The sequence below is a fragment of the Gigantopelta aegis genome, chromosome 3 (genome assembly GCF_016097555.1).
Source record: "Gigantopelta aegis isolate Gae_Host chromosome 3, Gae_host_genome, whole genome shotgun sequence".
Classification (NCBI taxonomy): domain Eukaryota; kingdom Metazoa; phylum Mollusca; class Gastropoda; order Neomphalida; family Peltospiridae; genus Gigantopelta; species Gigantopelta aegis.
In genome coordinates, this window is record NC_054701.1 from 71,862,892 (window position 1) to 72,003,005 (window position 140,114).

Sequence of the window (140,114 nt, forward strand, 5' to 3'; positions counted from 1 at the left end):
ATCTGCCTGCCTCCCACCCTACCTTTAACTGTAGGGAAATGATTCCATATCCTCTTTCCCTTTGGGATGCTAAACGTAGTTCCATTAATCAGTACAAACGATGTAGTGTTTGACTGACCCGACTGCAGGACGAATTTTCAAAGTGGAGGGTGATCATTTTTATGGTTGTATGTCAGGTTTCCGTATTAGCATTATAAGACATTTTAAAGTCCCAAAATAATAACTGGTGAAAAAAGTGTGGGGGGGTGGGGGGCTGAGTCCCCCAACTCCTACGGGCCCGCTTGGGGGTAACTGGTCATTTCACCCTCATATCCGATAATCGGGTCAGCTCACCTCAATCTCCCGGTCGGGTTACATATTTTTTGCTTTTCTATATTATTTATAAATTGTGGTCATATTTGTTTTTTGTTATATATCGGTTGCAGTTTTTCGTTCGAAATACACACACTTGATGCAATCAAAAGTTCATGAATTTCACAAATTCTATTGAGGAAACTGTTATGGACGATAAAGTGACAAACATGTTATATTTTACCATTTTATCTGAAATACAATATGTGCAGGGCTCGACCTTAGCGCGGTAGCCCAGGGTGTTTTGGCTACCAATTTCTCATTAGGACTAGTTGTCTAATCCCGGTAGTCTGCCGGGCTACCAAATGTTTTGGCATGTCCAGTCACTCCACAATCAACAAGACGTTTACTTCATCGGTGTCTGAAATTCCATCTTTCATGTGCGCGCTCTCTGCTGCCAGGAGTCGCTGTAACTGTTAATTGCTCCCCTCGTCTGACCTACAGGTGGTGGTTGCGCAATATGATTTAGTTAAATAAAAGAATATATTTGCCAGTGGTAGGATTTTTTTTAATATAGTGGACTAATATAAATAATTTTATGTAATTCAGTGGCCAGATAGATATACATGGTTCGTACGGATCATGGAATTTTTATTTGGGTCATAGGTTATCTAGTCGTAGCCATTTATGACAGTCAACAACACGGGCCGTTGTTTTTACGCCTACTTATAAGAAACGCTTTGTATGATCAAGACTATTTGCCTCCAGCTGAAGTCAAAACTAAACCATAACTCAATTGCGTGTTATTTCCTTCTAGGCTACCTATGCAAATTGTCAAAATTAATATCTATTATTATGTTAAAGAAATGTATAAACTGACGAATGTTTTCAATGTTAAAAATATTAATCTTTCTTTCAAATTATTTTTAATTAAATCTCTCATTGTTTACTATTGCTTTGGGCGATAACCTAGCTCAAAATGACATGTTTGATCTTGTCACATGTTATCACAAACACACATGGCAATGCCCTGTCTGGGATAATTGATTACCACATTTACAAGTTTATTGTCATCAAAAAATGCTATTGTTTTGGAATAAAGGCAATTTTGTTTAAGATTCTTCAAAATGACACCTATTGAAGATAGTTATAGAGTCATTTTAAGTATTAAAATGTGCAATATCGATCAGATGATCATATGATAAGCAGACCGTTCTACACGTGAAAACCATATGAAGTGTTTCAATAATATTTTGTAAGCCTTCATTACGAGATTAGGCCTAAAAACAATTAATAATAATAATAATAAATACTATTGTGTGTTTCTGTAATCGTACTAAACAAGTTAATGTAAGTAGAATAGGTCATTTTTTGGGTGGGGGTGGTTGTTAGATTGTTGTTTTTTCCATGCCATATTTACCCCTCCTTTGGGACCATCCTTAAAAATATTTAGTTTTGTCCATTTCCGACCAGTAGTTTCAAATGCGGGTAGGTAGGTAGGGATTATTATTATATATTTTTTTCGTAATGAAGGCTTACAAAATATTATAATGCCACATATGAGACACTTCGATCTGTTACATATTAAAAATAAATTATTTTGCTTTTTTGTTCTCTTTTTTTTTAAAGTTATGGGGCTACCAATTTTTACTGAGGGCTACTAGATTTTATAAAGTTGTAGCCTGGTGGGCTACCACTGAAAAAACTTAATATCAACCCTGTTCTAGTGCAAGCTAGTTTTATGGCAAAACAACCCTGATTCATGCTAATATATATAATTAATCCTACATAACCCAGTGTTTTAGTGACAGCAAAAAGTGATTATAACTTTCCAAATGTCCATCTAGCTCTCGAATGGCAGAGTACTGTGGCTAGGGTTCCATTGTGAGGTTCTGTTTTTTCTACCTACCATGGCCTGTATGCAGGAGTTATGTAAAGGGAGGTCTAGTCTGTTGCCAGCAAAGTTTTATATGAGGGTTGAGTTATGGTCACTCAAAATTGTATTGAAAAAAAACGTTTGCTAGAGTGGGAGAGGGGAGTTTCGACTCACAAAACCTCCCCTGTACACACAGCTGCTTCCCTATGTTTTGTTTTCAACATGTACATGTAATAAGAAAAAAGTACATTTTATTTTGTTCAGTCTTATCTGTAATACTCAGTGTTAGTAATAGGAGCTGAGAGTTAGTTTTAAATGAGATTCTTGTAAACTATCAGTTCAGCAAAAGAAAAGGTAATGTCCAATTAAGCTTTAAAAATTAAATAAAATGTGAAAATCTTTCAAATTAAGTTCTCCATAATTCCAAGTTTGGTAGATCAAATATACTAAAAAGACTGGGCTGTTACATCAAATTAACTAACAATTACTGAGTGAGTTCATAATGACTCATGTACAAACATAGGGTCAGATATAATGATATTTTTACAGATTGTATAAAGGGCATCCATTGTGATGGCATGTAAAAAAAAAAAAAAGAAGTAATAATAGCATGTCCAAATTATTACTTCCACCTCCTCCAAGAATAGTAAAAACAATAGTTTGTAAACTATAATATTAAATTAATGTTTCAGTTTGGGGGTTTTCTGTAACAATATGTATCAGGGTCCCAACATAGTTTAAGTTGGGCCTTGTATTTTTAACTATACAGGCAACTTTCAAACAGCCTACCTAGATAAAACATTTTATTGACACAGCAAACCTTTAAAAAAAAGGGGGGTGGGGGGAAGATATCATTAATTAATGAACATACCAATAAATAGCTGTCAATGTAGTTTCATTTGCATCTTGAGAAAAATAAAGAGTTCATTATGCTCCATTGTACTTTTATCAGCAGCTGGTGGCAGGAACAAGTGATCCCTCCAGTGTTTGAAATAAGTACTTGTCCAGTTTGTCACGACAAGTGAAAATCTATTTGGAAAAGTAAAATGTGCCTTGGTAATTGTCCAGTGGACAAGTAGAAATTTTCAGTTTTATTTTGAGCAATCAAAAACATCATCCTGGTACTTGAATAAAACAAATCATTTATATGGAAAAGTGAAAATATTGGCAGACAAGTAGATTTTTTGATGTATTTGTCCAGGTGGACTAGTGAAAATGTCTGCTTATTTCTATCACTGCCCTCACCTTAAAGTGACAGACACTAGTTTTTAAACACTAAGGCATGCTTTTCACTAGATCAGAGCCATTTTTGATAACTGAAGTTGGACATTACCTAGATTTTATTGTTTAGATTATCCTATTCCATGTATATCCCAGTGTTTCTAATACCACAAACTGCTTTTTTTTTCCTTCATATTTTAAAACCAGAGCACTTCTAAGAAGTAACAGTTATGGAAACGAGCACTATTTTTATGGGAATTTTCCCATTTCTATGTCACAGACTCTTGTTTCACTCTGCAGTGTTTCTGCAGGTATGGCACTATGGAATTGATTGATTGATTGAATGTTTGTTTAACGACTCCCCAGCACAAAAACACATATCGGCTATTGGGTGTCACCTATGGAATTGAATGCAACCACAGTCAACAGGTGGTAATGTGGGGCTTAGGAAGAAAATTGGTTACGGTTAGGGTTAAGAAAATCACACAGTAATGATAAGAGTAATTAATTTTGTGAAAACGTTAACTTTAAAAACAAAATCTGCCCAAAAATTTGGGTATGGCACCATACCCATTTTACCCTCTGGCAGAAACCCTGCTCTGTTGTAATTTTACTCAAATGTGTTTCAGGTATATAACTGAACCCAACTTGGTGTCCATTTTTATGTCTTGAGATAGATAGATAACTAGTTTAACATGCCCATATACCACTAGGGTTTCGAACACACTCATCCCGAGTCCTGCCTCCGATAAGATCGGTGGCCTGACTCGGTATGGGGGTTATGCGTTGAAACTATGTGATTTTAAAACGCACATACATGTAATGTTTAAAATATGCTTAAATGTTGTTAAACAAAGTCATTTTATTTCCAATGAAGTGGGTTGGGTGTCTCTTTAAATATAAACATTTAATCAATATTTTATATTTATTTTTCAGAGTTCTATTCTGAGACATGATACAGTTTCCATATGAATTTGGAATTCCTGAGGACAATGAAAGTGCGTCAACCCATGAAGACTTCAGATCATCTAAAACTCCCAGACATCATGGTGTGGAGAGTGAGACGTCATTTGACAGTGGATATTTTTCTTCGCCCATTTCCACGCGGGCGACTCAAGCGTATCCGAGAGATTCCACTCTACTTCCCGTCTACCAGCAGAGTCCTGCCAAGATTGGACCAGCATCCGGAACTAGAGTCCAGATAAATGAAAACAGTCCCACAGGTTTTCAGTTTGGCGATGGCAGTGATTTAACGGCAGATTTAACAGCTGTTCTCGACGACTGGGATAAAAATTTCATTGACAATTTCCAAGAAAACCTTTTCGGGTTTGATAATATTGAAGACATCGACAATCTTCTGAAAAGCAGTCCCTTGAAGAGTACTTATAACAGCCGATTTTTCAGTCCTTCGAAATTGAGACAGTGTAGTCCTCTGAAATACCAGTTCAGTCCTGTTCGAAGGGGACAGCCAAGTCCCGTGGTTAGCAAACATTCGGATTCCGCCAGCAAAAGATTGTCTGCATCTCGCTATAAGTCTGGATTTGTTCCAGCCAAGTCTCCTAGTCAGCCATATTGTGATAAGGATGTATCCAGAATGCATTCACCAGTTGAAACTGCGTCCAGTCTTTCCAGTGGAAATTTTGGTGTTGGTCAAGATCTTAAGACAAACATCAAGCAAGAATCATCACACAAGATGACAGACGAACTTGCCCCCCATTTTCTACAGAAGAATGAGTACTTTCAAATGGATGATCCAAACCCAAGTGCTGTGAGACAGTCCACTGTTTTAAAGTCAACCGAAAATTACATCCGTATTGCGCCCTGTTACAGAAGAACCCCAAAATACTACAGCCACTTTCGGAGCACCACCCAAAATGCTATCAAGAATTGAACCGAAAAGAGCTCTGACACAAAGGATCGAACCACGCCAGATTTGTGCTTCTAAACAAAAACTTCAGATGGCTCGCGCACATTTTAAAATTTCTCTCGATCGAGCAATTCATTCGGCGGCATCTCGCCATCTTGCGACGAAGTCGGATAAATATCCGCAGCTCTCGAAAGCTTTGACCAAAAAGTCTGCAGCGGCTGGGAGTGCTTCGCAGGCTGGTTCCATGGAAAGTGAGGAGACCACAGCTTTACCGTTCGAGCAATACAGAGATTCTGATTCCACTGCCGGCAGTGGGTACGAGGTCAAGCGGAAGTCCGATTGTAAGGTTGTGATAAGGAAGCGTAGCAAGTGAAGATTCATATTTTTAAGGATTGTTGTTGTGATTGTGATGGAGTAATGAGCAGGTTGCACGGCAGTGAAGTGAAGCTGATTGTTAACATGTATTTCTCATACTTGTTTGAAAAGCTTCAGGACTCAAACTTAAGAGCTGTTATCTAAGGCAATTCTGAAAGGTTTTTTGTAGTTGGCAAAATGCTCATCTATAACAATTTTGATCCTGTGTACAGCAATTTTAAATTAGTAACATTTGGAGAAGAAAAAAAAAAAAAATTTCTTGGAGTACATATCTTCACCCAACAGTAATAATTTTTATCCAGTGAAAAATCTTTCTGACGTACGACGTATCACAGCATTGGCAAATACCTTTGCCGTGTTTGAACTAAGCACTTGTCCGTTTGTCCTGACAAGTGAAAATCTATTCGGACTTGTAAGAAAAATGTGCCTCAGTGGTTGTCCAGTGGACAAGTAAATATTTCAGTGCAATTTCATTTTGAGCAATCACAAACATCATCCTGGTACTTGAATAAAAGAAACCATTTATTTGGACAAGTGAAAATATTGGCAGACAAGTAAATAAAAGTTTCTAGATGTATTTTTCCGGTGGACTAGTGAAAACTTCTGCATATTTCTATCACTGCTTTGGTACTGCAATTAAGTTCGAGTCCTTAAGTTTAGTACTTTGCCTTGTAAGTTGTACTTCATTTTTACATGAACAGGCTGTGGGAATTTTTAATGGAGAATTAGTGTGAAAATTATCTCCAATGTTTAAAATAAAAGAAGTAATATTTAGCTTAGATACAACATGTATGAAGCTTATAATATATAACTCATAACAGTATAAAAGTAAATAGCTTTATTATCCACATGGTTCAACATAACCGAGTTAATAATAATCATACGAAGCACACATGTAATAACAAGTGAAATGACGTAATTGTGGGAAGTGACATCATAACATGACGTTGCTTCTCCAGTCCTAGCTCAGACTGTGCATTTGAAATATGACGTCATTTTGTCGTCTCCTTTTAGTTGTGGCTGAAACATTTTGAGTTGGGCCTTCTTCATAAAGAAAACAATAATAATAATATGGATAATAAAGAAATTATTACACTCGCGTGTGAGTCGTACTGATTTTACAAAACTTGTGTCAGGATTCATGTATTACCCTTGCTCTCACTTGGGTAATACAATAATCCTAACACTGGTTTCGTAAAATCAGTACGACACACAAGTTCGTATAATTATCTCTATATATTTTGTATAAATACAGCATCGTTTCACACACCACTGTACATAAAACACTGGAAGTGGTGGTAGTTCTCTTTACCAAGCTGTTTTAGATACAATGGGGTCCTCCTTACACTCAGGAACGTTCCCTGTTGTTTTGGCATTGGCATCCTAGTGGGAATGATTTTGTCAAATTCTCTTTTTGTGTCACCTTTACAAAGTCAAACTGCAAGAGACACTAAATAAGTTTATGGTAGGCGAAGGAAGGAAATGTTTTATATACAGCTATATGGCGTCTGGCATATAGTTAAGGACCACACATATTGAGAGAGGAAACCCGCTGTTGCCACTTCATAGGCTACTCTTTTCAATTGGCAGCAAGGGATCTTTTATATGCACCTTCCCACAGACAGGATAACACATACCACGGCCTTTGATTGATATACCAGTTGTGGTGCACTGGCTGGAGCAAGAAATTATGGTAGGCGAAACATTTATTTCTGTTATATGTAAAATTTGAATTAGTTTCAGGCAGTTATCGGATTACTACTACTAATACTTTAAATGGGAAATAACTTTTTCAAATGTATATTAAACTCGGATGAATGTGTCACATGATTCAGTTAGGGTTACAAATGACCGTAAATATATTTTTTAATTTGTTAATGAATGATCAAACATGATGATATATGTACCAGAAATCAGGTGTGATAAACCCTGAAATCAAATGTGTATTCTGGGAAATCATTCACTCTAGTAAACCCTCTTCCGAGACACCAGGTTCCACCATTTGAAAATCTCTTTACAGATGGGAAATTATCACCTGTAAATTAAGCCCGAGTGTTGTGTTTTAATTTACTTAAAACTTAGTTCATGTATACATTTCTTGGATTTCTGTAGCTGTGGTTTTGTAACCTACAATAAGATCAGGCTTTATGGTTGATTTTTATTTTTCAATTGCATTGAATAATAGCTTGTTATTATTTGTTTTGACTTTTGTTGACTGAAATATTTGTTGTGCTATTGTTATATGTTTGAATTATTTTGGATCTTTTTTCTTCTTTTTAACAATTTTATATACACATATCAAAGATTTTCTTTCTTCCACAACAAAAACTACATGCTTGCTGAATATATATATATATATATATATATATATGCGTATGTGTGTGTACATATATGTCTTATATTTTACCCTACTCTGATCATCTGGAAATGTACATGCAGGTTCCACAAAGCTATGTAGTTTAGTATCCATCGATTCATCCCTTTGTCTGTCTATGTTCATACATCTAAAAAAGTGACATTTGTAAACCAAGTAATTACACTGGCATTGCCTTATAGTACATCACTAGTGAGATGGATAGTCTAGCTTACTGATCGCATTGGACTGAAGTTTAGATCAAAATAATTTGGTGACTAAACCTATACTGACTTATAGTTCTTCCCACAGGTACCACCTTTTTATACTATGGAATTTATTACAAGTTTATTTCTGAGCCGATTGTTTTCTAAATTGCACACAAAAATAGTGGGGGTTTTATTTTATTTTTATTTACAAAACACTTACTTTTTTTTTTCTAAAACTTTTTTCTGAAATTATTTTCAAAAAATATTTTTGTAGGATTACCATGGAATTTTACCATGGGACCAACGACAAGTATCGTGGTTGAACTTATTGTGCTCTAAAAATCGGATATTGTCTATGGCAAGGAAAAAAAAAGCTGTTGTGCCTTTCATATACATCCCATGTTATGTGCGTATTCTTAGTTTCGAAAAATAGTATAAATTTGTGCAAGAAATGACGGTTTGGCGAAACAATTTGCAAAAGTTTTCAATCTTGATTTTTACTAATTTTTGTTGTTATACCGAAGGCAATACTTGCCTTGTCCACCCAAAATTAAACTTTGACCTCTGAAAATCTCTTAATTCTAGAAGGCAGGATCATTGAAAGCAAGAGACTGTTTAAAGCGACGTACCATAGTTTTAAAAACGCACGTTCATCTAAGAATTAATGATTAATGAGACCAGCTCTAGTTATTTTTGATGGTATTTCCCTGTTTTAAACATCACAGACTTTAACTTCTCTCTGTTATAACCATATTCAAGTGTGTGTTGCAGGTTTGTAGATTAACTCAACTTAGTGTCCATTTTCACAGGCTGAAACTAGGGTCTGCGTCTTTAAGAAAAATAAGGATGACTTGACTGGTTTATGTGTTTCGGTTTTAAACCAAATGACCTCATTGGGACCCATTTATATAGTTCACTAATGTCAATGTCTGCAGGACCAATACCAGTGTAAAACGTAGTTTATCAGCATTTCGAATAAACAGTTAGCACAAGGAACAATATCACACTGCTATAATTACTTTAAATGATCACTAATTAAAACTAAACGTGTGGAAATATCTTAATTATTGCAGCTTTTGTTGTCTGTATACAATGTATATTGATACTAATTCATAATAATAATAATAATAATCTTTATTTAAAGAAGGTTACACAAATAGTAGTGCACTAAACAATTAGCCCAAGGAACAATACCACATTGGGAATAATAAAGTAAAAAAAAAAAAGTAAACTGAAAACAATTTTGAGTAGTGGTTAAACATGTTAACTCGTCCATGAATTATTTTATGAGAAGTATATAATACATTCTGCAGTTCTAAGTATCGTAAGCATGAAAAGTGGTTGTTGGTGGTAGACGTTCAACCAACCAAATATCATTGCCTGCCTCCTATGAATGAACAAACTGCACATTCTCTGATTAGGTGGGTTCCCCATCTCGTCTAGTGCCCCCATGACAGGAATATCAAAGTGTGGTAGCTTGAACTTGGTTTCCTATTGGTTCTATATGATGGTGTTCTCCTTTTTTGGGTTGTCATGTCATTTTCATACAAACATTTGGTACATACATGTACATTAATGTCTTCATTGACAATTTAAAATGCTTTAATTTGATTTTCAGCTTGAACTTGATTATTTGTGATTTTCTCATATAGTTTGTTACTAATCATGTTGATGCATTTACAGGGGACAATATTTCAAAATCTTAGGTAACTGGAAGTCAGTTCACGTGAGTTTTACTTAGGTAATTAATTGTTCGGTTACGTGAATATAGTTCTCATAAACGATGAGTTAGGCCTACCTAATCCTAAAACATTTGAACTACAATTCTGTGATACATTGGTGGTTCAAATGTATTTAAAAACAAATTGATTTTCTCTTTCGTTACTGATATATGGTACTTTTAATTTTAGAATGTAATTGTTTGCCATGTAATCGATTGACGGTTCTCTTGATTTTAAAGTTGTGTAACCGACAGGTGAACAGGACAACAGTTCTCGTGAAATATTGTGCCCTGCATTTTTAATAAACTGCATTTGTGATCTCTGTTGTATAAAAAACCAAATACATAACAGAAAACATTACGGACTCAGTCTTTATAAGCTTTTGCATATCATTTTTTTTAGTTTCTCATTTTTAGAAGTGTTATTTAAGCAGTGGCTAGCATTAAGTGTAATACACATCTGCTAAAAAGTGCTCATGTACATCAATATGTTATTAATATCAGGTTTACAAGGATTAAATTACAAGTTTGTTTGATGGTGCAGAGGTATGAGCTAAAGCCTTGTAACTCAAATCTTTAATGACATTACCTGCATGCAATTTGTAGGACATTTTTGCTTTGACATTGAAGTCTCAAGAAGTTATAATTACAGACTTTAAGTCTTTTATAAGTACGGCACCTATATTAAATTTCAGTTGAGAAATTTTAAAGTTTATTTCCTAAATCTAATAATGAAAGTAATTCTGTTGGTTAGTTTATGAGCTGATAAAAAATCCCAATCAGGATGCAGTATATTATTTTTGTGCACACATAGATGTACAGATAGTAGGTGTACGTCAAATTTATTTCTTGTGTGGTTTGTGTTAATTTCATGTCTACAGGCAATCATTTATTTTGGCAGGCTTTCATTCATCTGTTGTGATTATTCTCATAAAATATCTTGTATATCTTGTTTTGTGATTTATTTTGCCTCTTTTTTCATTATTACTATTTTATTTCTACATGTAAATAGCATATGTATAATTTATTTAGATGCATTTGTATGCTGTCAGATTGCAAAGATAAAATTATGTACATCAGCTGTTTGTTTTTGGTTTGCTTTGACTCACGTTGGATGAGAACATCCAGGTAAAGGTTATTTTCCAGTAGCAATTTAAAAACTTCTCAAAAATCATTTAAAACCTATGATAGTCAGTAACAATAAATAGAGGATACTCCCCTCGTGTCTTGTGATATCATAATTTATCAGCACGAATTGATAAAACTATGAAATCCGATGTTTGTCGAGGATTTTTATACTTTTATCAACAAGTGCTGATAAATTATATCACAAGACACGAGGGGGGTATTCTTTTTATCATCCATTATCATTCTTTTTATTTGCGACAGTTGTAAACAATGTCAGTAATGTGGGTTGAATGTCACAGTATTAGGCAGCGGTAGACTCGTTAACTAGCAAAACGGTAGTGGCGTGAAGTCACTAATGATAGATTTAGTGCTAAAACGAACACCGTGACGTAACAAAATATTGTCTTGAAATTACAATTTGACCTATCAAGATTATAAGAAGCGATATCGCAAATTATAGTGCCAGTGATATCTCCTACAAAAGCCTTTAATGGATGATAAGATTTAATATGGCTGACAGACTGGATTCTTGGATTTACAGGAGCTAAAGCTCTGTGGCAGAGAGCTCAGACTCTCCCAAGATTGGATGGGTTGAAGGATTGATCACATTTGATGCATTCAGAGAAGGGTGAGAGGGCATCATAATCTACGCCCCACATCACAGGACACGGTATGTAATGTACTGCTTGTTGGACAGTGGTGCTTTATCAGTATGAGTACCGTAGTCCATGTGATAGTAGCAGATTTCCTTTCTCTCAACCCAGTGGCCACAGATCAAAGTTATCTTCCCATTTGCCATGATTTGGTTGTCCAATCTGCTGTTTGATTATTTCATGGCAGACAGCTTTGAAGTGGCAACTATTTGACTGAAGTTGACGGGAGAGCATGTAGTTTGTAAACATGTGTAACTTGTTGACATTGAAGACTTGTTTGTGGTAATTCCGGTCCATGCAAAAGTAGTGCTTTTTGTGTAAAATGGGTGTACTCCGGCCTGGTTTAGAGGGTGTGTTTGTTTAAACCAATATGCTGGCAGAAAGAACTGGACAACGGGTTGTCCTTTTCAGGGTATGTTTCCCCCAGGCAGGCAAAGGTACATGTATACAAAAATCCATGGGCCTGCTGATATTAATAAAAATGTTATAGCCACTAACACTATATAGAAACATAGCTTAATTAATTGTGGTCTGTGGCCAAATAGGCATAATTTAAACTGCTCTGGTGTCATTAAATCAAATTTCCTTTTCTTTGGTCATGAACAAAATGTATATCCACATTTGCAGAAGACATGTTTTCATGACTGATCCTGATTAATTTTGAGTCTTCAGAGGAAGTCCACATCTTTTATGTGCCACAGACAATACAGCACATACCATGGCCTTCAATATACTAGTCTGGGGGGGGATATTATGGCCTTTGATATACTAGTCGGGGGGGGGGGGGGGGCAGTAGGTCCACAAGAAGATCCAGTCTCTTGCCTTGAGTGCCACAAGGGCCACAAGCACTTTATTTACTAAGCTAGAATTGTCCCTAATCGCAACTGAATTTGGACAAAAACAACAACAAAAATAATTTTGAGTTTTATTAAACATCAAATATAGTTGCCATAGTTCTAAGTTAAAATAAGATATTTCTATTTTCATGAAATGATCTTTTAACACTTTGTGACTAGTTAATAAAAGCGCAGTGGTGATAAAACACACCAACATATATATGTTTCTAAGTTTGGACCTAGGGGCCTGATTTGCTCACCTGGTATTAAACTAAACCTCTAAAAAGGAAACCACAGTAATAATTATTTATCACATATAAATGACATTAACATAGCAAATGAAGATGTACATACACATGAATTGTAACCTGAACCAATAAATGATCCACTTTTATCACAAAATAAGGCTAAATATTTGGTGAATTCTAATTTTACCTGTGACAATTGGGGGAACATATTAAGATATAAACTGGTGATGGTCATCAGAGGACTATTTGTACCAGCTTTGGTTCAAATCTACATGGTGGAATTTGACAAAAAGTAAAAAAATCCTTTGGCCAATCGCAGGCTAGGGAAGCCATATTAGATTTTAAATCGAGAAAAATAACACTTGGTCAGGGCTATGGTTGAATCTGTATAGTGAAACATGACAGCCTTATTGCATTTTGAACTCATTTGGATAAAATTGACAGATGTCTGACATCACATGAGCTCCCAATAATATGTTGAGGTTTAACCAACTAAAAGGGTGGGGTTGGTTCTGGATAAACCACCATTTTTTTTTTTTTTTTTTTTTTTTTTTTTTAAATCAATATACAGCTAAGTACTGGCATTACATAATTCATTTCATCATACAATTTGCTTACATCAAAAGAAGAATGATAGATTTGCATCAACACTATAATGAATAATGCTAAAAATTATATAAAAACTGTTTTATACCCACACTAATGTGTGTAACATTCTGTTTTAAAGTTCCTGATGTAAATAAAAAAAACATAATTACCGTACCATTAAACAATAGCATATGTATAATTTATTTAGATGCATTTGTATGCTGTCAGATTGCAAAGATAAAATTATGTACATCAATTGTTTGTTTTTGGTTTGCTTTGACTCGCTTTGGATGAGGATATCCAGATAATGTTTATTTTCCAGCAATAAGTTTTCAAAAATCATTTAAATGGTGGTAGAGGCTCGCCTGAGATGAAGTGAGTTGCAGGGGTTGATCATATTCCATAGACTCTGGAGGATCATCATAATCAGTGCCCCACAAATGGTACATCAAAAAAGTAAATTTGTTTTGTTTAACAACACCACTAGACAACATTGATTTATTAATTATTGGCTATTGGATGTCAAATACTTGGAAATTTTGACATGTAGTCTTTGAGAGGAAACCACCTACATATCACAGCCTTTGATGTACCAGTCTGAGTTGTGGTGCACTTGTTGAAGTGAGAAATAGGCCAATGGGCCCACTGATGGGGATTGATTCCAAACCGATGAGTGGCGAGCGCTTTACCACGGAGCTGAGGCCGATCCCTAAATGTTACATCAAAAGCCATGGTATGTACTGTACTACTTGTTGAATAGTACATGTAAAAGATTACTTGCTGCTTTATCAGTACCAGTGGCTCATGTGATGGCAGCAGATTTCCTCTACTAAATGTTAGATCAAAGGTCATGGTATGTACTGTACTGCTTGTTGACTAGTACATATAAAAGATTACTTGCTGCTTAGAGTGGCTCATGTGATGGCAGCAGATTTCCTCTTTATCTACTAAATGTTGAAGAAAGAAAGGTTTATTTTGTTTGAGGACACCACTGAAGCACACTGATGGATGTCAAACATTTGGTACTTTGAGTGGAAACTAAAAAAAAAATTCCATTAGTAGCAAGGGATCCTTCATATGCACCATACCACAAGATAGCACATACCACAGCCTTTGATATACGAGTCATTGTGCTCTGGTTGGAACGAGAAATAACCCAATGGGACAATTGATGGATCGATCCTAGACTGACTGCACATCAGGAAAGTGATTTACCACCAAGCTATGTAGCACACACACACATTCACACACACACCCACCCACACACACACATTCACACACACCCACCCACCCACCCCACACACACACATGTCTATGCTGTTAGTTACTTCTACCTGTGATTCTTGATTGGCAGGTGTCTATTTGATTGGTAACCAGACGAGCCAATTAATTGACATTGTCTAGACACAAAAATACATACCGGTATTGTGGAATATTACCGTTCACCCCTAAAATGGTAATGGATATGGTTTATTACTGTAAATAGTTCTGTAAAACTATTAAGTAGACTTGGGTTGTCGTTTTAGCTCCAAATGTAGCATATCAATAGGCCTAATAGTGTACATTTTTTGGGGTGGGGTTATTTAACAGAAAAATACTATAACCCCATTTTGTTCCATTAATGCAACTTGAAATATATTTAGTTTAATAGTTTATTATATTACATCATTTATGCTGTTTTACAAGTCATGTTGATCAAAGAAAAGTGCCGTGTTGAAAATTACTGCTTTTGTTTACACTGTACATACAGGAGATGGTCAGGAGTTGACGTCACTTCGCCCCAAGCTATCCCACCCGACGTCACAAAAACAAAACAAAATGGCTGCCCCCAGTTAGCAGGAATAATCATGTTTTTTTTATTAACTCTAAAATTACACGTTTTTCATTTCCTAAAGTGTCAGTATGTGTTGGTGGTCCGGGTATGCATCTTTCCAACACATACGGCTCTTGTTTGAGTGACCCTACCTTTAAGTGCAGTTTCCCACATGCAAGACCACACATACCAGTCATTCAGTACTAGTTTGGACATGTGGGGAAGGGGTACAATGGGATTCAATCTTATGTAGAAATCGCTTTATTTACTAATCTAGAACTCGCCCTAATCACAACACATAACTTGCCTAAGGACTGAGGAGTATAAGCCATCATATGCGGTCATGTGAGACAGAAAAATTATGCCTCGTCCCAAGTTAAAATTTCCACCCACAGGATGTACGGGTTTTTTGTTATATCCCAAATGGGATAAGTCTCCTTCTCTTTTCTCCATTTGGTAAATAAACTTATTTTAGGCTGAACAAGTAAAAATTTCAAACTCCTTAATAAGATGTCATAAATTACCACCAATTTTATACCTCTTGTTAAGACCAGTCATGATATAACCCATGTCTTTCGTAGAATACTATTCAATAGCTCTGTCCTGTATACAGAAGGATGAGAGAAATTTAAATCAAGGACCACTGTTGTGCCAATTCAATCCTCTACTGTTGTGTGGGTTACTGAAATAAAAGAAACTTTTGGGACATTATTTTATTTACAGTTTCAAATGCCCATTGTCAAAATTTGGAAGATCTGAATATATTAACATGAAAATCTAAATTGTGTCCATTCTACTTCTGAGATACACCACTTAGAAAAATCCACACTACAAGTTAGCTGTAATATTTCACTATTATCAGAGCAAATAGAAAAATTCCAGCAAGCTACAAACTTGTAAAAAAAAAAAAGAGGATTTTTTTTCTTTCCAAGTAAAATAAATGACCTTGAATGTACTAGCCATGGGGCACTGGTGAGGATGGGGGTGACCTGGGACACTGGTGAGGATGGGGGGGGGGGGGGGGGGGGGGGGGTGGAGAAGAGACCTGAGGCCATCAAAGACAATTCATCCTTAGAAACCATAACTTCCAAAAATGAATTATGACAATGAAAAATAGTTTTGACTTCATTTTATTAAACATCAAATACAGTTGTCGGAGTTCTATTTTCATGAAATGATCTTTAACATTTTGTTGAAGAAATTCCTGATGATCATAAATCACGACGACTTAATTTTCAGTGACATGCAGTATCACACTGTAATTTGCTTAGATCTGTGAAATCCTGTCGATTTTTGCACATAATTATTTTAAATAACGTGGAGATTCAACTCGCTCCTAATGAGGTGTGTGACAGATTACGGCATCTGCCAACTTTTACATTTTTGTTTAACAACACCACTAGAGCACATTGATTAATTAATCATCGGCTATTGGATGTCAGACATTTGGTCATTCTGACTCGTAGTCATCAGAGGAAACTCACATTTTTCCTAATGCAGCAAGGGTTCTTTTATATGCACTTTTCCACAGACCAGGAAGCACATACCATGGTCTTTAGCTAGTTCTATTGCACTGGTTGGAATGAGGGAAAAAACCCAATCAGTTGAATGGATTCATCGAGGTGGTTCGATCCTGCGACACAAGCATCTTAAGTGAGCACTCAACCAATTGAGCTAAATTCTGCCCCTTGTAAATTCAATAACATGTAAGAACAAACATTACACAATTCATTTCATCATACAATCTACATGTGTCAAAAGACAAATGAAGAAGTGTCATTACGCACTAATAAATAACACTAAAAATCATATAAAAACATTTAAATGCATTTTAAAACCACACCCAGTGTGTGTAACATTTATTTTCAAAATTTAAGTGTAAATTAAAAAAAATCATTACCATTAAATTCAATCTAATTATAATTACCCGGTAGCTCCACTATTACATGTGGATCTAACAGCAGCCCGTTGGAGCTCATGTCCAGTAGACCTGTCATCCGACCAATCAAAACCTTACTTGCAAAATCATTTGGGATTATGCCGAGGGTATATGAAATAATTTGGGTGAATTACCAAGTATGCCACAAACTAATTTCAATATAACATTTTATATAAAATTTGTTTCAAGACTAAAAAAAAAACCTGTGATGGTATAACCATAAAATCTGTTTATACTAATATACAATCCAGAGTTTATTACTGCACTTTTCCCCCCCATTTTTCAATGTTGAAATAGACAAACAAGTTCGCCTATTGCATAAATAGTCTCACCTGATATTTTTAGAATTTGTATGCTCCGAATAATGCTATAAAAGGCGAAGTGTAATTGGTCTATATTTAAATTGTTATTTATAGATGAAATGTCATCTTGAGTCCACACAATGCTGGTAGACTAGTAGACCAGTAGAGCTAATTTTAATCAGATTGCATTAATCTATAGATTATATCTCCTAATTGACATAGGGATATAGACAATTGCTGCTAGAAATTGCTTGTACACTTCTATCTTTAACCTCTGTGTACTGCATGTCGGTTTACCAATGCCACACAACTTGTATGTCAAACGCTGTGGTATGTGCTGTCCTGTGGGAAAATGCATACCGTATAAAAAGTCCATTGCTGCCAATGGAAAAATGTTTCCTGTAAAGACATGTCTGAATTGCCAAATGTCTAGACATCCAATAGCCAATGATTAATTAATTAGTAACAATTCAGGTTCCCTAATAATTTGCAATAAAATATTTTAATTTTATATTTTATTATCAGGATGTTTCAATTTGCAAATTACGTAAACCAACATCCATTTACCCAAGATATTGAAAAATACTGTCTGCTGCAATTTGTCATGTTTACTATAATAAAAAACGTTATTTCAGTATACTATTTTTAAATTAACAATGTACAAAATATGCAATTTGAAATTCTAATCCAAAGCAAGCAAGTCACCTCAGGTTTATGATATGTCACATGTGATAGTTTGCTAGTTGCAGGTTTGCTAGTTGCAGTGTATCATTTTGTTTTAGTCAGCCAACATTATAAGTAATCTGTCAGTACAAACATTTAATGCATGACAACATGGAAAAAATGCAATGCCTGAATTCTGTTAGATAGCTGAAAGTACAGTGAACGCTATTTAAACTGGATTCAAGATGAACTAAGAAAATGTACATTATACACAAGATATACAGTGCTGGATTAGTCAAGTGTCACCCAAGCTATTGTCACTAGACGGGACTTGGTGATCATGTCGGGTTACGCAGAAATCTGGATTAGATGCCAGTTGCGAAAGTCACTGTATTAAAACAAATTCTGTTACTTTGAAATTCCTGCCACCACCCGCATGATCAACTCTCATGGACAATACTTTTAAAACCAACAGTCAAACCGTGCCCTGTACATGTGTTACGGAACATAGTCCAGTGGTAAAGCATTCGCTTGATGTGCGGTCTGTCTAGGATCGATCCCTGTCTGTGGGATGGTGCATATAAAACATCCCTTGCTACTAATTGAAAAAAGAGTAGCCCATGAACTGGCGACAGCGGGTTTCCTCTCTCGATATCTGTGTGGTCCTTAACCATATGTCTGACACCATGTAACAGTAAATAAAACGTGTTGAGTGCATCGTTAAATAAAACATTAAAAAAAAAAATTGTCCTGTACATTGAATACAGGAATAAAGAAAACTATTATTGTTTTCTCTTTTCATGAATAATTAACCTGACCTGAAGAGGTCAGAGTAATGACCTGAAGAGGTCAGAGTAATGACCTGAAGAGGTCAGAGTAATGCATGAAAAGAAACTCGATTTGTAGGCCTGTTGAGTTACCTCCTTGACTAGTAATGACATTTTATCAAATGTCTTTTAAAAAACCCAGAGATCACACAGTGAAGCTGATCAACATCAGTGACATAACAGCTAAGAAATTGGTAGTAAGGCTAATGGATTCTGGGTTCACAACTTGGTACCGGCTTCCAATCAGAGTGAATTTTAATGGTTCAATGATGGTCTAAGGCAACTATACCAAGTTCTCTCTCAGCAACATCTAACCAGTAACAGGAGTCCAGATAGTTGAAGTTTGCTCGCCAAATTTAACCACCCATTTGAGGATGATCTCCTTTTTGTGATTCACTATGAAAAAAAGAATTTATTTCCATTTGAATCTGTTATTTACAAGCAAAACTGACAATAAAAAAAAGAGATCTTCACATGACGGGTATTACTAGATCTTATTTGAAGTGACGTTTTTACTGTATTATAATGTGCTGTAAGATGACAAACTAATAGAAATTTTGGCTAGTACTGGTCCAGCAGAATAGTTAGATATTTCCCATTTTTGCACCCTAGATCCAGATGGGACTTCACAGGGCTATGGTGGAAAAGTAAAGTTTGTTTTATTTAATGACGCCACTAGAGCACATTGATTTTTTATCTTATCATCAGCTTTTGGACATCAAACATATGGTCATTCTGACACTGGCTTTTTTAGAGGAAACCCGCTGTCGCCACACAGGCTACTCTTTTATGATAGGCAGCAAGGGATCTTTTATTTGCGCTTCCCACAGGCAGGATAACACAAACCATGGCCTTTGTTGAACCAGTTATGGATCACTGGTCAGTGCAAGTAGTTTACACCAACCCAATGAGCCTTGCGGAGCACTCACTCAGGGTTTGGAGTCGGTATCTGGATTTAAAAATACCATGCCTCGACTGGGATCTGAACCCAGTACCTACCAGCCTGTAGACTAATGGCCTAACCATGACACCACAGAATGGTGGAAGTCTCAAAAATTGTGAGAACTATCATTTTCTTTGTGCATTGCTCACTCAAGTCACAAGTCGAAATTGGTTGAAATTCCTGCAGGATATTTGATCCGGCAAGCATCGGGCCAAACATCATCATATTAAACACAAAATAATTGCCGGTCCGACAAGATGGCAAACAAAATATATCTCTTGGCCCGTGGTGATGCTGACCGGTAAATACTGGTCGGGACGGCTGTATTTTGATCCGTGCAAGTCTAGTTTTGCACAACCTAATTTTGATTCACACATTAAATTTACAACATGATTTACATTGTCTAACTGGTTACACAAAATGACATAGCTTGGTGGTTACCTGATATATACATGGTTACGCAACTGTTTAATTCTCAGATGCCTGAGGTGTGGGTATAGTACTGATGCTCTAATTATCGATTATAATCAAAAATCAGGGATGGGAATTGGTGAACTGTTAAAAAAAAAAGAAGAGGAAATCTAGAAGGGTCCTGGAAATTTGTGAAATCCTAGGTTAAAATCTGTGCCATCTGACACATTTTGGAGGAAAAGATGATTAAAACGCAAGGAAATGCAATGTTCCATGAGAGGAAAACAGCTGATTAGAAGAGAATTTTCACCCCTGGAAAACTGATCAGTAGGCTCTACCGATGTCATGATCAATTTTTAAAATTCATAACTAATTGTCATGGAAAATTTTGATGATGGAATTGGAAGAAAATATGGGTTTGTTTCATGCGTACCTAAAGAAAACTAATATTGAAACAGGTTGAAGGTAAAACTGGCTATTTTGTAAGTTCTATCCCAGTTAATATGACAATAGATGTATGGACTAAAAAAATTAAAATCCCTCACAAGTTCATATATATCTAACCAATTACATGACTGTTGATCGATGATGATATTCCAACCATTTCACAACACTTATCCACAAGACAGTGTGCCTGAACCATAGAAGTACAAAAACCAAGTTAAAATGAAACGGTTGAGAAAAAGTTGTGAGACAACTGCAGTCTTTTTTTTCTCCTAGGGTAATAAAACACATTTTCATAAAACGAAAAAGTTAAAAACTACATTAAGTACGAATTTACAATAAAATAAATATATGGCACTCCTATTTCCAATATTCATACACAACATAAACGTTTTTTTTTTTATTGTGCTATCTGTCATCATCATTGTGTAATGCCTCTGTTCTCTCTTTCAGTTGTGCAAACTCTTCCTGGATCAAGTCCGTTATTCGTTTTCTTATTTCACGCTGAAAAAGAATTGAAATTGATCCATCAATATACATATGCAGGCTTCCTACCAAAAAATAATTTGAGGGTTGGTAATAAAACGAAAACAGGCTGTAAGTTCCCCATCTAGGTGGTTATGGGTCTGAAATGCTTTGAAATTGGACACTGCATTTCATACACTTGACCAGTTGTAAATAGAAGTTCTCTAACTATCATTTATCTAACATTGAAAATGCACAAGTCGGATTGTAGTTGTAAACAGGATAAATGAAGAAAAAATAATACATTTAACTGATTTGTATAACAGAATGTATTCTGGTAGACAATAAATATCCCCAAAAGTTTACCCAGTGGTTAGGGTTATTGTTTATTTTATAATAACCTCACACATGCTATACTAATAACAAATGAAAATTGGGTAGTGTGTTTTCATTGGAGTTCAGATAAAACAATCCTTTTTATTATACAAGAAATGGAAATTAATGATATATAGCTGTTATAAATGACTATGAACTATTAGATGTTAACCATTCGGTAATGAGCCAATATTAGTAAAGTTCACATAATAACTAATATATGCACTATCAATAAAATGAAACCGCAATAGACAAAACAGGGGATTTTAATGAAAAAACTGATAGCTGTCTTATACTTTGAAAGATAAAATATATAAAAACACAATGTATAAAAATTATATAAAACTGGAGATCAAATATATAAAACAATTTGTATACATTAACTTACGGGGGTTTTCTTCAAAGCTTTCAGCTTCTCCAGTTCCTTACTAAAATCCATTGGTTTCCCTATCAACAGTGTCACTTTCTGAAAAGAAAATAATGTTTGTTTAACGACACCACCAGAGCACATTGATTTATTAATCATTGGGTATTGGATGTCAAACATTTGTTAATTTTGACATTATAGTCTTGGAAACCCAGTATAATTTTTCCATTAGTAGCAAGGGATCTTTTATATGCAACACCCCACAGACAGAATAGCACATACCATGGCTTGTAATATAGCAGTTGTGGTGCACTGGCTGGAATGAGAAATAGCCCGATGGAGATCAATCCTAGACCGACCATGCATCAGCCAAATGCTTTACCACTGGGCTATGTTTTGCCCAGTCCATCAAGAAGGACCTATGGGTGAATGTTAAAGTTTGTTTTGTTTAACGACACCACAAGAGAATATTGATTAATTAATCATCGGCTATTGAATGTTAAATATATAGCAATTCTACAATCCTATTCTTCAGAAAAAACCTGCTACATTTTTCCATCACTAGCAAGGGATCTTTTATAGGCACTTTTACTCACTGGAATGGGTATGTCCTACCACATTACATTTTATCTCACTACTCTGATGTATACTGTTAAAATGTATGTATCACTTTTTTAATTTTAAACAAAATGTTGTGATGAACTACATCTAAACTGAATGTTTTATGCACTAAAACCTGGGATACCTTTCTCATCTGTGGTATGTATGGAGGCTCATTTGGAAGAACATCGTCCATCCCTGGAAAACAAGTGAAATCACCAATGTGTGAATGTAGCTTAAACATATATTATGTTTATATGCAGAGACATATTGTGTAGCATAAATCCTTGCAGTGGAATAACACCCTGTTTCTCCGTGTTAAAATGGACAATAATACATTTTGTGCAAGTATAGCTAAACAGTCTCGAAGAATGATGTGTAATGGTTAGAAAATGCATATAATTAATTTGTAGACTACTGCTAATTTAAAAGCAATAGATGTTCCCTGCTGGGCCCAACAAGTGTTTGTAGCTCCTAAATTCAAGTATTATACTCTCTGAAAAATGGGTAAATCGCCATGAAGTTAAACTTGATCTGTAACAGTACAAAAAAATCCATCTCAATATCTTGAGACAATGCAAGAACAAAGGTCTGGAAAACAAATGTTCGTATCGTCCAAGTTCAAGAACAATAACTCTGTGAAAAAAATGGGTAAATCGCCATGAAAGTCACACTTGATCTGTAACAGTACATGATAAAGCTGTACACAAAATTTTAGCTCAATATCTCGAAGCATTAGGAAATAAACATCCGTAAAACTATATGTGGGACAGACGGACAGACGGACAGACAGAAGGATGGAGATGAAACCTATAATCCCTTCCGGTTGGAGCGGTAGGGGACTAAAAATATTCAAACCTGCAGATTTAAGCAACCACCTGTATTTAGAAGTCTCCTTTTTATACTCCATTAGTTGTCCGTTTGGCCATACTTGAGGTAGCTTTCTAGAACAAATTCCACAGTTTGCCGACTTGATATTTACTATAAATCTACGGGTATACATGTACATACATACCTATATGATGCATGGGAATAACCATTGGTGGAATTTTGCATTCACTTATTAGACGTCCCACACCTGCAAAACAAATTTAACGACATCATATGGACAGGTCAAAAAATAAAGAATATTGTTATAATGCAGAAGACAGACAATTATGCAGCATAGCGTACAAATGTGATATGTTTTGATAACTTTCAGAGAGTTAAAGTTCAAGTATTTTCTTTAATGACACCACTAGAGCACATTGATTTATTCATCATCAGTAATTAGATCTTAAGCATTTGATAATTCTAACATACTATAGTCTTAGAGAAAACCCACTAATAGCATCAATGAATCTTTTACATGCACTTTCCCACAAACAGAATATACCAGTAACGGAGCACTGGTTTAGATTGGTAATGGAGCACTGGTTTAGATTGGTAATGGAGCACTGGTTTAGATTGGTAATGGAGCACTGGTTTAGATTGGTAATGGAGCACTGGTTTAGATTGGGAAAACAACAATCAGAAAATGGGTCTAACAAAGGGGATTTGATGCTACGACCCAAGCATTTCAGGCAAGTGCTCTACTGACTGAATTAGATCTTACCCTACTTTTAAAGGGATCCAAACACCCCAAGACATATGCCTAGTATGCTTACTGGATATCAATAGACATATAACACTTTATTTTAAAAGTTTGTTTTGTTTAACGACACCACTAGAGCACACTGATTTAGTAATCATCAGCTATTGGATGTCAAACATTTGGTAATTTTGACATAGTCTTAGAGAGAAAACCCGATAAATGTTTCCATTAGTGCACATCCCAGACAGGATAGCACATACCACAGCCTTTGATATACCAGTCGTGGTGCACTGGCTAAATCTTTATTTAAATTCCAAACTCAAAAGACTTTATCAAAGTATTCATTTGATGTCAAATTATATGCTGTGTCCTGTCTACACTATAGTTTGTTTCAAATATTATACAAGAAATAGGGCTTGTCTGTTCTGTGTTTTAGGTTCAGCAGGGTATGAATCAAAATAAACCATGTCCAAATAGTGCGAATCAGTGAAGATGTTCAAAAAAAGTTGGCCATGCTTTTTTGTTCATACCCAGATGGATCTAAAAAAAATAACAGACAATTCTTACAATTAAATTTGAAACATACTTATTAATAAAAACACAAAAAAGATCATATTTTTCAGTTCTTGAGCAGTAATGCTCCATAATACGGTGTACCAATATAAACAACATAATTTTCAAGTTCATCGAGAAATGAACAAACTCTCATTGTTATGGATGGACTAATAAAATGCTTTTAAACTGTAATAAATATAATGTTAATAATTATAATGTGGTATATGCAAATTTTGGAACAATATTTACTATAACATTTTACACAAGCTTCAGTAACAAGAAAGTGTGAATGGACAAAACACTACAATTTGTATTGTTTATTTTATTGCATTATCTAAGCACTTAATGTGTGTACTCATCTAAACACAATGTTTACATAACAATAACATCATTACTGGCGATTTTTAATTCACAAGATAAAATTATCGCCTTTTTCGCATCTACAATTTTCTCAAGATGTGTATTTCCAGCATTTTGAGGGGTTTTTATTTGTCTTTTTGGGGTGCATATGGATTCAATATAATTATTAAAATTTTAAAAATTATAACTTTGCTTAATATCGGGAGTCTCCTAATGTTTATTTCTCTATTTTCATACTTACCCCATTTGAGTCTCATGAATTCTTGAGAGAGGTTAACTTTTCCTGAATAAAACAAGACAATCAATAAGACTCTAATAGTTTGAAAAAATATTATAGAATATTTTACAACCACCATGTCTATGAAAGAACAATTTAGATTTATTCCAACATACAATAAGTAATGTATATTTCATCCTCATAAAGGACAGCTGCTCAGAGCCCACATGTACCAAGTACTTGGGTGGCCTTTTATTTAATACATACAGTGAAACCCTTCTAAACATGACACCAATGGAACCAAGTAACGGAAGGAAGGAAATGCTTTATTTAACGACGCACTAGACACATTTTATTTACCGTTATATGGCATCAGACATATGGTTAAGGATCACACAGATATTGAGAGAGGAAACCTGCTGTCACCACTTCATGGGCTACTCTTTTTAATTAGCAACAAGGGATCTTTTATATGCACCATCCCACAGACAGAATAGTACATACCACAGCCTTTGTTACACCAGTTGTGGAGCACTGGCAGGAACGAGAAATAGCCCAATGGGTCCACTGACAGAGATCGATCCTAGACTGACTGCACATCAAGCGAACGCTTTACCACTGGGCTACGTCCCACCCAAGTAACAGTACAGTTCTGATGCCTATTTGGTTTAGAGAGGTTCTGTTGTCAACTGAACTTTAAAAAGTGACTGTGAAAAATGTCAGAATTTGAGAATTTACCAAGAGCTTTCATTGTACTGTCTTTACTGGAGAGGTTCTTTCAGGGATTTCACTAAAAATGAAAACAGCAGGTGAAAATGAAATTATCGTAAGCCTTAACAGTATGCTACAAATGACATGCAAGAAAATCATGTTGATACCAAAGCATAAGAAAGATTCAATTTCATTGGTTTATCTTAAATGTTGATATTATACAACAGCTGACAAAAACAAATTGAAAAAAAAATGGCATGCAAGAAAATCATGTTGATACCAAAGCATAAGAAAAATTTACAATTTCATTGGTTTATCTTAAATGTTGATATTATCAAGGTTCTCACAGACCCGGAGTCCCGGGTCCCTGACGCAGTGATCAAGGATGGGACGCACCATATTGCATACACATGCGTCCCTGCGGACGCAATATATATTTTTTTTATTTAACTTCAATATGTTTGTTTTTTTAAACATCTAAATTTACTGTAAAGTAAATCAGCAACATTCATAAAAATTCTTGCAAATTTTTGTTAATTGGTACAATCAGTTGGTCACTCCAGAAAGCCGCTCTCATCTATGTACCCACTTCGGGGGAAATGAACTCAACCACGTGACCTAGATTTACAAAATTAACCGGTACGACAAAACATGACTAATAAAAAGTAAAACTTGTCGCTAGTAATCAAACATTTAATATAAAAAATGCAACATGTCTTAAACAGTATTTCATTTTATTTAATCGCGTTTTCTAGCTTTACACTACTGAATAATAGACTGGCCGCATGAACATGCAAACAGCGCTTATTCCCACCGTGAGGCGGATCAACTGAACAAAACTGGTTGAAAATGTTTGGTTCTAAAAATTGCGATAGAAAAAAAAATATTGCGCATATTTTTTCGCCAAACCGGAAATTCTTTCGCAATATTTTTTTTCCCCGCATTATTAGTTGAATATATATGAGTTACCTGGTATTTGTTTTATATTTTATCATACATTTTAATAATAAAAAAATGTATTCATGTTCATGTACTTTTTATTACAACATAAAACCATTTAAATGTCAATGTTTTTGGTATTGTCAGTTGTTATACAATTCACTTGATATTTTATTGGATATATCAATTCATCTGCAAATGTGGACTCACCTACATTCCTAATGGACTCTCAAAGTATAAGGTCATGAGTCCATGGACTCAATATTTTTGGATGAATGATAACCCTGATTATACAACCAGTTGACAAAAAAACACAATTAAAAAATCCCAGCTTTTCAATGGATATATCATTACATGTTTTAACCATGCACAAATTAAATCAAAAAGATATGAACATCCTGTTGGGAAACATTTATTATTTGAAAATTAGTATCGTATTCCGTGAATTAAACATTTATTAAATAGGTGGTGAAAAATTGCAGCTTTGTTCTTATTAATAACATTCTAATAACATAATTGGAAATGACATCCCTGTATGTTTGAAAATATGCTTCTTGAGAAAAATAGGCAGCCATATTTATTGAATGCAGAAGTTTGTAACTGTAAGCATAAAACATAGTCAGCGATAGTGGCAGCAATAGCCACAAAACATCGCTTCGTGCTGCCTACTATTGAAAACACGACCTGTATTTTTTCTACTTCTCTGCCAAGCACAGGTTGCAATATGGGTAGTATTGCTATGAGATGTTTGAACAAAGATGTCTTCTACTTTCAGTCGCTAGACCTCCTACCTAATGTCACTGTTACTTGTTTAAAATTCTTACCATTATATAAATTATATTTATGCTTAGAGACTGACTGAAACCATTGTAAAATGTCTTGTTTTTCTTTTCTTGCTGTTTGATATTATTGTTCATGTCTATATAGAGAATAACTAGTTAATGACGTCAGATATCTGCTTTATCCTGTGAAGGTAAGAATGAGAAATTCTGCATGGCTCTGCCAAGCTGAATTTCTCATTTGGCCTGAACAGGATAAAGCAGATATCCGACGTCAGTAACTAGTTATTATCTTTATCCTGCAGACTATATAAATTAAGGGGAAAAGTTATTATTTCTGTTATTTCAGCCACATTGTACGATGACCTAGAGGTCAAATGAGCAATTTTGTAATGTAGCTATCCGTGTGACATCATATGAGTGACATCAAAAGTCAAAATCTGCTAGTATACGTTTATGACTTTGCTTTAATCAGTCATCATAATCTGTCAGTAGAAACAGTGGTTGCAGGATAAATTAAAATAAATGATTGACTGATCAGTTGAACAACAGTAACACTTTAAAAAAAAACCCGTACCTTCAGGAAACATGTGAACCCACTGTCCTTTGTTGAGTTTCTCCAGCATGAAGTCCATGCTCTTCTGGTACACACCCTCTCCTCGTATGACGGGAACCGTCTGGCCAAGACTGAAGAAGAGGGCATGCCAGAACTTTCTAAAACAGATATCCTCAGCCGCTAGGGTCCAGCGAATGCGTTCATTTCCACAGAGAATTTGTGGTCTTAGGCATCCTAAATATAATCAACAACATGATGAACGGAAACATTATGCAGTTGAAGCTGTTGTCAAATGATAAAATATATATGTAAAGTAATGCTGAACATGACATTTATATTTCATAACTAATTCTCAAAAAAAGGTTAAGTTGAATGAATGAATGAATGACTGATTGTTTAATGACAGCCCAACACAAAAAAATACATTGGCTAATGGGTGTCAAAGGTAAGTACATGAATGAATGAATGAATGAATGAATGCATGACTGCATGAATGAATGCATGACTGCATGAATGAACGAATGAATGAACAAATGAATAGGCTAATTTCAGCAGTATTCTTTCTTTTTAATCAGACTATTTCATTGTGTTCAATTGTATTTTGTTTGAATAACACAAAATACACATTTTCAAACAATTTGTCACAAAATCCCAATTAGTTTCATAGACATGTAAAAAATACACAAAAAGTGGCCTCTCAAGTCTTGTCATATCTCTAGTATCCCCTAGTTGTATTCTATTTATAAACTGATGGAAAGAAATAAGAGAACACATAAAATTGTAGGCCCAGTTTAATTTACTATTAGTAATGTCTGTATTTCATACAAACAAAATGTGGGATTGAATGTCAGTAGTGACAAATCGACTTCCAGTAACATGGACAACTTCTGAACCTATGGATTGAGGTTTTGGTTGCAAGACTTAACTTTTTGCTGTTATTATTTGAGTAATCCCTTTTTTCCCCCATCAGTACATATATATAAGAATGCAGTTAGTTCGGTTCGTGTTAACAACTATCAATTTTAAAAATTTCCAACAACCAAAGGTTTGTTAAGTACTGTGTCTGTGTGTTTCTTAAATCTGATGCTAAAGATCTTTAGTTAGGTCAGCTCGTTCATTACATTAAGCTTACATATTTCCGAAAAGTACAGACACTGCAAGATGAAAACTGACACATGGAAATACAGAATCAGCTACCTTCAGATAGGGGTGCGAGTTTTATTCTTATTTCCCCTGCACGTGCTGTAATCTCACCGTGGTGCAGGGGTGTAACATTCTCTTTGACAATGGCCAATACAGCACACAACTGAAGTTTTGAGTAAAAGTCAGTATCTATCTGTGATATTTGTATTTTTGCACAGTCCTTTACACTGTGTTTTTGTTTAGATCTTGAATTTTTATATTGATGTTGATCATCACTTTATTTGTTTGCATTACCATAGTTTGACACCCAATAGCCGATGTATTTTTCGTGCTGGGGTGTCGTTAAACATTCATTTATTCATTCATTTATTGTTATTCTATCTGTGCTAGTCATTAACATGTAAGTGTAATGTTACAAGTAAATTTAAAATGAATAAAACCAAGGGTATGTGGCATACAATTTCAAGAAAGTGTTCTACCCATCGGATAGTTTGACCTAACCATTTGGTCACCATCGTGTAAGTGTAACTCAGGACTTTGTTTTTGGTTCAAGTGTTGAGGTATATTCGATCCTTCCGAATTCGACCCAACGAGATTCTACTGTATATTGAAAACGTCTATATTATATATATATATTACAACAATTATGTTGCTACATATTACCCCACATCAAAGGATCATCAATACAGCTGTTATGGTTGCTCACAGTAACCAGCCCCGTCCCACTGGGTCGCTCATGTAAAGCCTTGAGTAATAGGCCCTTGTTGTACACCTTAAATTTGCTGACCCATTCTGTAAAAAAAAAACAATGTCAACAATCAGTAATATAAAACACTGCTGAGCTCCAATCTAATTGGTGATTTATCCTGAATTTGCTCAAGCTTGCATGATAATGCATTTGTAGTAATAACACAGGGGAAGTAGATTCCACTGGTGTTTTATCCCATTCCAATCAGTATCCCAACAATACGAGTCAGTAAACAGGTGATAGTAGGTTTACTCTCACTATCAAGATCAAGTGCTAAAACAATCATATGACAGACACTAATTAGCTATAGTTTATAGTCTTCCAGGGTTTCTAGAATTTTTATAAAATACACTAGCCATGGAATCACTGATTTAAAAAATTTACTAGCCATGATTAAAAATTCACTAGCCCTACTTTACTTTAAGTTGATATAATTTTACTAATTAATAGTAATAATCAGATATGTCACCTAAAGAGGGAGATAGAGCTTGAAAACACTAACACTTGGTAATGTTGGTGGGGGCAGTATACACATATTTACAAAATAGACTTAACTGCAGCATTTGACAAATTTTTTTCACTAGGCATCGGGCATGGCAACAGTAGTTATTTACTAGCCCAGCATTGAATATCACTAGCCATGAGAGTGGGGCTACCATAATCTAGAAGCCCTGATTCTTCACTCCCACTCCACACTTGCCTGGAAGTTTTAGGAAAGTGGTAAATCAGTCCTCTGAGAATTGAATATTTGCGTAAACCATTTATCGGTTACGCAAAAATAAATTCAGGTAACCCGTTTTCTTTTTGCATAACTCTTTATGTCCATAGAAATGGTTATGCTAAATTAGATTTGCACGATTGACGCACGAATAAAATTATCATTCTCACAATTTTCAGAGGCCTGTAAATTGATCACCTTGCAGTTAATTTTTTAGGGGCGAGACGTAGCCCAGTGGCAAAGTGCTCGCTTGATGCATGGTCGGTTTGGGATCGATCGCCGTCAGTGGACCCATTCGGCTATTTCTCGCTCCAGCCAGTGCACCGCGACTGGTACATCAAAGGCTGTGGTATGTACTACCTTGTCTGTGGGATGGTGCATATAAAAGAACACTTGCTGCTAATCAAAAAGAGTAGCTCATGAAGTGGTGAAAGCAGGTTTCCTCTCTCAATATCTATGTGGTCTTTAACTACATGCTTGACGCCATATAACCGTACATAAAATGTGTTGAGTACGTTGTTAAATAAAACATTTCTTTCTTTAAATTTTTAATACATTTTCTTTGAAACTTTATACTTAGCACGATTTCAGGACAGTGATCTTCAGTTCGCCTTGATTTTGTTCCTGCCGAAGACTGGTTTAAAAATACAATGTATGTTGAGATTATAAATACTAACTAGTTCAGACAGGAAGTTTACAATTTTGGCTCAGGAGTTTTTCCACCGATTATTATAAGTGTACATGTACCAAATGAAATCTGGGAAAGTGCTTTCTAAAAGTATCATTGTGTCATCAATTACCTTGGTAATAATAACAATTGAGCAATTTGAATGAAGAAATTTCTGTTTTTAAAATAAACTTACTATTAACAATTATATTACTTAACCTCCCTATTGTATTCTATAAAAAATATTTCATATTATATATAAATATATGATTATTTCATTTTAAATGATGTGGACGTTATTTTTTAAACAGTCTAGGGAAATGTAATATCTAGAATGGAAAATCAACTTACATACTATGTAGAATATTGAACTTGTGACATCATAGTGTACATACAACCGGCCTCGGTGGCGTAGTGGTTAGGCCATTGGTCTACAGGCTGGTAGGTACAGGGTTCGGATCCCAGTCGAGGCATGGGATTTTTAATCCAGATACCGACTTCAAACCCTGAGTGAATGCTCCGCAAGGCTCAATGGGCAGGTGTAAACCACTTGCACCGACCAGTGATCCATAACTGGTTCAACAAAGGCCATGGTTTGTGCTTTCCTGCCTGTGGGAAGCCCAAATAAAAGATCCCTTGCTGCTAATCGGAAAGAGTAGCCCATTTAGTGGCGACAGCAGGTTTCCTCTCAAAATCTGTGTGGTCCTTAACCATATGTATGATGCCATATAACCGTAAATAAAATGTGTTGAGTGCGTCGTTAAATAAAACATTTCTTTTTTCATAGTGTACACGTTATTTAGATGATTGTAGGCGGGACGTAGCCCAATGGTAAAGCATTCGCTTGATGTGCAGTTGGTTTGGGATCGATCCCCATTGGTGAGCACATTGGGCCATTTCTCATTCCAGCCAGTGCATCACGACTGGTATTTCAAAGGCTGTGGTATGTGCTATCTTATCTGTGGGATGGTACATATAAACCATCCTTGTGCTTGAACCTTAATTAGATATAAGCACGAAAATAAGCTGAAATGAAATGAAATGATCCTTTGCTAGCAAGGAAAAAATGTAGTGGGTTTCCTTTTTAACTCTCTGTCAAAATTACCAAATATTTGACATCCAATAGCCGATGATTAATAAATCAATGTGCTCTAGTGATGTCGTTAAACAAAAACAAACTTTATTTTAGATGCTCGTTGAGCTTACTATAAAAAATATAAAGTGTGGAAGGAAATCCCAATTCAGTCATTTGACCATATCAACAGAAATGTAAACACTGGCGGACGACAAAATGACAAATTTTCAAAAGTAATATTACATTTATTTATTTCCATAAACAAGGCCCTCATCTCTCTCTTCTTTTCAGCTATTTTGCGTTCATCAGATATATTGTTAGTGCTTTACTAAATGGCGGATAACATTTTTTCAATAACAATTGTGTTTTTTTTTTTTGAAATTTGCTCGGTACTGTAAATCTTTACTGACATGATACCGATACCGAACGGTATACAGAATACTGCCCAGCTCTAACTTTGTGTAGTATGATTTTTTTTTCATAAGTGTTTGCCTGTTGAATTGTTGGTTATTGCTTTATTTTTATTCCACTGCTTGACGTCATGTAGCTGTTACGTGTGGAGTTCATGGCTTGTGCATTGTTACATATCACGAGATCGCGTGACAGTATGATAAAAGTTTAAAGTGATTCATTTGAATATGCCAAAGCTTATTTTATTGAATTAAAGTCCGAACCACATTGTTAATAACTATAATAAATTACTCTCCAGTCTTTAATTACCATTAGATTTCGCTCACATTTTGCCCAGACAGACATCATGAAAAAACCAACACATTACAATGACACAGATTTCACATACTAGATGATAACTAAGTCACCTATATCGACTTCACTTAGATCTCCTAGGACAAAATGCACATAATTTTTTTGCCGGTTGCCAGCTTGTATTTTCATGGAATATTCTCCAAGAGGGGTGGAAGGATGTGACATAATCAACATTGCCATGAAATATATTATGGTATATGGAATCATGATGACATGCTTCAAACCAACTTGAAGAGTATTTCATTAAAAAAAAGTAAAATAGCAGATGGAAGAAAATGTTTTATTTAACGACGCACTCTACACATTTTATTTACAGTTATATAGCGTCGGACATATGGTTAAGGACCACACAAGATATTGAGAGAAGAAACCCGCTGTCGCCACTTCATGGGCTACTCTTTTTGATTAGCAGCAAGGGATCTTTTGTATGTACCATCCCACAGACAAGAAACACATACCACAGCCTTTGATATATCAGTTGTGATGCACTGGCTGGAGCGAGAAATAGCCCAATGGGCCCACCGACGGAAATCAATACCAGACTGACCACGCATCAAGTGAACGCTTTACCACTGGGCTATATCCTGCCCCGCAGACAGTAACAAATTACATACTTTTTGTCCCAGGATATCTCAGCAATGTCGATATAAGTGACAAGGTTACAATATGTGATGTGGAATCTGTGTCAATGTAATGGTTTTTCCATGATTTCTGTCTAGACAATATGTGAGGAATATCTATTGGTAATTAAAAGTAGGACAGTAATGTATAGTAGTTGTTCAAATCATCATTCAGACTTTAATGCAATGCATATTTTTTATAGTCCTTCCCATGGGGAACACTTTTTCATAAAGCAGATCTATCGAATTTACTAAAAGTTATATTTATTTTAGTGCATGGGGCACATTAAGGCAATACTTTTCTTAACGTACACGCAGAGTTACTTCCCTCTATGAAGCAAATTTAAAATGGCGGGGATATTTTTTATGTTGTTGTTGAAAGATTTATTTTGTTAATAATGATGCATGTACTTCAATCGGGATTTAGTGAGTACGTAGGTTATACATTTTTGGTCTGTGTGTCCATTTGCTGCACTATTTCGGTTGAGAAATGGTTGAAACATGGTGCCACAAGTTTTGAATGTAGTTACCAGCTATATTAAGAGCATTTAAGGAGATCCGGACGTAGTAAAAACAACACTTACTATGTCCCACCGGACTATATTTATTTCTGAGCCGATTGTTTTATAAATTACACACAAAATAGTGGGGGTTTATTTTTTATTTCCAAAAAACTTTTACTTTTCTTATTCAATCAAACCAAACAAATTGTTTACTAAAAAAAAAAACATTTTTATAGGCTACAATCGTGTCCGGTGTATCGGCGCGTCCGGCGCACTTGGTATTTTGCTTGAGTGTGCTTAGGAAGTTGTCATGTTGTCGGAGTTTTTAATGAATTAGGGCCTAAAGTTCAATTCCTTTTTCAGTGGTTAATCAAGTATCAAGATATTTATTGTTAAGGGTGCATTTAATTTTTTTTTTTAGAATTATCAATAATTATATAATAATTTCAAAATAAATCATTCACCTGTTTTCGTGTTTATAAACGCGAAGTAGGCCATCCTTATCGATATTAAGAATGTTAAAACCAGTCTAAAAACACCTTTCCCGCATTTTAAAAATTATAGTAAAGAGTATAAATGTAATTATTTTCGTTCGGTTATTTTTTTATTTAAACCGAAAAAGAAAACACAGGCAAATGCAAAGAAAACTTTACACCTTAATTGACAGTCATTCCAGTTCACAATTGTCACATTGTTATAAAAAATAAAAGCGAAATAAGATCCACGTGTGTGCACAATCTACCCGAGAAAAATAAAATCCATGTAGGCATCTTAGCCATGCATAACAATGAACATGTATGCATTTGCAGTACTGTGCCACTCGAGAAAACTATTCCGAAACTGATCATGAGATGGGTCATATGTGATCGTTCATTTTCATAGTAATATTTTTAACAAGACAAAACAAAAAAGTACACAAATAATTCTGGGACAATAGTGTAGCGTTTATGGGCTAAAAGTGAGGTCATGGGCGGTTTATAAATAGCGGGGTCAACGATCTACGTCTACTGCGCCGAATCGCCGGACATGCAAATCGTTTTGGATACATGGGGGTGACTATATTTATGCACCATTTTAAAATGTTTATTTACTACAGACATAAAACAGTTTGTAGTGTATTTCAGATTATGCACTTCTTCATTGGTGAGAGACGCATTTTATTAAATATTTCACAATGTTCACATAGAAAATGGTCCTTGAAAGTTTAGGTGCGCCGATACACCGGACAGCACTGTAATTCTAATTGTATGAGGATGGGACGGATTATAAGTTCTATTACCAGTGATTACCTAACCAAAGTTTGCTTGATAGTCCAACAACAGCCAACACGCATCGACTGGATACTTTCCAAACAAATGGCGTTCTTTTTGTTGAAGGAAATAGCCAGAAAGAGTCTGTTACCATTCTAGATGATTTAAAACCTTGCAAAAGTAACTTTTGTTCGCAAACCGGAAATCGCTATATTTTCGCCTCACGGTAAAAAAAAGAACCACCAAGGGAAGTAAATTGACTGACTCATGCCAGTGCCAACGTAATATACTCCCCACCAAAAAGTTTAGCAATTTATAATGGAAATGAAACATTGTACAAAATGTGATACATTTTCCTTTCTTACTTTTATTTTCGTCCTTATATCTTAAGGTTCAAACACGTTGACACTTTAACTACCTGGGCTGTCTGTCCAGAACAGTACGTGAGTTAGTGTTTAGTGAGAGAGAAGTCGGGGCAGTTTCCTTACACCAACCTTTTGAACCGTTAAAGCTCATTCTGGGTGGGAGCCGGTATCGGGCTGCGAACCCAGTACCTATTCAGCCTTAAGTCCGGCGGCTTAACCACGACACCATCGAGGCCTGTTCAAGACTAAATACTCATCAAACATAGGCCTACATGTGTCAACCAAATGGGTCATCGGGACGAAATGATAAAATAAGGAACAATCACGTGGTTTGATAAATGGAACTCATTACAACAAAAATGTCCTAATTCAAATTGTTTTATGTTTTAAAAATTTATTACACACTCACTCACTATCTAACTAGTGTAATATTGGCTAACCTGAGTATTCTGACTGTAAGAGAGCTAGACGAACATTTGAACATTTAACCCAATTCGTAGAAAAATAACTAGTAGTAGGTGTCGACATCTGCTTACATCTGCGTTGTGGCTTGTTTGCAGTTGGTTTGTAATAAATAAAATACTAAACTAGCTTGCCTGCTATACCATTTTTATGAAACTCGATCGTAAACAGTGTTGGTGGCTGATTCGTTTTCGCTCGTCAGATACCAAAACTGTTCATTAATTTCATAAAAATGGTATGACAGGCAAGCTCGTTTAGTATTCTATATATGTAATACTGGCGTGACGTGAGCGTGACGTAGATCACTTGCTGACCCAATTCGTAGAAAAAATAACGTGTAGTAGGTCTCACCATCTGCTTATTTCTGCGTTGCGGCTTGTTTGCAGTTGGTTTGTAAAAAATAAAATACTAAATTAGTTTGCAGGTTATACCATCATTTCATAAAAGTGTATGGCAGGCAAGCTCCTTTCTAGTATTCTACATATAATGGTTGCATGCAGGTAGGCCTACCTAGCTTGGTCCATGTCGAAGTATCATCCCAACACACACACACACACGCACGCACGCACGCACGCACACATATACACATCCATACACACCGTGAAAAACTTATTGTTTTGTACACCAGTAAATTAAATTATTGGGTTGGATTTTTTTTATAAGCAGGTATCGACTTAATGTTTCAAAGCCAAAATTAATAAATATTTTTGGCGGGAACCACCATTATTGTAACTTTGACATATGACCTTTAAATGTATTATTTAAGACCTTTAGTAGCAACGAGTTTGACAAATTTGACATAATTCATGATATATTTAGAACTGTGATTCAATGTTTTTTGGATGTTTTGACACAAAGTGTTATATATTTTGGTGTTATATATATGCTGATGGAAAGAAATATGGGAACACATCAAATTGTAGACCAAATTTAATTCACAACTAGCGTAATAATGTCTGTATTTCATACCAAGTTGTAACGTGGGATTGGATGTCTGTAGTGTTGAATATGATGCCTATATGTTCCCAGTCAACTTCTAATAACTAGAATTGTTTTTTGATGCAGTCATTATTTCTTGTTGCTATCTGTGTGGTTTCTTTCCATATATATATATTACAGGCCACGTTCTGTCTATGTAAAAGTCATAGAACATAGATATAAATATAAAATAGACAAATCATAAATATATACATATATATACTCTTCAAAAATAGTAAGGGAACTATAATAAGAATTTACAATTGCCAAAATTGTAAGGTATATTAGCTGTGGCGAATGGTTATATGATAACAGTGAATTAATTGGGCAAACATTACAACCGGTAGCTCAGTATTACAGTAGGTTTTATGATCACTAAAGATATTGAAGAACGATTGGGGTCAAAAGTAAAATTTGAAAGTTGACGTTTTTTATCAGTAAATTGCAAATTCAAACAATAAAAATGACTATAAACAAAACAATAACAACTGTATGATCAACAGAATGAAAAAAGATTAACAGAAATAATGTTCCACAGTGATTAATCGACCTTCCTGGAAATTGTCAATGACACCCCACGCAAGTGTACGGGGTAACTGCGTGATGCACGTGCAAACTATGGAATGTGTTTCGGTGTGTTGATAAACAGACCGGAACGTTCTTTACTAGGATGTCTGTGGTCAAAACGTATGTTCGGTCTAATAGTTGATATTAACATTAATATTTCAGGTTCCTTTACTTTTTTGAAGAGTATATATAAAACATGAATGTCACGGGGATCCTATAATACCCGTAACTGAATGAAACACGATTGTCCGAATATCTCTCCTAACTGTATATCTATTAGATCTCTCTGTAACGGGCGGTTATACCCGCTGTGGCTCGTCTCTAGGTATGATCAGAGATACGATCTTATATAAAGTATATATTATTATAGCACGTTTAGTTCACTAGAAAACACAACAAAACACAATACACTTTGGAATCTGTATTAACCTACGCTGACAAATGTACTGCCGCAGTAGTTAATTAATAACAACAATAATAACAACCCAGAACTGATCACTTAATTAGTTAATCTCTAGGTGTCTAGTTTACACAATATGCTAATCACTTCACCGTGACACAACACCCACACATGTGATAATTGAGAAACGCTAACACACACACGTGCGATAATGGAGAAACGCTTCCAGGGGAACTTAATTAATAAAGGAATTACAACACTATTCCTAACTGGTTAATTTTTAATTAACCCTAACTACTCATTCAATAACCTTGTAATACAGACTTAATACTGGTACCTATCACAATAAAGACAATAACCTACAGTTTACCTAGGTCCTCTAGGATGACTGGCTAAGCTTTATATATATATATATCAGAACGGTGAGCCTACAGAATACTGAGTCAGATGACCGGCAGCACCGTCTAAATAATATTGGTATAATACAGTATTACAATATTTAAAGTCACATCAATCACATCAAGGTTATACACAGAGCAGAAATATATATTTACCAAAGTCCCGTCTGAACTAATATAGATCGTTCAGTGGACGACGACCGTTCCCCTGGATACCTCCAAAATGGTTCTCCTCGATATCTCTAAAACCCTAGCTATTTATTATAAAATCGAATATCGCCTGGGGGCACAACGCGGTACCTCACCTATCATCTGATATTCCACCTCTCCCAGAGTCGGTATATTTTCTTAGATCGCCAGACTGGCTGTCGCCAATCACGGTTGTAAAAACCGCACTCGCGGAGGTATTACGTAACTACTGGCCACATGGCCTCCGCACTGGTTGGGTGTGTATTAGACGACCGTCGCGCAAAGGTATCACGTAACAAGTTGCCCACCTGGCTAAGTGCATTTGGAACTGCACACGGCCTTCTAAAACAATTAATATCGCCACAGGCGAAAAGAAATTAAGAGCATGTACCGTCACACACACCCACCTCAAAAAGGATATTTCTTCTACTCTAGGAATAGGGAAATATACTACATTAAAACAAAAAGGTGCGTTAACCGACGCATACGGGCATTTATAACACATGTAATAATAAGGTGACTACCAATAATCACACTGAGTCTCTAAGTCCCTGGTATACAAATAAAATATATATAAACAAAACAGAAATCAAGAATGTCAACACATTATCATAATGTTCAACTTCGGGAGAGGGCATCAGCGATTACATTGGATGTGTCCTTGATATGTTCAATGGTAATTGGGTATTCCTGCAGAAGAAGACTCCATCTCAAAACTCTCTGGTTGGAGGCTTTCATTAGGATGGTCCAGTCCGCCTTCGTCTTCTTGGAACAGCACAGCTCCAGCACCCACGTCACGGGCATCCACAGCTAGCTTGAACGGCATTCGGTAGTCTGGTGCTGCCATCACGGGAGACGAGTAGCGCATCTGTTTGAGACGGTTGAATGACTTCTCGCATTCACCTGACCACTGGAACTTCGTTTCCTTCTTTTTCAGCGTCGCACGTTTTCCAGGTTTTCTTCGATAGGCATGCTGTCGAATCGGTGTAGTGTTCGGTTCCAAGCGCACATCTTGGCTTAAGGTGTTGGTAACCGTTGGAAGGTCCTGACAAGTGGAAACATTGTCTTGTTTCAACGTAATCAACTTTGCTCGCTGGGGGTTCAAGTCTGCTATAATCTGGCTGTTGGTTAATTTGTTCTCTGCAGTCTCGACGTCATCACAGGAAATTGAGTGACTCTCAATTTGGACAGGCAACACTGGAACTATCGGCAGTCTGTCAAAATAACCTTTTAGCAAATTGATGCGACAATACCTACTTTTCCTAACCCTATCAGGAGTGTTGATCACATACCCTGTCTCATTAACCCGTTTGTGCACAACATAGGGCCCGAAATACCTGTTCTGCAATGAACCCCGTTTAATGGGAAGGTACAGCAGCACCTTATCCCCTGGTTTAAATTTCCGACTCCTAGTCTTCCTATCAAACACTGATTTTATTTTGCTCTGAGCATGGCTCAGTTGCTTCCTAGCCTTCCTATCTCTAACTCTCTTATTCATTAATATTCCCTTGTCCATATCATAACCTGACCTCTGATCCTCCATCTGACCCTCTGTTAATAATGTAGTGCGAGCTGCCAACAATTTTGGATCAGCCCCCTGCTCTAGAACTAACTCTTGTCTATTACAAGGTAAATCCCTTCTATCAAACACAACTGGTTCAATTCCCGTCTGCGGGAGATCAACAGGTTCCACCACATTTAATTCCTCAGTTGACTTATCTACCAATTTACTGATAACCTCATCCACTCCAATTTCATGGCTCACACACGTGTCAGACAACTCACAAATATCCTCTGGGTATCGTGTTACCCTACTGGCCATAGCCCTAGTCATTACACACGCAGGATATCTAATCTCATCAACCTCACTCTCTCCTACTAGTAAAGGGCTGTCTTTAATTAACAATTGGTCACATTTCGGCTGACAACACTGACTAGTCAAATCATTACCCAACAAAACTCCTATGTTTTCAACAGGCAAGTCCTTTACAACACCCATAATGACTGGTCCCGTCACAAACTTCGAACACAAGAAAACGTTATGTAACCGGACAACCATTTTTTCTCCAGTAACTGAGGTTAAAGCAAAACTACGTCCTGTATCTGAATTTTCTATACCAGCTAAACACTTTGACGTGATAAGCGACTGACTACATCCGGTATTTCTATAGATTGATATTGCCGTAGGACTTAATTCTTGTTTCATATCACAAACCATACCAGTGGACACATACGGGTTTGCTTTCTCTGCCAAGGGACTAACCATTAACTCTCTCGCTAACGGAGCTGACCTCACTAAACCGACCACTTGCGCATTATCGCGTTTCCTTTTAAAACAGTCCCCGACAAGATGGTTATCCTTTTTACAGTAACTGCAATGTGGACGAAAAGTTCGTGCATTGGCTGATAATGCAGGTTTATCCTTACTTTGCCCACCAGGTGCATTCCTTGCCTGACTAGCTGACCAACTAGATGACTCTCCCCGATAGTTACTTTCCCGGGAAAAACCTGGTTGAAATTTCTTCTTATCACCCTGTTGTAAAGAGCTACCCTGTACTGCCTGAGCTTTGTGTATTAACACATAGTCATCTGCCACTCTGCCTGCTTCCTCTATCTTTTTGACATCACGATCCTCTAAATGAATACGTAAGCTAACTGGTAATCCATTTTTAATGTCCTGTAAGATCAACAACTCCCGTAACTCGGTATATGACTCTACCTGATGAGAAACAACCCATTTATCAAACATCCCTGCCTTCTTAGCCACAAACTCACTACAAGACTGACCCTGCGTTTTTCTCAACTCGCTATACCGTAAACGATAATCCTCAGGTCGTAATTCATACGCTCTCAACACTGCCGCCTTAACTAGGTCGTACTGACTTGCTCGCTCATCACTCATTGAATTATAAGCTACACTAGCCTTCCCCTTAAACTTAGACATGGCTAACAATGTCCTCTTAGACTGCGGCCAATTTAGCTGCTTAGCGGCCCATTCAAAAAGTTGGAAGAACATTTCTACCTCCTGGTCATCAAATACAGGCACTGATCTATAAGCCTCCGACATGTTAAAACCATTTCCTGCCTCACGTCTAACTTCTTCAGTATTCAACTTTAACTCATGTTCCACTTTTAATTTTGCTAACTGGAATTCTCTATCCCTCTCTTCTTTCTCTCTATCCCTCTCTTCTCTTTCTCTCTCTCTATCCCTCTCTTCTCTTTCTCTCTATCTAATGCACGTTCTTCTCTTTCGTACTCAAGTCTTTTAAAAGCTAATTGTTGTTCCACACTTAACTCATTTATCTCTATCTCTGGAACAATCTCACTGTCTTCCATAACAGGACTATCACCAAAAACTTCCTGGATAATAATTGTCCTTATATCACCTAAGGTTTTAGCTGATGTTAAATCAATTTCTCGCTCACCCGCGATTTCAACTAACTCGGCCTTACGTGCTCGCTTAATCTCCACTACACTGAGCGTAGGCCTATCCAGCAAATTCTTATCCATGTTTAGATATGACGCACTTATTATTAATTAATTTTCTAGTGAACAACGTTGCTACTTCTAGTAAATTTGTAAAAATAATTTATAAAGCCCCCATTTACAAACAATACTTTTTTAAATATGCATGTCCCGTTTCAGATCCGGGACGAGCGCCCCAATTTTCTACTCCTGTCACGGGGATCCTATAATACCCGTAACTGAATGAAACACGATTGTCCGAATATCTCTCCTAACTGTATATCTATTAGATCTCTCTGTAACGGGCGGTTATACCCGCTGTGGCTCGTCTCTAGGTATGATCAGAGATACGATCTTATATAAAGTATATATTATTATAGCACGTTTAGTTCACTAGAAAACACAACAAAACACAATACACTTTGGAATCTGTATTAACCTACGCTGACAAATGTACTGCCGCAGTAGTTAATTAATAACAACAATAATAACAACCCAGAACTGATCACTTAATTAGTTAATCTCTAGGTGTCTAGTTTACACAATATGCTAATCACTTCACCGTGACACAACACCCACACATGTGATAATTGAGAAACGCTAACACACACACGTGCGATAATGGAGAAACGCTTCCAGGGGAACTTAATTAATAAAGGAATTACAACACTATTCCTAACTGGTTAATTTTTAATTAACCCTAACTACTCATTCAATAACCTTGTAATACAGACTTAATACTGGTACCTATCACAATAAAGACAATAACCTACAGTTTACCTAGGTCCTCTAGGATGACTGGCTAAGCTTTATATATATATATATCAGAACGGTGAGCCTACAGAATACTGAGTCAGATGACCGGCAGCACCGTCTAAATAATATTGGTATAATACAGTATTACAATATTTAAAGTCACATCAATCACATCAAGGTTATACACAGAACAGAAATATATATTTACCAAAGTCCCGTCTGAACTAATGTAGATTGTTCAGTGGACGACGTCCGTTCCCCTGGATACCTCCAAAATGGTTCTCCTCGATATCTCTAAAACCCTAGCTATTTATTATAAAATCGAATATCGCCTGGGGGCACAACGCGGTACCTCACCTATCATCTGATATTCCACCTCTCCCAGAGTCGGTATATTTTCTTAGATCGCCAGACTGGCTGTCGCCAATCACGGTTGTAAAAACCGCACTCGCGGAGGTATTACGTAACTACTGGCCACATGGCCTCCGCACCTGGCTGGGTGTGTATTTGACGACCGTCGCGCAAAGGTATCACGTAACAAGTTGCCCACCTGGCTAAGTGCATTTGGAACTGCACACGGCCTTCTAAAACAATTAATATCGCCACAGGCGAAAAGAACTTAAGAGCATGTACCGTCCAATGAAATAAAGCTTTACAGACAGAAATATTCTGTCTAGGACTGCAGCATTGTATCTAGATGAACATCGATTTTTAAAAGGTCATTTCCTATAAAGGTATCCTTTTTGCTTCGTCAGGACCACATTTTGTACTTGCAAATATTTTTTAAATGTCTGAAGATTGTACCTAGATACCAAAAGCTGAATTATATGCGGTACTAGCTAGGCCTCAGAATAAATACTAAATTACACAAGTTAAACCAATAATGTTTTAGTTTCACAAATGACTTGCAATAAACAATGTTCCGTACAGGACAAACAGCCAGGAGACAGTTATCTGGAAGTTTGAACCAATATTTCAGTTTTAAAACTATTTGAAATAAACAGTGTTCCAGACGGTACAGAATCGAGAACCTTGTAAGAAATGGCCCTGAATAGAAACTTATCGATGGCAGTATTTTCACAAACGTATTCCCAGCTATACAACATTCAAACTGTCCTTGGCACGTCAGTTGCGTCATATGTGTGACTTGTTGACTATAAAACACCAATATGTATGTGAAACAATTAGAGCGACCCCCCCCCCCCCCCATATCAATCATAAATATTCCTCCATATCACTGTGTATATTTACGGTTAAAAGCAGGAATTAACACTCATAGACTGTGGGTACCCCCCCCACCCCCTCCCGCTCCATATACAATAGCATCTTGTCTGCAAGCATGTGGGGGGAAAAAAAGGATAGACCTTCTAGTGACTACCAGGAAGGTGTTTTAAGTTCAGTCATTCACAAGAAACAACACCATTCTTTAGTTTTGCCTCACTAGTTACCTTTTTGCAATTCTGTTTTCTGGTCACACTGCTGTAAGACTGTAATATTTAACAAACAAGACAATTATAGAAGATCAGTTTTATTTCTGAAAAAGGTTTTATTTGGGCCATGTTAAACGTTAAACAAAGAAAGTAACAATGGATCGGTGGGACTAAATGTCTGGCCCAGCCAGTCTAGTTTTGTTTTAAAAATATATTTTTAAAAACCTCACAACAAAGGCTGTAGTCGAGCGACGTTGATGGATCCATGTCCGAGATTGTTGTCAGTAGAGAATTCACTGAGTTGCTTTGATTGTAGGATTGACCCTTTTGTAGACCCATTTTCTAACTGTTTCCCCCCTTCCCAACCAGTGCTCCATGACTGGTATGTCAAAGGCCATGGTATGTGCTGTCCTGTGTAGGAAATTGTATATAAAAGATCCCTTGGTACTAATGGAAATATATAGTGGGATAGCTCTAAGACTATAGCTCTCAGAATTATTAAACATTTGACATCCAATAGCTAATGATTAATATGCTATAGTGTGTTGTTAAACAAATCAAACTTTAACTTTAAAATGTCCAGAAGAGAACCATCTTTTTCTTTTTATTCTGTCATATATCATAAAAGATGAGTGTATAAAAAAACATTAAAAAATACAATTTTATACAATAAGACATACAAAAGGTAACAATTACAGATATTTTTCACATGTTTAAACTGTAATTACACATGTACATAACATATAAGATCCAATAGTGTAAAACAAATACATGTACAACCTTTAATATCCCTCCTCCTTCACTACTAAAAAACATCAAAATACAGAGCAAAATATTTATTTTCAGTACTAAAGGAGGCTAGCTTCAATAATTATCTAGCATTAACCACCCCTCCCCCACCCAAATTTTTTTTTACCCCAACACAATATGCTAAAACAATTTCAGCTTTACATACACATAGTACATAATGGGAGTTGTTATGCTATTACAAGTCACCACAATATTTTTGTTCTAAAGTAAACCTGAAATGATAGGGTTCTGCTACCCTTTCAAATAATATAAATACTGAATTAGTAGATAACCATATGTAGTTTTTAGATTTGTGGGTGTTATTGTCTATTTGATCCTGCAAATGTCATTTTTGACCGGTGTTAGTTGGCATCAAATGGACACACCAGCAAATCTAAAAACTCCATATGGTTATGTCCATTGTAAAGTGACTTGTTTTTCTACGGAAAAAATAAGTGTATATTTGGTATTTCTTGAAAAACATACCTGGATACAATCTAACTGTAGACCCTTGAACTGTCAACTTGGCCTGTTCCAATTGCTAATGACTTCACTTTCTAATGACGTCATTAGCTTTCCGGGTGTTATATTCATTTGATCCCGGAAAAAGAATGTAATTAACCAATCACAATACAGAACACACTCGCAATCAGTTTATAATGATAATGTAACTTTTTTTACTGCAATTACTTCCATTACAAATATTTATGAAAAATCCCCGTGAACAATAAATTGAATGTATGTTGTAGGTGGGTTTGGTAAGAATTAAAAATAATAATAATAAATGAAGGGAAAAGAATATTCATTAAGACACCACACCACCACTTGTCCTGTCAGATGTAGCAGCTTAATATAGTCTAGGTTGACGAAACAGTTTTGCATTAAAAAAATAATATAAAATACTGGCTCTTCAAATCTTTCGTTGATGATTACAAGTAGGTTGACCTTTGTAGTATTTAAATAACCCACTGGTTTTGAAGTTACTTGTTATTTTTAGTACTAAACGATAACAACTGTACAAGTGGCATACTACAACAAAATAAGGAGGTGCTATGGACCATGGATATTTTCAGTTAGTAACCCGAATGCTATAGCCTATTGCATTTGGGTTACTAAGTGAAAACCTTCATGGTGAACGTATGTTGAGTTTTTGCACGGTAGTGGTCAAGGAAGAGCATTCCCTAAAACCAGGAATGCTATAGCCTATTGCATTTGGGTTACTAAGTGAAAACCTTCATGGTGAACGTATGTTGAGTTTTTGCACGGTAGTGGTCAAGGAAGAGCATTCCCTAAAACCAGGAATGCTATAGCCTATTGCATTTGGGTTACTAAGTGAAAACCTTCATGGTGAACGTATGTTGAGTTTTTGCACGGTAGCGGTCAAGGAAGAGCATTCCCTAAAACCAGAAATGCTATAGCCTATTGCATTTGGGTTACTAAGTGAAAACCTTCATGGTGAACCTATGTTGAGTTTTTGCACGGTAGCGGTCAAGGAAGAGCATTTCCTAAAACCAGGAATGCTATAGCCTATTGCATTTGGGTTACTAAGTGAAAACCTTCATGGTGAACGTATGTTGAGTTTTTGCACGGTAGTGGTCAAGGAAGAGCATTCCCTAAAACCAGGAATGACATAGCCTGATCGATATTGTATTTTTCACACAATATATTCGGACATAATTGTACTGAAACGCTTGCAAACGTTAATGGTGGTGTACAACCTTAAAATACAATAATTATATCGGTAATGTTTATAAATGCTGCTTATAAAAGTTAAAACATTTAGCTAAGTGCTAGCATAAGCAGGATTTTGTATTCAGAAGAGGGATGCATCTGTAACAGCGTTGAGATACGAATCTACAATCAAGAGTGTGGTTTTCTGATGCACATAATTTAATATAACATGCTGCAACAAAAGTACATTAAAATATACTTTAGAAAATAAATTACATGGAAGAAAGACATTCTCAGATCTGTGCAAATAATACTAAATACATGTGATAATTATGTATATACATTTTTTTTGTAAAGATAAAAATGAACAAGTGCCACTAAAAATATAATATTACATGCACATATATAGTAAATGTATAACAAACTGTTAAAGGTAAATGGGAACAACTTTGTGAACATGTATCATATAGTAAAACTCTGAAAATAAATGTATGAGGATAATCAACACAATCCATACAATTTCCTGAAATGTTAACTAGTATAGTAAGTTCATTAAGTAGGAGGGGGTTCATCCTAAGTATGTATAGGCTTCTGAAAAAATGTACAAATGATAGATTTGCTCGCCCTTCCAACAAGCAGTCTAGCTTAGAATCACCCATTCTTCAATTGCACTTTAAAGTTAAAACATCATTTACATGTTATGCAAAATGAAATACATTACCTGACTATTTGGGGGGACATAACTCTTAAACAGCTTAGGCAAGTTGTAATTCTTACAAGTCTGTAGCCATAAATGTTATGACTTGATGACAATGTTATTAAATGTAAGAACGTCAGAACACTATACAGTCACAAGTAGCTGGCTGATGTCACAATAGTTGATGACATTTTGCCAGTAGTCAGCTTATTCTGACCAGCCTGGAATGCTGTTACTGTTCAGAAGATGGAAGAGACTGAACTGAGGAAATCGTTAGCTGTCTTTGTAATGGGGGTTTGGGTTTGACGTTGTGTTTCTGCATGTAAGACAGAAACTGGTTTGGAATCTCCTCCAGGACTTCTTGGGCTAGTCGAGCTTGTATCGAGGCAGGATTCTCTCCTACTCGACCCATGAAATCACGCATTGGCACGAACTGGAAAAAATTAATAGACCATAAAATTATTTTGTAAATTCTCTTAAGGCAAGTGTATTAAGCTTCAACTCGTGAAAATGAACACTTAAGTTTGGTTAAATTTACAATAGAGTGAACCAAGAGTCTGTGATGTTTTAACAGAGAAATACCATCTAAAATTAGACTAGAGGTATGTGCATTTTTAAAACTATGAACAAAATGCATTTCATGGTATTAGAAACACCAAGATGACCAAAAACATTTTGAATGTACGAAAATGAGTAATCTAAACAATAAAATCTAAGTAACATCTGATTTCAATTTTCAAAAATGGCTCAAACAGTGAAAAATATGTTGTAGTGTTTAAAAACTAGGGTCCGTCACCTTAAAATATATCTGAACATCATACAGTGTTTGACAAATGTTTGAGAAAGTCACTAGCCCGCATATAAACTTTGACTAGTGCCCTATGTAATACAGTATATAATTTCCATTAGTCCAGACCAAACTTTCGCTAGCCTGGTCTAAAAAGGAAGAAGCAAGGAAATATTTTATTTAACGATGCACTCAACACATTTTATTTACGGTTATATGGCATCGGACATATGGTTAAGGACCATACAAGATAATGAGAGAGGAAACCTGCTGTCACCACTTCATGGGCTACTCTTTTCGATTAGCAGCAAGGGATCTTTTATATGCACCATCCCACAGACAGGATAACACATATCACGGCATTTGATATACCAGTCGTGGTGCACTGGCTAGAGCGAGAAATAGCCCAATGGGTCCACCGACGGGGATTGATTCCAGACCGACCACGCATCAAGCAAACGCTTTACCACTGGGCTACGTCCTGCCCTAGCCTGGTCTAAGGGCTAGTCGATTAGTCGAACCCTGCATCATATAATTATAAAAGTAATCTTCTTTACAGCAAATAAAGCAAGTACATGTATTAAACGTATCTGAAAATCATATAATTATAAAAGTAATCTTCTTTACAGCAAATAAAGCAAGTATTAAACGTATCTGAAAATCATATAATTATAAAAGTAATCTTCGTTACAGCAAATAAAGCAAGTATTAAACATATCTGAAAATCATATAATTATAAAAGTAATCTTCGTTACAGCAAATAAAGCAAGTATTAAACATATCTGAAAATCATATAATTATAAAAGTAATCTTCTTTACAGCAAATAAAGCAAGTACATGTATTAAATGTATCTGAAAATCATATAATTATAAAAGGAATCTTCCTTTCTTTATTTCTGCTGCAGAACAAAATAGTATTAATTATTAGCATGATGGTGGAGAGACAATGATTTAAATTTGGATTGATCTAAGGGGATTCCACCAGGCAGCAAAACATGCCAGTAGTGACTCAGGAAGATGTAACAGTGGGCAGCATATATTGATCATGTGGTAAGTCAACAGGCTATGTCGTTTGATATTTCAAATCCAATGGCAAATAAGAGTTATGATTTCAAACTAAGTTTGTAATTTTGATTATATATAACTTAAAACCACAGACCTGAACAATATCTCGCTCTGCCACTTTGCCCCTGGAGGAAAGTCGAACATCATCACCATCCAACACTTCCATTGCTGAAAATAATGAAAACAATAATCGGTAATACTGCATAACATACACAAACCTAAAGGAAAAAAGCTGTGAACTTAAAAGTTAATGATAATCCTCGCGTTATAAAATGGCTAATGAGGAAACTAACATACACTGTGTCTATATTCAATAAACATTGAATAATTCAAATTAAATGAAGTCTTTTTGCTGGCTTTTCATCAAGATTTCAGATCTTGTGCAAGAGATGACCTCAGGCAACAAAGCAATTATGAACAATGCTTTATCCCATGAAACTAATGTTTGATTGAACTGCCCATTGCAACTAATACTAGATTTTATTTATCAGTAGCAAGAGGTCATTTATATGCACTGTCCATTACACATACAAAGACCACAGGGATTGTGCTTATAAAACTGTAGCTTCTAAACTTGACTATAAGCCTCATATGCATGTAATTTGCATGGTGTTGCCATGATGTTAAAGTCTCAGACTCTACTAGAACTCTTGAGGTATTTTAATAAGCACCAGGCCTGGAATACTAGTTGCTGCACTGGAAAAAGACCAAGGAATTCACTAGTAAGAATTGATCCTATAACCTCCTGGATTTCATTTGGATACTCTACCACTGAGCCAAATCCAGCTGTGATAAAAATAAAATAAAAACATGCTTACCACCAAAGTCCGCATCTCCAACTCCTATAATGATGATTGACATTGGCAGACTTGCAGCCTGCAAAACAAAGACACATATGTCCCATCCGTGCTTCTGTAAACAATTTTACCTGTGTAATGTTGGTGTAAAATAATTGTTGGAAAAGGAATAAAATAAAAAACAAATTATGAAAAACAAAACACATCTTTGCAAGTTAAAAAAAAGTGTTACGGTCGACGACAGTCACTTTTCGCACCTTTGTTTTGGGTTTGTACACAATAAATATAGCATATCTTACCATAATTTCACTTGAAATCCATATTTCGTAAAAGGTACAATTTTTTAATCACCAGACTTTCTTCAAACACATTCAGGTGCATTAGTAATGTTCAATAGCAACAGCATTCTTAAAACGGAAACGTCATGTACCCAAGTGTATGGTGATTGTAAGGAGATTCAAAGTGCCGTCATTGGAATACTGACGTCATTCAAATTAAAAATTAGCTATATTATTACAATGCTTTTGCCACATTAAAATAAAAACTGGTCTACTAACCTTGACACCTGCCAAATGTCTATAACAAGCAGACAACGCTGTTTACAGGATGGTATTTTTAAACTTTTTCGTAATTCTGGACAAAATATTAATTTTAAGTTTCAAAAGATGAAAGAAATAAAAAGTACCTTTTGTCAAATATATCATATCAGTAAATCACCATTGGATATGTTTTATTTACTGTGTACAAATCCAAAACAAGGGTGCGAAAAGTGACTGTCATTGACCTTAGTAATTTAAAACTAGTCTGTCTTCCCATACTCTACATTACTCAAACTAATGAAAGTTAAAAATTCCTAAAATGACACATATTAAAAGCAGGGCTCACCCTGCCCATAAAGCCAAATTAGCCTATTTATATATATTTTTAAAACAACATGGCTAATAAATGTTTGTTAAAATTAACAACTTTTTAATAATTTTTAAGGATTACCCGGTACTCTACATATTTACATATTGGCTAAAACCAATTTTGTTTTTCAAGTGTAAGCTCTGTAAAAGATTTGACTATCAACACAAAATGCATTTTTAACTTACATTAACAATGGCTTCTGTTGTCTGTGGCATATCAGTAATAATTCCATCGGTGATTATCAGCAGTATGAAGTAGTCATTGCCATCTCGAGCAGCAGTTGCAAATCTGAATTTTTATTATTATTGTCAAACATTTTGTAACTAGAATGGCAAAGCATTGAAGGCTTGTTAGTTATGCACAGAACAGAGAAAACATAAATCATTCGACATAAATGGCAGACAATTCTGTAAGAAAGCTATGATATGTAGTCACATAAACACATTTCACTTTAACTGCCAATAATATTATGTTACTAATAAAAATGATAATAAATATAAATCTTTTTAGATGTTTACGATATGTTTTTACGAAATGTGTTCTAGTAATGGGGAGTCTGGTGTTCCAGTATTTAAGCTGCTGTTGGCCAAATTATCAACTGCAAATTAAAACTAAATCTGCAAATATCATTCTTTTAGTTATTACTTTGCCAAAAAACCTAATTTGAAAATTGAGTAAATCTTTGTACATTTATTGTCATTTTGGCTGTTTAACTAATTAAAACTTGAATTTGGCAATACACTTTCTTACTCGATTTGCCAAATTTATAATAGTTTTGAGGTTGCAGTTTAAACCCTCTGTTAGACTAATGTACCCTACCCATAATATTTCTGTAATGGACAAAAATGTATTGAATTTTTACCACAAATAGTAATAGTATTGGAATATACATTTCTGTACTTACAATGTGACATCAAATATATTTTAAAGCCTTTAGAAACATTCATAAAGTGATATTTGTGCTTTCCCTATAACATGTAAATAATGTCAAACGTTTTCGTACCTGCATGTAAGACACAGAAACATGCAAGAAACAGATTTGATAACAGGTGAATTTTAAAGTAGTTTTACCTTGCAACATGATTAACAACTGGAGCGAAATTAGTCGGTCCATACAGCTGTACAGAGTTAAGAGTCCTGTGATAAGCATCTAACACACCTTGGATACCAGCATTGTATGGGTTGGTAGGATTGCCATTCTGAAATGGGTATAACATAGATAAACAATAGAAATGACATCAGACATTATTTGATGAATGTGTGATGGGCGAGAAATATTTGAAAGGACAGAATTCAATTCTCAATCGTGTTTCATAAATTACACAATAATGTATAAACATGCATGATAATTTACTTGCTATGTTAGATAATAATATGCAAAATATCCAACCATGATTATTCATGTCCTTAACCTTGAGGATATTGCAGACTAGATATTTTGCCAGACATCGCGCAAACTGACATTGTATGCTGCATGTAGTGCATTTACTAATTCATATTTCCTATCATTTTACATGCAACACTAGCCCAAAATAATAATAGAAAGTAGCTTGATAGAGTCGTAATAAATATATGGTCAATATAATTTTCTAGTGGTCTAAAGATGAATGTGAAATAATTAGGGGTGTAATAAAAAGAATCAGAGCACTTTAATATAGAGTAGACAGCAAAGGCAATTTGAACAAAAAGGAATTTTTTTCCGGTGGGTTTTAATTTTGAGTGATGAACAACTGCCCCTCTCACGTCTAAGAAGGAAGGAAATGTTTTATTTAACCACGCACTCAACACATTGTATTTACAGTTATATGGCATCGGACCACACAGATATTGAAAGAGGAAACCCGTTGTCGCCACTTCATGGGCTACTCTCTTCGATTAACAGCAAGGGATAATTTATACGAACCATCCCACAGACAAGATAGTACATACCACGACCTTTGTTACCTGTTGTGGAGCACTGGCTAGAACGAGAAATAGCCCAATGAGCCCACCGATGAGAATCAATCCTAGATCGATCGCGCATCAGGGGAGCACTGTACCTCATGTCTAAGAAATTGCCGTAAAGTTTTGAAATACTTCCAACTGAATAAGTCATAATTTTTACTGAAAATCACACTATGAAAATGCTGTATATGGTAGTTTAGAGCTGTGTGTAAAAATTTCATTTCTTGCCTAATGAATTCCACTGGAGATACTCACCAAGGCAAATTCGTGTGACACCACACCATCTGGGGGAAGACGAGCTCCGAACCCTAGAGCAGGAAACATCTTGTCTCTGTTATTGTAAGAATAATAAAATTAACTCAAAATTAATAACACAGTGTTATATACAGGAAAACCATGATCTTATAAAATACAAACAAAAATATTCAGTCTTTAACAGTTTAGGCTATTTGGATGTACTAGAATTAATATTTGCGTAGAATAATAGACAGAAACTTTACAGACTGAGAAAATATATATATATTTGGCCATGAACAATTTACTTGGCTAAGGCATGATCACAGTTAATATTCCTTCATTTCATGCCAGCAGCAGCTGGGATTGAAATACTGCCATCACAACAGTTTTTTGCCAGTCAACATCAACACGAACTAGTTGATTTTTTTTTGCCTTTCGTCCCGTTGGACCTGCAATTATCGTACGTTAATATTCACACATTAGTTTGAGTCAAAAATGTTTCGTTTGGCAGGTTTTGTTTCAGACTGGCAGGATCTGTAGCTTAACAGATCTAATATCGGCAGGACATTCGACCAATTTTGATCTCTGTAGCAGGTCATAGTGTGAACCAAGAAACATGGTTTTATTATTTCTTAAATATGAATGGAAAAACATAAGCACTGTTTAAACCAATCAAATCACGGTGAAGTACATATATGGACAAAACATTTAGATAGTTATCTATACTTACGTGTCATAATCTTGAATGATCTGCCCCACTCCTTGAATGGCTGAAGCATAAGCGTTGGGTTTATATGGGCTGATGAAGTGCAAAGAGGTGGCAGATTTAGGGTCACCATTTGAAGCAGTAAAATCTACTGCAAATGTACAGTGCAACCGAGTGCTGCAAAACAGAAAACGTCAACAATGTATTAAAGGGACATTCCTGAGTTTGCTGCATTATAAGATGTTTCAGACTAATACAATATTTCTCTGATTAAACTTACATATTAAGTATATATTTTTTTGTTTAGAATATCAATGTCTGTATATTCAATGTGTTTCTGGTTGTTTTAATATTTGTAAGCCCAAACAGGATTTTGTCTTCCAAATAATTTTGTATGTACGAAAAAAAAAAAATTTAAGAAATAAAATGAAATTTAAACATAGTACAAATATTAGAACGATCAGAAACACATTTAATATATAGCCACTAATATTTTATGCAGAAATATATATTTGATATGTAATTACAATCGTTAAAACGTGTCTGTTAGTCGATAACATCTTAAAAATTGTAGCACTCTTTTTTTTCTTTTTCTTTTTTAATGACTTTATTGCCTCCAGATCAGTTGACAGTGTCAAGGTTGGGGAGCCTTAAATCATTGTCTTACAAAAATACATTTATATATTCATACCTTCTAGATACATACATTTGAATTTGTTTAAAAACAATACATAAATATGAATACAATAATGGTTTTGATCTGAGGGGGACAGGGGAGAGAGAATGGACAGATGAAATGAATGGGAAAAAAAAGAGGAAAGATAAACAGAAACTAAAAAAGAGAGGAAGAAGCATGTATTATTTACTCGTATTGTAGATTAAGATTGGTTTTCTGGTTCTACTGAAGTTTTTGTATATCCAAGCAAGACCAGATTTTCCTTTAGGTTAACAAAATGTGCAGTTATGAGATTGAAGAAAGTAGTATCAATTAATTATCCGATTTTCAAGCAAAAAGATTCAACCATTTCTCCCAATGTTCATTAAATTTGTCACACTGGCAATTTTAAAAATAAATACATCTTTCTATTTGGAATTTAGTTTAATTGCAGCAAACTCAGGAATGTCGCTTTAAGTATCAAGAAGGAAGGAACATAAGTTTAATTTTGGAGTCTTCTTAACATACAAGAAAGAAAGGCAATCCACTGTTGCAAATACATACTACTCCTACCCAAAATGCAACAAGGGATCTTTTATATTAATTTTCTTATAAACAGGACAGTATATACCACACCAGTAAAACTCAATATGCAATTAAGAAAATGTCCATGGCAAAAAAAGAAAGAAGTGGAAACAAAATCTAATATAGTCCACACCAAAAAAAGTGCCGTAGAGAATGAAAAACTCCACGGCATTGCCGATTGCCGTGGACAATTGCAGGGGTTGATATGCAACAGTAAAACCAGCATTAATGTCTGCAAATTGTAAACACAACACAGTTAACCCTAAATAAGATTTCCAGTACGATGATGTTTATAAGTCACTTACCCTCCTCTAATGTAATCCAGAAAAGTGTATACTTTTTCTATTCTACATGACATCAGCTCCACCTAGAAGACAAAATGCTTATGTAAGTCATTTAGTCATTGGCTTTTTAAAATATTTCTTTGATAATTAATACACATGCATAGATTTACAATTTACTAAAAACAAATAATTGAGCTTTGAAAAGCTACAACTCAATGGGCAAATGTATGTCTGGTACAATTAGTTCCTCAGTGGTGTAACCTTAATGAACATAAAAGTAAAATAGATAATGAATTCAAAATGACCACTATGGTCCATCTATATGACTGATCTGTAAATTTACAAGTAAATAATTATGTTTATGGACATCATCAAAACGAGAAATAGTTAATATTTATGAAGGTGAGATACAAGGTTTGTTAGCTTTAAATCATATTCTAAAATGAAAAAAACCAATTATATTAATATTTAAACAATATGATCACCTATTCGTTTTTCAAAACATCTTACTTAATATATATAAAATCTATAAGATAAAACAAATGAACTTACAACTCCTGAATTTTGATACTTGTTGCCTTTCTTTGCTCGCTTTTTGGCACTAATACACTGAAAGATCAAAATTAAACAAATATTAAAGAAATGAAGTAAAGTGAAACAAAGCCTGGTAAAGTACCAAAGTGAAACAAAGCCTGGTAAAGTACCAAAGTGAAACAAAGCCTGGTAAAGTACCAAAGTGAAACAAAGCCTGGTAAAGTACCAAAGTGAAACAAAGCCTGGTATAGTACCAAAGGAAGGAAGGAAATTTTTTATTTAACGACGCACTCAACACATTTTATTTACGGTTATATGGCATCAGACATATGGTTAAGGACCACACAGGTATTGAGAGAGGAAACCCGCTGTCGCTGCTTCATGGACTACTCTTTTCGATTAGCAGCAAGGGATCTTTTATATGCTCCATCCCACAGACAGGATAGTACATACCACGGCCTTTGTTACACCAGTTGTGCAGCACTGGCTGGAACGAGAAATAGCCCAATGGGTCCACCGACCGGGATCGATCCTAGACCAACCGTGCATCAAGCGAATGCTTTACCACTGGGCTACGTCCTGCCCCCGGTAAAGTACCAAGTGGGCCATTTAGCAACAAGGGAGTCTGCATCTCGACACTACTCTGTCTGCTTCAGTTCTCGTAATAACCATAATCTTTATTTGGTGCATCCTCAGGTTGGGTTTTCCCCATTCTAACCACTACTAGACAACTGGTCAAATGAAGGCCATGATATGTGCTCTCCTGTCTTTGGGAAACTGCGAATAAAAATCCTTTGTTGCTATATAGAAAATTAAGCTCTGATGACTATGTGTCGGAACTGTCAAATGTTTGACATTCAATAGCTAATAAATAATTGATGAATGTGCATTTAACTTGTGCCCTGTAATAGTTGTAAGTGTGATCCATGGATAAAAAATCCCCCAAAACAACCAAGAGTCAACAGTTGTGACATACATGTCATCACAAACCATCCATTACTTGCAGTTGTCTGTTGGAAAATGTTTTAGTGGGTTTTTTGTTTGTTGTTTTTTTAACACAGGAAATTTAAAATAAAACAATTTATGGGTTGTTTAAAAAAAATCCTGTTTACTGCAATTTAATGAAAAGACAAACCTCGTATTTGTTTCGATCACTTGGACCTCTGGACAATTCTCTCATTGTGGTGGTAAATTCACCAATGAAATCATGACTGTAGTAAAATAAATAGCATGAAATAAATTATCCAGAATTTGACGAACAATACAAAAACAGATCAAGTGTCACAAATAAATGCAAATAAAGTGATACATTTAAAGCTAGAAATGCTCATAGTTTATAGATTTAAATTATTGATCTTAAATCTAATTATTATAATAATGCATTATAAACTATATATATAATATTGTATTGTAATCGATATGTATAACAGGGCTTCTAGAATTTTTATAAAATCCACTAGCCATGGGATCAGTAATTTAAAACATTTACTAGCCATGATTAAAAATCCACTAGCCCTACTTTACTTTAAAGGGCTACTGACTTTGCTACATTGTAAGATGTTTCCGACTAATAAAATAGTTCTACGATTAAACTTACATATTAAATATATTTTCTTGTTCAGAATATCATTATCTGTATATTCAATGTGTTTCTGGTCATCTTAATATTTGTAAGAAGACTAAACTGGATTTTGTTTTCAAATAATTTCGTACGTACAATTTTTTTTATTTTAGGAAATAAAATGAAATTTAACCTAGTACAAATATTAGAACGATCAGAAACACGTTTAATATACAGCCACTAATATATTACGCAGAAAAAGATATTTTACATATGTAATTACAATCGTTAAAAAGTCTGTTAGTCGATAACATCTTAAAAATTGCAGCAAACTCAGGAATGTCCCTTTAAAGTAAATACAATTTTACTAATAGTAATAATGAGATAGGTCACCTAAAGAGGGAGATAGAGCTTAAACACACTAAGATTGGAGGTTTGGGGTAGGGAAAGGATATTCATATTTACAAAATAGCATTTGACAACCTTTTTTTCACTAGCTGCCGGGCATAGTAATATTACGGTAGTTATTTACTAGCCCAACATTGAATATCACTAGCCACGGGAGTGAGGCTACCATAATCTAGAAGACCTGTGTATAATTTTGCACTATTAAATATATTTCACTGTATTTGATATATATAATACTGTACTGTAATTGATACACATTATATTGCAGTTTAATTTATCATAAAAATGTTTCAGTACCTGAAATGAAATGACACTTTATTATTTACTCTAATGTGGATGAATAATTAATTTTAATTATAGTTCACAAATATCTTCCAAATATGATTTCAATATCTCACCCTCCATCAGCATCCCAGTCGTAACACTCAATCTTTATACACCTGAAAGAACATATATATATGTAATATAAATGCTAAAGCTGAGATACATAGAAATATGTCCTTGTGCTACTTATGTATCCACTTCTGTGCAATCAGATAGATGGACATACACATGGATATATGAAGTGGATGGATGGATGGATGGGTAGGTGGACAGTTTGATAAATGGATGGTTATGCATGGATGAATGGATAAAAGGATGTGGATAGATGTGGATGTGCATGGAAGGATGGATAATCAGATACGCTAATGCAAAATATGCTTCCTGTACCACTGAGGTGTTGGGCCACAAAAATGCCCCAATTTGACATGGCCAATTTATGTATGTCTAGTCAAAGATAATGCATAGTTACTGACATTATGAATTGCCAATGCATTTAGTCTTTAGTAAACTTAAGACAGCAATTCCCTAACCAGACCTGACAACCCTCCTGGATTCCACGGGAATCTCCCGGTATTTGAACAAATCTCCTTATCACCTATGCGGGAGACAATTTCTCCTGTTAAATGACATTTTTGTAAGCATAAGCAAAAATCGATCTTCTTTTGTTAAAATAACATAAGGGAAGTAACTCTACCTTTTTTTCTCATTCGGAAAATGTCGACTACTTTCGGTTTCTGAGAATGTAACAGGCTGAATTGTCCCGACTGTTTAACCTTTGCCAAAGTGAGAATTGTGGGATAGCCTATTTATATTGTTAAAAAAGCACATGGAGTTTATAAAATGACATGTTATTATAATGTTTGTTGTCATCGTAATGGCTACGAAGCGTGTTGCCACTAATTCAACAGGCTGTGTATTGACATTCAGTGTTGCTATATAAAAAAAACTATCCAATTTAGTTCTAATAACACCTCTGAATTGTAAAATGTCTTCCCACTGGATTACATAATGCAACTATGACGAATCTGAACTGCCAGACTCCGAGTTGACAGCGATACACACGCTGCATGTTAAAATCATTTGTCACAGCAAGACAACGAAAAGACCAATTGGCTGTATAAACATACTTGTGTCAGTTAATTTTGTATGTTTGTGCAGTAAAATGTTGGTTATAAGGGTACACTTCAAGAAATTATTTTTGTACAATTAAATAATGTGTTTGACATTGACAAAGTTACTCACGGAAATGGGTATAAACACGGTATATTTCACACGATGTCCGTAATGAGGTTTTACTTATGATTAATGAAAATACAATGTTTATTGCATCATTATAATGATTTTAAATAAGTACCACACCACCATTCCTCATTATAGTAAAAACTGAATATTAATTTATAAGATTTATATAAATTTGTCTTTGGTACTTAGGTACACTAACCACAAATGATAATGTAACACAACCTGTAAGCTGTAAGTGTAATACTGTAAATGTACTAATTAATTTGTTTATTTCTTGTTCATGTTCTTTATTAACATTTTTGGTTAAAAAAAAAAAAAAAAAAATTAAATATGTATTAAATCATAATAATATTTAAACTTTAAAAAAAAAAAACCTTATTGTAATAATTGGCTTAAATTGTGTGAATTTAAAAAATCTCCTACTTTTTGACAAAATCTCCTGCTTTTTCAACACACACCTCCTGCTTTCTCTTGACTAAAGGTTGACAGGTCTGTCCCTAACCCATTCCTGCCCATGTGAAGTACCCTTTTTATCCATAATATTGCCTACAACACGAAACTTAACTCTCCGGGTAACATGAGCATTCTTAGAGTACTGCTAAAGCAATACATGTCCCTTATTGGGCCCAAATTATTTTCTAATCTCTCAAAATCAGGAGTCATAAATCTGTGAAAAATCAGCAAACTGCTATGAAAGTCAAACTTGATCTGTAACAGTACATGATAATGCTATACAAAAATGTTCACTCAATATCTTGAGGCATTGTGGAAGAAAGAAGTCTCCTAAGTTCAAGAGACATAACTCTTTCAAAAAGAGGTCAATTGCCATACATGTCAAACTTGATCTGTTACAGTGCATGATAAAGCTATATGTTGGACAGACAGACAGACAGGCAGACAGAAGGACGGAGATGAAACCTATTAGCTCCTCTGATTGAACTGGTAGATGACTAAAATTAGTAACAGATGACAGCTATAAAACTGGCCTAACTATCGCCAGGCTCCTCACAACTTTTCTCCACAAGATCATTTTATTCCTGTCTTGTAAAGAAGAAGAAGAAGGAAATGTTTTATTTAACGACATACTCAACACATTTAATTTACGGTTATATGGCGTCGGGCATATGGTTACGGAACACACAGATATAGAGAGAGGAAACCCACCGTCACCACTTTATGGGCTACTCTTTTCGATTAGCAGCAAGGGATCTTTTATATGCACCATCTCATAGACAGGATAGCACATACCACGACCTTTGATGTACCAGTCATGGTGCACTGGCTGGAGCGAGAAATAGCGCAATGGGCCCACTGACGGGGATTGATCCCAAACTGATCGCGCATCAAGTGAACGTTTTACCACTGGGCTACACCTTGCACCCCTATCTTGTAAAGTGAATTAACTAATGTATACTGAGATTTACCGGCCTCGGTGGCGTCGTGGCAGGCCATCGGTCTACAGGCTGGTAGGTACTGGGTTCGGATCCCAGTCGAGGCATGGGATTTTTAAACCAGATACCAACTCCAAACCCTGAGTGAGTGCTCTGCAAGACTCAATGGGTAGGTGTAAACCACTTGCACCGACCAGTGATCCATAACTGGTTCAACAAAGGCCATGGTTTGTGCTATCCTGCCTGTGGGAAGCGCAAATAAAAGATCCCTTGCTGCTAATCGGAAGAGTAGCCCATGTAGTGGCGACAGCGGGTTTCCTCTCAAAATCTGTGTGGTCCTTAACCATATGTCTGACGCCATATAACCGTAAAAAAAATGTGTTGAGTGCGTCGTTAAATAAAACATTTCTTTGTATACTGAGATTAGATCATTGACACTAACCTGTCATAATCACCATTGCAAAGAGTTCTGATAGATAGGATGAAAGGTTTCCATGTTGGGTTTAAAGTTCTCTTGATCACTTCTGTCCTGTGTACAACTGTGTAACTGGAAATTAAAACATAGTTACTCTTAATTATTTATTAGAGTATAATGAAAATAATACTTGTAAGCAGGGGTGGGAAAAAGCAATTTTTTCCTGGTCTGAGACCGATTCTCGATCTCTGAAATATTTTTAAAAACGTTTTTTCCACTTTTGTCATTCTTGTCGGTCCAAAGCACCTGTCTGTTTCTATTATTGGAACAAATTCCTATCCGTTTATTGGCGCTGTTTTTGCACATGTTTATTTGTCTATGTCAATCAAATGATGTGCATTTTGATTTTCAAAAGACTGAACTGGTCCAAAATTTAATGAAAATTGGTCATAAGTGTGATAACTCTAATAAAATGCAGAATCAGCAATGATGATAAGTAAAAATTATCAGTTCTGACCAATTAAATCTGCAATTGAGGACAAAATATCAGCAGTAATAAAAAGACTTTTTGCCCGTTCGAATCATGTAACACATTTGGTGCCAAATACTGGTACAACTTGTCAGTGGCATTCACCGGAAATTGTTGACATGATTAAAAATAAAATAAATTTCATTTCATTTCTCAAATAAAATATAACTTTTATTGTGTGTATCAAACAATCAAATGAATACTGGTATGGGACTTAATACAAATACTGATTAAATAACGCAACGGTAAAGTTTTGAAGCCTAGATTGACCGACAAATTTTTGTTAGTATCCTATTTCCGAACATACCATTATTTTGTTGCATTTTTTTAGACATTTTTTATTGACTCTGTGTATTGGCCGACCACTCTTCTAATGATGGTATTTAGAAGCTTAAAAAGTCGGCTAATACTCAGTGATATACTTTTTTAAATTATTTATTCCATTATGTTTAACACACATAATTTGTGGGGGGTTTCACTGATGTGATCAAAAACTTTTTAAAAAATGTTTTGATGTTTGTCATTTCGCATTCATGATTCATGATGCTGCTACGATAATGATCCAAGCTAGTGACTACGATTATTTAAAAGACTATTTGACAAATATTGATTTTTAAATGTTTTTATATAAAAAAATGTTTATTCCTTTCCTTTTAATTTTTCTACACAAATCGCACACTACTTTGCTTGGTGGTGTGACGAGAATGCGTTCTCAGCCATTCACAAAACGCAGTTTTGAACACATGGATTGGGTCCACCAAGGGAGATTAATCGTAAGACATATCACACATCAGGTAAATGATCTACCAATGAGCGACGTTTTACATCAAGTCAAGAGAAGAATTAAGAAATAGGAGAGCCAGAAGAAAAGTGAAGTGAGTGACAAATTTTTATAAATGGATGTTCTGCTATATAGGTTGTCCTTATTTGCTTAATTTCTTGTCATTAAACAATCCTCATTTTCAATCACTAAAATTACTGTACCTGCCATCTTCATTTGAACGGCTAAATGTGAGAAACGGATCCGATTTTCCAAAGAAATCCTTCTTGTCCAGCTTGTGAGCACAAAATTGCATTGTACATTGTTCCTTAAAAACAAACAATATATATATATATCAAAACAATACAGTACTTACACCCTAAAGTGTAAAATACCACTATAATACTTGTGATAAAAGCAACATATAATCATTTATCATCCATTAAAGGCTTTTGTAGGGGATATCGCTGACACTATAATTTGCGATACCTCCTGCGATATTCTCCTTGGAGATATCGCTTCTTTTGTTACGTCACTGTGTATGTTTCAGCGCTAAACCAACCATTAGATGATAAAAAGAATACTCCTCTCGTGTCTTGTGATATAATTTATCAGCACTCGTTGATGAAAGTATAAAAATCCTCAGCAAGCTTTGGATTTCATACTTTCATCAACTCGTGCTGATAAATTATAATATCACAAGACACTCGAGGAGTATCCTCTATGTATTAAAGAAATGAAGAAACTAACCAAAATGAACCAATGAATAATCTTTCAATACACCTCCATTTGAACAAATATATATTTGCATAACAATAAAAGCAAAGGATAATCTGAAATAATTTTTGCAAAGTTTCAATTATCAGAGGCCTCATATATGACTCAGGAATGATATTCTTAAAAATACCCATATCCAAATTAAAGGAAGGAAATGTACTCAACACGTACTCAACACATTTTAATTACGGTTATTTGGCATCAGTCTTATGGTTAAGGACCACACAGATATTGATAGAGAAAACCCGCTGTTGCCACTTCAAAGGCTACTCTATTCGATTAGCAGCAAGGGATATTTTATATGCACCATCCCCCAGACAGGATAGTACATACCATGGCCTTTGTTACACCAGTTGTGGAGCACTGGCTGGAATGAGAAATAGCCCAATGGGTCCACTGATGGGGATCGATCCTAGACCGACCGTGCATTCATATCCAATTCCCCAAAAACAAAATAGCATTTTTAATGTTTTCATTTCAACTTATTTTTTCGTGCTTATATCAAATTAAGGTGCAAGCACGCTGTCCTGGGCACATACCGTAGCTGTCTAGGCTGTCTGTCCAAGACAGTGGGTTAGCTGTTACAAGAGGGTGTAGTGGTTTTACTCACTGAGTTGTTAAAACTCACTCTGGGTGGGAGCCAGTACCGGACACAAATTGGGTACCTACCGTCAGGTACCATGACATCACCGAGGCCGGTGTAACATACACCATGTCATTTTATAAACTAGTCTGTGAATAATTAGTCAATAAGACTTGATCACAAAGCCCACAATATATATAGTCTCTGCCAAAAAATTTGGCATTTTATAATATACACTCACCAGTTAACATATTAATTCCAATTTTGAAACAATTCTGTTAGTGCATGGAAAACCAATTAAACCAAAGAGTCGTCAGTTGTAATGATGATAGAGTCAGTTGCAATTAATTAAGACATTAGGTTATTAGCAGCAGAAGTACACATCAAGGAGCTGAAGGTATGCAATGAAGAGGTCATAGTGACCTTTCTATCTACATTAGGGAAAACATTAAAAAGTAAGAAGAGACTGTGGTTACTTACTTTACAACTGCTCAGTTCTTCTGCTCCCACTGGAATAAAATATGATTTAACATTATTAGAAGAAATCTCAAAATATCTACATGATATAATTTTAGATTCCAGTTGAATCCTAAAAACAAAATATATCAAACTCTGCAATAAAGTGTGGATTACAGGCAATAACTTAATTGTAAAATTAAGAGCAACAGTCACTGTATTAATTTCATAAACTTGGGTAATAGAACGGTATGGGCAACCAAAACAAATATTTCTGGGAGAGAGCAGGGGTTAGTGGCTGGTTCAAAATGTACTACTGTAATGAACAGTAAGCTTGTCTATCCAATTTATTATATTAGTTTGCTCTTTGCAATATCTGGTCTTGGCCAGTGGGATGGGGGGAAACTGAACCCTATTGCCCTCACTTTACTCTTGACACCTAGCGATATGTGAATGAAAGTTCACAATAACTCTTTCCGAATATAATTATTAATGAATATGATTCTGACCTAAACTTTAAATGGTTTTAATACCAAAATATTTTGTACTCTGATGAAACAGTTATGTACCATAACAATTTCTGATTTGATACAAATGCATTATTTAAAAAACGTATCAATACATTTATTGTAAGTAAAAGGATGTTTTCAAGTAAAATATTGAAAATTCCGTAACTCCATGATTAAAAAAAATAAAAATTGTAAGTAGCAAAAATAAATTTGCTAAACAAGCAACATGTATACATCAACCACAGCAGTGTCATTATGTTACATTTTCAAATTATAAAAGATATATATTTAGTATATATTTAAATAAAATATACATACCTGTTATTGTGCCACACTTCTTTTTCGGTCCACTATAATAAAAACAAAAATAATAACTTTGTTTGCGACTCATTATTACGACGGTCTGTGGAAGCTATTAGAGCATGCTTGTCATAAGTTACATTTTGTGTATCTATATATATACATGTATATAGGTGTGTGTATTTAAGACATAGTCAGTATAATGTTGTTTGTTTCTTACTAACAAAGTAACATTTTTAACCATATGTTTGATTTGTATCTTTGAGAATGTACTGTGGACTCTGTCCAAACCAGTGTAATATGGATTTGTGTAGAATTCAAAATCTCATCCAGTGATAGTAATTTGGGTCATACCTGTCTAATCCAGAACTCTGTGTACATCAGCCCATTTGATAAGTTCCCTCTTGAATGTGATTTGCACTGTATTGTTATGAAACTAAAATATGCTAAATATACATTGTATCACTAACATAATAATTATACTGCATCATTAGAGGCACACTTTTATGTAGATTAACATACAAAGACCCTCATTTGTTGGTTTGGGGGGGAGGGGGGGGGGGTTTGGAAAAAAGTAACATTTTAAATATTATGATAACTATTAGTATTACTTCTGGATGTACCAAATTCACAACTACTGATTAATAAAAAAACAATTATGTATTTCTGTAAAGTTTTACAAATTCTACCAAAACCAAGGCTTGAAATTAATTTTCTGGTTGGAACTAGAAATAGCCCAATAGGCTCACCGACGGGGATCGATCCCAGAATGACTGCACATCAATTGAGTGCTTTACCACTGGGCTACATCCCGCTCATTTGAGACCAATACAGATAAAACCATATGACTATTGAAAAAAAAGGAATTCTGTATATATCTAGAACACTGCCACAAATATTGCACATTTCGGGTATTGAAGCCTGGAGTAGAAACTAATGCTCGTTCTGGGCCGCTTACCGTAGGTTCCTGACTAGTTTGTTAGCTGACACAATCTCCCCCAAAGTGCATTCCATTCGACCAAGAAAATCCTGAAAATAATCACAAGACCCTTTGTGAAAAGATTCAACTTAAGACAAATAAGACAGTATTATTGGCAGTTTTACTGAAATTCTTACAATATACATGTTAATAATATAGCATTTGTGGAATTTTGCAATTTGATCAGTTCACCAAAATAAACGGACTTGTGTATGTATGTCATTGGACAATGGTTAACATGAGATCAATACATTTTGTTCCCTAGAAATTTAGGGTAAAACTAAGAAATTGGTTTATACATGAAATTGACTAATACACAACAATATCAGGTACAGCGGAAGCAAGTCGACATTGGGGGGAAAGGGGGAGGGCTGATCGAGGACGCATAACCAATTGGGTTATTTCTTGTTCCAGCCAGTGCACCATGACTGGCATACTCCCCACTAAAATTTTGAAAACTAGATGTCCTGAAATGCAATTTCCTGCATTCTACAAGTAAAATTCATCTTTGCCTTAAGATTTACTACCAATATTTTTAATTCAGAATTATTGGGGGGGGGGGGGGGGGGGGGGGGGGGGGGGGGGTGGGGGGGGGGGGGGGGCACTAGATCTTCCCAGTCCCCCCTGCTCTGCCATGTCTGAATATTATTTGCATATGTTTTGTAATGAATAAAATAACTACTCACATGCTTAGATAAATCAGCACTGTTAGAATCTACATCATATCTGGAAGAAAAAGAAGAAAAAAAGCCTGTTACAAAGAAAAGGAATGTTTGTTTGATACCCCAGCACATTGTTTAGTCAGTGGCTATTAATTATCTAACCTACTGGTTAATGCAACAGACCTCTACATAAAGGCTTGTACACTTTCCCGGGAGGGCTGGGAAATATCCCAGTGGTAAAGTGCTTGCCTGATGCGCAGTCCATCAAGGATTTATTCCTGTCAGTGAGCCCATTTGGCTTTTTAACATTCCAGTCAGTGCACCATGACTGGTATATCAAAGCCCGTGGCATGTGTTGTCCTGTCTGTAGGAAGGTGCACATAAAAAACCCTTGCTCAAAAGGGAAAAATGTAGCAGGTTTCCTCTTGAAGACTATATATGTTGGAATTACCAAATGTTTGACATCCAGTAGCCGATGGTTACCAGTAATAAATCAATGAGCTCTAACTTTAACTTACTAATTTGCCCTGCAGTGATACAAATAAGCTGAATTTTTCACTAGTCCACCGGACAGGTACCACTATAAATCTACTTGTCCATCAATATTTTTACTTGTCCAAATAAGTTGTTAGTTTTATTCAAGAGAAATGACATCATACTCCGCCAAGTTAAACACAATCATGTGATAGCCCATGTAAGACATATTTATTCTGTATGTGCTGAAGTCATGTAATGGATCTGTCCTGCGTTGCTAGGCATGGGAGAAAACATTATTCCTAATAGTAACTCACATTTCAAACATCAGTTTCTGTGACTGTTCAAAGTAATAATGCATTACAAACTTCTTCACAAAGTCTGGGTTGAGATTATTCCATATTATCTCCGTTCTTCCAAACTACGAAAGGAAAGAGAAGAATTTACTAATATCCATTTCTCCAAATGTCAGATTTAAGATATGTAAAATTTAAAGTAATATTTACTTGTCTATAAACAAAACTCATAAGAAGCAAATATTTCTTAACATTTATATACAATTTCCAGCGATTAATTGTCAGTCATAAAGATAAATACAAATGTATCCAATTCCACTTGGTAATTTATATTGTTCATATAACATAAATATTAATAAATGCATCGCTATCACTGCATACTTGATAAGCTTAACAATAAAAGAAACAATAATCACAGCCAGCCTAAAGATAAAATCAAAAATAGATAATATGTTCATTACTTCTGTTACAATAACTGCCCAAGGTATTGACAGACATCAATCTGCCTTCCTCAGGGTCCCACTGTTACATGTATCATTTAGTAATGAACATGTTGTTTAACATGTGCCAATTTCACTTTTTCATGTAGTATATTAAAAACCCCCAGATATTCACGTGAATTTCTTGATCAAGATGAAGAAATCAACATGTCAAAGAATTATAATAATTACCTCTCTCCATCCTCCACGCTCATATACATTTAAAACACACACTGAAAATAAAAGCAAAGATTTAAATTTAAATGCTTAATAAATACAACTAATAATTATTATCAAATGTGTAGTTAAACAATGAAAGTTTAATGATACTCCAGCACAAAAATTTACATCAGTTATTGAGTGTCAAACAAAGGTAGTACATGTATATGAAAATATAATTAAACCTTTTTTAAAGGTGCAATTTCAATTTTGCAAAAAGGAAGCTTCATACCACTTATGTATTAAAATTTACTTTGAAATGTAAATATCATTCCTTCAGTTAAAACTTAGTCCCCACCGATTGGACCGGTAGGGGACTAAAAATATGATTCATAAACTTACTAGGGTCAGATTTTGAGAAGACGTCTGCATCAATCAGTTTTCTGAAATTAAAAAACAAACCTTGGAATTATACCTTTATTTTTGTTCTTCAGCAGTCAATGCTCTACCTTTGTTTTCGTAACACAGTAAGTCCAAGCTGACCTTCCCATAAAAACTGACCCAGTGCCCCAAGCATTCTCATAAATGTATGAACTTGTTGAGATAAGAAGTAATTTGACGGTGTTAATTATGTAACTTTCAAGTGTCTCACTATCATACATAACAGTCATTAAAGAAATGGACCCTAGTTTTTAAACACTGTCATATTTTTCACAATTAAAGCTGTTTTAGATAATTGAAATTAGACATTACTTGTATTTTATAGTTTAGTTTTCCATTTTTGTATATTCAAAGTGTTTCTGGTCATCCTGCTGTTTTAAAACAGTGAAACCCCTCAAAACTGGACATCCATGGCACCAAGTAAATTGTCCGGTTTCCAGAGGTGTCTGCTTTTCAGAGATTTGCAATGGCACAAAAGTTTTTGTTGTATTCTTTGTTTCCACCAGTGTTTTGTTTGTAATCAGCCTTATATATGTCTTGAAATGTATCCAACAGATAATTTTCTAAGAAACAACCTTTTAGTTAAGATATTTTAACATTTGCTTATATACTTTCAAGATTTTGACTTGTGTATATTCGAGTGATAGTTCAATACAGTGACGTTTAGCTGGATGTTCCATGTTGAAAGAAAATATGGCAATGAAAAACTAAACTGACAGTGTGCAGTTTTATCTGCATATATATCCTGCTTTTTCAACACACACCTCCTGCTTTCTCTTGACTAAAGGTTGACAGGTCTGGTGTGTAGGTGTCTAGTTAATTCTTCTCTACATTGTAATCATGCAGTTTATGAGAATAAAATTCACTGTCATTGTCACCGACATCTCTTCAATTCAGAAACATTACTTTCGCTTTTTCTTTATTTTGCTAAATAAATAATTTAAAACAAAAACAAATTCAAACAATTGTTCTTTAAAGTAAACCTGGTTTGCTGATGAAACATGATATGTGACAGATATCAAAGCTGTCAATTGATATTTAATTACTTAATTAATATTTGCCAACCATACTCAATCACATGTAACAGTGACGACATCTCCAGTGTTCGAGATTAACGGTATCCCGATATCCCGGGAATACCAGAATTTAATTTTGGATACCAGACTTCAAGAACCCAGTATCCCACCGGGATACCATATAATACTAAATTCTCAGGTGGGATACCAGATTTTGAAATGTTAGTATCCAACTGGGATACTGCCCCAAAATTTTAATCTCGAACACTGATCTCTAATGGCTAATAAAAGCATACATATGCATAATGCACCAGATGGTAATCCAACTGAAGACGGTGAAGTGATAATATACGAAGCAATTAGTGGTGCCATAATGGATGATAATGGTCTGATCGTCTAGTTTTTAGAGGTAGTACAATTTACACTATATAAACAATGGAAATGAAGTATCCGTCCAGTGTTCTGTTTAAGAGAGGTTTTCAGTTTAAAGAGGTAAAGTAAACATTTGGATAAACTTACAACAGAGTGAAACAAGAGTCTGTGACGTTAAAATGGTAAAATACCCTTAAAAATAGACTAAAACTGGACTCGCCAAATTATCTCCATAACTGTTACTTCTCATACACGTGCATTTTTAAAACATGAAAAATGCATTTTGTGATATTAAAAACACCAGGATAACCAGAAACATTTTGGACGTACGGAAACTGATAAAATGCAAGTAAAGTATGATTTCAGTGATCAAAAACGGCTCTAAGGTTGACAACAGTCACTTTTTGCACCCTTGTTTTGGCTTCATACACAATAAATATAACATATCTTACCGTAATTTCACTTGAAATCCATATTTCGTAAAAGGTACATACACTTTTAATCACAAGATTTTCTACAAACACACTGAGGTGCATTAGTAATGTTCAAACGAAAAAATATCAAGAAAACGGAAACGTAATGTGCATAGTTTATGGTTATTGTCAGGAGATGCAAAGTGATGTCATTGGAATAGGGCCTACTGATGTCATACGTCTTTCAAATTCAAAATTAGCTATAACATATATTATTATAATGCTTTGCCACATTAAAATAAAATCTGGTCTACTAACCTTGACCCCTGTCAAATTTCTATAACAAGCAGACAATGCTGTTTACAGGTCGGTATGTGTTTATTTTTCATAATGCTGCACAAAATATTATGTCTAAGTTTTAAAAGATGAAAGAAATAAAAAGAACCTTTTGTCAAATATATATCAAAACATTATTGTTGGATATGTTTTATTTATTGTGTACGAAGTCAAAACATGGGTCCGAAAAGTGACTGTTGTCGACCTTAATGGTGAAAAATATGCCAAAAAGTTACTATTGTCGACCATATATCCTAAACTATTGAATTCTGTCTCCCATTGATCAAAATAGAAAATCAGGGTGGAAAAAGGTAAACAAAATAAATTCTCCCTTGTACAGTACCGGTAATTCTATTATTGCATACAGGAACCATATCTAAAGGTTATACTATATTAAAACCTTTATAAATGAAGAGACTAGATTTGACAGATCGTTAATGACTGTCGTCTGGATAAGTTTTGTCTATATTTGGTTACATGTCACATGACTGTCACTCTTAAAGTGAGGGGTGATGTATGGAAGGCAATTTGTGTCAGATCCACAGCTGTTATTGAGAAACAACATTAGTAGATTTTTTTAATGTTTGTAGAAGAAAGCTATTCTTCTTTTTTCAGCCATGTATAAAACTTGTTAGCACAAGAATTTTTTTCTCTCTATATTTATGAATATTTATTGTCTACTTGAAAAGCTGTTAAGAGTGGCATGACTGTATACAAAGCATGCAAAATAAATCAAATTCTAAAACAAACTCTAAAGAATAAAAAAGCAAGGGGAACTTTCCAATCTCAAACAAAGTTGTGCTGATCCACAACCAAAGTTCACCAAAAACATGTTCATATTCATTTACATTTTCTTCGCTGACAATCAGTTGTGTTGTTGTTCCCTCAATTTTATGCTGGATGTGGTCTTCCATACATTCCGCATTTCTGACATTCACATGCAACAGATTTCGATGGTGTTAAAAACATTATAAATATTCACTTCCTGGTGGGAATTTTACATTTGTTGATAACAAAAGTAAGTATTGTGAAAAAATGTGAACCGGGCTACCCTATAAACCAGTTAAATTAAGAAAACCTTCCCAAAAACAAAGTGCACAAATGAGGAAAAGACAAGTAGACATTCAAAATATTTTTATACATAGGGAAATGTATACACGACCGTCATTTTGCACTGTGCGCACTATACTAAATGGCATGTAATATTAAACAAACCTAAACAACAGTTTCACACCGCTGTCTTTGTCAAAGTCTTGTCAAAGTCAGAGTTTTGGTGACGTCACGTGACATGCGTCACTCTTGAAAAACAATAGCCTGGTTTACGGGAGTAGCTGAAGAATGTCAACATTATAATTAATTACTATAGTCTTAGACTACGACATACATTAATTCTCTTCACAACAGAAAATGGCATGGATATTAACATTCGTTGCTTGATTTTGACAATAAAGTGCACATGGTAAAACGTTATTTCATCAAATGTATCGTGCATTACAATGCGCGTGTGCAGAAACCAGTTCCTGTTAATAGGCCGGTTCACAGTTACTCAAGGATAATTAAAACTTTTTATTTTATTATTATTTTACTTTGTATTAGACATGGTAAACAATGATGTTGTTAAATTTATCTGGTTGTTGGATTGAACATGCGCATTAGCGTTTTCCTGTTAATGGGACGGAATTCGATAGGTCCAAGATAGTGTTTAAACTCTGTAGGTACCGGCTTCGGTGGTGTCGTGGTTAGGCTATCGGTCTACAGGCTGGTAGGTACTGGGTTCGGATCCCAGTCGAGGCATGGGATTTTTAATCCAGATACCGATTCCAAACCCTGAGTGAGTGCTCCGCAAGGCTCAATGGGTAGGTGTAACCACTTGCAACGACTAGTGATCCATAACTGGTTCAACAAAGGCCATGGTTTGTACTATCCTGCCTGTGGGAAGCGCAAATAAAAGATCCCTTGCTGCCTGTCGTAAAAGAGTAGCCTATGTGGCGACAGCGGGTTTCCTCTAAAAACAGTGTCATAATGACCATGTTTGACGTCCAATAGCCGATGATAAGATAAAAAATCAATGTGCTCTAGTGGCGTCGTTAAATAAAACAAACTTTACTTTACTTTTTAAAATCTATAGGGCCATTAGGGGTAGGACTTTCCTTTGGCACTGTCATGTATAAAGAACATTATAACATTTTAATACTTATCATAAATAGTTAGGGTTAGGGTTAGTGACAGTGCCAAAGGAAAGTCCTTCCAACTTTAAAAACAACAAACATTCTGGGTTTATTGCAAATATGTTCATTAATATTATCATGCAGGTAATGTCTAAAAATCAACAATCATGAATCTTTAAGTTCTATCCGTAACCCGGAAGTTGTCAATTGCACGAAAGAGCAGACGAAATTATGTTTAAATGACACTGTCCTTCAGTGGCAGCTCTAATGAAACATTGTTTTAGAATTTCTGTTCTAAAATGCATTAGAAATAAACAGTTTACCGACAAGACATGGATAACTCAACAAGGGTAGCAGGTACTGCCACCGTACCAGGCTGAAATACTACAGCGTCGGCCATACTTGAAATGGATTCTACTTGTTTTTGATCAAAGTTGTGTAAAATGCGTCGATGAGCACGTGACCTTCACCTATTGGATTCTTAGAACTGCAGCTTGAGATGGGTCATTGCGTAATATGTTTTTATAAAATTTCCGAATGGATTGGGCAATTAAAGGAGTGTATTTCTTTCGCAATCAGCCTTCTGTCGTTGCATTATCAAAAACAATAGGAAAACAGTCATAGTCACAATAATTAGCATTTATGGGCGCATCCGTGTTTTTTGTAAGGGGGTGGGCATTTCTCCACTCTCAACATGTCTGTTAGAAAGACAAAAGTAATAGTTATAACTAAACAAACAAATAAAACCACACCACTTTCAAAGTACGATTGTTAAAGTTATTATTATTATTATTATATATATATATATATATATATATATATATATATATATATATATATATATATATATATATATATATATATATATAAAAAACAAGCTACGATTTTCTATGGGCAGGGTAGGGATGGGTGATAGATATATATAGTACTCCCATCCTACAAAAATGGGGGGGGGGGGGTGGTTAGGAAATAATTTCAGATTGGTTTGCTCTTGGTTTTGTTGTTATTCACCGCCAGACGTACATGTGTACATGCACATATGTATACGCTTAGGAAATGGGGTGTGGGGGTGGGGGGTGGGGTGGCGGCCGGGGAGCCAATGCCCCTCAACTTTGAAGATAATGCACCCCTCAGTTGAATGGTGAATTAATATGCACACGATGTAATAATAATATCTGCCCCCCCACCCCTTTGCATTTATCTTCCAGCGTGTATATGGGAAATCTCAAAACTATTATATATGTATATTTATCTAATTAATAGGGGGCGAGGTGTAGCCCAGTGGTAAAGCGCTCGCTTGATGCGTGGTCGTTTTGGGATCGATCCCCGTCAGTGGGCCCATTGCGCTATTTCTCGCTCCAACCAGTGCACCACGACTGGTGTACACCAAAGGCCGTGGTATGTATGTGCACTGCCATCCTGTCTACGGGATAGCGCATATAAAAGATCCCTTGCTGCTAATCGAAAAGAGTAGCCCATGAAGAGGGTTTCCTGTAGCCAGGATTTTGAGAATGGGGGGGGGGGGGGGGGGGTCGTTTAGGCTAATTATGGTGAGGCACACGAGGGCGCGAAGCATCCGAGTTGCTTAACGGGTTCTGGGGGCACATTGGAAAAAAAAGGTCACCATTGGCTACGGGCCTGCCTCCCTCAACATTTGTGTGGTCCTTAACCATATGTCCGACGCCATATAACCGTAAATAAAATGTAATGAGTGTGTCGTTAAATAAAACATTTTCTTCCTTATCTAATTAACGTAGGGCCTACCTGTAACGTAACGTAACGTAAAATGTAACATAACATAACAATATTACGTTACAACAGACCAAACAACATGACATATATAAAGAAAAACAGCATTTAAACTAACCTTATTATACAACAACAAATAAAAAACAAAAACAAAACAAGGTAACATAATAATATAATAAAACACGGATAAATTTATTTAAATATATTTATAAATATAGTACTAATTCCATTATGTTAATAGTGAAAGAAACACAAATGACACGATTGTACTGGATCAATGAGTTTTGAATAGGCCTAATATTATAGGATGTGAGCACAAGCATGATGAATGAATGCATCAGTAATTTTATTGAATGAGGACGAAATAAGCAAACCGAAAATAGGCCTACCTCGAGGAGGCAGGGTTTTAAAAAGTCTTGTTTGTATTTTGCTCCAAAGTTTTCAAAATATTCAGAATATATTAATAATTTATACAATTTTTTATTTATTTATTTTAAGTCATTTGGGTAAAATTTTGTGTGCAAATTGACAAAAACATCTTTAAAAACCAATTAATATTGTAAACTCTTTATTAAAAGGGAAAATAAAATAAAATAATAATAAACATTAATGTTTATTTTTTGTCAAAGTTGGTTGAACACGTCCACCGCGAAAATGCACTAGATACGCCCCTTGCATGTTTTACTGACGGTTCCCAAACTCTGAACATTCTTTGTTGAATTGTGGGATTGAATCCGGGCATGGACACGTGACCAACGAGCAGCTTTCCTCTGACGGCGAGAAGCACATGGCGGATTTTCGGAGATAAAGGACATCTATTTTTTGAGAAATTACTCCCCATTACTGACTTTTGCCCAATGATGCACTGCCATTTTATTATGCATTAGTTTCAAAAATATAATCAGCTAAAATGGGCATTACTGATTTCCAGGATTTCCTGGAAAATAACTGTTCAAGCGCATGTGTATCTGTAGACTTGCTAAAAATTGCACGAGGGTTTGTTCCAAAAAGGCGTGTCCGCTACAGCGGTTCGGGCCGATTTTGTTTAGTTGTAGATGCAGAAAGTTGTTTAGATAGATTATACGGAGGTTTCTTTTCGGATTGGGTCTGCGGTGGGCAATGGAACCGTATGACTGCGTTTCTTACCAGCCTAATTCAGGCCTGTCACAATGCAAACATGGAGCTTGTCATTTTCTTCAATGGTTGCCTGGAAAGCCAGAAACTGCCAGACTGGCTTGCAGAGCAGATGAACCAGAAAGAAAAGGTGCGATCAGTTTTGCGACACATAAGCAACAAAGGCACACCTCCACCAAAAGTATGGTGGTCCCACCCAGTATTTTTGACGGGAGCCTTGAAAATGGCTCTAAGACACTTGGGGGTATCAGTCGCATGTTCTATGGATGATCATCACCAAGAAGTAATCGGCTTCTGCCGTGAGCACAATCTGCAGGGCATCATTGCCCAAGAATCTGTATATACCATATTTGACCCACCTCGTTACTTTTCGTCAAATAACCTGAAGCTGACCTACAAAGGTTCGCTCGAGACCAAAGAATACATCATGGATGAAATTGCCAAATGCCTCAACCTGAATCCAAATAGATTCTGCATTTTTGCAGCACTATTGGGTGAGTTTCAACTAAAAGGAGAATATTTTCAGCTTTTATAACGTTGTTTGGGGTTTTGGCAAGACTTCTGAACATTGCAGCATTCAGTTCATTTAGGATTAGGGTTAAGTTTAGTGATAGAATGTTTGGAAGTCTTTCCGAAATGTTTGGGTATGGTGCTATGGAATTTAACATTTACAAAATGTGTGCTGAATGAATAGTGGGTTTGGGGGACCTCCCCAATAAAGAAAATGGGTTAGGGTTAAGAAAACCATAGTGATGATAGAGACATTAAGGTATAATGTCCACCCGGTCTCCGCCCCCCCCTTCTTTATTATTTTTAGTTAGGGGAGGGGGTACCGGGCAGATATTTTTTCCGAAACCCTGGTTAGTGTTTAGAGCCTTTGATATAGAGGGGGGTACGGACCAAACTTTCTGTGACATTCTATCCTTGTTCCAACAGCATTAAATTTAACGCATTAACCTGGTCCTTGGAAATTATTGTGTAGTATTTACTGCTGAGACTATTAATTCCTGTACATGTAGTACTTTCTAGAGTGTCAGTAAGTAAGCTCTGGGGTATAGATGTGACCTTTTTGATGCTCACAGTATAATGATAAAAAAACTGCATCAGAATTGACAGTTGCAATCACTTCAACTAACTGATCTTGAACTAAAGCATAAGAGTATGTTAATTGCCAAATGCAATTTGAATTTGGCAAAGACAAGACTGCCAATTTGCCAAAAAGCTAATTCGAAAACTTGTCATTTATAGAAGTATAGGCCTAGCTATTTTAAAAATAATTTTTAGCTGAATATTACTTTAATTTGGCAACAGTTTTTTTGATCAAATTAAAAAAATTGCTGTGTACAGCAAGCAAGAAATAGTTTAGAGCAAAATAGTTTTGGTAATTTTATCATTGGTTTGCACCAACTGATCAAATTTCAATTATACAGTCAGAATTTTATGAACATAAAAAAGATTTGGATTATAAGGCTGATGAACCTGTTGTGTTAATTGTATGGGAACTAACAAATTGCTAATTTTACCTTTAATAACACATTTCATATTCACCCCCCCCCCCCCCCCCCCCCCCCCCCCCCCCCCCTTCATGTACTCGAGCACTAACATACGAGTCATTCCATGTCATACTTGTCACTTTTTTACCTTTTTTGCACTGACCCCCTCAGATTTTACTAAAACTTTATACACTAGTAGGGGACTCTTGTTGACACATCTCAGCCAAAAATTTAGACCCATCAGTCAAACTGTTTCCAAGATATAGGTCACCAAAGTTTTACCTAATTCATAAAAAATTAACTGGGTCATGTTATTCAAAATGTGATAAATTTGCTCCAGATTAAGCTAGGAAGGTCATTGAACTGTCATTTTAAAGCTTTTTAGAAGAACAAATTCCAATGAAAACGATAGCTTTAAAAATAATACATAGTCATATTTTTAGAATGACCTTGACCGTGACCTCCCTGAAATAAGTGGATTTTTTCAAAAAGTTCACAAAACAGATATATGTGTAGAAAAGTTCCTATGAAGCTCAGGATGTGCACTTAAAAGGTTTCTGAGATAGAGCCAGTTATGTATACATGGGTTCTCTGCACTTACAGTAACTGAATCACAGTGAGTACTTCACACTATAGCTTTTTAGCCAATTGTTAATAGTTCAAGTAAGTTGTAGGCCACCCTGAAAACACTTTCCAGTATTCATTTCAACGTATATATATTTTCATGCTTATATCCAATTAAGGTTCAAGTACGCTGTCCTGGGCACACACCTCAGCTATCTGGGTTGTCTGTCCAGGACAGTGGGTCAGTTGATTGTTAGTGGTTAGTGAGAGAGAGAAGAGAGCGTAGTGGCCTTACACCCACCCATTGGTTGTTTCCAGTAATACTTTTTAAATCAAAATTATGATTAAACAATGTTATGTAACATTCACAATTTTGGAGTCCTTGCTGTTTTTCAAACTAGTAAAACAATAATAGTCTTCAGTATTGGTGATAGAAAAGATGTTTCTTGATGCAAAATCAACGGCTGAACATTGTGGAGTGATAATTTGCTGATCATAAGGCTTTTGCATGCTAGCTTTTTCCACCAGTCTTTTCACTGTTCCACCAACACCATTACATGGACCCTATCCATGGGATGTAGAAAAAAAGTGTGTTGCTTTGCCTTCATTCCAAAAGCCTGTTTGTGGTAGCACAAGATGATGAAATTATTGCAGTTCTTATATTGTCCTCCAAACCCATTTGAGAAGTATATATACTTTTCACTTCTGTGAATCTATTGCAAAGACACTTATGGAATAGGTGGACAGCAATATTGTCAAGAATGTTGCATTCAGAAATTATGACATAACTTACATGGGATGCTTTTTCTTGGAGTACAAAGGAATAGTTCTCCACAAAATCTCCAATGACTAGAATATGTCCAGGCTGCAGCGACTCTTGGGTTTCTCTGAAGAAGGCAGATTGTTGCTTGCCAATAAAATCATGGTGATGCAGTACCTTAAGATGTCTACAGAATTTATTCATAAAGTCATTGAACTAGGCGGCCTCATTGTTTTGAGCATGAACAGTCAGTAGATGTCCACTGCTTATACTCTACTGTGTCAGTCGTGTTCATCAAACAGCTGCTGAAGACTTGTTACAACTCCCAAAATTTCAAAGTGGGGAATCCCATAATGAGTATATTCTGATAAAGCATTCTATTTAGAAATGAAATAATATGCCATATACATTACACAATATAGTCTATTCAATTTAAAAGTGACGCCTGGTGTAAATAAGTACTATTAATTGTAGTACATCAAGTGTGACTTTTAAGATTAATGGACTTTAGGCTACATTTGGAGTACCCATGTATACATAATTGGCTCTCAGAAACCCTTTAAGTGCTCATCATGAACTTCACAGGGACTGTTCTACACACACACATCTATGATTACTCATTTCAGGGAGGTCACGGTCAATCTGAAAATATGTATTAATCTTTTTAGAGCTTTCGATTTCATTGTAATTTGTTCTTCTAAAAAGCTTTAAAATGATACATTGATAGTTGAATGTTACTCCTAGCTTAATTTGGAGCCAAGTTGTTGCATTTTTAATAATGTGACTCTGCCCATTTTTTATGAATTAGGTAAAACTTTCGTGATCTATATTTAAAAAAACCGCTTGACCAATGTGTCTACATTTTTGGTTTAAAGGTTATTTCCTGGGCCCCTACTAGTGTATTAAGTTTCATTGAAATCTGAGAGGGTCAGTGTTTCGGGTGATAGTTGACATGGAGTGACCCATATTTTAGATCAATTCCATCAATTCCATCATCTACATTAGAGTTTACATTTTCCCACATAATCGATTATAAATTTTTATAATTTATTATCACATTGTTAAAACCAAACTCAATAAATTTTTGATTATAATCGATCATTGGAACAACTCTAGACCAAAATACCATAGTGTTGTAAAATAGCCATATACCTTCAATAAGACATTACGGAAAGAGTTCGACTCTAAACCTATCCCTAAAACTACCCTAACCATTGAAAGGGGGTACGGGCCGAACTAGTGCCGACATTATAGTGTGTGTGTGAGAAAATCACATTTGCTGTCGATATTTATATTTATTTATAGCAAGTATTACAAGAACATCAGTAGTTGTAACTAGTATGAATGAAATACATTGAAATAACTTTCTTCAAAAGCAAAATTTTATTTTATTTGCTACTTTATATTTTATTCAGTGTCAAAGTCAGAAATTAAGGAGAACACTGTTAGTTACTAAAAGATGATGGTGGTGTCATGACAAAAGTCTGTTTTTGTGATAAAGTTGTTAATCCATTGCCAATTGACTACAAGTTTCAACACAAAATTTAGACGTTTAGAATTATTAGACAACTTCGATGGCACATTACACACATCTCCCTCTGTGCATTTGTTGTGTATCCAAAATGGCAAACATTTGTTTTATGTTTATTCTTTGAATTACTTAATTGCAAGTAACATCCATCTGATGAACTAGGCCATCCAAAAATTACATTTTAGTTAAACCTGTTTGTTTAGCTTACATATTTTACGTTATTTCAACATGAATAGACATACTAGTAATTATTATCTTCAGTATTTAAAGATCTAACACCGACTGTATGGAAATGTTGATCATATGAATCATATTCTTGGACGTGACCAAATACATGATATAATGTATATTAGGTGTGGATCCCAGATCTTTTTGGGAGGGTTGCAAAGTTTAAAGGCCAGCAATATAGTATTATCAGAAGGCTGCAAGGTAGAAAAAAAGGGCACATCCATAATAAAATTTACATAATGTATTACAGAATTATAAACTTCAGAATGTCTTTTTTATTGCACTAATGTTAATATTAGATGGTATAAAGTTTGTTTTGTTTAACAATACCACTAGAGCACATTGATTTATTAATCATTGGCTATTGGATATCAAACATTTGTAATATTGAGTCTTGGAGAGAAAACTGCAACATTTTCCCATTAGTAGCAAGGGGTCTTTTATGTGCTCCATCCAGACAGGATAGCACATACCATGGCCTTTTGATATACCAGCTGTGGTGTAATAGCTGGTATAAAGACTTGTAGATTAATTAACATAAAAACCATAGTCACCAGTACGGCCAGTTGAAGAAAAATCTTACTGGCCCTTCTCAAATTCAACTAGCCCACCAAGTATAACATTGGAATTTAACTGAACAGCCAAACTCAAAACTTCAATGTTTTTTGTTGAATAATAACAATGTGCTCACCGTATTTAGTCCATTTGCGTCAAAAGAAAACCAATGAATTGGCGTTTAACTTTATATTGAATAAAGTTGAAATTCATATAAAACATGTTATTAATATTTAAACCATTACCATCTGAAATAAAAAAAAAATTAAAAAAAAAATCAAGTATAAATAAAAAATGTACTTTACAAAGTACCATTAAATTACATATTAAATGTCATTTTTATATTGGGTGAAGGCAAAATGCTAGAACAGCCAAGATATGCTGCTTGACTTGCATTGTTTCTTAAGTAAAAGATAATGCAGTACAAAGAGACTAAATGTAGCTGTGGGTGTTGTAATAAATTAGTTGGGAGTGGTAGTCCCTCTGTGGCGATGCAAGAGGGATGGAATGAACTTGGTGGCGATGCAAGAGGGGTGACATTCCTAGTAAATGATTTCCTTGCGAGTGGCTTTTCTCCTATAGACGAAGTACTAGATAGAGATACATGGAATCGTCCACTATTTTGCCAAATGCCCATTCGACTCTGCTTTGTGCAGGGATACGGCCCTGGTCGTGTATTACGGTTTTGTTATTCAGATTACCATGGGTGTTTCATCATTTGCCTTAAAACATGTATCAGAAAAAGAAAAAAAGTTCACTTATGCAGTTTGACGGTAATTTGTAAATTTTTGTTTTAATTTACACTGAACCTTTACCCCCAATAAAATATTATTTGAGATAGTATGGGTTTAAATTGTAATAAATTAATGTTTTATATGTTATCTTTATTCATTATTTTGGCACTGTAAAAATATAGAACATGTTCTATGTCTTGTTGCCAGATCTGTAATGTTTTGTCACATTCGATTCAATTTTAGTGTTTCGTTTTCAATGGTACCATACTCGCCAGACCCTAAATTGGATGGTCGCCCAACGGACTAGCCAATAAATGTTGCCACGGTGACTGTTAATTTTCAACCCTGAGATATCTTATATGTCTTTCATGTTATTTTAATTACAGCTTAATATTTCAGTGTTTATGAAGTGAAATATTTTGATGTTAACATTCTTGTACTTAATAATTGGGTGAATTTATTTTTGGCACAGCGTTTATCATCTTGACTTTGTTGCAGTCCAAAGCCCTGCATATTGATACCATATAAATTCACATTTTAAGGGGAGCCCAATATTTCTCTGTGGAGTTGTAGCTCCCTTTAAATGGCGAGGTCTAGAAGTTGAACCCCAAAAGGTTGTTTTATTCTTCAGGAAATCACATTCTCTCTGACGATGATTTACGAGACTTCCGCAGCAACCTTCCTCCACTGCCAAATGGAAATCAACATACTAAGGTAAATAGGCTGTCAGACATTGTCGTGGACATTTAATTAGAATTAACAGCATGGACCTCGAAACAGTTCGGGATAAGTTGTAAAAAATGTTTAATATTTATCCATTGACATTATACGAGGTTCCAAACATGGACAAAATTTTTAAAAGGTTATCAAACTTGTGTACAAATGAGGTCTGGCACCATATTTTTAACAATCCGTCTCTAAAAACAAGGTATTTTTGTACTTTCTCCCCTAAAATCTGAGGTGGTCACCCTTTAAGATTTCTGAAATTCGGTCAGTTTGATTTACCTCTAGTATTTTGGGCCATAGGTTTCAGTGTTGTGTGTTTTGAACTTTCAGCGTCGTGATGCAAAGTTAGATGCCGCCACCATCAAGGCCACTGTGGACTTTGTCCGGAATCTCCCAGCAACAGATAATCTGGATTCCGTTGGCGAAATTGTTTTCAAGTAGGTGTTGAATCAAACATGATGTTTAAGTATACCGTATGCCGTGTATTCACCAAATTATATTTTCCAACGTTTTGCATTTTTGACTGACGGGAAAAAATTAAACTGGAATATTTTTCATAGAGACTAAAAATGGCTGCTTTACCTTGTTTTCCCTGTGAGAAATACCTTTTAATTCTGAGTTGAAGAGGTGGTTTTCGGCAAGTATTTGCGCTTGACAATGACGGAACATTGCAATCATTTTATGGAATTGATAGCTGATTGTGACGGCTAATTTGATAATACATTTTACCTTTTTACCAACAATGAAAATCGGGATATGAATCTTAATTCATTTTTTTTTAAAGTCTGTAAAGCACAATTGGAAATAGTCTAAATATTGGACACCTGGCCAGAATGTAAATACGTAAACAAAATTTTATCAATTGTTTAAGTAAATTTAAACAGCATGAACTACACTAAAATTTCTATAAACATGAGAAAAACCCACACAAATGATACTTCCCCTTTCACATATTGACATTATTTTATTTATTTATAAAATATTCAAGTGAGAATATGTGTGTAAACTTGTACCCCCTCTACGTGGTTTTGTAAAAAAAAACAAAAAAACAGTAGTCAGGTTAAAATTCAATTATTTGTAGTTGTGTGTGCCACGTAAATAGCAGCCAGCACAGTTGAATTTAAAGCGCAAATCATTTCATCGAGTGCCTTACTTTTTGCACCACCAAGTATAATGCAGAAAGACACTTTTAATGATGAAACACGTCAAAATAAATATATATAATGGTGCTTGGTGGTAATTTGAAAAACCGCCTCCTCTGTCAGTAAAACATTAATTCCTGTTTAAATTTTTATTAACATGTTTTCAGAAGAATCTTTCCATGTCTTAATGAAATTTAATACTGCAAATGTTAATTTTGTTTGCTCTTGATTTCAGGACAGTCCGAAATAACAAGCCTGAGTTGATTCAACGCTTTAAGCAGAGTGTGCAGTATTACTTGAATGGAACTCAAGAAGGCTTCCTCAAATACAGACCCAGGCTCAATAGTAAGTATAGATAGATTGTGCAAAAGTAGATTTGTGGGAGCAACGCACAAACGAAATGACCGTTATTGCAATTTTCAGAGACCTGCTATATATAAATATTTTTTTAATAATTCACACCCTAATCTAGAAATGAAAATTTTTGGGAAAGTGACTTATTACTTCTCAGGAGAAAGGGGAGAAATTTTTTGATGAAATAAAAATTACCTAAAGACTTAGTTTTGTCATGAGTATCAAAACAATAAGGATAATAGTATGTCAAGTGCCATGGCTGTATCAATGGGCATATGTCCTCAAGAGTTGAGAATTTCAACTATTTACAAACTTTACAATTGGTTTGAGACAATTTTATTTGATGCATAGGGACGTTTTGCCACAAGTATTCATATTGATATTTGAGAATTTGTTTTTTTTCTTCTAGTTCCTGGATCTCCAAGACAACCAGGTGGTTACCCTGGACCAATCAATGGGCATGCTGGCCAAGTAAGTGTTGGGAATTTAGTTTTATTGTATGAACAGAAATCACCCCGGATGTGATAATGTGTGTGTAATCATTGTGCTTTATTTTGGCAACTCTTTCACATTAAAAAACAATTTGTCTTGTAGCAAACCCATGTGAGAAAGCACCCATTATAGATATTGTCTTCAACATGTATGTTGGAGATCACTTTTCAGACATTTGATTGGTTGCTCTACGGTGATAACAGCAATACCATCCAATAAAATAAGTGACTAAAATTGATTGCTCTGTGATGTAAAAGTTAACTGCAGAAGCGAGTGTGATAGTTTGGAAATTGCATCCGAAGCATATCTTCCTTATCAGTTCATATAGGATCATCCTACAGAAATGTTTTTTGTAAATTTCAGTTTTGTTTGACATATAAAAAAAAAGGAAATGTTTTAGAAATAACAACAATTTTACTATTAAGTTGGAAAACAATCGGCTGAGAAATAATAACGTAAAATCCATAACATAAAAAAAGTGTTCCCCGTAGGATAGACTACGGTCATTCCGACCTACTTTTCATGCTTTGCTGCACATTATAGGAAATCTTTACCAGGCCATATCTTTCTTACCAATTCTAGTTCCAGCCAGTGCACTACGACTGTTATATCAGAGGCTGTGGGATGGTGCATGTAAAAGATATTTTGCTACTAATGGAACCGTGTAGCAGGTTTCCTCTCTGACACTGTCAAAACGACCATATGTTTGACATTCAATAGCTGATGATTAATAAATCAATGTGCTCTAGTGTTGCCGTTAAACAAAACAAACATTTTTCATATATAGGATCATCAAACCTTGCATCCAAGTACAACTTGGGATAGTGGTGTATTACATACCATAACTAAGTCACTGCAACCTACTTTTGACGGTTCTTTGTCTTAAACTTGTTTTTACTAATTACATACATTTTTCAAAAAACCTTTAAATAAATGGTATCCAAATACCACTTGTGTAGCATTTTCTATATATTTCACACACATTACGTATTCACCATACAACTAGCTATTTATAATAATAAGTGTTGCCTTCTATAAACATTTGGGAAACATTTTGTACACAAAAGGATGCTAGGTTTTTTTTTTTTACAGCAATTTTAAGAAAAATATTTTTTGTTTTTAATATTGTTTCTAGATGCAGGAAACATCTGGTTATGGAGATCCTCTTAACCCCGCTCCACACATTGTCATAGATCCGCCACACAGAAATGCTGTCGGCACGTATGGTCTCGAGTCGTCGATGCAGAATCTACATCTTGATCCAGGTACACTGATACAGGTTTTCAAATCTCCTAAAAGGGTGGGACCCCATAGCCCAGTGGTAAAATGCTTACCTAATGTGTGATTGGATCGGTTTAGGATCAGTCCCCATTGGTGGGGCTTTAAATAGAGAATACTCCCCGAGTGTCTTTTGATATAATTTATCAGCACGAGTTGATAGAAGTGAAATCAGAGGCTTGCCCGGGATTTTTATACTTTTATCAACTTGTGCTGATAAATTATGATGTCACAAGACATGAGAGGGGGAGGGGTATTCGTTTTATTATCCATTATCCTATTCATTTGCAACAGTTGTAAACAATGTTAGTAATGTGGGTTGAATGTCACTATATTTGGCAGCGGTAGACTCATTAACTAGCAGAAAGACAGTGTCGTGACGTAACTAATGATAGGTTTAGCACTGAAGAGAATATCGCAAATTATAGTGCCAGCGATATCTCCTACAAAAGCCTTTAATGGATGATAGGGCTACTACTTGTTCCAACCAGTGGTCCATTTGCACCACATTACTTAAACGACTGTCTTAAATGAAATTATTTTGTAAATCCATTGTTTCTGATGTTTTAAGTTATATCCTTTGTTACAGCGGACAAAAGATCCGCAACATCCAGCAGCAGTGGATCCAGTCCGAGCAGACACAGTCCAGACCAGTCATGGCCGAAGGTAGGTTTTTATCTCGCCTTTAGTTAGTAACAGGCATCTGAAAATAGCGAGAACGATTGTTTTGTTCGCATATTGCTCACACAAATCTAATGTTGCATAACCTATTTTTTGTTCACACGAAATTTGGAGCACCATTTACTTGGATGTAAGAGGGTAAGCAAAACGAAAATGGGTTGCGTGGATTTATTTCTGCATGGGGCGGGATGTAGCCCAGTGGTAAAGCGTTTGCTTGATGCGCAGTCGGTCTAGGATCGATCCCATTGGGCTATTTCTCGTTCCAGCCAGTGCTCCACAACTGGTGTAACTAAGGACATGGTATATACTCTCCTGTCTGGGATGGTGCATATAAAAGATTCCTTGTTGCTAATTGAAATAAATAGTAGCTCATGAAGTGGCGACAGCGGGTTTCCTCTCTCAATATCTGTAGTCCTTAACCATATGCCTAACTCTATATAACCGTAAAATAAAATGTGTTGAGTGCGTCATTAAATAAAACAATTTCCTTCCTTATTTCTGCATAGCTGATAAATGGGTCAAGCAGATTTTCAATTATCAGAGGCCTGAGTAAGAAGGCGAAATATAGGTATACCTTTTGACAGCAGTGACATTAACTTTGCAGGAAAGTTTCACACTCCTAGGTCAGTTTCTCACACACTATATAAGTCCTAGGTCAGTGGAACTTGGTTTGTACTTGCACCTGTGGATGTACGTAATAGTGCATTGAAAAAGTTTATCGTATGCAAAGCATTTAAATCCGTGGAATTCTTGTTATTAACAGTTAATGTAGTAATTGTCTAATACTTACATTTGATTTTCTTACATTTGAAAAGAAAATCAGTATCACAGCTTGTGATATGTGCTGTCCTGTCTGGTAAAATAGCCTATTGGTAACAGCAGAATTCTTAATTCTGTAGACCGAATGCCAAAATGGCTGTTTTACACACCAAGTGCTACTGGTCTACAATGTAGGCAAAGCTTGTGGATTAATAATACAAAAATTCTTAAATTTATAATTTTGAAGCAAGAATATGTTCTATCGCAAAATAAACAAGTGCAATAAATAGGAAGCGAAAACAAATGTATGTGAAGTTCTGTATTTATTACATACCTTCTTTTATATTTTACAGAAACGTTTTTTCAATTAACACTTTGTTAAATCTATGATCAAAACTCCTTTCGTGGATTTGCTTAACGTTCAGAATCATGCTCTGCGGCAGCGTTGTGTAATGTTTCAAATACGATGTGATGTAATTTGTAAATCGTCTAGGACGTCAGTAAATAAAAGGCGCTAACTGCAGTAATAATAAAAAGGGAATTCCCCATGATTTCAAAATGTATTTATCTCTATAGTAAGATTGAATAGGTATGTAATAAATGCTAGTCTCCTACTTGTCCAACCAGAGGGGACTGTAGGTTTCCTCTCAGTCCTGTCTTTATGTTACTCCGACTGTCCCACATGTAATTTGCAGACGTTTTTTAAACAATGCTTAGAGATATTGAGGTGGAATTTTGTTCATAGTTTTATAATGCACTATTTTGACTTTCATGGCGATTTTTTATTAATTAGTAATATTTCTGTAGTGGGGGTGCTATTCAATGCATACTTGTCTATGTATAATTCCATCTAAATATCCTTGCTATCTCTATATTAATAAATGATTCTGGATTTTCAGGGTTCTAGTGACCAAAAGAATTTGGATGCTAAAGCCCCATCAATTTCTCCAGAAATCATGCGTGTTGCGAGTGAACGACACCAGAAGGGTTTGATGGCACCTTGGGTTTATCAGCTCCTCTCACTGGTAAGAAGTAAATTATAAATGTATGGAAGACCTGTAGTGTTTTCCTCGTTTCCTGTTTTCAGCAGTGTTCCACAAATTCTATATTGCACTCCTGTTTTATGAGAAGATGATGGCTTTAAGTTAAGTGATACTCTTTAGTGTTAAAGAATGCTCAATTGAAGTGTGTTTGATTTAAACTTTAAAAATGGTGATCACTAAGTTTAATATTTGTTGGAGCGTGTTTGTTAGTATTCCATTTATAGTTGTCCATACAAAAACAAAAACATCTTATAGCGTTAGGTATGTATTAGTTTGGCCAGTTAGGGGATGGAGTGAAAAGTAACATCACGAGTTTGATTATATTTCAGTGCGAGATCAAACTGCCCGTTATCTTGGAAGATGACACAAATCGTGAACTGCCATCGTACATTGATCTGTTCCGCCCCATCAGACAGACTGTGTACTCTGTGCTCTTCAACCTCAACAAACTAAAGATCATGCATGACAACCAGAACAAAGAACGAGGTACTTTTCAGTTTATAATCGTTTATACAGGTTTTTTGTTTTTTAAACTTAATTTTGGGGTTGCCTTTTCAAAGAGTGATGAAAGGTATTGGTTTTTCAAATAAAACCAACATTACTTTCTTGCTGATAAATTGTTTTGCTAAACAGTGTAATCTGTTTAATCAAATGGTAATTCCCCATGTTTCACTAGAATTCTTTGTTAGTTGTATGAAAACTCGATAAGCCCTTACTTTGAGACACTGCATATGTTTTGTCTCATTCATCCCTTGTAAAACATTAAAAGAACTATTACAGTGCTATAAAATATTCATGCTGTTTTGTTATTGCAAGCTAACCAGTTCCACACGACTGGTATATCATGGGCCTTTGTATAATATACTGTTCTGTCTTTGAGAATGTGCATACAAAAAATCTCGTTACTAATGAAAAAAATGTAGCAAATTTCCTCTGAAGATGTTAGAATTATCATATATTTGACATCTAACAGTCAATGATTGATATACATTTTGTTCAGTATCGAATTGCGATTCACTATGCAAGTTTCAGAGATTGCTACACAATTTTAGAACATGAAACAATAGTTGCTAATCAATTTTCAATTCACTAGAAATATCTCTAATCAAGATTTTGAAAACAAAATGTTCTCAATGTGCACTAGTGGTGGTGTCGTTAAACCAAACAAACGAAATGTTCTCAATGTGCACAAGTGGTGTCGTTAAACCAAACAAACAAAATGTTCTCAATGTGCACTAGTGGTGTCGTTAAACCAAACAAACAACATGTTCTCTGATTACATCAATGTTCTCTAGTAGGGTCATCTGTTGTTCCAGGTGACAATGCGCCACGGTCTTTTGATGTGCTGGTGAAGGAGTGGGTGGTGCGACGAGGCACCAACAAGCCAGTATTCGAAGTTGTGATAGCCAAGCCAGTGGACTGGAAGACGCCCAGTATTGAGCGCATGTGGCTGGGCCAGCAGCCAGATGACAAGAACCGACGTCTACGAGCTTTCCTCACGTGCATGCAGAGTGACTCCCCCTTGATGCTGAACACGCAGTATATTCCTCAGCACCTTCTCATAATGTGCTGCGTCCTCAGGTTGGTCCTTACTGCTGGGTTGTATTCTTGTTAAATATCTATTTAATTTTGTTAAAGTAATGAAGACTTTTCTGATCTATTCAATGAAATATGTTGTAGGTTTTTTTTAATATTATTATTATTATTATTATATATATATATATATATATATATATATATATATATATATATATATATATATATATATACATACACATATACACATAAACACACACAATTTCAGTGAAAGAGTGGGGTTAAGTTTCAGAACACTGGCTGTATAGGCATTCTGTTTGTTAGGTTAAGCAATCTAATTCAGTATGTTAGGACATTTGCTTATGTACATTAAAATAATTAATGTTAAAAAAAATAAAAATAAAAAGTTACAACTACCAGAAACAAACGTCTCTTCCAACCAAGAATCTGGCATTCACAGCACAGAATCTTGCAGAGTATGACAAATATTTTGAAAAGTCACTAGCCACAGGGCTAGTGGGTTTGTGAAAACCACTAGCCCACCAAGATAAAGCACTAGCCCAAATTCCTGATCAATTATAACTGGATTTTTATATAATTTTTGTAACATTACACATTTACGAGTATAACAGTAAAATAAAACAAACACTTAAATCATGTTGTAACTTTCAGTTTTTTGTCGTGTGGTACGTTTTGTCTTTTGTCAAGTGTGATCCATCGTCATTGTCCCGTTTTCGTTTTTGCCCTCCCCCCGGGGAAAAATAATTGAGCAAACTCTTGGTTGGTATCTAAACACACTATCAAAATAATTAAATTTAAATGAGGGTACGACAGTGTGAGACACAGTAATAGATGGTTCAGTGTATTTGGTAGTTGGTTATATATTTAGGGCCTACTATTTATGTCGCCAGGAACGGTGATGCCAAATACAGGGCATTATCCCGTGTCAGACCGATATCAAAAGAATATAACGGCGACATCTAATCCGTTGTTAATTGATGAACAAAAAAGGTATTATCTTGTATCGGCAACTGTGACGTATTATCCAAACCGCTACACGTAATAGGCCAAGCCGAGTCATTGCATATGCGGTTACTATTAAAGTAAATTGTTTTCCTGATTGCCGATAACCACATGTTAGCGAAGTGTTAAATTAGAAAACAATAGGTAAATAAAACAAACACTGAAATTCAAAACATGGCTGGGGTTTACTTGATTGAGATTAACCTGTCGTCGCAATTGGTGATTTCCAAGTTCTTAGCCTAAAACATATGTGCGAGATTAACTACCACGTGACGTGTCTAACCAATCAAAACACGCATGTCATTAGACTTTATTTCCTGTGCCAGAAACTTGAAAGGGAAAGGTAAACAATGCATGCTGTAACTGTGACGATGTAGAGATAGCATGTTACTGCAGTTTGCAGACCTAGCTCAAGTGGATTATTATTATATACTGATTGCGTTGTTGATATTATTCGATGACAAACGTCACAATCAAATTTATTAAACGAAATTTCAGCCGATAGAAAAAGAAAGAAAGAAAAAAAAAAACCCCACGATCGAGCGATGACGAGAGGAGGGGGGAAACCACTAGCCCGCAGGGGCTAGTGGTTTTGCGTTTCTCACTAGCCACGGGCGTCGGGCTAGCAGATTTGTCGAACTCTGAATCTTGTAAGATTTGCAGTTTGAAATAATTTTCAGTGATTATAATAACCATTGAAAGATCGAATAACTTGACAATATTAACCATTTGAAGGAACCCCTAGGTTTTGTAGATTGCATATATTGTCATGTGTACTTTTCCGACAATTTGTTTTGGGAATAATAAGTTGGAAGTAAACCATAATTTTGTATTTTTTTGACAGATATATTTTACGTTTTGGACGTGTGCTACAGAGACAGGAACTTGATGCTTTTCTAGCCATGTCCGTATCTCCTTTGCTTCACGATGTACAGACCATGCAGGATCTTAAAGTACGACCAGAGGATTTTACTATTGCTAGTTTACCTGTTATCAGTGTTAGTAATGACAAGAACAGGCAACTAGGATGTATACCAGTTATAAGTATTGGTAGATCTGTAGATGAATATATTATGCAGTCTTCAGATTTAAAGTAAATAAAATAGTCGGTGAACTGAGGGATAGTATAAAAGTTATTTATCCAACAGGGCAATTTCACAGTGATGTACGTTACATTCAGAGAGGTTGGAGGCCATTCCAACTGACCTGATTGCTAAAGTGGTACCCCCAGTAAATCGGTCTTGTGCATGAGACTTGCCAATGTTCATGTCTATTTGGTGCCGCAGAGAAATATTATGTCCCTTAACTCGTTTTTTTGTTGTTATTTCATCAGTTGTCTGTAGCAAGAAGTAAAGCTAATTTAGTTTAATGCCAGTATGCCTTTATGACTTACAAATGTGTTAGAAGCAAATATTTTAATATTAATGTATATTTCTATTTTTCAGCTTCCCACAATTCAGACTCGTGGAGCCCAGCTGGCAGCTTTATTCATGGCTGGTGTGGAGACGGCTATATTTACTAACGATGTGTGTGGCGCCCCCATCCCGTGGACCATGTGTTGTCCGTGGCTGTTCTTTGATGGAAAGCTGTTCCACTTCAAGCTGCTCAAGGCCAACAACAACACGCCACTCATTGACATGTGTGATGGGCAGGTTAACAACTTTTTTTCCTAGTTCTATGGGGCGGGACGTAGCTCAGTGGTAAAGCGCTTGCTTGATGCGCGGTCAGTTTGGGATCGATCCCAGGACACAATATTTCACGCGAACCGCCGTTCTGTTCGCATGTCAGTTACGCAAAGTTAAATTTACGCGATGCCGCAAACTGGTTACATCATGACCTGTAAACGTTCAGAAATTAAAACATGCAAACTTCACGATTACAGGACGTTTATTCACGCAGACATACTCTAGTATTTCGACAAATGTTTTAGGCTGAATTTTAGATACTTGATGCACAGCAAATCGGTAAACGTCGTTATATTTTAACAATTGTAATTTGCGACTAGTCTGAAGTAAATGTTCAGTATAGAGTCCAGCCAAAAGTTTTAAAGAAATGTGCTCAGAACGCTGGGGACGGCTAAATTATTTGCTACTATTTTATCTCTAAAGGAATATATGTAGACATAATATTGGATTGCCAATAATTTTACACATGTTAAAAACAGTTTTAACGTAAACAGGAATATAAAAGTGTCACAAAAAATGAAAAATACTAACATCGCATAATAAGCTTTAAAAAACCAAACATTTAGAAAGTCACTGTAGTATAGAAGTACCATCGATAAAGTGCAAGTAGCGTAGCCACTGCAAAACGCAAAAAGGAATCCCTTCAAATGATTTTGTATATATTTCAAAGGCGTAGCGCACAGTACGCATGTGCGTAATGCAAAAATAAAATCCGAGAATAGGTCGAGGCTGTCTGTAATTGTTCTATAAAATATCCTCTTAAAATTGACTCGAAAAAAAGATTACCAAAAACAAAAATGCCTCCGAAAAGGCTCAAATTGCATCTACAGGCATCCTGAGTTTCAAACTTTTCACAGGGGAAGGCCCCCGAACATGCCTGCTCGAACATGCCTTTGGCATGCATAATGCTAAGAATTTTTTTGGCTACGCCCCTGTATTTTGTTTTAGTACTGGGGCTGATATTCAGTTCTTTTATAATATTGTTAACTTTAGCAAGCATTAAAGACATTTTTTTTTTGTATTTTTTTTAACTTTGTTTCAGCTAAAAACTATGTATTTAAAATATAATTTCAACGTAATTTTGAGGTAACCGAAATATAATTCACGTAACCGAACAATTGGTTACTTAGGTAAAAACCACGTGAACCGACTTCCGGTTCCCTCATATTTCGAAATATTGTCCCCTGGATCCCAGTCGGTGGACACATTGGGCTATTTCTTGCTCCAACCAGTGCACCACGACTGGTACATCAAAGGCTGTGGTATGTGCTATCCTGTCTATGGGATGGTGCATATAAACGATCCCTTGCTGCTAATCGAAAGAGTAGCCCATGAAGTGGCGACAGCAGGTTTCCTCTCTCAATATCTGTGTGGTCCTTAACCATATGTCTGACGCCATATAACCGTAAATAACATGTGTTTAAAGAAATAAATGTTTTATTTAACAACACACTCGACACATTTTATTTACAGTTATATGGCGTCAGGCATAGGGTTAAGAACCACACAGATTTTGAGAGGAAACCCGCTGTCGCCACTACATGGGCTACTCGGGGTTTGGAGTCGGTATCTGGATTAAAAATCCCATGCCTCGACTGGGATCCGAACCCAGTACCTATCAGCCTGTAGACCGATGGCCTACCACGACACCACCGAGGCCGGTCAAACTGTGTTGAGTGCATCATTTAAATAAATAAAAAATCCTTTCATTTCTTGACTGTATCGGGTATACAATTAGATGTGGACAGTGTACATATTTGATATTTTCCTTCCCCTTCAGTACTGCCTTGTCATTACAGTTCTTTAATGCTCATTAATGTGTTCATTATTTTCTTAAAACTGTTTTTCAGGTTGATCAAGTGATGCGTGTGGAGAGAATGCGCCAGGCCATCATGGAAAACATCAGTGTTGAGTTTGCTAAACCTCTGTTGCCAACAGCCTCTCTGTATTCCAATTACCCATATGGACCGTACCCTGTGCCCCCAGGAGTGTCTTACCGACCTGCGGGTGCTGCTCGGATGGCCTACCCCATTCCTGTGCGAGGTGGACGTGGCGGACCACCTGTGCCAGTGGGAATGGGACCAAAGACACCAGGCAGAGGAAGAGGAATTCTGGGTAATTGTGAGCAAATTTTACAAAAGTTATTTGGAAAGACTTTATGATTATAGTGGTTATAGTGTTTGTTGCATCCCATATCTTCCTCTCTGCTTTGTTATAGTGCCAGATGTGCATGGAATAAAAGTTGTGTAAACTTGATTGTCAATATTTTTTTTTTTTTTCTTTCTTTGCTTTTTTGAATTCCATCTTATTTCATCCCGATCTGGCAACTCCTGCTATCTTTCAACTTCTTTCGCTGTCCACCTCTACATGTCAGTCCTTGTTTCTCCAATTGTGACAGGTGTGGGGGTCTTGTGGCTATCCGTGCCACACACCTGTCATTCCCCATCAGCTTTTAGCTGTGAGTTTAGTCTGACCACTTAGGAATGTGTTCAGTAGTAGCATTTTTAAGAGGCACTTTTAACTACCTACTATGCTCCCCTACTACTTGAAGACCATTTGATTAATCACATTGGTGCTGAGTAGCTTAGTCTCACTTGTGTAAAACTATGAATATCCAAAGCCCATTAATGCATTCATTTTCTTTCAAAAACCAAACATTGATAGGTTGACAGATGTTATGTGTGAAAACTTGATATTCAAAGCCAGAATTTGGATTACAGGAAATTGCTGTGGCAAAAATAAATGCAGATGAAAGTAGTTTGATTCCGATAAAATATCTTGCTTCGGCTTTAAAGCTGGATGGTATTGAAATTTGAGGTTCAGTATTGGTATCGCTTTTTTGGGGTTGATTTACCTCGGTATCAATACGGTATTCGATATTGACATTATACCAATACTGAGTGGTATATACGGTATACCGCCCAGCTCTAATCAGCATTTATGTATTTTAATATCTTCTCACAATAAAATATATTACATTAATTTGTTTTACTTATTTTTGTTAATTGGCATTGCTGAATACAGACACAAATGGATCATGCTCACCACGTTTAGTCATCCTTGATAAATTGTTTTGGATCAGTATTTTATGTATAAGATAAAAATTAATAGTATTTTTGTGATTAGTCAAATGTGAATAATAAAAAATCTGCCTGTTACACAATTGTCTGGTTGTTATAAAATAATTTCCTCGACAGGTCGTTCTCCCGTAGATCAGCGTGGTGGCCAGTTGGAGGTGGCGGGAGTAGTTGTTGGGAGCTGGGGTCCGAATTACTCGGCAGCGGAACGTGGCCGTGGCGGACACCCGGGACAAGGTGGCCCTCCAGGACACAACGGAATGCCTCAGGTGATGTCGATGGGACGCCGAGGAATGGGACCGAGTCGAGGATTCCTGGCATCGCGTGGAATGAGAGGACGTTTACCGCCTATGTACAGTCTGCGTGGAGGAATGAGGCCTACCGTAAGTCTGAAACACAGAATTGTTTTTGCTTCACCTTAGAAATAAAAAGGTGTTGTAGGTACAGTGAAACCTCTCAAAACCGGCCCCTCTGTAAACCAGAATTCCCTCAAAACCGGACGTATTAGTCTCGTTCTAAAAAACAGGACAGAACTTAACTTCTCTTAAAACTGGACATTTGTCTATGTCCCAAGGGTGTCCGGTTTAGAGGGTTTTCACTGTATAATCCTTTTTGACAGTTGCTTCAGTATCAACATTTCTATTATTTTTGCATTTAGATTGGCTATCACAACTTTGAATACTGGTTTATTAGTGCTCCGTTGCACCACCCACTCCATCAACTGCAAGTCCTAGGTCATTGAAACTGGTTTTATCACAATTGTATCAAAATATTTTGTTGTAGGTGAGACATTTAATTTCATGGAATAGTTTATTACAGTGGTGGTGTTGCTGTATTTGTATGTGTATATTTGGTACCATATTTTGAATGAATAAATAAATGTGTAATAACACCATAACATGAAACGTTTTGGACTGGAATGTATGATAAATGGAATTAATTTTTGTTTATATGTAGATTTAAATGTCACATTTTGAGTGGAACTCAACAAGTGTAATAGTTAAACATGTTGGATACACGATGGTTTCTCATTAAACAGAACTAAAAGAGATTGTGTTAAATCAATATTCCTTTCCATACAGTACACTCGTGGGCGAGGAATTCGGGCGATTCGGCGACCCACTCCTATGAGGCCTCGACAGAAAATGACCACAACACGCTCACGTCCGACATTCAAAACAACCATTACTTCCAAAGGACGTGGTGTTACCGTCGATGCTTCAGCCAGGTTAGTACTCTGCTTTATGTAGCCCAGTGGGGACGGGACGTAGCTCAGTGGTGCAGCACTCGCTTGATGCGCAGTCGGTGAGATCAGTCCCCGTCGGTGAGCCAATTAAACTATTTCTCGTTCCAGCCAGTGCACCACGACTGGTATGTACTACCCTGTCTGTGGGATGGTACATATAAAAGATCCCTTGCTGCTAATTGAAAAAGAGTCGCCCATGAAGTGGCGACAGTGAGTTTTCTCTCTCAGTATCTGTGGTCTGACATTGTATAACCGTAAATAAAATGTGTAGAGTGCATCATTCAATAAAACATTTCCTTCTTATGTAACCCAGTGGTAAAGCGCTTGTCTGATGCCGAGTTTATCAGTTGACTTATTGGGTTATTTCTATGTTTTTGTCTGTGTCCTATGTTTTTGAAACAAAACAAAGATTAAAATTCTAACATATTTATAACAGACGACTGGAAAACAATTCATTGTAGGTGAGACAGACTAATTGTTCAATAGTCCCAGCCGGCCATGTGTGACGATTGAAGGGTCTTTGGCCAGAATTTCGATAGCTGACACGATCCATCACGCATGAATATGTTTTAGCATGCTAATCCTGAGGTTGATGGTTTCTTTGCTTTTATATTTCTCATTCCAGCCAGTGCACCACAACTGGTATATCAAAGGCCATGGTATGTACTACCCTCTCTGTGCGGTGGTGCATATAAAAGATCCCTTGCTACTAATAGAAAAGAGTAGTCCATGAAGTGGTGACAGCAGGTTTCCTCCTTCAATATCTGTGTGGTCCTTAACCATATGTCTGATGCCATATAACCATAAATAAAATGTGTGGAGTGTGTCGTTGAATAAAACATTTCCTTCCTTCCTATGCTTTTACTGTTCAAGTTCAATGCAACTTTATCGGCATACCACTGGGTGAATTGTTCTTTCGTTATGACTTTGAAATCACCATTGACAGATAAAAGAAGATACAGTTGTAATGGTACATACATGTATCCTAATGTTTATCCAGATTTAGCTAAATATACACATTACGTACATGATTGCTGAAAACATGCTTCGAGTTGATCTCACCAAAAACACTAGGTACGAAACGGGTTAATTGATGTGTACACAGACATGTTAGTGAGTTGATCTCATTGAAGAGATCTTGAACTCTGATTTAACCGTACGTACACAAACGTGTTGTTGGAAAAGTAATATTTCAAAGGGAAGCCACTCGCATTAATTTCATGTCACATTTTAGTCTGCCCGCTGTCACTCACATTAATTTTGGGACACATTAATTTCAGGATCTACAGTATTTCGCAATCAGCCAGTGCATTACAAGTAGTATATATCAAAGGCTGTGGTATATGCTATCTTGTCTGTGGGGTGGTGCATAAGAAAAAATCCCTCGCTGCAATGGAAAAATGTAGCAGGTTTCTTCTCCAAGACTTAAAAATGTAACAAGTTTTCTCGCTAAGACCGTCAGAATTAAAAAAAAATTGGCATCCAGTAGCCAATGATTAATAAATTATGCTCTAGTGGTGTCATTAAACAAATTAAATAAACTTTTCTTCATATGTGCAGATATGCAGGGCAATCTTTACATCATTTCATATTCAGTGTTCAGGTGACCTGTTTAGTTTCATTGTAACCTGTTATGACTATGTAAATAATGTATTAATTATAATGAGCGAATGATAAATGAGTTATGTAAAACCATGAGCATTACATGAACAAAACCATTGTTATCACAATTTTTAGGCATCTGGTACTGTGATGTCATGAATACAAGAAAATCTAACCTGTTATGACTATGTAAATAATGTATTAATTATAATGAGCGAATGATAAATGAGTTATGTAAAACCATGAGCATTACATGAACAAAACCATTGTTATCACAATTTTTAGGCATCTGGTACTGTGATGTCATGAATACAAGAAATCTAACCTGTTATGACTATGTAAATAATGTATTAATTATAATGAGCGAATGATAAATGAGTTATGTAAAACCATGAGCATTACATGAACAAAACCATTGTTATCACAATTTTTAGGCATCTGGTACTGTGATGTCATGAATACAAGAAAATCTAACCTGTTATGACTATGTAAATAATGTATTAATTATAATGAGCGAATGATAAATGATTTATGTAAAACCATGAGCATTACATGAACAAAACCATTGTTATCACAATTTTTAGGCATCTGGTACTGTGATGTCATGAATACAAGAAAATCTAACCTGTTATGACTATGTAAATAATGTATTAATTATAATGAGCGAATGATAAATGAGTTATGTAAAACCATGAGCATTACATGAACAAAACCATCGTTATCACAATTTTTAGGCATCTGGTACTGTGATGTCATGAATACAAGAAAATCTAACCTGTTATGACTATGTAAATAATGTATTAATTATAATGAGCGAATGATAAATGAGTTATGTAAAACCATGAGCATTACATGAACAAAACCATCGTTATCACAATTTTTAGGCATCTGGTACTGTGATGTCATGAATACAAGAAAATCTAACCTGTTATGACTATGTAAATAATGTATTAATTATAATGAGCGAATGATAAATGAGTTATGTAAAACCATGAGCATTACATGAACAAAACCATTGTTATCACAATTTTTAGGCATCTGGTACTGTGATGTCATGAATACAAGAAAATCTAACCTGTTATGACTATGTAAATAATGTATTAATTATAATGAGCGAATGATAAATGAGTTATGTAAAACCATGAGCATTACATGAACAAAACCATTGTTATCACAATTTTTAGGCATCTGGTACTGTGATGTCATGAATACAAGAAAATCTAACCTGTTATGACTATGTAAATAATGTATTAATTATAATGAGCGAATGATAAATGAGTTATGTAAAACCATGAGCATTACATGAACAAAACCATTGTTATCACAATTTTTAGGCATCTGGTACTGTGATGTCATGAATACAAGAAAATCTAACCTGTTATGACTATGTAAATAATGTATTAATTATAATGAGCGAATGATAAATGAGTTATGTAAAACCATGAGCATTACATGAACAAAACCATTGTTATCACAATTTTTAGGCATCTGGTACTGTGATGTCATGAATACAAGAAAATCTAACCTGTTATGACTATGTAAATAATGTATTAATTATAATGAGCGAATGATAAATGATTTATGTAAAACCATGAGCATTACATGAACAAAACCATTGTTATCACAATTTTTAGGCATCTGGTACTGTGATGTCATGAATACAAGAAAATCTAACCTGTTATGACTATGTAAATAATGTATTAATTATAATGAGCGAATGATAAATGAGTTATGTAAAACCATGAGCATTACATGAACAAAACCATCGTTATCACAATTTTTAGGCATCTGGTACTGTGATGTCATGAATACAAGAAAATCTAACCTGTTATGACTATGTAAATAATGTATTAATTATATATATGAGCGAATGATAAATGAGTTATGTAAAACCATGAGCATTACATGAACAAAACCATCGTTATCACAATTTTTAGGCATCTGGTACTGTGATGTCATGAATACAAGAAAATCTAACCTGTTATGACTATGTAAATAATGTATTAATTATAATGAGCGAATGATAAATGAGTTATGTAAAACCATGAGCATTACATGAACAAAACCATTGTTATCACAATTTTTAGGCATCTGGTACTGTGATGTCATGAATACAAGAAAATCTGAAACTTTATTTTGTTTGTGCCAATAGCGGGTTTTTTCTATATTTGGAAATACAGATTTTTGTTTTCGTTTCTGTCTAGCTGTTTAAATTCTCTTTTATCATATATTTAAAGTAAAGTTTGTTTTATTTAACGACGCCACTAGAGCACATTGATTTTTTTTATCTTATCAGCTATTGGACGTCAAACATAGTCATTCTGACACTGTTTTTTTAGAGGAAACCCGCTGTCACCACCTAGGCTACTCTTTTACGATAGGCAGCAAGGGCTCTTTTATTTGCGCTTCCCACAGGCAGGATAGCACAAACCATAGCCTTTGTTGAACCAGTTATGGATCACTGGTCGGTGCAAGTGATTTACACCTACCAATTGAGCCATGCTGAGCACTCACTCGGGGTTTGGAGTCTGTATCTGGATTAAAACTCCCATGCCTCGACTGGGATCCGAACCCAGTACCTACCAACCTGTAGACCGAAAAAAATTAAAATATATATATATATATATATTGTGTTTATGGTGTCAATGTATATTTATGGGGTTTTTTTCTGATTTCTTTTCAGTGGACTTCCTTTTGTGAGCCAAGATGTCCGAGTCACAGAAGGCAAAGTTGGAATCTTTTCTGACGCTGACGAAGCAGCTGTCGGTGCAATCAACCATGCAGAGCAGGATTCTGGTTTCATTGGAGATGGGGCCAGCTCTGCTCTGTCGGTTTAAACACTTTTTAAACAAGTACATATGATCCAAGCCTAGACTGTTCTGTTAAAATTTTTTTTTACAAAAATGTCGAAATTAACAGGAATTTATGTTTTTCATATACATTAACATCTGGTGGTTGCAGTACTATACACATTTTTTAAATTATTCTCCTGATGGACTGCAGTATAAAGTAACATTGGTTCTAACTCTTGCCTTCGTTGGTGCCAACTGATCATTAAACTGAGAAAAAAAACAATCATTCTGAAAAATCTTATTTAATTCATTCACCAATGGTTTTTATTTTATTTATTTGTAATTTGTACATTTGGTCAATTTTATTTTCACATCAGAAGACTTTAGGCTTGGATTTCTTGTTTAAAATACAAGAAATGACAGGTGTTACTAATGAGATGCCAATATTATTATGTGAAGTAATTCAAGTGTGCGGATACGTACAGACTGGATTTGACATTAATCAAAGATCGTGAAATTACAAAACATCACAACTTAACCAGAGAACAACTGAAGCCATTATGACGTTTGTGGAGTTGCCCGTTAACCATTGCTATTAACAGACATATGATCAGCGACACAATTATTGTTTTCATTGTGGTAAAGTCTTTCATAACTGAGACAAATGGCCTAGCATGCGAGGAATACCTTTTGTCCGGGGCTTTTTCTTCCATTGAAAGCTGTCATTAATGAAGTGGCTATTCAAATTGAAGATCGTGAAGATGCAATTATAGCAATGCACTTTTTGACTAAACAATTGACTTGCACCTTGTGAAAGGGGGAAAAAAAAACTACAATAAAACCATTGTTGAAAGAAGCTTGTGTGCGAAAACAGACGTTACGTTTTCCAAGTTACTTTGAATACCTCGAGGTGCTACAAGAACAATTAGCATTTTCAAGGCATCCCATGCCTCTTGCTGTCCTCAGTGCTAACACATTTTTTGTGGCGTTTTTTGCCCAATGTATGCATTTACACTTTTACATTTGTTGGACATGCATAGAGCCATGATGTACAAGCTTGTGGGATTGCAGTGGCATCGGTAATGGGTTTGTATGTATGTATGTATGTACGTATGGCCGATGTTGATATATTTTTGACTCACTTTTATACAAAGAAATGTATTATTTTTGTACATTTCGTACTTGTTTTTGTACAATCTAGGCAATGTTTATTACAGAACGATGAAAGCGTTCATCACGAAATTACGACTGTAAGGATGGGTTGAGTGGGCGAAGCTATGACCTCCAAAATAGCTAAGTGATATCTCCTGTAAGATAAGATTTCATACTAAAAATGTTACTGGAAAAAAAAAAATTAATTTTTAAAATAAAAATTTAAGATATCTGTAGGTACTTTTCTATAAATCTTGACATGCTTATGTTCATATATTTAACAAGATGTCTCATCACAAAAAAAAAAAAATATTTGGTTAAAATAAAATGAAGATATATCCTTAAATCATTTGGTTCATAATTCATCTAAAGTAAAACATATCTATCTTTCTGTCGGGATCACTTCATTGGAGAGCCAGAAATGGATCTGTGACTTAGGCAGATGTGCTTTGAATGAAAACATTTTGCCCCTGCAGGCAAGCTTAATTAAATAAAAGTCGAGGCAAAAAGTGACATGCGTACATATATAATGTAATTTTAAAAAAACCATACTTTATTTCAATGAACTGGAGTAGCAGTTCAGTGGGACTAACAAGAATGGTGGTCCTGAGACAACCATAAGTTTGAATTACTGTAATATTATTTTACTTTCATATTGTATAAAAACTGTTCAGTGCTACACCTTGTCCCAGTCGAGAAATACCGCCAGCTTTTGAGACATTAAAACTCGGATCGTTTTTCAGATAGTATAAATAAAAGCTGGAGTTTGAAGCAATGATCTTGCTACTTTTTCTCCTCAATTTACACCTAGGTAAATCTCTTGATTAGGAATGTTTAAAGCAATTGTCTTTTGTGTTTGTTACTGAACTTGTAATATACTATGCTACGTTGATAATAAATCTATGAACTATGTCGTATTGGGATAGAGAATTGAACAGACATAGAAAATGATAATAGTTGTGGGATATGTGACGATAAAATTACACATGAAATGAAATGAAGGGGGAGAAAAAAAAGGAGACTGTTACATTTCCTCCATAATAATTAAGATGTTGAGATCGGTTCATTAAAGCTATTTTGAACTGATTTGTGAGTGATAAAGTAAATAAAATGTGGCAAAGGCTTCAGAATAAAGAACATTAATATTTAAAGTCAACATTTCTTGGTGTTGAAGATGATAATGCGAGTTAAAATCTGGATATTATTGAAGCGGATTTAGGGACATACGTTTGAGCATCACACATATACAGCCATGTTGGTCAGGCTTCAAGAATTATTTTTCAAAATATGTATGAGAAGGCATCTACTGCTCGAGATTTGCTCTGAATAATGTTAAGAATATGCAGTGAATAAAATTTTGCCTTGATTGGAAAATTATTCAGAGAAATATTGCATAGGAATGCACTTGTGTGAAACAAGTAGATAAAAAAAATAAAATAATAAGGATTGTTGTCGAGGCATTGACAAAAGTTGGACACGTTAGGTGGTTTGGCCCATTGTTACAATGATGGTGAAATCAAACCCATTTATATATTTTAACCAACTATAGATTCTTTGTATCATTGTAATTCTATTATTCAACTTGTTTTTTTGTTTTTTTCTTCACAATTTTTTTGTGATGGAAATAGTCTTGAATTTTTTCCTAAATTGATAGTATAGTAAACAAGATATCACAAACGGTGAAGGTTAAACACTGGGGTAATAAATGTTGAATGAGTTTAATAACATCCCTGTTAGAAGATTTTCGCCCCATATCAGTTCACCATGTTTTAGCTGTATAAGCTTTTTGTAGAGGCCAGGCTCCAAATGGGCAGCTATCTTGTTTCATCTCGATCACGTAAATAACAAATTGAGTAAGTAAAAAAAATTTACTATTGCTTTAAGTACGGTTGGAACATTAATAAAAAAACGCCTATTTCCCCAGTTAGATAATGATGCATTTCGTAAAGATTATATTGATATGATCATTTTGATGGGAAAACAATTAACACATTTGTAGATTTTTGAAATTATGAAAATTGATTTTGAAAAATTAATTGAATTACTTTGTCCTTGAAAATTATTTTATAGAACAGATACAAATAGTGTAATTTTATTCAAGCTAATTTCCTTTCTTTTCCTTTCGTTGTTCATTTGGAGCCCATAATAGTATTAAATGTATCTTTGAGAATAACTTCTGTAAAAATCTAGTTAACAATACTGTACTAGCACAGGATTTTGTTGTTTGTGTATTTTTGAAAAGAAGAAAAAAAAGTAATTTATGTGGCATGGAAATGGGATGTATTTTGCACCAGTTAAACTTTTGTATCGGCTGAATAATGTAGCAAAATGAACAGTTTTGAGATTATAATAAATGTTTGGTGCATGAATTACTGGTCTATTTGATTCTACAAAACTATTAATCCTAAATAAATTCAGAATCTGCGTTACTACTGTAGCATTTCATAATCTATTTCTGTGCCACCTTTATCATTTATTGAATATAATTCTCGATATTTGTGTGAGTTTTGATCTTTCATATATCCATGCTTGCTTTTTTTCTCATGAATGTTTTTAATTAAAAAATTTGCAGACAAAAAAAACTATTGCACGTTTTGGAGAGTCCAGTTTAGGTGTAAATAGAACATGAATTATGTTCTAAGTGCATGTATAGCATTGTTTTTGTATTCTTGTCTTGATTTTTTAAAATCATATATATATAGAACCATACAGTAGTTTGAATTTGAACATTGTTCAATGAATTATCTTGTTTTTTGCCTCGAGAATTTTGTGGAATTATGAGATTTAACATTTACTTTGAAAACACTTGATCAGAATGTTAAAAAAAAAAACGACTTCATAAACTGGGACCTTGTTTTATTTTTATTGTAGCTGCACCAGCACTTAAGTTGCTTATGGGTAACTTTGAAAAAAGAAAAAAAGTTTTAAATAATTATCCTATTACTGCATCTGTTTATGCTATTTATGCAGATAAAATATTTAAACATTCAATCTAATTCTTTATTTAACCCAAAAATATATATCTGCATTTAATATTAATTTTTATGTGAAAATTTCAAAGTTTGAATGTATTATTATTTTTTATGCATATACTTTGGGTTCCCACTTTAACAGAGTACCATATGAATATTTACTCCTCAACAAATTTTAAGAGAAAAAAGATAATTCTTAAGAGATATTTCAACTCTCTTCATTGCTTAGAAATGTTTTTTAATGCTTGATTTAAAGTAGACCATGTTGAAAGTTGGGGAGTTTTCTTTAACATTATTAATTGTACACTGGTTACATAAAGTAACTGGACATTTAAAAGGAATTAGTTTTTGAGCAGTAAATATGCATGGCTAAACTTGAGCTTTTTTTTTAGAACTCTAAAATGATTGTTAGTTTAGAAAACAATGTTGTCCGACAATAAATTTTGTGTAAGAAATTGTCACTTTCACCAAACATTTTGAGGTATTTTTCACATTTGTCTTTTAACATCTCAATTGTAAGTTATGGGCAAACTTTTAGCATTTAAAAATATATACTAAAATGACGTCAATTTTGTATACCCGGTACTGTAGATTTCGTCTTATCAGCATTGCACTGTGAAGACATATTTTAGTGTTATTACAGGCTCTCTCTTGCTTCTAGTAACAAAATTGTCGTGAGAAGTACATTTATTTATGCTACCAACAAAATCATTGCATATAGCCAGGGATGTTTCCTACAAGCAGTTTTTGTCCACGCTTTAAAAAAAAAAAAAAAATCTTCTCTACGACGGACATATTAACAAGTGTGGGGTTTGTCTGAAAAGACTAAAGTGGGAACCCTCATAATGGGCAAAACCAATTCATTTGTGCATCCAAAGAACTCGGGAGTGACTTTTTTTGGTTTCTGCAATACCCCTGGGTACATAAATTTAAATTTATAATGGTTTGTATTCATGTCGAACATAAATGCAATGTTATTCAACCTATTGAAACAAATTCAAATATTTTGTTAGTGGTCTGAGAATGAAGTTGTTACTAAACTGCTATATTATCTTGGAAGCAGTGAAATTATTTCCCCAGGGGTAGCTATATATATAAATATATATATATATATATATATATAATATATATATATAAAAGCAAGTAGTAGTCACAATTTGATTCCAAGGAGTTTAATGGAATCTTGGTTTGTCTTCTTGTAACATTATTTCACTATATTCTAATGTCTTATCCAGGTAATTTTGCATTATATTATTGAAGTACTTATAGATAATGTACGTATTAAGGACTAATTAATCATAGTAAGGTATACATCTGTGAATTTACTGAAATAATAAAAATATATCTGCAAAATATTCAGCTATAGACTTTATGGTTTGCAGATATATTTATTTTGTAAGCATGTATCTTTTTTGAAAAGCTTCATATAGTTAGATCTTGATTAATAATAAAGTGTGTGTAATCATTAATATTGGTAAATTGTCTGGCCAAGTTGTAATGAATATTCAAGGCAGTATATTATTGGTTATAATTAAGATACTGAAAGTTGTTTACCATAGCTTATTAAGAATAGTATCGGGTACTGAAAGTTGTCTTCCTTCGCTTGTTAACCAGCCTGTGGGTCTCCAGTGCATTCAGGTTCATGTTGAGTACCTAGTTTTTGTTGCAAGTACTTGCTTTCTCCCCCCTCTCTCCCCATAAGGGATGAATATTAAATAGGCGACTGATTGCAGTACATGTATATGAATGTGAGTGTCTAAAGAATTAAGTTATTGAAAGTCTGTTGAAATTATTATAGGCTATCAAAATTGAGGCTTGAATAAATATCTAAAGAACGAGTTGAACAGAAATTGCTGAAGTACCTGATACACACAAATTTGGCCGGCAGATGGGGTGGAAAAGGGTGGGAATTTAGTATTCATTGTTAAAAGAAGAGTGAATCATGGGGGCCAGGGATAAATTTCATAGGAATTGTGTATACCAGTTTATGTCAAGTATACCACACCCACAAACAATTTCTTGTCTCCAATCAAATGATTGATTTACCCATCCCCTGGGTTAGAATTAATGAAAATAGTTCACAAGATAATGTGCACTTATTTTGTTATTGTTATTAAGTTTAGAATAAGACTAGTTTGGTGAAGACTGTTTCAAATTATCAAGAGATAACACATGTATTTGTAAAAATCTAATCTACTTAGGTTCATTACAGCTTGGTCAGGCCATAATTATGGGATATTTTTAGCTCGTCTTGGTGTTTTTTTTGTCCCTGTAGCAGCCTGATCTTATATTGACAATGTGAACAAGCTCTTGCAATATTTTTGCCCAAGTTTATTGTATTGTACTGTGTGAGAGAGTATTGACAAAGTTTGCAAATACACCAGGATCTCCAGTTAAGGTGGAGTTTTAATATTAATAATCTTCTGGTAATGTGTATTTGTCGATGTTGGTTATCATACATATTATAACAAGTTTATTAACAAGTTCTCACAGGTCAGTGAAGGTTAGCCCAGGGATGTCGAAAAACAGTGGTACGATTTCGTCTGTTGTTGAATAAATGTTGTTTTGTGGTGACAAACTAGTCCACGTGTTGTTTGTTATAGAAAATTTATTAGTTTGACCAACTGCAAGGCTCGAAAGTAATGGCAGCCATACTGCAAATTGCCGCATTGCTCCAATGGCCTGAAAACAATCTTACCTGTGCCTTATTATGTATTGGTCATCATACACAAATGCAAGATAAAGGAACTCCATGTGTCGAGGCCAAGTGGCCTTGCCCTCTTTATTTGCCAAATGCAAGACCTGTAATTGCCATATCAAAGACCTACACAGGGTTTCTGCCAAAGGGTAAAACGGGTATGGCACCATAACCAAATGTTTTAACAGATTTTATGTTTTTAAGTTAATCTTTCGACAAAATTGACCATTACTGTATAATTTTCTTAACCCTAAACTTAACCAATTTTTGGGGGAGGCCCCCTTATACCCACTGTTGACTGCAGCTGCATATAATTCCATTGTGCCATACCCAAAAATTTCTTCCTAGCAAAAACCCTGCTACATGAGAAAATACAATGAGCATTTCCAACTGTTGCATCTTTTCACGATTTGTTTAAATCGGCTATAATTGGTAGCAAGGGAACTTTTCATAACATGCACCATCCCACAGGCAGTATAGCATATGCCCGAGACTGATACACCAGTTGTGGTGCAGTGGCTAGAATGAATGAAAGCCCAGTGGGCCATTGATTGAGAGATTGATCCTAAATTGATCGTGCATCGGATAAGTGATTTACCACCATAGGATCCAGTAGGCCCATCGATTGAGAGATTGATACTAAACCCACTGTGCATCGGGCAAGTGATTTACCACCAAAGGATCCAGTGGGCCATCGATTGAGAGATTGATCCTAAATCGACCGTGCATCGGGCAAGTGATTTACCACCAAAGGATCCAGTAGGCCCCATCGATTGAGAGATTGATCCTAAACCCACTGTGCATCGGGCAAGTGATTTACCACCAAAGGATCCAGTCGGCCCCATTGATTGAGAGATTGATCCTAAACCCACTGTGCATCGGGCAAGTGATTTACCACCACAGGATCCAGTAGGCCATCGATACTAAACCCACCGTGCATCGGATAAGTGATTTACCACCACAGGATCCAGTGGGCCCCATCGATTGAGAGATTGATTGATCCTAAACCGACTGTGCATCGGGCAAGTGATTTACCACCACAGGATCCAGTGGGCCCCATCGATTGAGATTGATTGATCCTAAACCCACCGTGCATCGGGCAAGTGATTTACCACCACAGGATCCAGTGGCCCCAACCGAATGTGCACCATCAAGTGATTTACCACCACTGGGGGGTTTCATCCTACGTTCCAAGAACCTCCAGTGAATGCTCTACTCCGTGAGGTAGGTCCTGATCCCTTTTTCTTTTAAGACCAGGGCCCCGTTCCATGAAGCCATCTTAGCCCCAAGATCACTGTAACTGTACACCTAACATATACACTTAAAGATCGCTTTGTGGAACAAGGCCCAGAACAATGCACAAACATTGAAAACAAGCCTGATACAGACTTTTATTTTGCAAATAACTATAAAATATTGTCATTTTCTTTTGAATATTAAAGATGTCACTGTGTTTCCAGTCTTGCCCCCAAATTGAAAAGAGGGAGTTTTGATTTCATCAAAAAGTTCAAAATCTGAAAAAACAAGCAAAACATTCAAATTAAAAAATGGGTACAGGTAAGTACATCATGTTTTATCATGTTTTTGTTTTTTATTCTCCAAGATGGTAAAAAAGATTTTTTTTTTTATCTGTGACGTTACTGGAAAGTAATGTACATTGTGGCAAACTAAAATTATTTCCAGAAAGGAGAAATGTCATTCTTGGTAATAATTTGTATTTAAAATCATTTCACTTCACCACATTAAATATTAAACTGCTACCATTTTATATTTAAATAATTTTCAGATGTCACTGACAATAATTTTACTTGTAAGAATTAGCAGTTGCCAGATTACTTAAAAGTGATCTTTATTAGCCAAGAAAAATGTAATACAGTTAAAGGGCCACTGGACTACACCCAGTTATATACAACCAATGTATGGAAACAAATATTTTCATTATAAACGTAATTCAAGTACATAAGACTGACAAAATGGGCCTAAAATGTCCACAAGACATTCATAATTTTAACAGGAAAAAAACTAATGGGGTTAAAATGGAATAATTTCTTTTGTTGATAGCATAATAGGTTTGAGTCATGACAGATATTCAGTATATATACATGTTATTAGATTATAAAACCAGGCAGCCAGGGCTAGTGAAGTTTAACCAGGGCCAGTAACATCTTTGTCTGGCTTACTGGCCACCATTATTTTGTAAGTAATATCCTATAATTTGACTTTTAAGAACAATATCACCATGTAAATCATTTCAGTTTTAACACTTTGTGTTTAGGTCTGTACAAAGAAGACATTTGACAAACACAAAACAATGCTCATAAGTTCATTAAATTATGATGTTCCCAGTGTATTTTTTAAATTAAAATGTTAACATTAAAGTGATAATCTAAACAAGATACCTGTTTCAAAAAATAACACCAGCTGATCCTTTGTCCAGTTACATGAAGTGATCACAAGGAGTCCATCGTTTTGCAGTAATGATTTCACATTTCTCTTGTAGAACTGTCTGCCCTTGTCGGCACCATCCGGCATTAAGCAGATGGCGTCATATGTGCCCTTGTCAATACACACTTTGTACTGTCTACTCAAACAAGTGGGACACCCAGTATTGATGTCCGACAGTATATCTACCACCTGCAAAAATAAAGGTTAAGTTAAAGTTTTTTTGTTTTTTTTTTTTAACACCACCACTAAATCTCATTTATTAATTAATTTAATCAGGGGTGTGATCTAGCTCAGTCGGTAAAACGCTCAACTGAGGTACCGGGTACTTGAGTTGTAGGATCAAATCTCCTTAGCAGACCCTCCCGCCACATTTTAACCAGTGCCCCACGACTGGTATATCAAATGCTATGATATGGGCTATCCTATCTGTGGGGAAAGTACATAATATTATAAAAGATCCCTTACTTGTAATGGAAACGTGCAGTGGGTTTCCACATATAGGACCACCACCTTTCTAGGCTTTAAATTGACAGGAAACAGGCAGCAAATGTGACTTCACCAGCCTCTGTGGTGTCGTGATTATGCCATTGGACATAAGGCTGGTAGGTACAGGGTTCGCAACCCAGTACCGGTTCCCACCCAGAGCAAGTGTTAACGACTCAATGGGTAGGTGTAAGACCACTACACCCTCTTTTCTCTCACTAACCACTAACCCACAGTCCTGGACAGACAGCTCAGATGTGTGCCCAGGACAGCATGCTTGAACCTTATTTGGATATAAGCACGCAAATAAGTTGAAAGAAAAAAGCATATGCCACCAAAATGCACAATATGCTTCTTGATGATCAGTTTCGCAAGCAGCTTTTGTTTTCATTTATGTTTTCAGAATATTCCAGATTTATCAAGAGTTCCTCATTTTCAAAGCTTCAGCCTTCAACACTGTTTTTAAAAAAAAGTTACATTATGAGTTTCATAAGGTATCTAATTTCACGACTTATTTCTCGGGACTGCTTCTCAATTTCTAATATTTGCTTCCAAATTAAAATTTGAGAAACAAAAGATTGCTTCCCAACCTACAAAATGAATTTCAATCCATGCCTGTAATACACAAGTTGTAGAAATGATAGAAATTGTAAAATAATCCAGTAGGTAAAGAGGTGGGGCAGGGGGTGGCATTTATTGATCATATGACCGGTCACACCTTAGGTTAACACATTACTACTGTGCTACACTCAGAACTAAAACATTACTACAATAAACACAGTTTTCATTTGGGAAATGACACAGCCTTAACAGTAGTTAGCACAAACTTTATGACATGAGGTTATTTTTATAACATCACTTTTCAGCTTGACTCCTTTGTTAAAAGAAAATGTTTCCAAACCTGATATTTAATATCGGGAAAGCCTTCGGCATTTGCAATTTGCACTGCAAGATCAATGGCCCCCTGTGAATAGTCAACACCTGTCAGGTCAGTAAAACCCAGTCTTCTCTGCAATAAACCACAATCGTTAAAAAATCATATAGGTAATGGATTAATGAAAGGATGAATGGGTGAGATGGATGGATGGATGGATGGGCAAGATGGATGGATGGATGGATGGATGGGTGCGATGGATGGATGGATGGTAGAATGAAATGATGGACGGGTGAGATGGATGAATGGGTGAGATGGATGGATGGATGGATGGGCAAGATGGCTGGATGGGCAAGATGGCTGGATGGCTGGATGGATGGGTGGGTGCGATGGATGGATGGATGGTAGAATGAAATGATGGATGGGTGAGATGGATGGATGGGTGAGATGGATGGATGGGTGAGATGGAAGGATGGGTGAGATGGAAGGATGTATAGGTGGATACAGACCTTGCTGTTTAAGGGGAGCTATCACTCTTGCTCCCCATTACTCCCCTCAATATTTTTCATGTCAGTCGGCATATACATATGATTCTGTATGTGAATGGATTAATGGATGGATGGATGGATATTTGGGTTGGCGAGCTAAATAGATGAATGACGATGGATGGATGGATGGATGGATGGATGGGTTGGCATGGGTGGATGGATGGATAAATGGGTGGGTGAGAGGGTGGATGAATGGACGGACAAACATGGATGAGTAGATGAATGAATGAATGAATGAATCAATGGATGGATGGATGAGTAGGTGGATGAAATAGATGAATAAATGAATTAATCAGTAGACAGTGGGACAGACATATGAATGATGGAGGGAGGGATGAATGCAATTTCAAGTGAGTGAGGAAGGCAAGTGGTAGAACTAATGGATAGACATATTAAGAATAAATGAAAGTGGTCGTAGGGAGATTTAAAAAAAAAAATTATAGTCATCCATAAAATACATCTCCATACAAGGTTGATTATCAAATTTAGGGTTTTTAGCACTTTCCACCCGTTTTATGCAATTAAAACATTACCATCTCAGTAAGAATAATTCCATTTCCACAACCTAGGTCAATAACTGGATCTGACATCTGTACAGAACTTTGTTCTATCCAGTCCACCACACGATTCTGACGGTCTTCTCCAAACCTGAAATATACAAATCTAATTTAAAAATACAAACTCTGTTCTATCCAGTCCACCACACGATTCTGACGATCTTCTCCAAACCTGAAATATACAAATCTACTTTAAAAATACAAAATCTGTTCTATCCAGTCCACCACACGATTCTGACTGTCTTCTCCAAACCTGAAATATACAAATCTACTTTAAAAATACAAACTCTGTTCTATCCAGTCCACCACACGATTCTGACTGTCTTCTCCAAACCTGAAATATACAAATCTACTTTAAAAATACAAACTCTGTTCTATCCAGTCCACCACACGATTCTGACGGTCTTCTCCAAACCTGAAATATACAAATCTAATTTAAAAATACAAACTCTGTTCTATCCAGTCCACAACACGATTCTGACTGTCTTCTCCAAACCTGAAATATACAAATCTACTTTAAAAATACAAACTCTGTTCTATCCAGTCCACCACACGATTCTGACGGTCTTCTCCAAACCTGAAATATACAAATCTACTTTAAAAATACAAACTCTGTTCTATCCAGTCCACCACACGATTCTGACGGTCTTCTCCAAACCTGAAATATACAAATCTACTTTAAAATACAAACTCTGTTCTATCCAGTCCACCACACGATTCTGACGGTCTTCTCCAAACCTGAAATATACAAATCTACTTTAAAAATACAAACTCTGTTCTATCCAGTCCACCACACGATTCTGACGGTCTTCTCCAAACCTGAAATATACAAATCTACTTTAAAAATACAAACTCTGTTCTATCCAGTCCACCACACGATTCTGACGGTCTTCTCCAAACCTGAAATATACAAATCTACTTTAAAAATACAAACTCTGTTCTATCCAGTCCACCACACGATTCTGACGGTCTTCTCCAAACCTGAAATATACAAATCTACTTTAAAAATACAAACTCTGTTCTATCCAGTCCACCACACGATTCTGACTGTCTTCTCCAAACCTGAAATATACAAATCTACTTTAAAAATACAAACTCTGTTCTATCCAGTCCACCACACGATTCTGACGGTCTTCTCCAAACCTGAAATATACAAATCTACTTTAAAAATACAAACTCTGTTCTATCCAGTCCACCACACGATTCTGACTGTCTTCTCCAAACCTGAAATATACAAATCTACTTTAAAATACAAACTCTGTTCTATCCAGTCCACCACACGATTCTGACGGTCTTCTCCAAACCTGAAATATACAAATCTACTTTAAAAATACAAACTCTGTTCTATCCAGTCCACCACACGATTCTGACGGTCTTCTCCAAACCTGAAATATACAAATCTACTTTAAAAATAGAAACTCTGCTTGTAGGCCTTTAAAGTGACAGACCCTAGTTTTTAAATACCATTCACTATTAAAGCCATTTTTGATAATTGAAATCAGACATTATTTAGATTTTATTGTTTAGATTATCCATTTCCATAAATCCTAAGTATATCAGGTTATCCTGCTGTTTTTAACACCACAAAATCATGGTCAAGTCATAGGGTTTAACGTACACATTCAGAGCAAGCTGTTTTAGTGCACGCCTGTCATAGGCACAGGTGCCGGCCTCGGATGGCTCCTCAGTCCAGGACAGGAAAGGGTGGGGTGGATGAGGGAGGCGACTGTCTGCACTGGCAGGTGCAAGAGAGCACCAGCATTCAGACCGGATTCGGTAGCAGGCGGGGGTGGTTTTGGTGCTATGGAATTTGGAATGTCCCATTGGATTAAAAAAAAAAAAAAAAAAAGTTTTATTTAACGACGCACTCAACACATTTTATTTACGGTTATATGGCGTCAGACATATGGTTACGGATCACACAGATATTGAGAGAGGAAACCCTCTGTCGCCACTCCATGGGATACTCTTTTCGATTAGCAGCAAGGGATCTTTTATATGCACCATCCCATAGACAGGATAGTACATATCACGGTCTTTGTTACACCAGTTGTGGAGCACTGGCTGAAACAAGAAATAGCCCTAAGGGTCTGACGGGGATCGATCCCAGACCGACCACGCAGCAAGCGAATGCTTTACCACTGGTCTACGTCCTGTCCCTCAGTTTGAATGAAGGAAACTGGCACATTTTTAATGGTCCGCCTAAATGGAAAGGGGGAGTTATGGGTTATGTCATATAATACTCTTTATTATATGATATAACCACTCCAGGCACATTGTTGTTTAAGGTTCCTCAGACCAGTGTGCCTACTACCAGCTCAATGGGGAGGTGACTGTCCACTATGCTGACCTCGCATGACCACTTTAAATTGACTTATTCATGTCCTGCTTGAACCTTTAATGGAAATATAAGCCAAAAATTTCATCTCCATTGAAGAGTGACTTTTAAAGGCTCAGTGAGGTGTATGGTCACAACACTGAACTCTCTCACTAGCCATTAACCCCAGACATGGACAGACTACAGAGTTTTATCACTTGTTTCTAAACTCTGATAATCGGCACAATTCCCCACCATTCTTTAAAGACTGTCATTTTCTATTCCCAATTTTTAAGTATAAACATCCCAATTTGAATGATATAAATAATTTCAATTTTTTATGATAATATCTAAAGACATATTTTGTAAAGGATACGTAACGCTTAACAAATACCGCTTCCCTCCTCTATAACATTTGGTATTAATGCAAAATATATATTAATTTGAATAAATACATGTATGTACATGTATAGGATTATTCTCTTAAATTCTAACTTAGCTTAATAAGTTGTTTTTGAAATGAAACTGAAAATTTCCATTTTTATTTTGTAAAAAAAAACAAGACACTGAAGTCAAAGGAACGGGTGTTAAGTCAAATTTTATAAATAAACCCCTGGTCCAAGTAGTTACAGTGTGTGTACCTTGTGTACACAGAACAATTTGCACAAAAATAAAATAAATAAATAAACCACATCAAAAAAAAAATAGTTTTTAGCTTCTGACCAGTAATACTGTTAAAGTGATCTAGGCTTACCATATTTCACCAACATCTCCAATGTCTTTGTAGGTTTTTAATTCACGATCGTATGTAGAATCCCAACTAAAAATGAAATTGATAATATAATTAACAGTATAATAATTAGATTAAGTAAATAGGTGTTCTCGATTTATACGAATTAATTATTCTTGTATGAAGGCTTTAATTGAAGTAGGATTAAAAATTAAAATGCAGGATTCTTGGACATTAGGTTTTTGTGTTTTATTAGGCTACTATTTTTGTTGGGGGTTGGGGTCTCTGTTTATTTATTGCACTAATACGTCAGTTAGTTCAAAACTATTATTTTGCTGTGATGATATCATCATACGAAGTCGTATTAACAGTTGCGACACTCATCATCACAAATAGCACGTGACGGACTATTTTTAAATCAAGAATTCACGTGACAGATGTTATGTGCTTTGTCTGTTTTAACTCATTAATATCCATAACCTACTATGACTTAGTTCCAAGAACAGATGGAGTAAAATCAATGTTGCTTGAAAGTTCGTTTGTTTCTTTTGCCATTTGGAGCACTAAGGTCTTAAACTTTAATCAACTTGTTCAAAATAGACTGAGTAACCGGAAGTACAAAAACAATATTATATAGTACTAACGACACAACGTTCTTAAGGTAAGTGCACTAGTCTTCTAAGGAAATTATGTATTTATATTTTGCATTAATATTTAATTTTAAAACGGAATAAAACAGACTAAATATTATGTACATTTAAAAATGTTTTAAAAAAATAATGATCAGTGCGCGATTAAAATAATAAAGTTGGAAATAAAGATATTCAAATGATCGTTACTATTATTTTGAATATATTCAGTCATCTGAATATTTAAATTAACAAATCATATGTCTGATATATTAATCGTATATATATATTTAATTAATATGGAATAAATATTTGAACATAAAAATTCGTTGTCTGGAATAGATAGTAGTATATTTTGGCATACTGGGAAACAAAAATGACGTAAGTGATCACGAGACTTATCGCCATTTTGCACGGAGGGTGTTTTTACTTCAATGAATTGTTGACAGAAATAAACTGCGTAGATCTAGAGGTACGTTAATACTGTAAGTAAGAATAGCCCTTCATTTTATAGGAACGTTTATTCAAGTCTGCAAGACGAGTAATAAGAATACTGATACGGAAAAAAAGTTGAAAAGGATTATTTTGGTCTTTAACATGTTCAGATTGGTTTCAAAACATTGTAACCTGATTGTTGTCATTGTCAGCTGAGCAGGTCCTTGTTCTATTTTCGATTGTTTTTTTGTGAAGTTGAACTGTCAGGACAGTTAACAGTGTGTGTATTTCCGCCATGGGTGAATATGTTAGAAATGATAAATTAAATAATGATCAAAATACTTTTGGATGTTTCAATTTCATTTAAAATTGTGAAAATAATGAACTATAAAGTTCAGTATGGGGATTCTGCTTTTGAGGATACACAAGAAACAATTTTTTTTTTTTGTATTAATGCGTTTTGCAAGATTTTCAACTGGAAAAATTACGTTGGGAGGCTTAATAAAAATTAAAATATGTTTAAAATGGTTTATGATACATAGTACGAGGTCAGATATTTGTGGGGCCTTACTCTCGAGTGCCTAATAAATAGGTATGTGAGAATCTGCCCCAGTCATCGCATATGCTTAGGTCAAATACCTGGTTTCTGGGTTGATCGCAGTGCAGCGGGCAGTGGAAATGCTGTACTTTCAAGTGCATTTTTGGGGTCGTGGGCGCAAGGTTGAAAATCTACACTTATACTGATGACGTAGTTTACATTTTCAGCAGTTGCCTCGTCTTCGATTTATTTCCATAGGATTCCTAGAAGTTTCACAAATCGTCTGTTAAAAGTTCGGTATACATAACCAATAAAAAATGCCTCCGATTTACGGAAAGGCGAGTAAAGACTCTTTTCAAACTTATATAGACCTGTAATATGTGTTCTTTTCTACCTTTATGTGGATTTTCAAGACAATCCTACATACATCATTGATTTATACCAGCAGCAGGATCGGGTTTTTCAACAAACCTTCGATAATCAACCTCAAAATAATGATGGTTAATCTCATTGGAATTCTTCAAATTGTAATCAGAATAGTTTATTAACAAGCAAAGATGACTTTGATATGCATTTCATTGAAATTTGGGATTTAATAATGCCGATGGTTACTGATTTTGTCTGGCATGTTTTGTTCTAAAAGTGTGCACACAACTGGAAATTAGGTCACGTGACCCAAATGCTGTCACCTGATTGGTCCAGACTGTTGTTTACATTGAAATTAGCCATGTGCTCAGTGTTTATTTTCTACATATGGTTTATTTTCATCAGTTTTGATGTTCAGTTTTAATATGTTTTGAATGTGATTATTCAAGTGAGAACAGACACATTTGATAGAACGATTTATAATGTAAATGCACCTGTAATAAGCGGTCACCTGTCTAACGCGGCCAGCGGCCACCTAAATCGGATCCCAAATCGCTAAAATACCTGCATTAAGCGGCCACAGTAAAGTTTTACTCTTATATATAAAAGGGATATTTTAACAACAGCGATAAGGTGCAGCAAATAACCGATCTTCACACCTTCAGGAATACTAGTACCCATTCAGTCCCGACATCTCCACTGTGTATCAATTAAGGAAGTATGAATCTGACATGCATCTAATTGCCTCTGGGCAGGCTACGCTTGACATTTGTAGATTCACTTACTATAACAATACATCGCATGAAGTCGGAATTAAATAATTAAATGGAAAAAGAAAACAAACATGTGGAGAACGGTTAATTTAATATAGTCTATTTGCATTACTTCTGAAGGAGACAACATGTCAAAAGTTGATTTATAGTCAACTATGAAGCACAAATCCGTTAATTAGCAGTACAGACGGTAAAACAAGAAACAACAAATGTTTTAAAGACTATATATGTGGCAACCTGTACTCAGCGGCCACCTGTCTTAATCGGCCACGTTTATCTACTCCCTTGTGTGGCCGCTTTAGACAGGTTTGACTGTATATATATATATGTGTGTGTGTGTATTCTCTCTCTCTCTCTCTCTCTCTCTCTCTCTCTCTCTCTCTCTCTCTCTCTCTCTCTCTCTCTCAAATATATATATATCGATCGATGCCATAACCTATGGAATCTGTCAAATGTTTTGTTTATACTTTTTACGAGATAGTCTTTTAATCTGGCGTTACCAAAACCCTCGGGTACGAGTCGCAGAGATTTTGTCCAAGTTGTTGCACTGTTTTTTAATTTGAACCATTCCGCTGTAAATTTCAGCGGACCGTTTTCTACGGCCATTATACCATCTAATTCGAAATATGTACATGTTAGTTGCCAAAGTTTAAAAGTCTCCTACGAAGCTACTCAAGTCGCCCATAACAACCCGTCTGTCACGCCCCCCAATTTGTAAATAGACTAGTTTCAGTCTATTTTATCAAGGGACGTTACTCTTCGCGCGCATGCGCAATAGGAATGCGAAATACCTCTATTGTCTTGTTTTTACAGGTGACCGTAATACACAGAGGTGAAAATGGCATCTCGGAAGAAGGTTCTTCTCAAGGTGATCATCTTGGGTGACAGTGGGTATGTTGTTTTACTTACTTTTACATTTATATAGAGAACACTTTGAGGTTTCAACTCTTACAGGACTCTTATGACACTTTTGAAGTGGTTTTGTCATAGGCAAAACACTCAACAATGGCAATTTTGAGCCTGCCTACAGCAATTTTAAACCAGTAACTTTTAAAACGAATATAAAAACCTCAAAATATCCATTCAGCCAACAGTTTTAATTTTTATACAGCAGCAAAAACTGCCAGGCAATTCATATTACAACTACTGTTGTTGAATTCCAGCCCTGCCCTACAAAAGTGAAGTAACATGGGTCCCATGTATATAATATTCTCAACATGATGTCACAAAGAAACCTAAGAAAATTACAGCGGAATGTAGCCCAGTGGTAAAGCATTTGCTTGATGCATGATTAGTCTAGGATCGATCCCCATCGGTGGACCCATTGGGGGTATTTCTCGTTCCAGCCAGTGCTCCACAACTGGTGTAACAAAGGCTTCTGTATGTACTATCTTGTCTGTGGGATGGTGCATATAAAAGGTCCCTTGCTGCTAATCGAAAAGAGTAGCTCATGAAATGGCGACAGCAGGTTTCCTCTCTCAATTTGTGTGGTCCATAACCATATATCTGACGCCATATGACCGTAAATAAAATGTGTTGAGTGTGTCGTTAAATAAAATATTTCTTTACCTTCCTTCCTAAGAAAATTATACAGTAATGTGTGCATAGGGTCATATATTAAAAAATTAGTTTGTGATCATTCTTTACCCCTGCCCCCACCCCACCCCAAAAAAAAACCCCAAAACAATATGGGAGGCAATGAGGTGTTTATGCTTTTTAGGAGAATTGAAATTGATTACAACTTAAAAGATGTACACCTAAGTAAGGATACATTTTCAGCTAACTAAATAGAATGTTGTTTGTACCAAGTGTAGTAGAAGAAAAAAATTGGTGGTCGTTAGATAATAAATGTATAAAACATTTGTATGTGATGGGGTTAGTTGGCTGTTAATCTTTAATATTTACTGAAAGGTACTATTTATACATGGTCACATTTATACATGGTCACATTTATACATGGCCACATTTATATTTGTTGAATTAGCTTTTCTAGAAGATTTATTTTAAGATATATTCATCAGCTTCACAGGTGTGCAGAAATGGAAAATATTTAACTAGCCCGCCAGACCAGAATCAACTAAAATTTACTAGCCTGCCGGAATTGCTACTAGAGTCTGTCCCACAGGGAACGCCAGTAATTTACTACAAGTTATTTATTTCTGAGCCGATTGTCTTCTAAATTTGACACAAAAATGGGGGCCAGGTTCAAAAACAATTTTACTTTTCTTTTTACCGTATTTTCCCATGTATTATGCGCACCGGTGTATAATGTGCACCCACCACTTTGAACGTTTCTTCCAAGAAAAAAACCATGAACCACAATATAATGGTCACCGCTTTTTTAAACCACAAAATCAACGGTGAATATAAGATGTACCGTTTTCCACCTGTCACCAAAATTAACTAAAGACAAAAGTATATACCTATACACTGTAAATGACTAATAAATAAATGAAAACAAAAACATTGCATATTACATTTGGTTCTTGTGTCTAACGTGAATGCTGAGGTTTCTAATTTTATAGTAGTGTCATATATTTCCGGTTTGACAGAAATGGCCGAATTACATCTCATGGAAATGTAAAAAATATTTACGGTCTATTTTTGTGCACTTTTTGGTGAGGTATGGATGCTTTTGTACATTATTTTATATTTATTACAACCATCACAAGTAAAAAGCGATTTTTAAGAGAGTTTTGGCATTTCATTGTAATGAACATTGTCAATAACCTGTAAAATACCAATCGACAATTTTTTTTATGGGTGATCGCTGGACATTTTTAAAAGATAAATTTTTGTTTTTTTATTGTTATGTATAATACGCACCCCCATTTTTAACCTGTATTTTGGGGTGGGGGGGAGGTGCATAATACATGGGGAAATATGGTACTTCAAACCAAACTGAAATTATTTTTTAAAAACCCCACATTTTTGTAGGAGCATGGGACGGACAGTAGTCTGCCAGTGTATAGAACAATATATTATTAACAATATTATAATATACAGTGTCTTTACTTAAAATGATTTACAGTAGAATCTCATTGCGTCGAATACACCGCAACACTCGAACCAAAAACAATGTCCCGAGTTACACTTGCACATTGTTGAGCCATTGGGATTCAAGTGTATATATATAGATATATTGACAAAACACTATTAAGAACACTTAGTAAGTGATCAATATGTGGAAAACAAAATCAAAAGACTGATATACCGTCAGACTGGTAGTTGCAGTTTTTAACTCGTCTATCAGAATTTTTACTTTCGTTTGGCAAGCGGGCAAGTACTTTCTACAGACCTGGCTTCATCAGTTGTAAGCCTGACTGTAAACATTCTTGAATTACTTGCTATTTGATTTTGCTGTTTGACTGCTTTCAGTGTTGGAAAGACGTCACTGATGAACCAGTATGTAAACAAAAAGTTCAGTAACCAGTACAAAGCAACAATAGGTGCAGATTTTTTAACAAAAGAAGTTATGGTTGATGACAGACTTGTGACGATGCAGGTATTGTTCGTTTGTTTGTTTGTTTGTTGTGTTTTGTTTTGTTTCTTATTCATCATAAAAAGAATATCCTGGTATCTTTAAAGGCCCAGTTCCATGAATTGCTAAGGTTGCTTTGGTCTAATCATGGATTATTGGTTTTAACAGTGGATCAACAGTCTTTCTTTCTTGTTAAAATTAACTTTATTGGCATTAGATTGCAGTGATAGAAACAAGGAAAAATTTTCACTAGTCCACCAGACAAATACATCTAAAATCTACTTGTCCAACAATATTTTTATTTGTCCAAATAAATAGTTTGTTTTATTCAAGTACAAGGACAATGTTTTTCATTACTCAGAATGAAACTTCATTGAAAATTTTCACTTGTCCACTGGACAACCACCAAGGTACATTTTGTTTGTCCGAGCAGATTTTCACTTGTCAGGACAAACGGACAAGTGCTTATTTTGAAAACTGGATTGAAAACTAGTACCCTGTGCCTGGTATATCAAAGGCCTTGGTACCTGCTGTCCTATCTGTGGGAAAAGTGCATATAAAAGACCCCTCGCTGCTAATCAGTAAATAATTTCTCGTCTTACTGTGTAGTCCAAGAATTGCATATAACATGTGTTAAGACCCATAACTGCTAAAATGTGCTAAACAAATATTTGATTGTTTACCTCAGATCTGGGACACTGCTGGTCAAGAGAGGTTCCAGAGTTTGGGCGTGGCGTTCTACCGCGGTGCGGACTGCTGTGTGTTAGTGTTCGACGTGACCATGCCCAACACATTCAAGTCACTGGATAGCTGGAGAGACGAGTTCCTCATTCAAGCCAGCCCCCGCGACCCAGAAAACTTCCCATTTGTAGTCATTGGCAACAAAATTGATTTGGAAAACAGAGTGGTAAGTGAATGTTTACAGATACCAGGAAATATACTGACCCCAAAAAGAAACTTTACAAGGCTTGAAATTGTATTGTAGAAAACCAAAATCAATGTGCTCTAGTGGTGTCATTAAGCAAAAAAAACTATAATTTTTTTTTATAGAAGACGAACAAACAGCAACCCCTGTAATTAAGAAAATTACCATGGCAAAAAAAATGCAGTGGAAAAATCTGAATGATGTTGCAAACATATTTTATTGTACAAAGAACAAAAGAATTCGGCACAAGTTTAACAACTTACATCTGAATGATGAATTTGTTATTTGTTTCGTTTGCCAATATGCTGTAAGATTCATTTATACCAGTGGTATTCATCGACTGAAAGTGATGTAACAGTTAACATGCGAATGACTCATGCACAATCAAGAACAATGGGGTTGTAAGGAGATGACACTTTCTGTATACAGCATAGTCCTTCCGCAGTGATGTGCCAGTTCATTCTTTATATTTTAATTATATTACATCAAAGTGTCAGAATATATTTAATGCGATATACAATTAAAATAATTTTATTTAATAAAGGCATAATTTGTATTAGGAAATCTTGTCACCAAGACCGAATGCCCTCCTTTCAAATCCAAGTAAATCTGTATAGTTTTTTTTCTTTTGTGTTAGGCTACTTGGCACCAGAAAATGGAAGTATATTTTGTCAAAATAAATTACAGAGAAAATGTTATTAAACTATCAGAATGATCTCTCTTTATATATGTATCTCTACAAATATCAGACCGACCATAACACTTCAAGTGACCAGTAGAAGTGTAATAAATAAGACATCCATACTGTGCCATAGTGGTCCCTGCAATGCACGTGTTATGAACAGTCGACAGAGTTCAATGACCCAGTTGCTGTTAATTTACATGCATTTTTAATCATGCCCGATGGCGCCAAGATTCAGGTACATAATAATAACGTTGCAGTTACTGTTATAATGTTTACTTTTAATCTGTTTTCAGTTTCACAAAATATATTTTATTTTTAACATTAAGGAAAAAATACATTTTGAAAAAGAATCCAATATAGTCCACAGCAAAAATATGCTGCAGATAGCGAAAAACTCTGCGGCAATCTCCACAGTATTGCCAATTTCCGTGGCAATTGCATGGGTTGAAATGGTATGGTGGGATATGAAAGTATGATGGAAGTTCAACATGTATGTAAATGTCACAGTGCACTTCATGATACAGGCAAAGTGTTTGTAAGATGGTTTCTAAATTGGTTCTTTTTCGATTAACAACAATATTTATCCAATTATCCTGTATATTTTGTTCAGTAAGTTGTGATTTGCAACATTTTGAGAGAGATATGTTTCTTTATAAAATGCAGATTGAATTGCTTTCATTTAGCTTAGTGGGAATTTTGGTTTTTAATTTTTCATATTTCATTAAATATATCGTTAGTTGAATTTCTTTCATGTCTGTTGTTTGTGCTTGGTGTCACACAATGATAATGTTTCTAATCTTATTTCCAAAAGTATGTGTCAGTTTTTGACATTATTTTTAAGCATTAAAGGCGGTGTTAGCAGTTAAAATGTTCAAGCACTTTTTTTTTTTTTAAGTAGATCAAGTAATGAATTGTGTTGTCTTTAAAATTGGTGCATGTTATTTGGGATAATAAAATAGTATCAAATAAAAGTGAAAAAAGAGGGGGGAATAGTTTGTTGTATTTCGCAAATTTATTATAAACTGTATTCACCAAAGCCAGTTTCATCTATCATATTTGAGACTTTGGCAAACATTTGCTTGAACCCTGAATATGGTACAGTGATAGTTCACCACGACTGGTATATCAAAGGCTGTAGTATGTGCTATCCTGATTGTGGGATGGTGTATATAAAAGATCCCTTGCTGCCAATGAAAAAAATATATTGGGTTTCCTCTCCAATACTATATATAAAAATTATTAAATGTTTGACATCCAATAGCTGATGATGAATAAATCAATGTGCTCTAGTGGTGTCATAAAACTAGAGTTGGGCAGTATACCATATATACCATGTCATGTCAATAACGATTTCAAAATCCAGAAATATTGGTATTGAAAATAGTTTTCAGCCATTTAGTAAAGCACTAACAAGATATCTGACAAATGCAAAATGGGTTGGGTATAAATCAGACGAGAGCCTTATGTATGAAATTTTATTTTATTTAGATGAAATTAGTGGGTGAGCCTTAACTCAGGTATGCATTTAAAGTCGAGTATACAGAAAATACAAATACTGTACTGATACAGGACTTGAACGACGGCAATTGCCGTCGCTGACATATAAATTGCTGTAGGTAGAGAGCATTACCGATGGCACTTTTGTGCCGTCGGTAAAACTCCTCAATTATGGCAAAATATATACACCTGGTATACATAATCTGCCAATATTTAACATCTTCACATTTGAAATAAGTCTACATACAGCAAAATAATCTTTTAGTCATATTTATTTTCTGCAAATGTCACTTTTTAAAAAAAATTGTCATAGGCAGGCTCAAAGTTGCCATCGGTGGGCTGTTTCACCCATGGCAGTTCTTTTAAATATTGCCGTAGGGGACAAATTCTTAAGTTCAAACCCTGCCAATACAGAGGTAAATCACCCCAAAAATACCAATATCGATACTGGACCTCAAATTTCAATACCGCCCAGCTGTACGTAAAACAAAACAAACTTTTTAACAATGATAAAGTTATTCACTCTTCTTTCCCTGTCTGATTTTGCCAGGTTTCAGCGAAGCGAGCTCAAGGCTGGTGTCACAGTAAAGGCGATATACCCTACTTCGAGACGAGTGCCAAGGAGGCAATCAACGTGGAACAAGCTTTCCAAACAGTAGCTAAGAACGCACTAGCACAGGAAACAGAAGTAGAATTGTACAATGAATTTCCAGACCAGATTGTGTTGAAAAACGAACAGAACAAACCGAAAGAAGGGTGTGGCTGTTAATGTTGTCATTTTGACTTTTAGACCAGTAAAACTGTGGACTCGGTTGCAAAGAACTGACACTGTGGAAGGAATAATTCGCAGTCCAGCCACAGTTTGTGTAAAAAGTGTCCAAAGGTACATAGCACTTGTTATATTCCGAAGAGCTTTTCCTATTTTGTATGTCAGGCTGTTCTCTTGTGCAACATTCAAGTGACATAATGCTCTACTTTTGAAACATTTTTTTTTTTACCTGCTTTGTATTGCAATATCTACAGTCAAAGCATAACAGTGGTTTGCACGTGTGGACTGCGGGTAAATATTAAATTGATTGAGATTGATTACAGTTAAACCATGCAGGGTTTGTTTTACTAAAATTAATGTTCAGGGATATTTCTGAACTAGTTCCAGCAATGTGGCCATGTAGATGTTTTATAAATAGTGAAAGCAGAAATATTTCTATATTTAGATGGATTTATTTTGCATGTAATACATATTTAAGTATTTAAAACGTGATTATTATTTTTAAAAGAGTGGATACTTATAAAACTTATTAAGAGTCACTTCTATCGAACCAAATGAATGTGACACTTATATAGAACCATGTGAATGTTTGTAAATTACAATTGGTTCTGTTTGAATGGGATGGTCTAGTTATGTTGGGGAGGGAAGGGGTGTGGGGGACTGGTTCACGGTATATAATTCTGAGTCATTGTGCCATACAAATTAAAAAACGTATAATCTATTTTGTTTTATTTTTTGCAATGCACAAGTCCTCGAATTTGTAAATCTGTATTTAGTGGTGGTACTGTGAAAATAGTTGATATGCTTTGGGACAGATATTATTACTCAAAAAATAATTTCTATTTCAAAGTCTAATCTAGTGCTCTATAAGCCAATAATAGGCTTTGTGATAAATATCCAGACTCTGATGGAAGAATTTTAATCCTTTTCTGATTTCACTACCATTGAAACATGTAACTATCATAATATATATTTTTAGTACAGTTTTTCAAACAGATTGAGGGATTATAGCAGAATATTACAACAGATCTGCAAAAGCGGTGTTGGCCAATCTTTGTGAATTGCTCATCCACCGAACTTAGTTTAAAAAAAAATATTTTTGTGTGTTGGATACTTGTGATTTAAAAAAAAAATCATATATATTTGTTTTTTCATAACATGGAGGATAAGTACATATGTAACAGAAACGGAAATGCAGATGAAATGTACATTTGTCAAGTTACTGCTGTTACAAAAACAATAATTGTTATAAATTCTGAATCATTCTAGTGATGTTGAAGTTGATGAAGGGAAAAACGGTTTGTTAAATATTCTAAATCATGTAGGCTGTAGAAATACATTGTTCTATTAAGTTTTCAGTTGTATATATACATACATATATAACCGTGGTGTGCAATTGAACATACAGACATATGAGCAAGCATTGCCTGTATGCTATGTTGTATAAATTAAGCATGTTACTAGTTAGACAACTTTATAATATGGGCTTATTGAATATATTAATTTAATTACTGACAATGTTTTAAAGATTGTTTATTTTGTTGAAATGATTTTTATTGGAGTGTTCTAAATTCAAGCCTAAAACTAAATCAATTCTGTGTAACCTATTTCTGGTGCATGCAAAATTTGGAACACCATTTATTTGGACATAATGGGTTATGTAAAAAAAAAATGGATTACTTGAAAACCTTTTTTGTGTAACCTATAAATGGGTTAGGCAAATTTTCAATTCTCAAAGGTATGAAATTTATTTATTAACTTTTCTAAAAAAAACAAAATTGCCATTTGATTTTGTAGTTAACTTACTCTTCAGTAGTATAAATTTGTATTTGCCTGAATTTATAAAACCCCAGAAAAAAACCTATGCATATAACCAAATCGAAAGTTAGGAGTGAGTGGGGCAGTGATGGGTTTTTTTAACACATAATGTGCATGTAATGCTTGCCAATAAAGGTATGTGATAAGAAGTATAATGTGGTGTATTCATTTCTATAAAGTCGTCTATTTTCTCCTTTGTTTTTTTTGTCATTCATGCTTAGGGCCTAAAAATTCCTGAATTACATTTTTACTAATATTTTACTATTGTTGAAATTGTTTCCATGTGAGACAACAGTAGGTGACACCTTGTGCATTTGTGATCACACAGTTGTAAATTGCATAGATAATTTTGTCATTTTCTTCTATTTACTTCTTTCTTGTATAGATGAATATAAATATGTGTACATGTACGAGAAAAAAACAATAAAGCAATCAAATCGGTTTCATTCTCCTTTGTTTTTATTGTCTTCTTTTGTTTGTGGTAGGGGGGCGGGGGTAGCCCAGTGGTAAAGCGCTTGCTTGATGTGGGATTGGTATAGGATCGATCCCCGTTGGTGGACCCTTTGGGCTATTTCTCGTTCCAGCCAGTGCACCACGACTGGTATACCAAAGGCCATAGTATATGCTATCATGTCTGTGGGTTGGTGCATATAAAAGATTCCTTGCTATTAATGGAAAAATGTAGCGGGTTTCCTCTCTAAAACTTTATGTTGAAATTACAATATGGTTGGACATTCTATCTCTGATTTAAATCAGTGTGCTCTATTGGTATCGTTAAGACACTTTTTGTTTTGTTTTATACTTCAGTAATTATTGTCAAACAGTAAATGGCTGTTGGTCAAAATCGTGTCGTATTTTATTATACAAACTTTGATGAAATGTATAGATGTTACTGTAATTGTTAACCTTGTGCTGTATACATCTTATGCAATTAGTTGCAACTATTTTTAGTTTTATTTGTTATCCGTTACTTTTGGAAGGAAGGAAGGAAATGTTTTATTTGTTATCCGTTACTTTTGGAAGGAAGGAAGGAAATGTTTTATTTGTTATCCGTTACTTTTGGAAGGAAGGAAGGAAATGTTTTATTTAACGACACGCTCAACACATTTTATTTACGGAGATATGGTTAAGAACCACACGGATATTGAGAGGAAACCCGCTGTCGCCACTTTATGGGCTACTCTTTCGATTAACAGCAAGGGATCTTTATTTGCACCATCCCACAGACAGGATAACACATACCACGGCCTTTGATATACCAGTCGTAGTGCGCTGGCTGGAGCGAGAAATAGTCCACCGACGGGGATCGATCACAGACCGACCGCGCATCAAGCGAACATTACCACTGGGCTACGTCCCACCCCCGTTACTATTGCAGTGGTGGCTAGTGATACATGTAGTTGGGTGATTTACTGTTAGGCCTATTAGTTTTTTATCACTTGAGTATATCAACTAATGTATCCCTGATAAAGTGATATTTATGTCTATAACACCATATTCCCTTTGGATCGGTTGTGGGTTGATAAAATGGATGAGATCCTGAAAGGGGTCTGCACAAATATTTTGGAATCTTCATCTACGACTTTGATAATTATCAAAAGACAAATAAAGAACAAATCAATTCAGATGAACACATTTAATAATAAAACATTTCCATGGTCATTTACAGCTGGGTATCGATGTATATCTCACGGGCGTAGGAAGGTGCCAAAAGGGGGGGGGGGGGGGGGGGGGGGGGGGGGGGGGGGGGGGGGGGGGGGAACAAACACACAATATGAGCCGTCACATGGAAGAAACTACAACTTGTCTTATTTTTTGGTAAATAACAGGTAATAACCTTACAAAACTAAATCTCAGGTATTTGGGGTTAATCTTAATTATATCTTGTAAAAATACAGCATTAATGACGTCACGTTTTCAAAATCAAAGTAGACAGCATCAAAATGAAATTTCAACATTATTACCTTATTCTAGGTTATTTTCCGCCCAATTTCAATGAAATCAATTTATTTGGAATCGGTACTTTTTTCATTTTATTTTTACCCAGTATTTTAAGTTATATATTCCGATTTACAATTTTTTTTTTAAAGCGATATATTCCAATTTAAATTTTTTAAATAACTCTACAGATCCCAAACATGAATGTAATACTAATTAGTGAGAGATATGAAATTTAGCGAACTACAACATTTCGCACCAATGTTTTTCAAATATCTGTTACATATTGCACCCAACCCTACTTTATTCAGATTCCTGTATCCACTATGGAGTAGGCTCCTAATTTCATATTTTGTTGGTGTCGTGGGCCTACTGTCGAACGATATCGTTTCATTCTTTGGTTCGTAATGGGCATGTTGTAACCTGTTACTTGGGGCGGACAAAGGGTCGAATGGTTTTATATTTAGTTTTGTTTCTGTTGTTACAAGTGTTCTCGCTGCTCAATGTATTGCATTTTGCCGCCACGCTTTCGTGTTTTGCCGCCCCCTTTATGTTTTTCCAGCCCTCTTTATTTTCCCGCATCCTACTATATTTTACAGAACCCAGCTCCGCTATTTCATATTGGACACTTTTTTTCACACTGAAAAAAAAACCCCTCATCAGTCGGCACACCCGACATCAAAGAAAACAAGCCGTGGTGTGGAAAAACTTCAGTAGCTTACGATAGTTACCGTAACGTAATTTAACACTATTAACACTAAAGATAAATTTTTGTTTTTTATTGTTATGTATAATACGCACCCCCATTTTTAACCTGTATTTTTTTTTGGGGGGGGGGGGGGGGGGGGGGGAGTGCATAATACATGGGGAAATATGGTACTTCAAACCAAACTGAAATTATTTTTTAAAAACCCCACATTTTTGTAGGAGCATGGGACGGACAGTAGTCTGCCAGTGTATAGAACAATATATTATTAACAATATTATAATATACAGTGTCTTCACTTAAAATGATTTACAGTAGAATCTCATTGCGTCGTATACACCGCAACACTCGAACCAAAAATAATGTCCCGAGTTACACTTGCACATTGTTGAGCCATTGGGATTCAAGTGTATATATATAGATATATTGACAAAACACAATTAAGAACACTTAGTAAGTGATCAATATGTGGAAAACAAAATCAAAAGACTGATATACCGTCAGACTGGTAGTTGCAGTTTTTAACTCGTCTATCAGAATTTTTACTTTCGTTTGGCAAGCGGGCAAGTACTTTCTACAGACCTGGCTTCATCAGTTGTAAGCCTGACTGTAAACATTCTTGAATTACTTGCTATTTGATTTTGCTGTTTGACTGCTTTCAGTGTTGGAAAGACGTCACTGATGAACCAGTATGTAAACAAAAAGTTCAGTAACCAGTACAAAGCAACAATAGGTGCAGATTTTTTAACAAAAGAAGTTATGGTTGATGACAGACTTGTGACGATGCAGGTATTGTTCGTTTGTTTGTTTGTTGTGTTTTGTTTTGTTTCTTATTCATCATAAAAAGAATATCCTGGTATCTTTAAAGGCCCAGTTCCATGAATTGCTAAGGTTGCTTTGGTCTAATCATGGATTATTGATTTTAACAGTGGATCAACAGTCTTTCTTTCTTGTTAAAATTAACTTTATTGGCATTAGATTGCAGTAAAATTTTCACTAGTCCACCAGACAAATACATCTAAAATCTACTTGTCCAACAATATTTTTTATTTGTCCAAATAAATAGTTTGTTTTATTCAAGTACAAGGACAATGTTTTTCATTACTCAGAATGAAACTTCATTGAAAATTTTCACTTGTCCACTGGACAACCACTAAGGTACATTTTGTTTGTCCGAGCAGATTATCACTTGTCAGGACAAACGGACAAGTGCTTATTTTGAAAACTGGATTGAGAACTAGTACCCTGTGCCTGGTATATCAAAGGCCTTGGTACCTGCTGTCCTATCTGTGGGAAAAGTGCATATAAAAGACCCCTCGCTGCTAATCAGTAAATAATTTCTCGTCTTACTGTGTAGTCCAAGAATTGCATATAACATGTGTTAAGACCCATAACTGCTAAATGTGTTGAGCCGTGCACAACAAATATTTGATTGTCTACCTCAGATCTGGGACACTGCTGGTCAAGAGAGGTTCCAGAGTTTGGGCGTGGCGTTCTACCGCGGTGCGGACTGCTGTGTGTTAGTGTTCGACGTGACCATGCCCAACACATTCAAGTCACTGGATAGCTGGAGAGACGAGTTCCTCATTCAAGCCAGCCCACGCGACCCAGAAAACTTCCCATTTGTAGTCATTGGCAACAAAATTGATTTGGAAAACAGAGTGGTAAGTAAATGTTTACAGATACCAGGAAATATACTGACCCCCAAAAGAAACTTTACAAGGCTTGAAATTGTATTGTAGAAAACCAAAATCAATGTGCTCTAGTGGTGTCATTAAGCCAAAAAAAACTATAATTTTTTTTTATAGAAGACGAACAAACAGCAACCCCTGTAATTAAGAAAATTACCATGGCAAAAAAAATGCAGTGGAAAAATCTGAATGATGTTGCAAACATATTTTATTGTACAAAGAACAAAAGAATTCGGCACAAGTTTAACAAGTTACATCTGAATGATGAATTTGTTATTTGTTTCGTTTGCCAATATGCTGTAAGATTCATTTATACCAGTGGTATTCATCGACTGAAAGTGATGTAACAGTTAACACGCGAATGACTCATGCACAATCAAGAACAATGGGTTTGTAAGGAGATGACACTTTCTGTATACAGCATAGTCCTTCCGCAGTGATGTGCCAGTTCATTCTTTATATTTTAATTATATTACATCAAAGTGTCAGAATATATTTAATGCGATATACAATTAAAATAATTTTATTTAATAAAGGCATAATTTGTATTAGGAAATCTTGTCACCAAGACCGAATGCCCTCCTTTCAAATCCAAGTAAATCTGTATAGTTTTTTTTCTTTTGTGTTAGGCTACTTGGCACCAGAAAATGGAAGTATATTTTGTCAAAATAAATTACAGAGAAAATGTTATTAAACTATCGGAATGATCTCTCTTTATATATGTATCTCTACAAATATCAGACCGACCATAACACTTCAAGTGACCAGTAGAAGTGTAATAAATAAGACATCCATACTGTGCCATAGTGGTCCCTGCAATGCACGTGTTATGAACAGTCGACAGAGTTCAATGACCCAGTTGCTGTTAATTTACATGCATTTTTAATCATGCCCGATGGCGCCAAGATTCAGGTACATAATAATAACGTTAGTAGTATCAGGGCCTTCCTGGGGCCATGACCTACTTTCCGTGACCTTGACCTTGATGACGTCACGGACTACTGTGCCGTGACCTCGTCCTATATAGATCCATGACCTACTTTCCGTGACCTTGATGACGTCACGTGACCTCGTCCTATATAGCGCCATGACCTACTTTCCGTGACCTTGACCTTGATGACGTCACGGCCTTGTGCCGTGACCTCGTCCTGTATAGCCCCATGACCTACTTTCCGTGGCCCTGACCTACTTAGACTGGCCTTGACCTTGATGACGTCACGGACTACTGTACCGTGTGCAACGTCCTACTGGCCCTGACCTACTTAGACTGACCGTGACCTACTTAGACTGGCCTACTGTGCCGTGTGCAACGTCCTACTGACCCCGGCCCCTGACCTACTTAGACCGGCCCCTGACCTACTTAGACCGGCCCCTGACCTACTTAGACTAACACGAAAGAGTATAAAAAGGCTAGATACGGTTTCATTATCATTCGCTCGCCGAAAACGACCACATCTACTACGTCATTGTTATTCGTTTGAGATATTTCGTCATTGTTAGAAGAAGATTCGTTTGGATCATTGTGAGAGATTTTGTCACTGTTAGAAATCGACTGGATCAAGACTTGAAAATAGTAAGTTAATTTTCTTATACTGATTTAGTTTGAAGATCTATGTGTTTGCAGTGGTGGACAACGTTTTAACAAATGATACTTTTTGAAAATCGTTCTTTCTTCAAGCACGGTGAAATAAATAACAATTTTACATTGAAAGTGTTCTAAACACGGAAGCAGTTGTTCTTGTATGCAACGTCATTCAAAGACTGACGTCATTCAAACATTATAAACGTGTTATACTCTCACCCCTGTTGAGTCGTTGTCTCTATTAAGTCGTGTCATTTCACCTCTTTTTAAAGTACCTACCGTTTGTTTACGTTCTAAGTCTGTAAGATGTGTAGACAGTCAAATAGCTACGAAATTTTTATGTATATCCAATTATTTGTTACCTTAAAAAATAGCTTTTCTACACAGGAACCAAAATAGGTCAAAAACACATGACCCGTATGACAATTAAAACATTTGTAGTTTTCGTAATTTATGGCGATCATGCCCAAAATATCTATCGAAGTGTCGTCTGCATGCTTATTTTTATGCATTAGTGAGTGACGTCAGTAAAAATGTGAGGTCACACGTCAATCGTTTTTTTATGCACGCAAATATGGGCGCTAACTAAACGTAAACTAAGATCAATACAGTTTTAAAAATATGGATATTACTACAATATATATATAGTGAGTATTATATTTGAATACATATTTTTAAATCATACACTTATTTCCTGAAAAAAATATGTGTTTAATCTAGAGCGTTGACCTTGCAAATAATACATTGACAGGATAGCGGGCGAATCGTAGGTCACGTAAAGGTGGTTCAGTCGAATTGTTAATAACAAATATATGCGAATGTGCCCTGATTAGTGTCATTGACAAGGCATCATACTCATAAACCTGTTATTTTTTTTATTATTTTTTTTTTATTTCTTTAATTTTTATAATCAAACTGTCCAGATCTTCTTTGATCTTAGTCCTGGAAAAAAAGAAATAGTTTTTCAAATGTGATGCTCTCAAAAAAAGTTAATATTCCTGAAAAGCTTAATATATATATGTAATAATTGCACGATACTCAGTTTAATACCATTTTATAAAATCATGTCTAGACATTGTAGTGGTATAGAGAACATCCCCTCACCCACTCAGATTAATTCGGACGTCCCTATGACACATGTCATCCGCTGGATCTTAATTATATGAAAGACAACAAAAACAAACCAGCACGATTTTACAAGAACAGTCAGGTAGTGTGTGTTTTAGTAAACATACTTACATATCAGTGTTCTTGGGGGGATTTAACATACCCCTCAGAACAGGGTAGGTGCCAGTGGCTGCTGTGGTGGTGGTGGTGGTGGTGGTGGTGGTGGCTGGTGGTGGTGGTGGTGGTGGTGGTGGTGGTGGTGGCCGCGGCTAAAGCCACATAATATTCGTCACTGGAAATATACAAAAATTTACATCAAAATACAAGCATTGATGAAAGCCGTGTATATTGTAACCTTTCGAACATCGCCAGTTCACGTCGATCACTTCAACAGTCAACATCATGAATCAGTGTCACATTTGCGAAAAGAAATATGTTTGGACCCACGACCTAACTCGGCACGTACGAAATAAACATGGACTCTTGGAATCTGACAATAAGCCTTCCCAGCAGCAGCAGCAGCAGCAGCAGCAGCAGCAGCAGCAGCAGCAGCAGCAGCAGCAGCAGCAGCAACAACAGCAGCAGCTTGAAACCGATCACGCCCGAACATTGGCGTCTTCAGCCTAATGGTTTAGAGACGGGGCCGTCCGAATGGTATAAAAGCACGAACGTAACGGCGAATGTCTCAGAAGAGTTGCAGCCACCGACGAAGAAAGAGCTCTACATGCAAATCATGCAAAGAAACGCATTCAAGAGAAAACTACCAGGCATACCCGCCTACGAAAGTGACGACGAAGAAGATGATGAGGTAGAACCCTATCTGAAAAAAGTCAAGAGAATGCAGTCTTGCGATACGTGTGGTCTGGTCTTTAAAGACGGAAGCGACTTGCAGCGACACGTGAAAACGTGCGAAGAGGGAAATGAAAAAGAAGAAGAGCCGTCGCCCGACCTGGAAAACGAAGGCATTCGTCTCATGGTGGAACGTGTATTCGACATCAATCGTGACTATCTCCAAAACAAGAGGAAACGCTACGAAGAAAAAAAAAAACATGTCCCAAGATGCCATTGAAAGAAACATGAAGACATTGCAATGGAAGTTATTTAAAGACACGTACTCTCGCTTCCTGACCTATATGCATTACTTTGACAAAGGTCCCAACACCAGAAAATTTTTACAGTTTGTGAATCCAGACAAAGATGTGAGACCACAGATTCGTTCTAAATTAAATCAGTATCGTTCATGGATCGGCGAATATTTGGATGAACAAGACGACGACGATACCGACGATGAGGAGGACGACGATGATGAAGAGAAATGAACACTCATATTATTCACATGTCGCCCTTAAGGCCTCTCGATGTAACCCAGTGTGTGTCCATTTTATATATGTGTCAGTGATTTGTAATTTAGAAATAAATGAAAAACCAAACCATTGCGTTTGTTTTTTGTGTTTTTTACTCTATGACTAGATTTGTGATTGGATATTACTACCGCTACTTTATAGTAGCAAGAGCTGTGTGTACAAGACAGAACATACCACGATCTTTGATATACCAGACATAATACACTAGTTGGCTATAGCTTAATGGGCCACCGACGGGGATCGATCCTAGATCGACCACTGTATTTACCTATTTGGTAATTAAAAGATCATAGTTTAGGTCGGAGCGTCTTTTATTTCAATATCACAATCTACTGAATGTAAAACATTTTTTTTTGTATATGAACACAATGAAAGGGGATTGTTTCAATGAACTGTTACAAAGTATAACATGTGACACGCTTAGCACTGATAGCAGCCAGAGACGGATCCCTGGGGTGTGCAACCTGAGGGGTGCTGTCAAAGTACTGTCTTTTTTGGAGGGAGAGGCCCCTGGTCACAGGGACCATGGTTTACTCGAATTTATTATAATAGTGTAGGGTATCACAGGAAGTTTTTATTTTATTTATAAATAATTTGTCCCCTCCTAGTTGCTGCTTGGAAAGTGTAATTATGAAGAAAACAATTCTCATTGGGTCAGGGAGATTCAAGGTTTCTAGGTCGATGACCTAGTTCTTCAGTAGGTTACTGGAACAGTGATGGGTATAAATTCAAACACATTTTTTGTTACAACAGATCAAGATGGACACCATCAATGACAACGCGTAAGTTTAAAATTATTTATGATATATACATTTTGATAAACTAATATATAAAGAAATATTTACTGCTTTGATTCTTTATTTTTGGCAAAATGTTAGTTAAATCATGTCAAATGTATCATTTTAAAATCAGTATTGTTTGGTTCCAAATTATTTTTTACATCAAAAGTTTAGTTTAAAAATCCCATTCACGATAAAACTAATAAATGTCTTTTCTCTTTTTCAGAATAGATCAGTTTGACCTAGAAAGTCTCCTGGACCAGTGGAGGTAAGATTTTTGTTATAGCTCACTATCGTCCTAGTTGATTTTTTTTTAAATTTCACCATGTTTTATGTTCCACACGGCGATGTTCGAAAGGTTACAATATACACGGCTTTCATCAATGCTTGTATTTTGATGTAAATTTTTGTATATTTCCAGTGACGAATATTATGTGGCTTTAGCCGCGGCCACCACCACCGCCACCACCACCACAGCAGCCACCACCACCACCACCACCACCACCACAGCAGCCACTGGCACCTACCCTGTTCTGAGGGGTATGTTAAATCCCCCCAAGAACACTGATATGTAAGTATGTTTACTAAAACACACACTACCTGACTGTTCTTGTAAAATCGTGCTGGTTTGTTTTTGTTGTCTTTCATATAATTAAGATCCAGCGGATGACATGTGTCATAGGGACGTCCGAATTAATCTGAGTGGGTGAGGGGATGTTCTCTATACCACTACAATGTCTAGACATGATTTTATAAAATGGTATTAAACTGAGTATCGTGCAATTATTACATATATATATTAAGCTTTTCAGGAATATTAACTTTTTTTGAGAGCATCACATTTGAAAAACTATTTCTTTTTTTCCAGGACTAAGATCAAAGAAGATCTGGACAGTTTGATTATAAAAATTAAAGAAATAAAAAAAAAAAATAAAAAAAAAATAACAGGTTTATGAGTATGATGCCTTGTCAATGACACTAATCAGGGCACATTCGCATATATTTGTTATTAACAATTCGACTGAACCACCTTTACGTGATCTACGAATCGCCCGCTATCCTGTCAACGTATTATTTGCAAGGTCAACGCTCTAGATTAAACACATATTTTTTTCAGGAAATAAGTGTATGATTTAAAAATATGTATTCAAATATAATACTCACTATATATATATTGTAGTAATATCCATATTTTTAAAACTGTATTGATCTTAGTTTACGTTTAGTTAGCGCCCATATTTGCGTGCATAAAAAAACGATTGACGTGTGACCTCACATTTTTACTGACGTCACTCACTAATGCATAAAAATAAGCATGCAGACGACACTTCGATAGATATTTTGGGCATGATCGCCATAAATTACGAAAACTACAATTGTCATACGGGTCATGTGTTTTTGACCTATTTTGGTTCCTGTGTAGAAAAGCTATTTTTTAAGGTAACAAATAATTGGATATACATAAAAATTTCGTAGCTATTTGACTGTCTACACATCTTACAGACTTAGAACGTAAACAAACGGTAGGTACTTTAAAAAGAGGTGAAATGACACGACTTAATAGAGACAACGACTCAACAGGGGTGAGAGTATAACACGTTTATAATGTTTGAATGACGTCAGTCTTTGAATGACGTTGCATACAAGAACAACTGCTTCCGTGTTTAGAACACTTTCAATGTAAAATTGTTATTTATTTCACCGTGCTTGAAGAAAGAACGATTTTCAAAAAGTATCATTTGTTAAAACGTTGTCCACCACTGCAAACACATAGATCTTCAAACTAAATCAGTATAAGAAAATTAACTTACTATTTTCAAGTCTTGATCCAGTCGATTTCTAACAGTGACAAAATCTCTCACAATGATCCAAACGAATCTTCTTCTAACAATGACGAAATATCTCAAACGAATAACAATGACGTAGTAGATGTGGTCGTTTTCGGCGAGCGAATGATAATGAAACCGTATCTAGCCTTTTTATACTCTTTCGTGTTAGTCTAAGTAGGTCAGGGGCCGGTCTAAGTAGGTCAGGGGCCGGTCTAAGTAGGTCAGGGGCCGGGGTCAGTAGGACGTTGCACACGGCACAGTAGGCCAGTCTAAGTAGGTCACGGTCAGTCTAAGTAGGTCAGGGCCAGTAGGACGTTGCACACGGTACAGTAGTCCGTGACGTCATCAAGGTCAAGGCCAGTCTAAGTAGGTCAGGGCCACGGAAAGTAGGTCATGGGGCTATACAGGACGAGGTCACGGCACAAGGCCGTGACGTCATCAAGGTCAAGGTCACGGAAAGTAGGTCATGGCGCTATATAGGACGAGGTCACGTGACGTCATCAAGGTCACGGAAAGTAGGTCATGGATCTATATAGGACGAGGTCACGGCACAGTAGTCCGTGACGTCATCAAGGTCAAGGTCACGGAAAGTAGGTCATGGCCCCAGGAAGGCCCTGATACTACTAACGTTGCAGTTACTGTTATAATGTTTACTTTCAATCTGTTTTCAGTTTCACAAAATATATTTTATTTTTAACACTAACAGTAAGGAAAAAATACATTTTGAAAAAGAATCCAATATAGTCCACAGCAAAAATATGCTGCAGATAGCGAAAAACTCTGCGGCAATCTCCACAGTATTGCCAATTGCCGTGGCAATTGCATGGGT

At 35.6% G+C, this 140,114-nt stretch overlaps 6 protein-coding genes across 9 annotated transcripts; 3 read left to right on the forward strand and 3 right to left on the reverse strand.

Annotated features, from left to right (window-relative positions):
* Window positions 1-20,293: 20,293 nt before the first annotated feature.
* Window positions 20,294-35,885, reverse strand: LOC121392287 (tafazzin-like). Its single transcript, XM_041523568.1, has 8 exons — window positions 35,733-35,885; window positions 30,011-30,139; window positions 28,226-28,438; window positions 25,244-25,285; window positions 23,530-23,592; window positions 22,660-22,712; window positions 21,936-22,013; window positions 20,294-21,211 (listed from the first exon to the last, which is right to left on the reverse strand). Exons 1-8 carry the CDS (start codon window positions 35,845-35,847, stop codon window positions 21,116-21,118), a joined length of 789 nt encoding a protein of 262 aa, XP_041379502.1. The 5' UTR covers window positions 35,848-35,885; the 3' UTR covers window positions 20,294-21,115.
* A 10,196-nt stretch (window positions 35,886-46,081) lies between these two features.
* LOC121369034 (copine-8-like) lies at window positions 46,082-73,959 on the reverse strand. Its single transcript, XM_041493846.1, has 21 exons — window positions 73,737-73,959; window positions 69,070-69,110; window positions 68,701-68,741; window positions 68,051-68,154; window positions 67,284-67,323; window positions 66,577-66,647; window positions 65,637-65,668; window positions 64,834-64,862; window positions 63,218-63,321; window positions 61,732-61,836; window positions 58,731-58,772; window positions 57,499-57,574; window positions 56,382-56,438; window positions 55,851-55,912; window positions 54,330-54,482; window positions 53,618-53,693; window positions 52,490-52,617; window positions 51,604-51,706; window positions 50,531-50,588; window positions 49,807-49,880; window positions 46,082-48,293 (listed from the first exon to the last, which is right to left on the reverse strand). Exons 1-21 carry the CDS (start codon window positions 73,811-73,813, stop codon window positions 48,093-48,095), a joined length of 1,674 nt encoding a protein of 557 aa, XP_041349780.1. The 5' UTR covers window positions 73,814-73,959; the 3' UTR covers window positions 46,082-48,092.
* A 1,951-nt stretch (window positions 73,960-75,910) lies between these two features.
* Window positions 75,911-108,295, forward strand: LOC121369035 (constitutive coactivator of PPAR-gamma-like protein 1). Of its 2 annotated transcripts, none has more exons than XM_041493847.1 (16): window positions 75,911-76,790; window positions 82,793-82,875; window positions 83,218-83,324; window positions 84,265-84,374; window positions 84,793-84,854; window positions 86,011-86,140; window positions 86,743-86,819; window positions 88,493-88,618; window positions 88,966-89,122; window positions 89,953-90,217; window positions 92,040-92,148; window positions 92,641-92,847; window positions 94,731-95,001; window positions 96,078-96,340; window positions 97,040-97,185; window positions 101,489-108,295. In XM_041493847.1, exons 1-16 carry the CDS (start codon window positions 76,073-76,075, stop codon window positions 101,640-101,642), a joined length of 2,985 nt encoding a protein of 994 aa, XP_041349781.1. In that variant the 5' UTR covers window positions 75,911-76,072; the 3' UTR covers window positions 101,643-108,295. The 2 variants fall into 2 exon arrangements, with proteins under 2 accessions (XP_041349781.1, XP_041349782.1); XM_041493848.1 differs by having other exon boundaries at window positions 94,731-94,995.
* A 1,501-nt stretch (window positions 108,296-109,796) lies between these two features.
* On the reverse strand, window positions 109,797-117,008 carry LOC121369036 (EEF1A lysine methyltransferase 2-like). The gene is made up of 6 exons (XM_041493849.1): window positions 116,858-117,008; window positions 116,398-116,463; window positions 113,303-113,417; window positions 112,249-112,356; window positions 110,819-111,053; window positions 109,797-109,933 (listed from the first exon to the last, which is right to left on the reverse strand). Exons 1-6 carry the CDS (start codon window positions 116,926-116,928, stop codon window positions 109,839-109,841), a joined length of 690 nt encoding a protein of 229 aa, XP_041349783.1. The 5' UTR covers window positions 116,929-117,008; the 3' UTR covers window positions 109,797-109,838.
* Window positions 117,009-117,012: 4 nt separating this feature from the next.
* LOC121369037 (ras-related protein Rab-7a) lies at window positions 117,013-128,730 on the forward strand. Of its 3 annotated transcripts, none has more exons than XM_041493852.1 (5): window positions 117,013-117,034; window positions 119,928-120,005; window positions 122,493-122,619; window positions 123,284-123,502; window positions 126,253-128,730. In XM_041493852.1, the coding sequence occupies exons 2-5, from the start codon at window positions 119,953-119,955 to the stop codon at window positions 126,469-126,471; spliced, it is 618 nt and encodes a 205-aa protein (XP_041349786.1). In that variant the 5' UTR covers window positions 117,013-117,034; window positions 119,928-119,952; the 3' UTR covers window positions 126,472-128,730. The 3 variants fall into 3 exon arrangements, with proteins under 3 accessions (XP_041349786.1, XP_041349785.1, XP_041349784.1); XM_041493851.1 differs by lacking the exon at window positions 117,013-117,034 and adding an exon at window positions 117,374-117,487; XM_041493850.1 differs by lacking the exon at window positions 117,013-117,034 and adding an exon at window positions 117,374-117,474.
* A 2,854-nt stretch (window positions 128,731-131,584) lies between these two features.
* LOC121368827 (ras-related protein Rab-7a-like) lies at window positions 131,585-132,690 on the forward strand (the record flags this gene model as incomplete). The annotated part of the gene is made up of 2 exons (XM_041493573.1): window positions 131,585-131,722; window positions 132,379-132,690. Coding segments are annotated over 2 exons (435 nt in total), but the record flags the coding sequence as incomplete, so codon positions are not given.
* Between the last annotated feature and the right edge of the window lie 7,424 nt (window positions 132,691-140,114).

Bases quoted from the DNA above. Each gene is read 5' to 3' on its own strand.
- LOC121369034 (XM_041493846.1), bottom strand. From the start codon at position 73,813: ATGGCCGACGCTGTAGTATTTCAGCCTGGTACGGTGGCAGTACCTGCT. The intron at 58,773-61,731 runs GTTAGTGTCAAT...ATGTTCTTTCAG, and splicing joins TGCAATGGTGATTATGACAG to GTGTATAAAGATTGAGTGTT. The intron at 54,483-55,850 runs GTAAGTGACTTA...TCTGTTTTGCAG, and splicing joins CTGGATTACATTAGAGGAGG to CACTCGGTTGCACTGTACAT.
- LOC121369036 (XM_041493849.1), bottom strand. From the start codon at position 116,928: ATGGCAAAAGAAACAAACGAACTTTCAAGCAACATTGATTTTACTCCA. The intron at 116,464-116,857 runs GTAGGTTATGGA...TTTCATTTTTAG, and splicing joins GTTCTTGGAACTAAGTCATA to TTGGGATTCTACATACGATC. The intron at 111,054-112,248 runs GTTTGGAAACAT...TTATTTTTGCAG, and splicing joins TTCCCGATATTAAATATCAG to GTGGTAGATATACTGTCGGA.
- LOC121369037 (XM_041493852.1), top strand. From the start codon at position 119,953: ATGGCATCTCGGAAGAAGGTTCTTCTCAAGGTGATCATCTTGGGTGAC. The intron at 120,006-122,492 runs GTATGTTGTTTT...GACTGCTTTCAG, and splicing joins ATCATCTTGGGTGACAGTGG to TGTTGGAAAGACGTCACTGA. The intron at 123,503-126,252 runs GTAAGTGAATGT...TGATTTTGCCAG, and splicing joins TTGATTTGGAAAACAGAGTG to GTTTCAGCGAAGCGAGCTCA.
- LOC121392287 (XM_041523568.1), bottom strand. From the start codon at position 35,847: ATGGTAACAGACTCTTTCTGGCTATTTCCTTCAACAAAAAGAACGCCA. The intron at 23,593-25,243 runs GTAAGTATGAAA...TTTGTTTTGCAG, and splicing joins ATTCATGAGACTCAAATGGG to GTGTGGGACGTCTAATAAGT. The intron at 22,713-23,529 runs GTATGTATGTAC...CTTGTTTTCCAG, and splicing joins TATTCCCATGCATCATATAG to GGATGGACGATGTTCTTCCA.
- LOC121369035 (XM_041493847.1), top strand. From the start codon at position 76,073: ATGGGCATTACTGATTTCCAGGATTTCCTGGAAAATAACTGTTCAAGC. The intron at 76,791-82,792 runs GTGAGTTTCAAC...TTTATTCTTCAG, and splicing joins CATTTTTGCAGCACTATTGG to GAAATCACATTCTCTCTGAC. The intron at 89,123-89,952 runs GTACTTTTCAGT...CTGTTGTTCCAG, and splicing joins CAACCAGAACAAAGAACGAG to GTGACAATGCGCCACGGTCT.